Here is a 139,671-nt window from a genome sequence, read left to right as displayed (position 1 = left end):
ATTTGAAAGTTGTGGAGAATGAATGTAGGGGAAAAGGGAAGAATCATAAACTTGTGTGTGCATGACTTTGCCTATATTATGTGGAAATTGTTGTAATCAGATTCAGTTTACTTTGGCTTTTATCTAATTAAAGCCGAAACTGTTTTGTCAAACTAAATACATATTCATACATACGTACACACACACAAATCTCTCTCTCTCTCTCTCTCTCTCTCTCTCTATATATATATATATATGTATATTTATTTATTTATTTATGTGTGTATGCATATTTATATATTAAAAACCAGTTGAACAATTGAAAATCTAAGGTGGATTAAATAGAAAATCTGCTTCTTGTCATTCCGAAATATATGCATGGCTTGCACGTAAGTGCGCCATTAAACTCTTCATAGCATGTGCTAATTCTTGATTTAAGCACTGATATCAACAGGAGCTCTAGTTACTATAGATCTGGAAATTACTTCATGCTACTAGACTATGGGTGTGTTTGGTTCAGCGTTGGAGAATTGATTTCAGCTTCATCAATTCTCCAACTCAGAAGTAAGAATTAGTTACTTCTAATTCAACATGAATATTTTACCCTTTAATTGATTTTGGAAACCAAACACGTACTGATTCTACATTAGAAAATCAATTCTATATCAATTTGACGCAGAACCAAACACGCACTATGAATGCTTATTTTTTATCAGATTTTCTTATTGATTTTGTATTTTTGTTCTTTATGAGTAAAAGAGATGTTAAGTGTTAACATCAACCTTGATCTTTGGAGCACTAATGTCTATCTTGGCATGCCTTCTTTATTTAATCATTCAACAATCACCATAATGAAGATGTCTTTTTTTCTGTTTTCCAGTACTATCTGAAGACAGGAACTTGCAAATTTGGCGCTACATGCAAATTTCATCATCCTAAAGACCAGGCTGGGATTGCTGGAAGAGTTGCCTTAAATACTTTAGGCTATCCGCTCCGACCTGTTAGTTTTTAATATTATTCATTTATAATTTATGATTACAATAGTAGTTGCTCATAAATTTGTAGCTCATTACTGTATCTTCACTCATTTGGTAAACAGTAAATTGTCAGACCTGCTTTTAGACCTGCATAAATTCAGATGTTATGGTTATACTTTCCAAAACTTTGTGTTCTTGCATGCAGATATTTAATGCCTGACCTCTGAGCTTTATAGAAATTGTACTTGCTTTATGATTTATATTAGTGTTCATATAACTTACAAAACTTTTGCTTTGTCTCCTGATTCTGCAGAATGAGCCTGAATGCACTTATTATTTGAGAACAGGACAATGCAAATTTGGAAACACTTGCAAATTCCACCATCCTCAACCGAGTAATATGATGCTTTCGTTACAGGATTCCTCCGTTTACCCTACTGTCCATTCTCCAACTACACCAGGTCAGCAGTCGTATGCAGGGGGAATTACAAATTGGTCAAGGGCATCATACATCCCTAGTCCCCGCTGGCAGGGCCCTTCAAGTTATGCACCCTTAATTCTTCCTCAGGGAGTAGTTTCGGTGCCTGGGTGGAGTGCATACGGTGTAAGCTCATCTATTTTTTCCATAGGAAACAAACAAGAACAACATAGTCTTATTCTGTGTTTTGGCTGGTTCTAAGGCATGTCATATGAGATTATGTTAAATGTACGTAGAAGGTCATTTATTCCATCATTATGATCATTGTTCCCCTGCAAAAATGATGCTGAAATTTTGTTGGTGTGAAATTTCACGGTATTAATGCCTTGGTGATCATTCTCTTAACTTCTGTAATAATGCAACATGGTGCATATGTGCACAACTGTTTTGTTAGAACCTGCCGTGGTTGATACAATGTCTTGATAGAATATTTATTTTTCAGGGTCAAGTGGGATCAATCTCTACTTCAGACAGTCATCAGCAAGCAATGAGAAATGGTCAAACGTATGGAACTTCTCGCCAAAGTGAGCTAGCAAACGCAGGATCACCTGGAGCATATTCTCAATACCGTTCTGGCACTGTTCCAGTAGGGTTTTATGCATTGCAGAGGGAAAACATATTTCCTGAGAGACCTGGCCAGCCTGAATGCCAATTCTACATGAAGACAGGAGATTGTAAGTTTGGCGCAGTCTGTCGGTTCCACCACCCAAGCGAAAGGCTAATTCCTGCTCCTGACTGTGTCTTGAGTCCCATGGGCCTTCCTTTACGTCCGGTGAGTTGGGTTCTTGCTATGGAGTTCTATCTGCCTAGTTGTTTTTCCTAGGCGTAAATTTTATTATTTCAGAATTTATTCTTCATTATAGTTTTCAGGATTTTGAGTTTGACAACAATTTGATTAAGATTAGTCTCCATAATTTTGCTTGGTTTCATACGACTTGTTATTTGATTATTTTTGCATTACCTCTTACTTGGATTCAGATCCCCTCCTTTTTTTTTCCTAGCATGACATGACCTGTTGTTAGGAAGTGGCACTCATAATTCTACTACAGATAGCTTTCTATGCATGGATTTAGTCATATTATACAACAAAATGCTTATCGAATTATGCGTGTGGCAATACAATGATGAATGTGGACATCGAAAAATTGTTGTTTTAAGTTTCAAAATAATTTGAAGTCAACCTAAGTTCGAATGGTTTGAAGTAGTTGCATAGACACCACAGTGGATGCTGAGAAGGGTCATTAGTTTGAGTAGTTTGAAGTATGTATTTGTTATATTATCTTAATCAAACTATGATGACTGACAGCATTAGGGTTTCTCCTTTGGCTCTTGATTTATCACATCATTCACAAAATATGGACATGGTATGATTTTCATATTAATTATTTTTTAAGTTAGTGTGAAGTCTGTAGAGTATTTTTGTGTATTCTGATCCTTTCCTTCACTGAACTGGATAAATGCGTGAAAAGGTTATTTGTTTGTGGTAATTGGAGAAAATGGGATGATCTGCAAATATTTATGTTCTCTTCATTAGTTCGAAGTATGTATTTGTTATATTATCTCTGCAAACTTGTCAGTTTTAATTGAATTTGAACAAGCTGATACGAGGCAGTGTCCCATTTCTTACAGGGAGAACCTTTGTGTGTCTTCTATTCTCGTTATGGCATATGCAAATTTGGCCCGAGTTGCAAGTTTGACCACCCAATGGGAATTTTCACCTATAATATCTCTGCATCGCCTTCAGCTGATGCCCCGAGCAGGCATCTGCTACGATCTTCATCAGGAACTGCTGCGTTAAATTTATCTTCGGAAGGACTTGGTGAGTCGAGCTCAGCAGCAACGCCCAGGCGGCTTTCATTATCAGAGACAAGACAGATACCTTCTGGTGATGATGACATCGATGATGATGGATGATGATGTCTCTTGAAAATGGGTCATTTAGCTTTTACAATTTTTGTAAGGGGAGAGATGATTAATCTGTAAATTAATTTTCCCATTGCTGGAGATGTACAGAGGTCATGTATGTTTTTGATTCTGTCAATAAAATTAAATGCAGTTGGCAGAGTCATTTGTTCTGGATTTCATGTTACCAGGCTCATTGGATAAATTTAAGCAAATGTTGTCACCTTAGGTCCAACCCAATGTGAACAATCCTTCTGTCCTGAAGCCATCTTTCTTTCTAATTAACTTTTCACATTATGTAAAAACCTCCTTCTGGAAATCTGTAATGACCAAAGTTTACCTCCTCTGTGGATATTTATTGGTTGCAGGATTGAAACTCGTTGCAAAAACCTTCCTCTCACTGTACTTGGGTTTATGCTGTCTACTGTGCATGTATGGAATTCTTTCCAATGGCAAGCAAACAGTATCGCCAATACCTTTCCATTTTTCATATTCTTGTACATTCTTACCAGAATTTAGCTGATCAAGTTAAACTATGATTTGGTACATCCGATCCGAGTAAATATCAACTGGAGGAATGTAATTGAAATCTGTAGCTCTATATTGTCCTTGTTATGCATACTATCTCTGGTGTTTGTCCTTGATAGATTTTGTTTTGCAGAAGTTGGAAGGTAGAAAGTCTTGATTATGAATGTTGGAGGCAGTGAAAGCTGAACCTTACTGATGTACTTTTTCCAATATGCCAAATCTCTCAACACCTATTTTGTTCCTGTAGAGAATGCTGTGGGTTTCAGGCTATAAATTTCATGGTCCCATTATAGGTGGGTGGATTTCTGGAGTTGGGTTTGCAGTTCACATGCATCAAATCGTAATCTGAAATTTATATCTTTAATGGAAGCTTTAGAAAGTCGCATTTTCTTTTGCTTGATCTATAACTAAACTTATGCAGGTGCTGCTGATCCTATTCTTATCTTTTATAGCAAAAATAATTATTGGATCGACTTTTGGCAGTTTTTTTATCCCTAAAATAATATAATTTCTACCATGTACAGTGAGTAGAGGAAGGATTTTCTTCATTATGCGGTGAAGCAAACGAAATGTGTTGGGGTTTCATTGTTGATATCAGACCGAGCGTGGGGTTGTACACGTGCGATGTACGATGTACGATGCAACTGCAGTTAAACCACCAAGCAGGTGCTGACGAAAATATATAATGGAAGTCGAGGTGAAAAGACATGCTAAGACCAAAATAATTTTTGTGACCGACAATGTTCACAGCTCAGTCAAATCAAATTGAAAAGAAAGCACGTCTAAGCCACTTCCAAAAAAAAAGAGTAATGCAAGACATGATCGTTAACTGAGGTGAAAAAAATGTAAATAACAAGAATAACAGTAACACCAAAAGTAATATTTAGTCAATAACAACTCACGATCATGTAATAATTTATTTTCCAACGTAAGCCCGATGTGATGTGGTTTGTGTGCCACCAGACATCTTTTTAATGATGGAGAACGGCCTAAACTTTCAGAAATTCTAGGTATCATATGGTTGACATCTTTTCAACCAGTCAGAAATCTTAATATATTTTGGATAAAATATATAGAAATTTTAAAAACAAAATAGCTATTTTCATGTAAATTTGTATAATTGTTTTATGTGAAATGACTGTTTACATTAATGATATGTAATTGCTTATATTCATAGCACAAAAAGAAAACACTTACGCCTACATAAACCCAATTGATGGAAGTGTTTCCATAAAATAGAAAGTGTAATGAGAACAACGTTATTATTTGAAAGTATTATGCGGATAATTTCCTTTTATGTATGGACTTTTTGCAGTATTATACAGTGGTGGTGCAAGGTTTGAAGAGTTGTACAAGGGAAAATATTTTCCTACACCATTTGCGTCTGACAACCTATTTTTAAAGGTATTTTTTTAGATCATTAAAAAGTTAAGAAACAAAGAAATTGAAGAATAAAATAATGGATCTAAAAGTTTGTTATATGTTAAAATAATAATAACCTTGTACACGTCATAAAAAAGTGGTGACATCGTAAATAAAAACCAATGGGATTATCAACTCTAGAGAGAGTGGAAAGCAGAGAGGAGAGACAACAGGGGTCACACTCTGGTCTCTGATTTCAAATTAAACACTTGTTCTTGTGTTTGTGTTTCCTCTGCAGTTCATTAAACTCTTCGCTCTCCATCACCACCAACCTAGGAAGCACTTCTCAAGATGCACGCTCATGGCCTCATCATCTCTCTCATTATTTTGTCTATTTTCTTACCCAATGTGAATGTGAGTCTTCTCTCCTCATCCTCTCCCCTAAATCCAAAAGAATGTATCAAAAATTGTACCTCAATTTTCTTAATTTTCATTATAAGCAGGCAAATGGTGGTGCTGCATCCATGCAGATGATGATGATGATGAATGACAACCGAAGAAAATTAGGAAGTTTCCAGATATGCGCACTATGCACCTGCTGTGGTGGCGCCAAAGGGATCTGCTTGCCCTCTCCATGTTGCTATGCCATCAATTGCAACATTCCCAATAGACCTTTTGGCTTCTGCTCCTTCACCCCTAAAACATGCAATTGCTTTCAATGCCATCTTTAGTTCTTTCTCTTCACACTTTTTCACCTTCGAATCATGATACTAATTCGGGTATTATATTCGGGTGTGGTGTGGTGGGAGAATAGGACATTCAAGCCTTAGCTACAAACCTCCCACATTTGTAATGTTTTTTGCTTCTTCTTTTTTTTTTCATGATGGTTCGTGTATCAATGCAATTAGCCTTGGTATGTGTATTATTCTCTCTTTTCTATGTGTTTTATGATGCTACTAATGTCAAGTTATTAATAAAGCAAGAATATTGCACTTCTGTGTTGCTAAATTTGTGGCTGTGCGCTTTGGTTTGAAGAGTTGCTACTAAATTCTGCATCTTGAGAAGAGTGTTTTGGAATCTTTCTGACCTCATTTCGCAACAACCCACGCACTGCTGTAAGGATAATTTAAGGATCCAACTGGAATTGTTTGTAGTTATTCTAATCAGCTTTGTTTCATCGAATTTGGATTCTCTGTGTTGTTAATGTATTATGGACACTAATTTTGATGTTTTAAAATATATTAAAAAAATTAAAGTACTCTATGCAGCATATTGTTCATGTTTAGCGGGTTTTACTCTGTGCAGCATTTACCATTCAAGTATCGTCTAACATTTTCTGCACTGTCTTGCGAACAAGTTCTCTTGAAGGTGCTAGTGCATTCTAATGAATGATTCTAAATATAATTACTTTTATATTTTTAATATAATATGTATTATCGTTTTCATTGAATACTTTTTACTTTTATTTCTTCAAGTATAACCTAAGAACACCTGTTAAGATTTGCCTTAACTATACTGATGTTGCTACCTTACTGCAGAAATCATTTTATACTGCTGAAACCTTAGAATACAGTAAACGTTCTGTAGTTTTGAGGGGGAATAAAAGCTCACTGGCCAGTGACCACTACTAATTTTTCTGTTTTTGAAATCTTAAACTGCATCTCATCTTGTTATCGTTCAGACCCAAAATCTGTGACTGTCTTGTACAATGTTCTGGGAAGGAAAATGTTGAATAAAGTGATGATCCGAGTAGAAACAAGAGGAAGATAAAAGGAACGATCATAAAATGGTATAAACTCAATCTTCATTAACTCTTTTCAAATGAACTTGACAAGTTGACAACAATTACTTTTCTCAAATCAAAAAAATTGACAAAAAAAATGACGGCAAAAATGTTTACTCAGGATAAAAACAGGGTGAAGAATCTAACTTACAAGTTTCTAACTACCCCCTTATCATTATTTTATTTCCTTCAAAGCTGATCCAATAAAAGGTGAAATTTTCTATTTAAGAAAAAAAAATATTCCAGGAGTCATGTCCATGTGATCTTGTAAGCTTTCTCTGTATGTCTTTTACTCATGATCCACACTTGCTGAAGCTACCAGTAGCACTTTTCTTCACATATAATATGTTTTTTTCTGTACAAAATTTACATAAAACTTGTTTGCCAATCCAATTCTTACTCTGATGATGGTGGAAATGGATCCACCCAACATTCATCCTCGTTAACTGCCTTTTCCCAACGTTTCCTAAAAATATCTAATTCCCGGTAAGAAAGTCTCCTCACCTGCACAATGTTAATGTTAATGATGACAGAAAAAAATATGTATCACTCAGATATACTAAATGTTCGGCATAAAATTTTCTCTTGCAAGAATCTCAAACATGTAGAGCCAAATGGCAAAGCAATTAGTTCATTGGCTTCCATCAAACATCAAAGGGGACCCCCCCCAAAAAAAAGTTGTTTTTCTTTTCTATCAAACAAACACCACCCAAGTATTAGCACATCCAGAGGCACAAGTTTAGCAAATAATCTCCCGAGTCCAGATTCTCTATTGGATTTTTTGGTATTTTCCTCTGTTGAGCATTAACCATACACTGATGTTGGTATTAAAAATCTTTTGAACATATTTTAAAACATCAAAATTTGTCTATCAGTATATTTTGAAGGTACAATAGAAAAATAATACAACAAAACTCAGCAGAGAATCCAATTCGAATCTGATTGGTATCAGTCTATGAATCAAAATTGGATAAAAACGTGGTTTTTTAGAGGTAACATTCAGACAATGCTTGAATAGACAAACCATGATAACATGGTAACTTACATCTACTCTATGATCCTTTTCCTGAGGATTAAGCTGCAAAACACAGATAAGCTTCAGTTTCTAGGAAGATAGAATGCGAGACACACATGCAAGGTAAGAGTTGAGCAAAGAAATTATAGTGATTTAGAAAATTAAAACAAGTATTTCTTCATAATTAAACTCCAATAAAAAAGCCGTTTTTCGGACCACAGTCTGATCTACTCCTCCGAGGGTGGGACGATTGTAGTGGATAATGTATTCAGAATCCACAACACCAACGTTTTTTGTTCGATCACCCTATAACCATCAGAAATAAGGTCAGATTGAACTATAGAATGCAGAAGTAAAATGTAAAAGGAACAAAGTTTAAATATGTTAGCATTATTCTCTAATTAAAATTTATGTTTCATCAAGCTAATCACCATTGATTCTAGTTTCCACTATGAAAACAAAGGCTACCCAAATAAAAAGTTCATTTTTTTATTTGAGAATAGTACCACCAATGTCATATAGAAAAAGAAAATCAAATTTAACCAAACATGGTTTAACTTGCCTGAGCACAGTAACCAAGCTGCATGTCTAGACCCCATGCATGGATCAAATCATTCTGTAAAACAAACCACAGATTGTGAAGAAATATGAAACAGTATAGAACAATGCTTATGAATTAATAGTACAGAGTGGAGCAAAACCTGAATCATATACCAAACACAACGCCATGCAGCTCTTGAGAAAACAGGAGCCATCATTTCTATCCACCTGAAGCAAATTACTTCACCTTTTATTTCTTCAACCGTGTAAATAAAGGGAAATCCACATTAAATTTGTTTTTACAACGTTAAAATCTTACTTACCCTGTACAAGGTGGAGCTGTACTGTTATTGTCACACCCTTTACCATCATTACCAGCTTTATAGGTCCTTCTGCAAACACAACGACCAAAACCATCCATAAAAAAGCATGTTCTTCATTCAAAGCACACTTATCCATTACAAGGAAAACACAACAAAGGTTCTTAACCGAAAAAAACATAAGCAAACCTTAGTTGATGCTAGAAATAGGGGAGATGAGATGAACTTTATAGAAAATGTATAGAAGTGAACCTGTGCACTGTTGACCTTCTCAAACGTGCAGTAATCTGATGATGCACTTCTGAGATTTTAGGATCCAGTGCTGGTTGTGATATCTCTAACCCTTCAAGTTTGATAATAGAAACATACCTGAAAATATTTTCAGAAATATTTGGATGAAAGTCCATGACCATCAAACTATATTATTGCAATTAACAAATGTTGAAAGGGAATTCTACATACTTATCTGGATGGAAATGTTCTACTCCCAGGTCCTCGTCCCAAAGGAAAATGTAATCATAGTCTTCAACTATGTCAGGGTGTAAGAAACGTTTTGCAAACCACCTAGTCAATGAAAACATGCCCATGATGATAAAACATCCTCAGAATAACAAATAGTATTATTCAAAATATGGATCTGGTGGAATGTGAAATCACCCTAGAAACCTACCATTTGCCTTGACCGTTTACTGACACATGAATTACACGACTATTCCACTCAAGATCGTTCCATCCATCAACAGTACCATCATAGTGGAAGAGCATCACAGTGAAATTACTTTCCAGAAACTGCAATGTAGTGTAGAAAGAGGGTCACAAACCCATAAACAAGGTTAACGGACGTAATTTTAGTTAATTTTGTTTAATTTTTAACTGGTTTATTGATCATTCAACATTGAAAATTAGTTAAAGTTAGATGACTTTTTCACTTTATCCGTCCCGGTAAACAAGAAGAGTACTTGTAATGAACAATATGAAGAAAACTCATTAAAGTACCTTTTTGACCATTTTGTTCACAAGGTCTTTCTGCTTTATCCCAACTGCCATCGCAAACAAACTGCTTGATGCATTTAGCTTAACCTTACCATACCAGAAGAAAAGAAAAAGGGTTTAGTTCCTTTATCCTTTTTCTCTCAAAACTTTTTCAGATTTTGGCATTTAGTCATTGATTAACATTTTGACCAACCAAAGTTACTAAAACTTTAGTTACCACTTTTACTCTCTGCTATTAGGTAAAATGTTGATTGATACACATAATTGGCAGTCTAATAACTTGTCACGTAACAAGACAATAGTGGATAGTATTTTTGGTAACCTGTATTCTTAACTTTTCATCTATTCAGATCAGTAGATGACAAAAATATTGCAGTTCATCCAAAATTGCAGATTGATCATAAAAACTCAAATAAAGTTTCAGAACCGAAAAGGCCAGAAAACCCAAAAGAAAAAAACCAATGAACACAGTATTGGTGGTGATGTTATGAGTTTTCTATGGCAAAAGAGTGTAAATTAAAGAGACTGCATATTCTGCATCAATAAACTATAAGAAAGAGATATATAGAAACTCACTTCTGCAGCAGCTTCAGGAGGTTCTACAGTGTGATGATGACCTCTCTTTCTAGGCATTGGAGGATCCCAGAGAGGTCGCAAATCGAAACTGGAAGTGGAGGACACTATCCCTGCAGGTAATGCCTCACTTCCCTTAGGCCTGCACTGGTTCTACTAAACAATATAAACAAATATTAAGCACCAAAATTCAGTACCTGAAAAAATTGCACACGATCAAGAAATATAAATGCCTAGTGCGAAATCGAACCTTGCATTTATCAACTGTTGCAGATTGTTGAGCGTCCATTTTCCAGCTTGATAATCCAGGCTGCATGGAGTTTGGAAGAATGTGATGAATTCTACTTAATCAAAGGCAAAGTCGTTAAGAGACAAGGATGATTCATATATACCTGTGATGAGAACATCAAACTCGTGAAAATTACAATAGCACAAATTAAACAAACTGCTGGGAACATCGCATAAAGACATGATCTTTTACTCTTTGAATCACCACCAGACAAAGCCTGGTCCAACATACGACAAGGTTAGGTAAAAGCAACACAAGATGTTTTTTTTTTTTCATAAAATTGAAGACCTTTATGGTACCCTTTTTCACAAAATGATTATTTTTTTCATCATCGATTCCTTATTAAGACAAATGAGGCATAACATAACCCTTATAGCCATTGGCCATGCAAAAAAAGGAAAGGATCAAAGAACATAAAAAAAAGGGAAACATGAATCGAAGCAAAAGTACGATGATAACAGAAGGGAAGAAAGAAATGGTACTCGAGAAGGTGACTTCATATTTGGTTTTGAAAAACAGAGGAGGGTGCTGTGGTGTGATGAAAATCGAAAGCAAAGGTCATGGAAAAGTGTTGAATAGACAGAAGCAACATTCAAGATAGAGAAGGAGAATTAGTGGCGAAGATGGTGATCGTGGTCGCAATCACGAATCTGAATTCTAAGGCATAGAAAAATTAAATAAAATGGATAAGTTTCTTTCCCTTGATTTTGAGTTTAGATTAGATATAGTTAGTTTACGTAAGGAGCGGGAACGGAAAAACTCATGCCACAAACAAACAAACTGACAAATATCATTGTTAGAACATCAAATTCATCAAACTTATCTTTTATTTCTTTCTTCTTTATTAAGAAAAATTAAGGTGGTTACAAATAATGCACACTTTTTTTGTCTTTTGCTTCTTGTTCAGTCCGATTCCATTCAATCTCAATAACATTCCTTTTTCTTTTTTATAATTGCAATGTACCTTGCAACTATGAGCAAGTAATACTATTAATTTAATTTAATACTATAACTTTCTTACTATTATTTGTTAGGGTTAAATATTTTTTTTCCAAAAAGTATTTTAAAAAGGTATGTTTGGCTCTTAAAAAAAATTATATATATTTTATTATTATGCTTGATGAAGGTCATGTAATTACTTTTTAGCAAACTACATGTAAAAGATTTTTCATGTAAGGAAGAAGTTTTAAAAGTCAACTATAATATAAATTCCACTAAGATGTTTTATATGATTTTTCTTAAAATACAGAGACCAAATAAATACGTAACTTATACGAAATATAATTTTTGAAAGTAATTTACAGACGAAAAATATATTTAATTTTTTAAAAATAAATAAATTGATTTATGTCTAACAATGATTTAGTGAAGTTGTGTAATTTGATTAGGGTATATTTTAAATAATTCTCAGTTGTGTTAGAAAGTGGACTCAACATTACAAAATAAATTTAGAAAATGAGTTTTTGCATTCGTTTATGTATATTATAATTTAGTCTTATTAGAGTTGTGGTGTAATCTAATAATAATAATATCACTATTAAGGTTATATATATATATATATATATATATATATATATATATATATATATATATATATATATATATATATTCCTAAATTATTATAATCAATGACACTGAACTAAAATAAAACATCTGTTGAGAAGGATTTACATTAACTTCTATACATAATTCAATGACTAATTACTTTATAATTTATTTTAGAGACTAAATATAATTTTTATAATAATTTAGAAACACAAAATATATTCTACCATTATTATTATTTGTGTTTTGTATTTGTTTAGGGAAGTGATAATATTATTCTCTTGGTAGGTTGCGGCTCTGTATCATGTGCTTGTATTTGAAGCCATTGAAAAAGGTAACAGAGACAACCATGTTGGCCATATTAGTATTTTCTCTGTATTTGGTTATTGATTTTTCTTTTAGTGAAGTTATCACTATCAAACTTGCCTCATGAATCATTATCATCCAAAAAAGCCAAATTAGATTTTCCTAACTTGCTTTTATTTACTCATATATGAAAATACTTCACAGTTTAAATTATCTCCCTTTGCAATAAATTGTATATATAATCTGCTCACAAATGGACAAAGAAACCTCTTCCACTTATCCACAAATATCATATTTTTGTTGATTTGCAAACTAAATTTCAACTATTTTTAAATTTTCAATAATTTCAAATATTTTAAAGTATTTTTGAATTATTGAAAATGCTTTAAATCTTTTCATTTGTTGTATGTACCAAACTTAATAGTCTCATATCCCTTACGAGTTAAAGCTTAATACAATTTAAATATTCATTCATCTTCCCACCTTTTGGATGTCTTTTAAGATAAAACTTTGACAAAATTTCATATTCAAAATGAATAATACTCCATGTTCCTGATTTTAGGATTCGAGGTCTAAAACAATTTAAGTTTACCTTTCAAAGTAGGTGTATGATGATTGACGCTAACTTTAAAATTTGAAGCATAAGACAGTTTAAGTTCACATTCCAAAGTTGGCTATTGATCTAATGATGTCACTTGGGATCATAACAATTCTAAATCTATAAAAATAATTTATATAATCATATACACAAAATTATTATTTAAATTATATATCCAAATATTTAAATTTTTAAAATTTTAGTTATATAAAAAATAAATAGTTATACTAACTATACTAGAAATTATATTAAATTAAAATCAATAACAAGATTGTTGTAAATAAAAACATTTTAATGACTTCGTCAATTCATCACACATAGTAATATATAATCTTCCCTTCTATTAATGATTAAAAAGCGATATTTTTATATGTTCTTGCTTCTTTAGAAAAAAATTCGGTTTTCATCAATTTTACTAAAACGGAATATAAAATATCTTGATTAAATTCTTATTTAGTTATTATGTGCATTAAGTATAAATTGCATTTTCATTTTCAAATAAGGTTTTTTTATTAAAGTTTGCATATTTGAGTGTGTTTTTTTTCATAAAAGAAGATAAAAATATTTATTAATTAACTCTCAAGGCCTTTTTCATACGCATAATTATTGCATAAAGTAAATAAAACTTTACTTCTTTTTAGTAGAATAATTAAATACACCAAACAAAATAAATTATGAATACACATCTGACTAAAGTATTTTTATCATTGTCAGCTCTCAAAATATATGTTTTACTATTAGTATTAGTAATTATGTATCACATATATCGCTTTAAGATTTTCTAACTACTTGAAAGTTTTGATTCCATTACATAAGATATTGTAAGATATTGTGTAGTTTTTATATTTATTATTTCAAAAAATGAACTAATAGGTTGGACTAAACTATATCTCTTTGATTTAAGCTATAATTTTTCTCAACGTTTATGGATTTTTCATATTAATCTATAACTCAAACTTATTTGCCATCTCTAATTTTTATTCCTTACCTTGTTACACTGTTGGTTTGTTTTTTGGGAGGTTAGACATGTTGTTCCAAAAAAACCCACAAAAATAATATTAATTAATAAATTTTAAATATTAAAATAATAACACAATTTATTAACTTGTGGATAATTGTGCAATCTACAATAATTACCTATCAGGGTAATCGAACACGTGACCTTAACTCTAATACCAATTGTTATGATTAAACGCTTATCACTAGATAAAAAATTATAGATTTTAGTCAAGACGCAACTCTTTTTACTTTTTAAGCGTCACGATTCGATTATGAACTGACTGACTTGACCTCCGTTATAGGACAATTGATGTCACTTGTTACAATCGTGTAAACATCTTATTTATCAATTTAATATAAAGACGTGGAAAAATATAGACCTAATTTGTCAAATTATATTGAAAATTTTAATAAATGTGGGGACAAAAATGAAAAAAAATAAATAAAAAGTAAAACCGAATAAGATATTAAGTATGTAGCTAAATCAAAATTTACAGACACAAAAATAGTATTTTCAAATTGTAAAAAGATACAAAGTAATTTAAAACTACAAATTTGTCAAATCTAAACTCAAATGATTGTTTTCATTTATGTTTATATATTATAAATTTATTTTATTTTTTAATTGATATCATACTTCCAATTCACATATAAAAAGTTAGATAGCTCTTTACGAGGTAACATAATAAGTTTAAATATCAATTAAAATAAATTATGTTCTTGTCGTTATTGTCGTCCACGTATTTACCCTTTAGTGTTTATGTGTTCTCTTTACGATTATTCGAATAAGTTTTTTGAGTTTTATTTCACGAGTCTTCGATCAAGAAACCTGCAAAATCAACACTTTAATAATATGTCACGGATAATAAATACTGTAATAACTAAATTAGATGTTATATCTTGTAAATAGATTTTTATTATAGTATATGTATGAGTGTATTTTTATTACGAGTGTATTTTTAGGATTATAAAAATATAAGAGATATATACAAAAAGAACTTATTATTTTATTTTATTTATATAATATATATATATATAAATTAAATTAAATTAAATGATTTTACATAATTAATCAAATGACATATTATGTAATATATTTTTTTTAATTTAAATTATAAAATTATTAATTCGATAACACTTTTTTAAAATATAAATTTAGATAAAATATAGACTTAAATAATACGAATTTAAACGAATATTTACTCTACAAATTTTAATATCCGAAGTCAACTCTTCTATTGATTTTAGAGTCAAAATTTATCTCAAACTCAGATCAAAATTCTTGTATCATATTCTTATAGTAAAATTTGTATGTAACTAAATTCTGCAAATTAACTTAATAAAATAATATTTACCTACTTATTATAATTTAATTATATTTTTAGTTGAGATTAATTTAAATTTAAATAGTAGAATTATGGAGATAATAATTGCGTGACATAAAATAATGGCTGCGGGAGACTTCTCTATGGTCAACTTGAGTGGTTCAGAAGTCTACTTCAAGATTCACTTTACTTCTCAATTTATCTCTGAATGAAGTAAACGTTTATGTGCGAGAATTTAGATGCATCCACGAGATAAAGTTAAAAGCCCTTTCTTTCTTATCATCTTTTATTTTTGTATCATTTAGTTTTCTATTTATTTAATTATATCTAGTAACAATTATATATGGTCGTCATCCGTGTGATAGTTTATTTTTTCTTTCCTTTTTTTTTAAATTTTAATGTATTTAATGCGTTTGTTTTACTTATTATAACAAGACATCATATACATAAAATATATCTACTCACATTTTCAATATCTCGAAAAATATTCGTTAATTAATGGGACAACTTTATGAATTATTTTAATATATATATATATATATATATATATATATATATATATTCCATAATAATTCAACCTTACCACTTTTTAATTTTTTTTTGTTAATTTAAGTATAAAAGATGTGACGTAGCTTTTGATAGATAATTTTAATAAATAAAGTATCTATATTTGAGTTGGTTTGATTAGTATAACTAAACATTTTTATTGAATTGAAATTGTGTTGTGAATGATATAGTAAGACACTGAGAGGGTGGGTTATGTTGGGATAAAATACCCTGTAATGTAATGTGAGACTTTTGATTATGTGAAACTGTGAATTTTTGAGTATCAGAATGGTTTAGGGAGATTTTTTCAGTTAAATAATTATTTGCAACATGTTGGATTGATGAGTTGTTTGTGATCTTAAGTGTTGAAGTGTTATTTATTTGTGCTGTGTTAGAAATAATGATAAAAATAAATTTTATATAAAATTACAAATGATTAATTTGTACGTTTTTTCTGTGTGTGTTTAAATTTATGTACAATTATATGTATACCTTGTGAAGATCAGGAAAAAAAAATGAATATTTTATAAATGTAAGATTTCCTCTAAAAGTTTAGTGTGCTATGATTGTCACATCAGTTATTTCTGAGAGGAAATGCTACTATAGGATTATAGGATGAGGTCGAGTGTATTGGAGGGAACTTTTGATTTGGGAATATTTACATAAAGATGATAACTGACGGTATGATATGAAAGATGATCATACTTAAGGAACCATGCATAGTGGAAGGAACACCAGAATTAGAAAAGTTTAAAGAGTTGAAATAGAAACATAAGGGAAGCTAGGGTTTTTGCACTTTTTAAAAATATTTGGTTGATATTGGTTATGTTTCGTGTTCTTGATGCATGAATATTGTTTGTGATAGTGTGAAAATATATTGCTTGTGGTTCTGGTTTGATTTTTGGGTTGCACATGCGTGAGTAGGAAAGAATTTTGTTGTTTTCGCCCAAACGAGCAACCCTCGCCTGAGCTAAAATAGCAGAAAGCTCGTCCAAGTTCTGCTCGAGTTGTCACTCAGGCGACGAACTCCAGTTTTGAGCGAGAATAATCTCGCCCAGGTGAGGACGTCTTGCCTAAGCGAGAACTCCCATAACCTTCCAATGCTCCCTGTTTGCAATCTCGCCCAGGCGAGGGGTTGAGCGAGGGACTCTTATCGCTTGAGCGAGAGCTCTTTAACTTAAGCGAGATTGACAACAGAGTTATTTAAATGCGTTTGTTTCCATGATTGTTTGGTTTACCCTTCTTAAAGTCTGAGGTATGATGTTGTGTATGTTTAAGTACGATGGAATGATACTATTATATGTTGTGTTTGACATGAAATGAAGCGTGAATTGGTTGGTTGTGCATTTGCATGAGATTGTGATGCGTTGAGATAACATGAGGTTTTGGTGTGGAAACATGGACATGGTATGAGTAGACATAATTCCATGAAACTCTTGGCGAGATTTCATGGTGGTGTTGTAGTGTATATAATTAGATAAGGATTCAAGCAAGGTTGCATCCTGAAACTCTAAAAAATCAGTTAGTCTCACATTGAGCGGACTGATTCAAGTAGTGAGAGTAACAGGAAGTCCTAGTCTTTGGTAGGATAATGACCCATGGACTAACCTTGTGCGTGGTAAGGTGAAACCCATTGGCAATGGCTCTGTAGAGCAATAGAGGTCACCACAAGTGCAAACATCCAGTAAAACCGATCTCTTTATATTTATACGGATAAATGAGTCAGAGGATCTTGCATTGTTTGACATCACATGCCTTAAGTACTTATTGAAATGCTTGTTTATAATCTATTTAAGATTAAATGTTTGTTTATATATACATATGTTTGATGGAAATATCTTTTTATCTCTAGCTTACCATTTCTCTCTGTGTTTGTATTCTCTGTTTGGCTTTTCCTTATTGCGATGATCACCAAATACTTGGTGTGAGCAGATATGGAAGCTCCTGGTGGTCATTCAAGTGATGGAAATGCAACTGTGTAAGCTAGGTTCTATTTTTGTGCTTGTTTGGAGCACAATTTGTGTGCTATTATTTTGTAATTCATTGCAAAGTTGAGCAATATGTTGTCGAAATTGTTTTTTTTTAGTTCTGTTATTGACATTGTTCTGTGTCTTAACTTACCTTTCGGTATATTATGGATAACTGTAATAATTATTACCTGAATTACAATTACAATTGTTCTTCAAAAGGGTATTCCTAAGAGAAAAAAACTTAAGGATGACATATATAATGTACCACTTGAGTTATTGTTGTATATAGTGAGGAGAACAGGGTTAGTATGACAGGTGCAAAATCTCACAGTTCCATTCAATATATTAGTTTTTCGGAAGTAAGAGTCTTAGTCTAAACAAATATTTGTAGGATGATTCTTGAAATTTTTAATTATCTGACTTTAATTTAAAACTTTGGTGAAAATTATGATATATTTTCATTATAGATTATTTTTGTGATATTTAGCTCACACTTGCATTTTATATCTTGTGTTATTTTATTCTTGCGATGATAGTATATTATGTATATACGAGAGTAGATTTAGGAGCGGATGAGGATGGAGTTATCCATTAAAGAAGTGCTATAGGAACGAATTAGAGGATGTGTGTTAGTTTTGTTTGAAATGAAAAACTATATTAAGTTTTTAGTTCCTATTTCGAAGTATTTACCCGAACCATATCTTGAAATACTCTACTATTGAGTTAATGACTAAATTATAACTTAGTTTAACTATAATCATTGATATTATGAATGAGTTATAATCTTAATTATAATTATAACAAAATATAAAAAAATAAGATTGTTACATACCCAATAACACACGGGAAATAAATCAATTTGTTAATAGTGGAGAAGAATAGTTGTTGTTATGATAATTTAGATGTAAAAACGTTGATTTTTTTTGGTGAGATATCATTTATCAATTTTAAAGATTCCAAAAGCTTATTCAATCTTAAAAATGGGACAGTTAAAAAAAATTATAAAATTCAAGGTATATGATAAATGCACTTATACATTCTACTTTAAAATCGCATAAAAAATATTTTAAAGAAATTTGTAGATTTTTTAATAGCAACATACATTTATAATTCTAATATAAAATAATATGAAATTCGTCGAGGTTTTGAAAGAAAATCTTATCGAGAATTTTATTTATAAATTCTAAAAGACTTTTTGTGAATTATTTTACACTACATTTTTTCATCATTATTCGTTACTATATTTCGATATCCTTTCAATTTAAACTATTTAGTGTAAATTTAAATACAATTAACATAGTAAAATCATTTAGGTTAAATTATTATTTTTTCTTCTATTTATCAAGTAATATTAGTTTGGTCTTCAAGTTGTTTTTTGTGTCAATTTTGTCCTTATTTTTTTAAAAATAATTCAATTTGGTCATTGTCATTAATTTTGACTAAACGGTATTAAAGTCAATGTCACGTGTCAATTTCTTATTTTTTTGAATTTTTTTTATTTTTTACATGTGTCATTTTACATTTGTGTCACGTGTCAAAATAATTTAATTTGGTCTCTATATTTGTTTTTAGTTTCAATTTAATCCCAATTTTTGTAAAAGCAATATTGTCTATCCTTAAATTGACACTCAATCTATTTTTTGTGTAAATCTTATGATGATACTCTTACTAAAATCGACATTTTTATTAAATATTTGTAGAAATATTTTTAAACAAGCTTTTTTTAGTTTTATTATTAAACAAAGTTAAACCCCAAACTTAATTTCAACTAACAATTTTGTCATTATATATAAAGACATCAAGTGTATCATATTATACAAACTTAATGAAAATTATAAATCAAATAACTTGTCACACATAAGATTATGAATTAAATTTCAAGTTTAAAACAAAACCAAAGTTTAAAGTTTTGTATAGAATTTAAAGTTAATTTTAAATATTTCTAAAAATATTTAATAAAAACGTTAATTTTAGTAAGAATATTGTCATAAGATTGATAAACAAAGTGAATCGAGTGTTAATTTAAGAAGGACAATATTGTTTATTTAAAAAAAAAAAATGGGACTAAATTGAAATTAAAAACAACTATAGGAATCAAATTAAATCATTTTGACACGTGACACAAGACATATGTAAAAAATAAAGTTTTTTAAAAAATTAAAAAAATTAAAAAAAACCAAAAATTGATAAGTAAATTTGACTTTAACACCGTCTGATCAAACTAATAATAATAATTAAATTGAATATTTTTTAAAAAATAAAAACAAAATTGAAAAAAAAAACTTGAAAACGAAACTGATATTACTAAATAATCCAATGTGTAATTTAACTAAATATTTATTATAATTATTTTCTTATATTTAAAAAAGTGTAATCGAATAATGTGATGGCGTGGGTGTTGTATAAACCCTTGGCAGTATGGAGAATGGAAGAAAAGAAAGGAAAGAACAGAAATTACAGTGTGGAAGCAAAGCCCTTAACCCAGCAGGGGCATCAAAGGGAGAGAGAGGAGAGAGAGTAAGTAACCCAGGAACCCTTTCTCTTTTTCTGTCGTTTTATTGCGAAAACCATTCATTCTTAGCGTCGTTTCGTGTATCTATGTGGAATATCTGTGGTTCACTGAGAGAAGATTAGGAATGGGATTTGTTTATCTCTGTGGCGATAATCGAAACTGAAATTAACCTTATTCTTTTCAAAAATCCTACACCTGAATTTGAGTTCGTGGTCCGTTTCTAGTTCGCAGGTTGCTTCTAACAACTCAGAATCATGTCTTGGTGCACCATTGAGTCCGATCCCGGTATGCAAAGTTCATGGCTTTTTGACTAGGGTTCACGGTTCATGCAGTATTTTGTTTGATATAGATGTTGATTGGTACATTGTTTTAGAGTTGATTTTGCTTCTTTTTCTCCCCAGGCGTGTTTACAGAGCTCATTCAGCAAATGCAAGTGAAAGGTGTACAGGTATTTTTGTTAGACTTATTTATTTTTTCGTTGTATTTAGCTTGGTCTTGGAGTGGGATGTTGGTTTTTGTTTCTTGTTTAGGAGATTTTGCTTCCCTTGGGGTGTGGTTGGGATTTGGGTTTTGAAGGGGACAACAATTTTTGTGTTTTTGATAAATTAATAAATATTCTCGATTTTACTTATTATTTTTTAAAATGACATGATAGATTAATTTGTTTATTTTTATGAACTTTGCATAACTGTTAATTTGGAATTGATAAATTACCCTCCCCTGCTAATTTCAAGGCGCAATGTTGCATTCCTGGGAATATTATTCCCACGAACATGTTTGGTTGGCATTTAGTATCAACATTATAGAGATATTTAATTGGAATTTTTTTCTATTTGTTAGTACTGTTATTCAGGTATTTTTTTAAGAAGTCTTTGTGTTGAACTCTATTGTATACTAGCATCTATAATAATGTGAATAACCCGTTGGAGAGAGGAGAGGGAGAATACAACCAGGGGAAGCTAAAAGTACCCTCCAAACCTTATAAAATGAGAAAGGAAAATGAACAAAATATAGAAAGCATCAATGAAAAGGTTGCCAAGTCTATTGCGGATTGTAGCTAACTCCCTTGAAGCAATCGTGAATCTATGAGCACAACGGCAATTAGAATTGATAAACACAACCTATCCTGTAATAATTTTAGCAGTAAAGAGACTTTCTTAAAGATGCAAGCATTTGATCCAACCAAAGTCACCTGTAGACTTAACATACCGTCTCGAAAATGTCATCCTCCTTGTTTTCTCAAAATTTGTAATGAAGTAATGAACCATCAGAAGCACCACCAAACCCCTCCAAAGGAAAAGGACACTGTCTGCTCAAACAGAAATCTTAAAAGTTCATCTCATGGTAGCAGAGATAAGCAAAAGGGCTGCAGGTCAACCTAATAGCAATAAAAAGTGAGAGTTAAAGAAGGACGACCTTTGTAAAGTTAAAGGGTTTGTGAGGAGGTGAAAGACCTCTATCTAAAATTAGATTTCTCATGGGTTGCCTTTTCAAACAAGAAAGTATGATCTATAGGGAAAATGAAAAATTATGCTGTAGAAGTGGACGGGCTGTCTTTCTACCTCTGCATGTCCTTTGAAAAAGCTTTTACCTTGTCAAAAAGATTTATATTCCTGGACATTAGTTAAAAGCACATTGTTAATTGCCATTTCTTGCCAAATTCAGGGCATGGCTATTTGGAATTATTCCGAGTCTGTTAATATCCTAAAAACTACTAGAAAATTATCGAATATTTCAATTCGATGACCATGGAACTTGTTAAATTTTGTGATCCAAAATAAATCTGATAAATTACAGGGCTTAGCAAAATCAATTTATTTTTCGTTTTGGTTCTAGTTAGAATGCTATCCTCAATCACATATATCTTGGCAGGTTGAGGAACTATATTCTTTGGACATTGACTCTCTCAACAGCCTAAGGTTGGTGCGCTATTTCAGCTAGTTTTGAACTTCCATATGTTGTGATGATTAATTTGTGAATGTTGGACTTCTATCTGTCTGGGGATTTTATCCTCGATTTCAGGCCTGTTTATGGGTTGATTTTTCTTTTCAAATGGCGTCCAGGAGAAAAGGATGACCGAGTCGTAATCAAAGATCCCAACCCTAACTTGTTTTTTGCTAGCCAGGTTATTGTTACTATTTTAATAATTGAAATCTAAAATCACAATTGTTCTCTGCGTGATTTTATTGATCTCGGGTTGATTTGTAGGTAATAAATAATGCTTGTGCAACCCAAGCGATCCTGTCCATTCTTATGAATTCACCAGATATTGACATTGGTCCGGAGCTGACAAAATTGAAAGAATTTACCAAAAACTTTCCTCCTGAACTAAAAGGTTTAGCTATCAATAACAGTGAAGCCATACGAACAGCCCATAATAGCTTTGCTAGGCCAGAACCTTTTGTCCCTGACGAGCAAAAGGTTGCAACTAAAGATGATGATGTTTACCATTTCATAAGCTATCTACCTGTTGATGGGGTGTTATACGAGCTCGATGGATTGAAGGAGGGTCCTATCAGCCTTGGTCAGTGCTCTGGTGGGCAAGGTGACTTGGAATGGCTGAAGATGGTGCAACCTATGATACAGGAGCGCATTGAAAGGTATTCCCAAAGTGAGATAAGATTTAATCTCCTGGCAGTCATCAAGAACAGGAAAGAGATGTACACTGCTGAGCTGAAGGAGCTTCAGAAAAGGAGGGAGCGCATTTTGCAGCAGCTGGCAGCATCAAAGTCGGATAGACTGGTGGACAATAGCAATTTTGAGGCACTGAACAATTCCCTCTCTGAAGTGAATGCTGGGATTGAAGCTGCTACTGACAAGATCTTGATGGAGGAAGAAAAATTCAAAAAATGGAAAACAGAAAATATTCGTAGGAAACACAACTACATACCCTTTTTGTTTAACTTTCTAAAGATTCTTGCTGAGAAGAAGCAGCTGAAGCCCCTCATTGAGAAGGCCAAACAGAAAACAAGCAGCCCGTGAAGAACGTTTAATACAAACTTTTTATGTGGATTTCCCGGATATGAGTATGCCCATATGTATCACGTTGCACTTAATTTTTTTAACATTTTGTTAAGTACTGATGCACAAGCTTCTTCTGATCCATGGATATAACTCTACCCTCTTTGGTAAAGATTCATTAGTTCTATTTACTAGTGGTTCTGGGTTAAATAATATATTGTTAGGGGATGAATTTAATCTTCAAAGTTAGTCTTTACCCCCTTCTCATATCCTCGCTTGTATTCTCTCTCTGCAGTTGAAAGACAAAACTTTCGAAAACTAGTGATATCAAGCTACTCCCCACCTCTTCTTTCCTTGTGAATGAGGAAGTGCCATGAATGTTCCGAAATGTTTAAGGAAACCATCACATTTTGTTTGACATTCCGAGGAATGTACAACATAAATGTTCACCGTGAAAATTTGATCCGTAAAATACTAGTTTTTCAACTCCCGTACTACTGATGCTCTGGGTCTTGATTTTCTTTGCATAATAATGAACCGAGTATATTTAAGCTTTGGGTTAAATAAGATTTTAGTTACTGAACTCTGATGTTAAATTAAAATTTGTCACTCTTGATTCTTCTTGCATAATAATGAACTATGAATGAATATGGTACTTTAAACCTAATTATACATTAGACAGATCAAAAAATGTATCAAATTTTCAGATAAGATAAATCTCAATTTCCTGTCAAAGTTAAGAAACTAACAACGTATTTAACATTAAGTTTTTTTTTTCAATTGTGCAAACCCTTTAAATTTGATAGTTAGTAATGAAGTTGCAAACTTACGAGTATACTTTTGCATGCAACCTTTCCCGTTTATAAAAACACGTATATAAAATATAATTTGCAAATCACTCCAAGATGCAGCAACCTTGCTCTTTTATCATAGGGTGGTATTTGGAACGATCCTTATGTCTTGCCATTTACCATTTGATTTAAATTAAACTTCTTTCACGATCACGAATAAATAACAATAGAGGTCTTTGCACATAAAGAGAGGTAACTCAAACTTGTGTGTCTTGCACATAAAAAACATCCTAAAATTACGAAACATATTTATCTAGCGCACTCCGTAAATAGTGCAAGCCAAATTATTTTTTATCTTCATAAAATTCAAAATTACACATGCTCAATCAAATGATTAGATGGTATCGTGTAACGGTAACGGTGGTTGTTACTTGTTTTACAATAATTTTTTATTATTCTGATAAATTCATTGGAGAAGAAGAAAAAGGTTACGGAGAGAGAAATAACACACTTAAATAATTTATCTAGTAAAATAAAAAATAAAAACAACGAATGTTATCATATGTTTATGGGAAGATAAGAAATTAGAAAGCACGTTAAAGCGAAGGTGGTGGCATGAGCATTTGCATTTCCCTCCTCCATGACGCTAGTTGCTTCAATTTCTCCTCCTCGTGTTGCATTACATTGAGGAAGAGTGTTATATGTTTCTGATCCTGAAACGGTACCGTAGCAAGAGTTATAGCTATTATAGGTAGTAGCGTGCGTGGTTGATCAATGATTTGATCAGAATTGTGATCGTGGATCGAAGCAATGTTCAAATTCTTGAAAGAGGTGGTGGCTGGATCTGGCACCGGCCTCAAAGATCTTCCGTACAATATCGGTGAACCTTACGCTTCTGCTTGGGGCTCGTGGCTTCATTTTCGCGGCACCTCCAAGGTAACTCAATGTACATATTTTTTTTATTCCTGAACGAGTAACTCCTAGTCCAATTATGCGTGCATAATGTTTATGTCAATGTTAGCTTCAATTGGAAGCTATACCTAACTAATTTGTCGTTAATTTGGTTTTGGTTTTGGTTTCAGGATGATGGTGCTCCAGTGTCAATATTTTCTCTGTCTGGGAGCAATGCTCAGGATGGACATTTAGCTGCGGGTCGTAATGGTGTTAAGCGTCTACGCACTGTAAGCTTTGCTTGTATTGTGTTGCTGCGGGGTTTCAAATTTTGGATGTTTTTCTCTTTTTGATGGTGCACCGTTTCAGGTTAGGCATCCAAATATTTTATCTTTTCTTCACAGCACAGAGGTTGAAACTGTTGATGCTGGTTCTCCCAAGGTTACAATTTATATGGTGACCGAGCCTGTGATGCCGCTGTCAGACAAGATTAAGGAGCTAGGTCTTGAAGGTAGCCAGAGGTATGAATGCAGTTTCTGCTGCATGATCTGGTTCAGTTGCTAAAACATTGATTGGCAACTTTCATTGCACATGATTTCGAGTGTAACATTAAATTAAAATAATGCAGGATGAAAGGTTTTGAATTTCAATTTGATTTTGATTTTGCTATTTTGTATCAATTGGTTTTTGAATTGAGAAAATAGTATTCATTTGTTATATTTTACTCCTTATCGTGGTTGTAGGGATGAATATTATGCTTGGGGCCTGCATCAAATAGCAAAGGCTGTGAGCTTCTTAAATAACGATTGTAAACTGGTGAGTGTTCATGAGCTAATATAAGTATGGTTTTTATGCTCTCTGGTTATTGTTTTGTTTTTTTCTTGATAAGCTTTGCGTGTTGCAGGTTCACGCTAATGTTTGCTTGGCAAGTGTCGTTGTCACACAAACTTTGGACTGGAAACTCCATGCTTTTGATGTTCTATCAGAGTTTGATGGGAATAACGAAACTTCCTCTGGGCAAATGCTGGTAATTTAGTGTTTGGAAGTAATACCTTCTTTTCTTGTCAACTTTAGAACATGTTTCTTGGTATGTGGTTGAAAAAGGTCACGATGGCCTTACACTTTAGCAGACCCTAGTGTGACATCAAAACAAGCTATAGGCATGTGTTCTCTCTTGAAAGAGGGAGTCTTTTTTTCCCAGGGGGGGATGGGAAGGACCTCGCTACGATTTATGACACCTTTTTTTTATCGTCTAAAAGAAAAAACTCAAGCTGTGAAGAAACCTAATATCTATTCCTCGCATGTTTTCCATTCAGCAATATGCATGGCTTGTTGAAGCACAATACAAATCAATGGAACTGGCAAAATCTGACTGGGCTGGAATTAAGAAGTCTCCTCCTTGGGCCATTGATTCTTGGGGCATGGGTATGTTATTCTCAGTTATAATGCATTATGACGGCAATTTGAAATACTAAGTGCAATGGAGCCAATTAACATTTTGGCATTGTTACAGTTTCTCTTGCTTGCTGATGGTCGCATTTCATGTCCTCTTACTAGCCTAATCAATATGGTTGTACCGTGGTGCCCAGAACATATATTCTGGAATTCGTTTTCATCTATAGCTGGCCATAAACAAATGAATTTTACTTGTGAAACTACTTTAATTTTCTTACTAAAGATATAAAAACCGATATTGAACCTCACCAAACATCTTAAGCTTTTGCAAAAGTTGGTCCTTGACATGGTATCAAAGTTTCTATGATAAAATGGTAATGAATTTGATCCTCCACCCCTGTTTCTTGTTAATCTAAAAGCTGAATTTCAGCAAGAGAAAGATACAACCTGTAAACTATTTATGCTTCTGATCCAGAGGGCCCATTTGCAAGGAGGTAGGCTATTGATATAAAACCAATCTTGAACCATCACCTAACTGCTTAAGTTTTTGGACAGAGTGGTGCTATAAGTTAAACTCCATGCCCGTTTACTCTGGGGGCTTGGTTCTGTTTGTAATTTACTGTTTTTGCTAAGAATGGATCATAATATCAATTTTTGTTCTTAGTGAAGAAGGAAGAACTAGAAATAATGTATCTTATGCTTTGCATAATGTTACGATAGTTACCAATCGACTTCTTTGCAGTCCTAGTAAGTAGCAAATCATATTTAGTGTGGAATTTATTGTTTACGTATTTTGTTTAACCTTTTCCCTTATAAGTATTCCTTAAGAGCATGGTTATATATCAGAAAAAAAAAATGTTACAATTTGTCCATGCATTAGTAATATTGGTTAAAATGATGTAAACTGCACAGATATTGTTGGTTTACAGAATAGACCTCTCAAAACCAACAAATTCTTATTTTATAGGTTGTCTTATCTATGAGCTATTCTCTGGTTTAAAGTTGGGCAAAACGGAGGAGTTACGCAACACTGTCTTCATTCCTAAGGTCAGCCTGCTTAGGAATTTACTGTTGTTGTCTTTGTTCGTGTTACTACATATAATGTTTATTAAGTGAGGCTTTGATCTGTTGGTTACTTTTTTATATCTCATTCTAATAAAATATTCATTCTTCATCTCTGATTGTCTTTTTGTTTTTGGCTTACAGTCTCTGCTTCCAGATTACCAGCGGTTGCTGAGTTCTACACCCTCTCGTAGATTAAATACATCAAAGCTTATAGAAAACAGCGGTGAGTGCTTATTGATATATTTATAATTTGTTTTACAGAAACTTGGTTAGCTTAGCATTGTTACAGTTTTACTTCTTTGTTTGAACTTTGAAGGATTGTTTTGCAGTTTGTCTTATATGCTATAGGATACAGTGTATTCCTCTGTCAGGCTACTTAAAACTGTGCTAGTTATGTCTAGGTATTTTCCATTCGGGCTGGCTTTACTGCGGTAGGATTGTCATAGATTATAGTTTAAAACTTCATGGGAACGTTGGTAATTATTGGAGTTTTGACAGCCTTAGTTTTTTTGAGATGGTTGCTTAGCATTTTTGGAAGAGGTTCCATGTTTGATTAATACATTCAAGTGTAGTTTATAGCTTACCAGAATGCGTTTAAAACTGATGTTGTATAACTCTAACTTTCTGAGTTTACTGTATATAAGAGAATAGAGAAATTTAATGGCTTTTCTTGAAAAGAGGATTAATCAAGGAGAGGGGGTGTTGAGTATTACATGCATGCAGAGGTTATGGTTTATATGATAGAGTGTTGTTGGGAGCACATTCTAATGTAAATTGATCTTAGCTTTTTCAGATTTAGGACTTAGGAGGGAATTCTTCTGCTTCATGATCAGGTGAAAACAAGCTAAAATAAAATCCAGTTCAATAATCTATACCACATTCTAAATGTTTGCTTTTCTTGTTTTGAACTTCTAATAGTTATTATTTTCTGTCATGATATAAATCTCTGCAACTTTAAGTTTGTTGGTAATGGATGTGCAGAGTATTTTCAAAATAAGTTAGTAGACACGATTCATTTCATGGAAATTCTTAGTTTGAAAGATAGTGTTGAGAAAGACACTTTCTTCCGCAAGCTTCCAAATTTGTCAGAGCAACTTCCTCAGCAGATTGTGTTGAAAAAGGTCTCTTTACAAGTTCAAATTAAAAACTTTTAATGTTCAAAATTTTATCCCAATTGATTAATGAGACAATTTTGGTTTTCGCAGTTGCTTCCTTTATTAGCTTCTGCACTTGAATATGGTTCAGCCTCTGCCCTGGCTTTGACTGCATTGTTGAAAATGAGTTCCGCACTGTCAGCTGAGGAGTTCTGTGTCAAGGTGTATAATAACTTCAATACCTTTATGATGCCCCTTTTCTTCGTTCTTTCTTATTGTTTGATTCTCTCACTAACTAGGACTCATCTCATTCCTGTATTGGATTTCACTATATTATACTTAGGTGCTTCCAACCCTTGTTAAGCTTTTTTCATCAAATGATCGAGGTATTCGAGTTGGACTTCTACAACATATTGATCAGTATGGGGAGTCATTATCAGCACAAGTTGTTGATGAGCAGGTACGTTATCAGAATAAGATTGTTTTTTTTTTCCGTGGTATAATATATGAAGATTAATGTTATCAATGTGGATATTTTTATTCTATTGTTGACATTTGATGATCAGGTTTACCCTCATGTTGCTACTGGGTTCTCTGATACATCCGCTTTTCTGAGGGAACTTACTCTCAAGTCCATGCTAATTCTGGCTCCAAAGGTTTGTCTTTTAGTATTCATATTGGCTAAATTTCTGTCTTTTCGTAATGTTATTGGTGTAATTAGAATTTTAGGCACTAAAAATTTGTTCAGAAGAGGCGTGGGTTGTGTTAGAGCTTGGGAATTAGCATCACGGAGAAGCTCCTATTGCTATTAGAACTACCAATAAATCTTAATTACACTAATCTATGTTTGAATAAATACATGTTTGGGAATGACTAAATTTCGCGAAATTATTGCTAATTTTTTAAGATAAATTAAATGTTTTCAAAGAAGTTGAATGATGTTGGGTTTGCATAATTGATTTTGAATGCACATCAATGAGATAAATGGGTTTCTTGTGATCGCTTTTATAATACCGAATTGTCTTTGAATTCTGATTGACTCTTAAAATTGGTTTTTGATATTATATAAAAGAAGAAACTAATTGAGACAGAGAATATTACACAGAGAACATATGATAAAGAACTCTCCTAAACAAAAGGACAGAAATAAGAAGTACCAAGAAAAAGAAATTCAATGAAACGAAGTGTACCCAATCGCTCAGTATATGTTAGTGAACTGTGTTAGCATCTTAAGAAAAGAAAAGTTAACATAGTTAGAATATTAATGAATTAGTTCGTTCAGGTGTTAATTAGATATAAATAGGGGAAGAAGGATAGGAGATAGAGTGAGATGTTCAATTATAAGTTGAGCATTAGGTCTTTGTGAAAAGAGAGATTCTTTGTAAAGGAGAACCCTTCGAGAAGAGAGTGTTGTTTTATATCTTGTTCTATTGAATAAAATCTTTTTTTTCTCTTTTCAATTTTTGGTTCCTGACACAACCTCAATTAAATGCCATGTTTTTGAACGCTTTGTTCCTTTTTCTTTACGGGTCCTTTTCTTCTTTTCCAGCCCAAATCTTCTTTTCTATTTGATGAGTCTTTAGTAGCTAATTTTATTTGTTAAAATGTTATTTGTCTCATAATTGCAGCTGTCTCAAAGGACCTTTTCGGGGTCATTATTAAAGCATTTGTCAAGGTTACAGGTACTGCTTCAACTATTAATGTGTGGGGAACGAAAGCTGACTGGGAAAGTGAACAATTTTCCTGGTTTTTCCTTTTCTAAAATTTATAAAATCTACAATTTGTTCTCTATAGGTCGATGAAGAACCAGCTATACGAACAAATACTACCATCTTGTTGGGAAACATTGCAAGCTACTTAAACGAAGGGGTATGATCACATGATGTTTTCTAGTTCAGATAGTTGCCGTACTTTTGTTTATTGTTAGAAAATGTTCATTGGTTAATAACTCCTCGGAGCTTTTTCTCAGACAAGAAAAAGAGTGTTGATTAATGCATTTACAGTCCGTGCTTTACGTGATACCTTCCCACCTGCTAGAGGAGCAGGTATTGGACTTACCCCGAACGACGTATTACATTTTTTCTTCAGTTTTGCAACAAAATGTATTTTTTCACCATTTTAAATTTTAATTTACAGGCATTATGGCTTTATGTGCTACCAGTTCCTACTATGACATCACTGAAATTGCAACTCGGATTCTTCCTAATGTTGTTGTGCTCACAATTGATCCTGACAAGTTATATCCTGCTGATGCTTTATTTTCTTATATCCACTTTCAATTTGTGAACAAGTTTGTTAGTCAATTGATTTCTATATAACTAATATTTTTTAGTTGGTTAAATCCTTTTTTAAAGAAAAAAAGTTCTTGTGTTGCACAGTTGCTTCTTAATTCCTTTTTTTATGTTTTAAATTTTTTACGTTAGGCTCTTAAATAATGAATGTTCTTTATTTTTGTCCTGTGTGCTAATTTGTATGTTTTGCCAATCCTCATATTCTGCATAGAGATCTTTCTTTTCCTTGGAATATTTCACCTTTTTCAAGGCAGTGATTATATGTTTTTCTTGTCATGGTTCAAACAGTGATGTGCGATCTAAGGCATTTCAAGCTGTTGATCAATTTTTGCAGATGGCGAAGCAATATTATGAAAAGGTATACAATAAAATTCTTTTTGACTGTTGCCCAGATGCATAATATGGTTCTAAATATTAGCGTGTATCTTTGAGAAGAAAATAAATTTACGTTTAGAGTTAATTTTTTAAAACCCTAAGACTCTGTTCGTATCAAAGGATTGATTTAATACGCTGATTCACGATGACGGATTATAAAAAAAAGTTGTGTGCGTTTTAGAGTATTTGCACAGATGGATGAAAATGAATTTGCAGGATTCCATTCAAAACACATCCTTCGGTTTAGTGAAGATTTGAGAGAATGAGGAATAAATTTACTTTTATATCCTCACCTCTTAACAGCTAAATATGATTCTTATATATATATATATATATATATATATATATATAATTAATAATAATTTTAAATAATAGTAGTTATTATAAAAATAATAATAATAATTTAATATATATTTTTTTTAAATTTATTTAATAATATTTTTTAAAATTTAATATTTTTAACTAATTTATTATTTCATATATTTTTATCATCAAGGTATTTTAGTAATTTTCAAATTTTATCTATTATAACTTTTTATTTTATCTTTCACATCACTCAAATCACTCACTAACTTTCACAAAATTCATCTTCAAATCCATTCACTTCACCCTCTAAATCCACTCAAAAAAACACACATATTCATCCACACAAATCAACACAAATTCATCTTCACACTCTCCTCCAAATTCATCTCCTCAATTGAACAGAGCCTAATTCTAATTTCATGTAAATCCACTCAGATGGCATGGGTGTTCCATTTCATTTTATCACATGCCCTTCTTTTTCCCCCTTCCAACTCAGGTATGGGATGGAATCAATCCCTTTTTTCATTCCATTATAAAAATTATCCAAACAATGGAATGGGAATTCTCTTCTATTCCAAAAAATTTTATTCCATTCTTCTGACCATTATATATCCAAAAGCATATTCTCCCTTAAGGAATAACAGTCATTCTTAACATCTTATAAATTCAAAATTGAAGTTGTTTTGAATTAATAACTTAAGAATTTAAACGGGAAAGCCTTGGTGCAAAGGTAATACTGTTTCCTTGTGATCTAAGGTCACGAGTTTAAATCTTGAAAATGGCCTCTCTCTGCTTAGAGGGGCAATGCTGTGTACATCCACCCTTGCTGTATCCAACTAAGTGGGAGCCTTGTGCACTAAGTCACTCTTTCTTTTCTATTTTAATAAATATTTTTTAGATTCTACCTACTTATACATATCTCCCTCATAATTTTTTTTTCTTTTAATTTAGATTTTTTGGACTTTACCTAAATCTAGAAATAGTTGTGCAGTGTACTCTAGTTCCTGCTTTACCTACTAATGCTCTTTGTTACACATTTCTCAGAAGGAAAATTCACTGTTTAAAGAAAGTGTAACTATTCTGGTTATCCCGTAAGGCCTGCTTCTCATCATTTAAACTAACAATATCTAGGATGATTTGCATGGGCCTACAGCTGAACGTCCATACTTATGTATGTACAGTCAGGGTATTCTTTTGCTTATGCACTGCCATCGTCCTGATCGCAGTAGTAAGAATATTTGCAAAACATCAACGCAAGTGTGACAAAAGGGTTGAAGCCAAGGAAATTATGGGGTGTTTGACAATTATGATCTGTACCAAATAATTTCGAGAATAACCTAACATAAAAATTTACCGCTTAAGTATTTTAGTCTTGCACCAAATTAGAATGGCTCATGTCAGGCCAGCATTTGAAGTTTTGTAAATGATCTGTAAGTTTCAATAACTGTCTTAATAGTGACAGTTTGTTGCCACCTTTAATGGTGAATTGTGATACTGATGTTCATGCTCTTATCTTTAGACGAATACAGCAGAGGATACTGAGGGAGCTAGCATGGGGATCTCTTCAATTCCTGGAAATGCTGGTTTACTTGGGTAAGTCAGTTCAAACTTTGTGGCCTGGCTGTTCACATATTAAACAACAGAGAATAAGTAGTGCCAGCTGGAGTTTTACGATATTGAGTAATTTAGTTTACACTATTTAATGTGAAGTTGCGCCTGTTTTTGCTCTAAATTAGTCAATTAAAAATGCATGGACTCTTTGTTGTCTACTTATGTAGAATATTAGTAGTAACAATCATAGCTAGAACAAACACGCCATTGAGTGAAACACACACGCCTCTCTCTCTCTCATTGAGTGAAATTCATGTGGGTTTTGCTAATTACGTAGGTTTTTTTCCTTATTTGGTGGGGTCCATTCCAAAAATAGTGGGACCTACAGGAATTTCAACTAATGGATAGTGTGTGTTGCTATTACGCCTCTTGATGTGATGGTGTATAGTATACCACGTAAAAATTTGTCTTTGTTTGGGTTGGGAGGGTTTGTGTCTAGATTTTGCAAGTTTCAGTATATAAACTAGTTAAATGATGCTATCTTTTGTCATGCCACTGTAAGAAAGGTACTTAATCAGTTGAAAAAATAAAAACCTGGCAGTAGTTGTCTTGTCTAAACAGTCCTGAGGAGCTCAGCATCCCATTAGGGGTGCCTGCTTTTCTAGCTGAGATTCAGTCTTCTTTAATTGCACCTAAGCTGCTGAGCTGTTTCTTTGCATTATGGTTTCTGACTTATTCTCATCATTGTGTAGATGGGCTATGAGTTCCTTGACTCTGAAGGGTAAACCTTCTGATAATGCTCCAGTCTCTTCTGTGAGTTCTACGGCACTTCCTCCGGCATCTGCTAATGCAGGCTCGGGTATGACAGATGATCGGTCTCTTGGCTATTTTAAATATGATTTACTATTGTGTATTCCTCTGAGTATGTGATCAAATCTTCCTCTCCCCCATCCATTTTTGCCTGCTAACCTTCATAACTCAATACACAAGGGTAGTTTTGAGGAAAAAATATAAATTTAGGACAGATTTATCATTATAAACTAAATTAACTACTTTTCTTAATTCTGATGAACAAAGTAATTGAGGCTCATAAATAAGAATGCAGAGAGTAACTTTAAATCTGGTAATGCTTTTGTAACCAACTTGAGTCACTCAGTTCGCTAGTGCTTCAGTGGAATAATGTCATCGTCTTTGATGCGCGTTTTGGCACGTAGGCAATTTAGGTATTACAAGTTCGTCATTGCATTTTTTAATGTGTTGAGATGATGAAATCTTTTTAATAGTGAAATTTTTGCGAGAAGGACGGAACAGCTTGAAGAACTTTCTCTCTCTCTCTCTCTCTCTCTCTCTCTCTCTCTCATATTTGTATAAATTTAGTAGAAAATTGAGCAGCAGGTCCTATGATGGGTGGGGACAAAGTAGGTTAAAATTGTGCTACGACGCCTCGTTCCTTTTTCATGTTCATTTTTTATTTTCGTGTCTGCTGAACCTCTCACGTTTAAAGACAAAGGGCTTTTCTTGTGGATGATGGATAGGAATTTGGAATGTTGAGATGACTGGTAAGTTTATCGAAACACTCGAGTAGATGCTTTCAACAAGCAGGTCATAAAAAAAAATCTTAACCTGACACTTTCTTTTTGAAATGGCCTGACTAACTTAGTGTGCCCAAAAAAATCAAACTCATTAGATGTGGGCGTAATTTTATGTTGTTATTAAATGAAGAAAATAATGAGAAGACTGAGAAACCGTGAGACGAAGGCATAACTGAAGATCTCATGCATGATCTCCCCTATCCATCATCCACCTTTGAGGAAAATCTATGCAATTTGCCCCCTTACCTGATCTTTTGACGCTGCAATTTGTTCTGCTTCATTCCGAGTAAATCTTTACAATTGAACTCTTGCTTATTTAACTTCTTGTTTGGGTATTCTAGTTATAGATACTCCTCCAACAGCACCTCTTCGTGTAAGGTCTGCGCCAGATTTTGCTGAGCAACCTGTCCCTACTTCCCCAACATCAACAGACGGCTGGGGAGAAATGGAGAATGAACTCGACGAGGAGTGTGAAAATGACAAGGATGGGTGGGATGATCTGGAACCACTTGAAGAAATCAAACCAACTCCAGCTCTTGCAAACATTCAAGCAGCTCAAAGGCGGCCGGTTTCGCAACCTGTTTCACAGACAAAACAAGGTATTAATTATTCAACTATTAGCAGCAGTTTGGTGAGGATTCCTTATTTACCTGTTTGCTAGTTACTATTTATAATTTTCGGCTCAGATTGGAAGTTATTTATCCATTCACTTGCATTGAAAAAATGCTTCTATGTCAATGCCAATGATTGATGCGACTGTATGATTACTAGTTCAGGTTTGCAACTTTTGATTGAATTTAGCGTTTAGTCACCCTTTGACAGGGCATGAACTTTGTTTCTTTGTTGCATGATAGGATTATTGATTTGATGATTGCTACTGAAAAAAAATTAGAGGTTTGTTTTGAAGATTATGCTGCCATTTTATTCACCCTTTCCTCTGTGCTTTAAACTTGAAAGTTTGACAGTGTCCCTACTCCCTAGATACAAAGGATCATCCCCAACCTAATTACTCAAATTCAGCTATTTACTTGGTGAATTTTATGCATTTGTTCTAATTGGAATTTTTGTGTGTAAATTAGCCGCGAATTTGCAATCCAAAAGTACATCAAAGTTGAAAAAGGATGAAGATGATGAGTTGTGGGGTTCGATAGCAGCTCCTGCTCCAAAAACATCAAAATCTTTTAATTTGAGATCAACTGTAACCGATGATGATGATGATCCTTGGGCTGCCATCGCTGCTCCTGCACCCACTACTAAGGCCAAACCCTTGTCTAGTGCCAGAGGGCGGAGTGCTAAACCTGCTGCTCCAAAGTTAGGTGCCCAGCGGCTAAACCGAACATCGTCCGGCGTGTGAACAGAACAGCCTCTTGCCGGTGATCATGTTCAAATTCAGGATCCCATCCAGTACATCAATTATTTCTCATTTTATTTCAAGGGCCGCAATAGTTGAATTATTCTAAGTCAACTAGGCTATTGTATTTACTACAATATTTTGAGGGCATGCTTTCTTTTTTGTTTGTTTTTTTTTTTCTTTAGGGGGGCTGTCCATCGAATAACATAAACATTTTACATGCAATGTAAATTACTTTATTTATATTATTATAGGAAAGTTTTCGGTGGAATTATTTAGTTAAACCTGTTCTAATATTTCTGATTTATTTGGTTCTTGTACTCTGGATAATGAATGTTCGGTCATTTATGACGAATTACAATCACGAAGTTGATTTTGATTTCATTTTATGTACCAGTCTATCCGGAGAAATTAAAACCTACACGAATTGTGACGACGAACATAGCCGAAGTTTCCATGGCACGGTTTGAGATCATGCTCACATGTAATATATTATAAAACATTATTTTATTTTATCTTTTTCAAGTTTGGTCTGATCGTTAATGAACCCCAAATTAATATATTTCTCGGGTTAAATTACCCACTCGATTAAAAAGACATAGAGTCGGCGAAGAAAAGTGATGATTTTTTCTAAAAAACAAAGCAAATTGCATTATTCATGTTGACCACCTAAATTTATTAAATATATTAATTAGATAATGGATTGCATAGGCTTAAATACATTTTTTGTCCTCATTTTCGTAGTGTTTGTTGCGGAATGTCTTCATTTTCACAGAATGTTTAAAATGGTCCTCATTTCTACCGAATGTTTAGAATGGTCCTCATTTTCGCAATTCGTGTTTTATTTGGTGCTTTTCAGTAACGCCGTTTAAATCATTAACGGAACATTGTACAGGTGGCACGGTTTGTATTAGGGTGTGTTACGTGTACTGTACAGGTAGCTAATTAACGTTAATTTTTCAATTTAGGAGAAATTTTGTAATTAGGGAAATTTCTTTATCTTCGTCTTTCTTGAGTTCAGATTTGCAGAGGAAGCACCTAATACTTGTCATTTCATCATTGGATTGCAGTTGCACTCTTCATTTCAATTTTCTAGTTAATCATCATCAACGAGGTAAGTGGGTTCAAGGTTTTCTGGGCTGTGTTTGCTCGTGGGTTAGGGTTTTCGTAATTCTATTTTTGGGTTTGTTTGTCTTTCAATTGTTGTGATGTTCTGCATGGTTTCTAAATTACTTCCATGATTTTGTGTAGTTTGTGTCTGTAGGTGGGGTTCAGTGGGGTATTATTTTAGTTGGTTTGTTTGTCGATGTTGGTGTAATGGTTTCCCATTATTTTATTTGTAATTGATTGTAGCAGTGGTCCCCCATTGCGTTAATGTAGGCTTAATAATACATCTTTTTTATCTGTTTAATTTACTTTAGGGCAATGAGTGATGATAGGTTCAATGTTATTGTCCACCACGGTGGTGAAGTAGAGGCCCATGAAGAGGCGGCTGAAGTAGACATTGGGGATGTCAATGGTCTGAATAGTGATGTTGAAGTGGAAGGTGAAATTGAAGTGAACATCCTTTTCCAAATCATTAATCTGCCTCACCTCATTTGTGTCATGACGATGACATCCTTTTCATCAACACCACCATTTGAAAAAGTTGCAACCCACATTATTAGAACCACCACTCTGTAAATCAATAAACCAAAAATTAAAACCAATTTATTATTAACAAAAAAATAAAAATATATTGTACCCAAAATTTTCTACCAATATTCTTTGAAGTTCTTGTTATCCTCAAAGCAGCCATCTCTCTGCAACTACAAATCGGGGTTAATTCGTTTATCGTTGAACCACCAATAGTGCACGAAGTGATACAACACGGTTGCCTCCAACGATTACAACCAGAGATAAAGGAAAAAGATTTGGACCGTAACATACCTATATAATGGGATTGCAGGAAGAAGAAGATTGCCGCAATACCAATTGGGAATGAAGGAATAAGATTGTCAAAACTCACCAACTGCCCAAACATTCCCTACCAAAACCCTAGCTCACTTATTTATCTTCAAATATCTAATTAAGCCACCTGTATAGTACACGTAATACACCCTAATACAAATCTTGCCACATGTACAATGCTCCGTTAATGATTTAAACGGCGTTACAGAAAATGATCAAATAAAACACGAATTGCGAAAATGAAGACCATTCTAAACATTCGGTAAAAAATGAGGACCATTTTAAACATTTTGTGAAAATGAGGATCATTCACAACAAACACTATAAAAATGAGGACTAAAAAGGTATTTAAGCCTATTTATTAAAAATAATATTACTAAAAGATATCCAGGACTGTCAATCGTACACTGCTACTTTTTTACTTTCTTTCAATGGGTTAAACGATTTTAGTCAAATTATGTTGTAACAGTAAAAATCAACACTAAATATAAAAAAACTGAAGTTGCATATTTTTAAAAGTTTATTCTTCTTAAAATACTTCAAAGACAAGTTTTTAAAGATTACATAAACCAAAAATATACTTTTCTCCTTCTTAAATTTATGCATTCGCATAACAAAGTAAATAAGTAAATTTTATGATTACAATCATTTAATCATTTATAAAAGTAAGATTATTCATATCATATCATTAAAATCAAATGTATAAAATAATCTAGATAAATTTTAATAAAACCATAACATTAATTATGTTTAAATATAATATTTATCAATATAATAACTTAAACTAGTTAAAATTCATAAATATTTTTATTTTTAATATATTATAATGTGTGATTAATCTGGTTAAGTTAAATGAAGTTAGAGCAAAAATAATTATAATAGACTAAAAGATAAAATAATATATATTGTTATATTCACGGTGTTATATAAGAGAGATAATTGATACTCATAAAATCAGAATGAGAGATTAATTGAAATCGTGATAAAGGTAAAAACAAATCAAATAAAAGATGAAATAACTTAATTCAAAAGATAAAGAAGAAGAAAAATCTTAAAAGGATGTTTTAGAAAAATTATTTGACAATTTTTAATTAAGTGTTGAACTATATTTTTTATTGCGTTATTTATTTTTTAACTAGGTCCTTTAAAACGTTGATTTGAAAAATTACATGTGTTTAGAGATAGTTGTGTAAAAGCAGATTTGGATGGAATAAATTGGCATATCTTACAAATATGAGATTCAGAATTTGGTGAAAATGCAAATATGGATAAATACTGTATTGAAAAGGTAAAAACACTTAACTAATCACTAGTTAATAATTAATTAGGTTTATGTGATTATTTTTTTGTAATTAAATAGAGGAATTCAATTAAAAACAAGAAAACACTCCTCAATTTTTCTACACCTATTAAAAGTTAATATTTTCATTTTTATAAGTATCTTTTTCTAAATTATTTTATATTTTAAAATAAAAATATCATATTAATAGTGTTGAATAGGTGTATAGTACAAATTGAAATGTCTGTTTTTCATCAATTTTCATGAAATAAATGTGATCTTTTTATAATGAAAAAATTCACAGGAAAATATAGTTAAAAGACAATTTAAATGCAATGAAACGCCAAAAGCTAAAGTACTAATTAGTTGTATATAAGAAAAATTATCATGTTAAAAACATTATTTTATAGTTTCTCCAAAAAAAAAAAAAGATTTTTACAGTTATAATTATAGCAGGGGGACATGTAAAACTAGAAGTATAATAACGTCTTAAGATAAAAAAAAAAAAAAAATGCTCATAAAAGAAAAAGGAGGACAGCAGCAACTTCCATCTATTGAACAAATCTGAAGCTGAAGTGAAGAGTAAGATATTTCAAATTTTTTGTAATTGGGAACCCTAAACCCTAAAACCTTTGACTCTCCTCAATTCCTTCGACATGAGTATGACCCAATTTGCCATGGTATGTTTCTAGGTTTCTCTTTCTAGTTCTCTCTATAGTGATATAATGAGTGGTGCTCAACTGAATTTCAATTCTGTGCTGCCATGCGCTACCCTTTTCACGGTATTATGTTTTTATGTTTTTAAGGTCGTAGCAATTTGCATTGAAGTTAGAAGTTTCTGAACTTTAGGATATGTTTCATCACAAAGGTTGTTCCTCTTTCTTTCCCAATGTTAATTGAGGGGTTTTTTAAGGACAATTTCTGCTTTGTTTGGTTTCAGTATAATATCATGCATGTCTGATGATTTTGCTTGGCCTTTATGTTATTTGAACTGGCATGGCACTAAGTAGCATCTCTTTAAAAGGACTTACCTTGCTGTTTTTAAAATTTTAACTGAGTCTTGGTACTGTCTGTTGTTTTTGTATATCAGGTTGAGGAGTTGGCTTTTCTTGTCAAGGACAATCTTTCTTGCAAACATCTAGTTCTAACAATGGAAGAAGTCTTGGTTAACTTTCTTCAGGATGATCACACTAGGTAACATTTATGAGATAATTTGAGTGGTGTTTAACTTGAGTATTAGTCCCAGGTTTAGTTAAATTCATGTTTTACCTGTCTTGAGCATGGTTCAAAGACAAATTTGAAGACTCAGTGGATCCCTGCACATCGTTTCAACGGAAGGGTCAGGGGAATAATTCTAAACAATTTTATGATTTTTTTCAAGTTTCTCTAGTGTATGTACTTATGGCCCCTAAAAGAAGAATCAATTCGTTAGAAATGAGAGGATACATTGTTACAATTAGTGTTATTGCATCACAGATTTCAGGGAAAACACAATCACAACACTGTTGTATCATGGAGCTTGCAGAAAACATCATCAAGGTCGTGTGTTGTGGCTGCATGTTGTGTCATAGATATGGTGTTGTGGGTGGGTGTAATCCGAGGAGGCAGTCAGGTTTTCAGCTTTTTCTGAAAGCTGGAGTCTATGGAGACAGGGTGGATCTGGTTCTGCAAGGGGTGTTGAAAGTTCTGTGTGCTTGAGTTTGGAGAAATGAAATCAAAGGGGGCTGGGTTTGGTTTGCATTAATCATAGGAGAAGGCTATATAGGTTTGAGTCCGAGACTCACAATACTTTATAGTAATCTTACATGCAATGCAACGTATCACGGGACCATTTAAAACACTTCCATATATCCTCACACATGGCCTCTTCTTTATTCTATTTAGTGTTTATTTATTCACTTGGTCTTTTTGAGTTTTAGACTAAACCCAATATACCTCTTCAAGGAATTTCTCTCTGAAGATTAGACAAGACTGTTTCAGTCTCTCTCAAGATTTATTTGCATGTAGCATCACACTTTATAATATGCCACTGTTATATTTGTGTGTGTGTGTACTATATTTCAACCACTGCGCCTTTTGCTGTTTGCGTGCAGTGCTATCTGCTATTTGATACAGTGGATATTTAGCTTTTCCCAATTTTCCATGATCCAAATGTTGATAATACTGGTTGCAATTAAAAATGGTTTGAAGTTTTTTATAATTAAATTTTGTTGCATGGTTCTTGCATGCAAAATAAAAGGGTTCATTTATCATATTCTAAAAAACTATGACAAACATTTTAGCATAACAATTCAATTATTAATTTCAAAACCAGATAGTGCATTTCAAGCTTTCTTGCAATATTAATAGTCTTAAGGTCTTAATGTATGTTGATTAATGTGTAAAGGGGATTTTGTAGAATAGCTTGAAAGCTTTGTCAGTCATTTATGGCATCTGACAGTGGCTAGTTTTTGTGGCATTTAAGCATATGCACGGTGTGCTAAATATTTGTTTTACAATGAAGTTTTTCTTTCGCTGGTAGACTGGTTTATCTAATATGCTTCTTAATATCTGTTTTTATTGACTATAGTTCAGATGGGATCTTGGAATTGGAGCCAATGAACTCTTACAACCGTCTTCTCTTGCATCGCCTTGCTGAGATATTTGGGTATTTTCTCCTGAATTTTACTTTGGTGGATTTCAAAATTCCTTTCTGGTTTCATTTTGAATCTGTGTCTATTTTTCTTTTCACTTGATAGTTTTATAATTGGTGCCAGGTTTGCACATGGATCTGTTGGTGAAGGAGATGACCGTCATTTGATTCTGGAGAGATGTCCAGATACATCCATGTAAATGAACTTCCCTCTGTTTCTCTCTTGCTATTCTTATATGTAGAATAATTTGTATTACCTTATTTTATGGTTTCTTTTTATGAAATAAATTGTGTTGGATGGATTGCAGACCTCCAATCCTTGTTAGTGATATCCTATGGAAGTACGATGACGAACCTCAATCTTTGGTTACTTCCCACCAAATATTAAGGAGAAGCGAAGCCTCTTCAGGTAATGAATGCTGCTGATTTTTAGATCAGCAGCTACCATAGCACATCATATACACTATTAACCTACCTTTAGAATCTACCATTATCAGCAAGTTGGATTTTTCTATGATGTGGGTTCCTGTTCTGGTTAGGTAGCCTTAATCTGTGTGATGCATCTTTCAGTCTCGCAGACAAACAAAACATCCTTTTCAAAGTCATTGGAGGAGAGGAAAGCAGCTTATTTAGTTGCTCGTGAGCGAATTTTCTCTATGAAGTTGGAAGAGGCAAAAGAGCCTGGCGAACAAAAACCTCGGAGTGTGCCTGTGGTTGCACGCAGAATGATTGCTCATGCACTGGGTCAAAGAATTCATACAAACAATCAGAATGGCTTGGCTAGTGACAATATGAATGATGGAGGCCTCAAAGATGAATTGAATGCTCGAGATAAGAGCAGTGAAGTGTCCAATCTCACCAAAGATTCTGAAGAGATTTTATGCCTAAGAAGGAATCCAAACAACAGAATAAGAAACAGTAGCAGTTCTAATGCGTCCTCAAATGATAAAAGGAATGATCAAACACCAGTTCACCAAGAATTCCCTCTGTTCTCTCAAGATACAAAACAAGGGCAAACTGTAAATAAAGACCACATGAAAAAGGAGCACTTGGGAGCTGCAAAGAGAATGTTTGCACATGCTTTAGGAGTGCAATCTGGGAAGGATGGTTCAGTTCCTAGAAATAGAATTGGAGAAATAAAGAAGAATTAAGCTGAGAGGGTTGTGGCATATTTAAACAGAATGATATTCTGTTGCCCCAAATGGACCTCTTACTAGGTGCTTTCCCGGTTTCAAATTTCAATCACAATGACGAAGATGAGTAATGAGCTTTCTTTACTCAGGAGATACATGCAAAGGACTATCGTAGTATTATGTTGGTTGCTTAGCTCTTCTGTGACTGCTGCTGGAGTAACTTCCCTAGCAGCCAAGTCAAAGGGCATCATGAAAGCACTGTCGAGAATGAAGTGCGACCTGTTTTGGTTATGTTCGAAGATGAATGAACAGGCTATGGTGCTTTGGCTCGTCAGCTATGTGTTGTTAGACATGCAGTTCTAGTTTCAGACTATGTTTAGTTTGTTCTGTGAATGTGATGATTTTCATTATGGCTGTTCCCAGGGCCAGGGGCAATGCTTGATTTCCTCTATCATGGAGGGTCCTGTGTATATAATACTTAAAATCGTAAATTTAATGTGTCATGCTTAGAAATTCCAAATTTCTTCCTCTTTATCCTTATATACGCTGACAATTGTCATTCACTGGTGGCTGTTTGATTTTGGAAAACATTTTCAAATTTTTCCAGAAGATTTATAAAATACAAAAAAAGTTTATAGCAGTAGAGCAGCTTTCAGGGAAGTTCAGGGGACTAATTCTGTCAAACGCTAAGTTAGTAGTTTTCTTCAAATATAATTATTTAATATTTAAAGTGACATTCGAAACTTATTTTGGATCATTTAATTAACTCAAATTATTACTATTTGTTTCAACTAATGTAAAGTACGTATAAATATTTCGACTATAAGAGGACAGTTTATATAAACTGCGGAAATAACTATATGGCTAATTTTAGGCCCCACGCACTTGGTTTCAAATTTTCCCAGGCCTCAGTTTAATACGTTAAGGTTTTTAAGAATAATGTTGTTGATTTAAACAATATAATAATTTTATAATAATATCAGAGAAATATTATATGACGTTTAAATTCTTTTACACTTCATTACATGAAGTGTTATAAAACATCAAAATACTATTCCATTTCTAAATTTATCCATTATTTGCAGAATATTATTAATAATACAAGCAATTGTTGCTATCATTGATTTTTTTATTTTCAATACTGAAGTCAAAATTCGATTTGAAATTAATTATGTCTCGGGACGAACTAATTAAATCAGTAATCTTAGCCTTAAGATATGATTATTAGATAATAAAAAAAAATTCATATTAGAATAAGCTTCATACAGTTTTTGCCTTAAGTCCTAGATTAGATATGGTCCTTATAATAACACTACACAAAAAAATTAACCCACTACGACTTTCTACTTTATCAGCTATTGGATGGTCGACTTAAATTACAAGCAACTTTAGAAATGAAATAAACTTGTCTCGAATAACATACTAACGACACAAGAACTTTAACTTATACATGTTTGCTGTGACTGAATGAATGTACTATTAAATATTATTTTTCAAAAACACAGGAATTTAAAAAAGTTATAAACATTCATTTTCAAAAACAATATATTAGCCAACTGTTAGTCTATTATTTTAGACAGTCGCAAGGTTGCCACAAATTTGATTTCGAGATAAACTCAGTTCTCCTAAACGACTTGCTCCCTCCATATTTGAATATCAACAATTATCCCCTTTAGCTAGGGATTACAGGACTGTTTACAATCATAATTACTCAACAGATTCGTATACATGATGGGAAATTGGAAAGTATCAATTTTCAAAACATAAACACCAAGGAGCAGAGGAATTCACCCAAAAATATGGAACACTGGGTGGGTGATAAATATGACTTACAACAATTAATAAGCATTGTGTGGTTTATAGTACAAGTCCCTTGTTCATTTATCCAGCAATCCGCAGTGAGTACTCAGGGACTGTTGCAACATCAACCGAATATAATAAAACAGACAAGAGCCACGGCCAACACGAACATGCTTGACCAACATTGTACATCACATCTCAATGTCTTCAAGATCAGGGAGAGGGAACCGAAGAATTGCAGCAATGCCACTTATCTGGGCTAGTTCTGTCCATTAATATAAAGTTGGCATATTCAATTCAAACAGACAGTAAATTAGAACATAAAATTTTTGTGCAGAAGTTTCATTTACTTCCGTGAAGTAGCTCTAAATAATACAAGGGGAAGAGAAAAAGGGGTATTAGTTTATATATATATATATTGTGATCTTATTGCTTTTACCTTCTTTTTCAATAATTGTTCACCATTCTCAGTCAATGAATTTCTAGGATCAATAATATCCCAAAATAGTTAAAGAATAATGAAATTAGTAAAACTTACGCTCTCCAGAGACATGCATGGATGAAAATACATGGACAGATCCTCCTGAATCCTTAACAGAGTTGACCAAGTTAACAAACTTTTGTCTTGTTGTTATATCTGAATTCCTATAACCAAAAGCAAATAGTGAAGACACAACTCCATCGCAACCTCAAACAGAGAATTTTCAGGATTAAATTCGAAATCCCTAGCTAACAAATAGGATCTAAAGAAAATGCAAAGATAAAGTTAAGTGATGACGCTATACGGGCTAAAAAGTAAAGACCAAAATATCTTTCTATAAAACAAAAACTGATGTAAAAGGTAGTTTGCAAAGAAGTTTGACCTAAACCAGATTCAAGGATAAACAAAGAGATACATCAGATACACGGTTAAAATAAAACAAAAAAAAGGAGGCGGGAAGCCAAAGTATGAATCTGATAGAACAATCCACCATGTTGTCTTTCACTCAGAATATTTTACGATTATATCATGCAAACCTGAAAAGATCATCTGTAATGAGAAGAGTTTGTACAGCTAGGCGTTCATTGGCAACCTCAACATGTTTCATTCCATAGCATGCGCGGGATGGATCCTGTTCCACACCAAATACATTCAATCAGGAGTTCATATATTTCTGAAAATGCAAAATTTAGGTAAGCTGTTTCTACAGCTTTGAAGAGACAATAATTCAATGGAGAAACATGAGTACTCCTTTTATGCTAAGGTGATACTTCCTTTAGATTTTGATCCTCACTCTAAACCAGATTTTTAATGCTTGAATGTAAACAAGAAAAAGAAAAAAAAAAAAAAGGCACTTTTGTGGTACAGACAGAAAAATAATGGTTTCCCATGATAAATCCTCTCGAACATATTTTTTTTAACTTACCCAGCATCCACCCAGTTACATTGGTAACTCTCGATTGGGTTCAACAAAGATTATCATTATGTAAGAAGTATAATAAGGCGAAAGTATTAGTACCATATAATTGAGATAACTTTTACTTTACATAAATATATGATGTTATTTGAATTTTAAACAACTAATAAAAATATGATGTTATTTGAATTTTAAACAACTAATAGAAATATGATGTTATTTGAATTTTAAACACCTAATAAAAATATTAGAATGAAAAACAGAAAGCAAATTTGATGGAAGATGTACTTCTCTCATGCAATTCAATAAAGAAAACATCTAACTAAAAGTCATTATCAGATCAATTCATCATGCAACTGTATAAAAGATCAATACTCCTCTTCTAGACATGACTATGAGCAAATATAAGTTAACCAAAGACCTTATTGATCCACCTAAACTTAGTGTCTCTAACACTAATAATTTTAAAGTTGGACTAATTCTAGGGATATGGCATTCTAATCATAAAAGTAGGCAAAGTACACAAATGCATCTCAAAATAGAACCTGACATTTGAAAGCATGTTGAAGAAATCCTTCATAACTCGAACCTGAAAGAAAACAAAGAATAAAAGCTTAATCCACACTCAATAGATAATAAGTAAACATAATACGGAATTTTTTCAGTAGTGCCAAAAGAAAAGTAAAAGATAGGTACTGATTCGGTTTTGATGGTACCTCTTGTGCTGCTTTGGTATCTTTTATCAAATTCATGACATTTGGAGCGTCCAAAACCTCCTTTAAACTATGCCTACAGAAAATAAATAATTAGGCTAAAGAGATAAGATAAAGAAAATACAACAGTGCCCACAAGCAATTGAACTTAAAAGTCAATCCTTAAAACAAGAGTCTTACTCTACGTTTGCAGCCATATTTTTTAGTCAAAACACATAAGAAAGATTACGCAAGTTAAGCCACAGTTAATTGATCAGAAAGCAGAACAAGGTTCACGTGCTCGTGTTAATTCTAATTACCTTATGAAGCTTTTCTAGCATACTAAAAAAGTAGGAAAATAGAACATGCAAATAGAGAAAGCAACCATACTTGTATCCTGAAGTTGTATGCACAAGAATGATGCGTGATTTGTTTTCAATAATTGGTCGCAACTGTCTTCGTTCTGCCTCCAAAAATAAGTGACGATGAAACTGATCCTGAAACAGAAACAGACAGAATTCCAAAATCCTGTCTTCACTTAAGCAAGCAAAACCACTAAAGATGATTTTATACTATTAATAATAATACATGCAAACGCACACTATCAAATTTGTAAATATTCACCATGAATGAAGCCCAAATAAAGCAAGCAGGAAATAATTGCTCACCTTTGTAAATCCTGGACTTGCAATTACAGCACAACGAACCACGTTGAAATCAATATGTTTCAAGAAAGCCTAAACAGATTCGTAGAATTCCAGTAAATTTGTCAATGCCCCTTTTACACTATTTTGTTGAGTGTAATATATATATATATATATATATATATATATATATATATATATGATTAAAGATAAGAAAGAAACACTAAGGCAAAAGATCATGATAATATGTCCTATTAAGCAAGAGAAAGAAACATAGAAAATACATTCATTCATACAATAAGGGGATATTTGATAACCGGCATTCTCATCCAGGCATCTAATATTATACAACAAGATGCCCATATTTGGTACATGGGTATGATATTATTACCATGAGCATCTCATATTGCTCTGGGAAAGGAAGTGGCTATAAGTTAGTTAATGAAAGAACACCAATTCAAAACTAGCTACACATATATAACATAACAAAAATCAGGTGATAGAGCTTTGGAGGGTGTTTGAATTTGCATTATATCATTATCTTCAATTTCAGAAACACCCTTAATTGAAAAAAAAAAAAGTTTTATAAATCATAGTAAATCCATTTCTTTTTTTTATATGGAATACGTATCACTAATGAGAATAAATGCTAAAGATAAGAAATTTAAGTCCTTATTTACCTGCATAACATTCTCGAAGAACTTATCCAAAGCCTACAAAAGGGAGGGATGCTTTAGAATTGTATCACTCAAGTTATATAATCATTCACTGATATCTTACAATAGGGTGATAGATCTTACTTTCTCATAACCAGCAATTGCAGGCCCATGCTTGCGAGGAATAGATGTTTCTATCCGTGATCGAGTAACAGTCATGCTGTTTTATTGGATTAATGAGATGAATCAATTCATTGTAATGGCACAATTACATGGAAAACATAAACTAGAGTATCAAAAAACAGAATGTGTATTTAATTTCCAGTGTTTGTGGTTACCTACAGAAATAAAAACAAAAATAACAGTGACCAAGTTTAATATGTGTGCTGAGCAAATTATCTTATGGATAAAATGCTATTATAAGTAATACATATAAATGAAACGTAGTAAAGTTATAGCCAACCTTCTACCAACAAGGAGGATATGAGCTAATCCTTCTTGCATCAACACCACAGCTAGATCAGCACTTGCACCAGGATCTGCAAAATATGCATGAAACTTTCATTCACATTTTCGATCACTAAGATTTACACCACAGTCACACAACAAATGACCGGATGAGGATTGTTAACCCTTTGTTTGCTTGAAAAACATGACTGGTTCTATCTGAATATTTATTTCATTCTTTCCACCATTTTTCTAAAAGAACTACTTAAAGGTGTGCAGGAGATTTAAGACATCCCATAAAGTAGCAATTCAACAATTTTATCATGTGAAAATAGGTAAAGTAATATCTTCATTCTTCAAATTAGAATATTTTGTAATTTCCACGCAAACAGATTACGCTACTAAAATTTCCATAATTATAAATATCTATAAAAGAATTGAGACATTCATATAATTTGATACGTACCAGAGGCCTGCTGTAGCACCTCCAAAGCCAAAGAATCCCAAACATCCTACAAGAAGCAGAATATAATATTCAGTAATCATGATTCAAAAGGGTGCCAGTGGGGTGCGAACTATCACAATGTGATTTTCATAAAGATTCCTCACCACTCATTTCTTAGGTTACATTTTCTATTCTAACCATAATGGCCCAGTGATATATATACAAGCAAAAGGCCTGGCTTATATGCATATGAAGCACAAGTTTAACACTGCGAAATGATTTGTAACAAGAAGCACAATAATTCAAGACACAATACCTTTCTGACCACAAACGGTCGCTGCAGCTCAAGTTCTAGAGTATGGAAAGCTCCTATCTGCAACGAGTTACAAAGATGAAAACTTAAGTTTGGCAGTAACGTTTTGGAGATAAAATCAAGATGACAGTCGCAGTTCACTACCTTGACATGTTCATTCTCTAAAATGTTCTTTCCACGAACACGCAGAATAGAACCTTCTTTGTCATAATCAGCAACCTAGTATAAAACAAAATCAAGATAATACAACCTGAAAAACCAAACAGAAATCCTACTGATAGCACAAATACCTCTTCGACTTTAATTTCCAGTTTGAGCTTAACACGCTCTGCATCTCGACCGCCATGAGCAGCTTCTCTAACAACCTTCCTATTACAGTTACAACAAGCAAGAAAGAAACATGAAAATTGAAAAATAGATTATGCGATCAAAGAACGCGAGAATTGAGAAAAAAATAGCACCTAACAGTAACGGCCATGACAGAGTCTCCGGGAGCAATCAAGTTATACGCAAACCACAGATCATCGGAATCCACCGCCACCATCTGCATAGTGCACAGAATAAACGCAAAGAAGAAATTTGACGGAACAGAGAACGAAACTGAAGTGTCAGAGAATAGGAATTGAACCTTAACGCTACCAGGTCCATTGGGAACGATGTCTCTGCGAACGATCCTCATGGTTGTGGATACCGGTACGGCGCTAAACACCAACCACACTTTCTTCCGTTTTCTTTCTCCTCGAAACGACGGTTGTCCACGCGCGTCCCCTACTCACTGTCACCCAAAGATGGCTTTGCTTCTACCCCGCCGTAATTACTGCCTGCACCTCCCTATTCCACTAAGATTTGATGACTTTACGAATCCTTACGCTACATAAATATTATAATTATATTTTTATTATAATAGATATTTTAACTAAATTAAATTTATTTAAACTCAAATTTTGTATTTGAATTTTATTTAAAATTTTGTTTTAATAAATTTTAGACAATTTTAAAAATTTCAATCTAAAGTTTTTAACAATTTTATAACAATTACAAATATTTAAATTTTATAATTGTTATAAAACTATTTTAAAATTTTATATTTGAACTTATAAATTTGTTTAAAAATTATTAAAACAAATATTTTAAATAAATTTTAATATAAAATTTAAATTTAAATAAACTTAATTTGATTAAAAATATCTATTATAATAAAAGTATCATTATAATATTTATATAAAAGTTAAATTTGGTCTTAATTTAGAAGAAATGAAATAATTTCAATTTACAAAGAAATTAGGATTAAATTGAATCAAAATAATAAATACCACTAAATTAAGGTTTTTCATATAAATATTTGACACGTGACATAACCACAATTTGACATGTGATCATTTAAAAAAATATCTTTAAAATTTAAAAATAAAAAAATAAAAAAAAAAAACAAGCTCACACATGAAAAAAATTCTAATTTGACACTGTTTTTTAAAAAAAAAGTAAAAATAAAATAAAATAATTAAAAATTAAAAAAATCAAAAAAGTTATCCTCATGAGTTATAACGGAAATGACCAAATTAGAACAAATTTTTAAAAATAAAACCCAATTGGGACGACTTGAAATTAATGGTCCAACCAAAGTTTTTTAACGAAAATGATAATCTTCTGTATGATTAAACCTTATTTTAAACATGTAATTTTTAAAATATTTCATTTAGATAAATAAAAATTCAAATTTATTAAATTTTAATTTTTTAAAATAAAATGTTTCAAATATTACCAAATATAAAATACAAAATACAAAAATTTTATTATAACCTTGCAAACATGATTGATTGTAGACTTCAAAATTAGTTAGTTTTGCACTAAACAAGTTAGTATTTTGCTTATATTCATTATAATAAAAAAATATTTCTTATTTATCTTTTTTTTTCATTAATTCAAATAATTTTATATATTTTTACTTTCCAATTTTATTTAACTTTCCAATTTATCTTTTCTTATAAATCAATCCAAAAACAAAAGTATAACCATAAATGCCACTGAGATAAAATAAATAAACTGTGAAACCGGTTATGAACTTTGTCTAGAAAGAAAAAAAAAACGCTATGAGTAGGATGTCAAAAAACTTTTGATACGTGCCGTGGATAAAATCTGCGACCAATAGAAAATGAATATCGAAAATGGATACCTGTAAATAATGGGTATCAGTATTTTTGTATATTTGCATGTTAATATGGTAGATACACATGTATCATAATATCTTTATTCGTGGATACCGTACCTATTATACTCTAAATTAAATTTAAAAAATATTAAAATATTAACGCATTGATTTTGAATAGGTTATGTTTTATGAATTGGTTTTAAAAAGTTTCCATTCATTCGTAAACTGTCATTCAACATTATTTAAATGATTTATTTTCACTATGTTTGAAATTTATAAAAGTTATGCCGTGTATTTTTATTTGAATTTATGGATAATTTTTTTTATTAAATATTAATTTTTCTTCTGTAAATAGATGTGGGTACCCATGGATATCTGTGTATATTAAAAAAATATGCAGATACACGTATAAAGGATACCTGCACATATATAAATACATGTATGGAGTGAATATTTATCCAATAGATAAGGTACAAAGGACCTATTACTCGTATCGTTGACATTGATTAGTATGGAAAATTATTTGTATTATTATCTAATTATAAATTATTATATAATAAATTTGTTTAATTACAATATAATTTTTAAAAATTACTACTCGTGCATGTGTGCATGCATTTTTTAAATATGCATGATATTATATTAGTTGGTGATAATATTATAATGTTATTAAGTTAATATATATATTAAAATTATATTTATTAAAAATAAAGTGAAATATATCAGAACAGATAAAATAATAACCATTGATAAATAAATAAGAAGAGAAAAAACAGAGACATCTAATTTTATAAAAAGTTTGTAAAAATAACAATTAATTTTTAAAATTTTAATAAATTTATAGGATAAAATCGATATTTTAAAAAGTGGACAAAAAATAGAAATCTCATTTATATCCCGTTATATAGATATCAGACATTTATAACTGAATACAGATATAAAGCTTGTTTTACACGGTGGGCGCATGGTTAAACTCATAAAGTATCAAATACCAGAATTACGTCGAAAAGCATGTGGAAAATAGTTCATATTATAATACTCACTTAGATGAATAATTTACTCTATTATAATATTTACTTAGATGAATAATTGCGATAATGCTACATGCAAAAGAAACCGAGGTGGCACTCTCCTTAGCCTGCATTTGGCAACTGAACCCTCTCTTTGTAGCACGCGTCATCAACACCCACATGGAAACGATGAATCAGACACACTTTTCATTTCATCCAAATTAGTCACTGAATTTGGCCATGCTACCGAGAATCAGAAGTAGCATGTTAGGTTTAAGAGATTAGAGATTTCAAGCTTGTTTATCTTACACTCTGTTCAGGTACAACTCTGATCCACATTCTTCCCATCTCTTTTTGAATTGCATTGTTCTCTTACCGTTTTCACTCTGTTCACTATTCAATTAGTAATGTTGATGTAAGTTGTAGAGACATGCATAGAGAAAACGTCTTTAATCTGTAATATTACAAGTTTCGTTTCGACTTTCAATAGCATTAGTTGATGTATATATTATAGGATGGAATTTGAAGAAGCGGAAGATGAAGAGTGGGATACTAGAAAATACTCGTCCAAAAATAATGCTGCAAATGGTTGCATGATGAGGTGGGTGCTGGTTGGAAAGAAGATCTTAGTTGCTGGTTTCATAGCTTCAGCTACTGCTGTGGTTGTTCCACCTCTTGCGGTTGCTTCTGCCATTGGCATTGCTGTTTCTATGCCTTATGCAGTTTTCTTGGCTAGCTATGTATGTACTCAGAATTTAATGAGTAAATTGCTCCCTAGGCCTACTCTTCAGGATCCCCCATTGCTTAAAGAGATGTGTTTTCAACAGGGAGGGAGTGATGGTATGCAGATATATAGAGAGGAACAAGCCCTTGTAGATGAATTAAAAAGAGACATTGAAATGGATGGTTTCCGATGTATGAAGAATGGGGGAAATGTGACATTTGAAGAAAATAATGGAGTGCAAGTGCAACCATTTAGTGAGGACTATGAAGAATTTAAGACTCCCTTTGAGGTTACATCTGTGGTTTTACAGGAATCCCAGGATCAGCCCATGGAGGGTGATATAGAGGAAGCAGAGTTACAAAGAGAAACAAAGGGGCTGTTAGAAAATATTAGAGATGAAGGTAGAACTGATATGACTAGGGAGAGAGGAGAATATGCAGAAGGAATATGTGGAGGAGCAAATGAAAGGGATCAAAAAATTGGTTCTGTTGAAGATAGGAAAGAAGCATTGGTAGAAGCACCTAGTACCATTGGGGGAACTGAAGAAGACTTGAGAAAGGAAGAAATGATGCTTCATTTAAGAATAGATGAAAGTATGGATACCATGTTAGAAGGAAAAGAATCTGACACTACAAATGATTCAAGGAAGTTGGCTGAACCTTCTGAACTACTGATTCCAGCTGAACCAGTTGAAGGTTTACCAACAGAAGCACTGGTTTATAACATTCCAATGGATGAGAACTCTTCTCAGGACTCTGAAAATCAAGAATCTCAGATGCATGAATTAAATGAAAGGATGTACTTGGAAGACGCAGAAGCTAGAGAAATTGCTAATGATCTGTTTGATGGAAAGCAGATAGACCCTGATGAGAACGCATACACAATTGATTTGCATGAAGGTTTGGACCATAGAATATGTCTGCCATTTACAGTGTGTAGAGGACTAACTTTGCTTTGAGCCCTGATATCTGAATTAATTTGCATGGTTGCAGAATGTTCAATTATTGGCAGGCGCACAGATTCTATGGAGGTTGTTGTTTCGTCTGTTGAACAAGAGTCTTGGCCATCTGAATGCTCCTCTGAAGAAAACATTATCTGTTCTTCTGAAGAGGTCAATGCCTAATTTATTGCATTCTATGTGGAAATAATTCACCCAGTGTATGATTAAAAGTTTATTTCAACATATTTGATTATTATGGGAGTGTTTACTGAAGCTTTTGCAGGTAGCATTGGATGATGAGAAGATGTGGAAAGAGATTAATGTGATAAGGAAGATAGTAGGATATGAAGGTAGAAAGGAAGCATCATGTGCAGATGAATTGAAGGCTCTTTACATGTTCACTGGAGTTGAGCCTCCAACATCTCTGAATGAGAACTCCATCCACCCCTTAGAAATCAAGGAGAAACTCCAATTCCTTATGTCCATCCTTGGAATTAAGTCCAATATGACTTAGAATGTGACACATTTGTGTATTGTTTTCTACTTATTTCAATCAACCTGTTCTTCATTTATAAATTGTTGTTATAGTAGAAATAAAATTTTTATATACTTCATTGATCGAAGGATTCAAACTCCAATGATTAATCATCTCATAACAGAATGGATGTATTGAAATAACACAGGTCTATAAGGTATTAAAATCTAAGATATTCCACAAGTACAAAATTAACGTATTCCTAGTATTGTATACTTTTATATCATCTAAAAATTTCTATTTGATTTTTTTAGTGCAGTATTTAGAAAAAGGTATTTCTTGATAATTTTATATTTACCATTATTGTTTGGTTATATGAAAATCATACCTTTTAATTGTTTGAACTAATATTACTGTTCAATTCTTTTGTGACACCCAAACTATTTATGGATTTCTTTGGTGAGAAGTGTTATCAATTTAAACGAGTTCGTTGAAATGAAGGATTTTTTTAGGATTATCTAGGTAACCTTATTATATACACACTGTTTTAACCCTAATTGTTTTTAGGATCACGGTCCTACATAATTTTTTATATCATTTTATAAATTCTTTATTATGAAGTAAGAGTCATAATTTCTAATATCAATTTATAATCTTTTTTATTTAATTAATTTGATTTTTATTTATAAAAAATAATATAATTGATTTAATGTTTTATTTTTATTTAGATTAATTTTGGTCCTTATATTTTATGGATATTGATTCGTTCTGACTTTAATATTTTTTTTTTCAATCAAGTTTCATATTCACTGTATAGCTAAGATGTTAAAATCTGTAATAATAATTAACATGAGCTTATTTTGAAGTAAGAGACTAGTAAAATTTCTTTTATAGTTTTTATATTTTTATTGTATGTTTTATAGTTTTTATATTTTTATTTTGATACAAGAATTTAGTAAGATTTATATTTTAATTAATGTTTTATTCAACTACTACAAATATATATATATTTTAAATGAATAAATAAATATTTTATTATTAAAATCTAAAATTTTATTTAAGATATAGAGTTTTAAATGTTGGATTATGTCATTTAATTAGGGATCGCAAAACGGATCAGTCCGGCCCATTTTGTCCTGACTCTCGTTTACTCGCTAAGTGAAAGTCAGGTTGGTCCACCCCGCAGTTCAAAATCGAGTTCACTTTCCTGGTCGATCTTGACCCGCGAATTGATCCGCGAGCCTGTGGGCTAGTTCGCATTTTTGATGAGCGAAATAAAAACTTATTATGATGAACAAAAATAAAATCTTTTTTATTTTACCATAGTAATTTATATTCATTTCTTATCAAAATAATTCTGATTAGTCTAACTAATCAATGACAAGAAACAATAATAATGAAAATGATAGCTAAAGTACAATAGCAACATGTTATATTACAAGATATGTACAAATTTTTTAACTTAAAAATACATAAAAAGATATTTCATATACGAGAACTAAAATCATTATATTATATAAATGATTATATATAATAATAATAATAAATAAATAAATAAACTTACAAAAACAACATCATGAATGGTGTGAGAATTGATAAAAGAGAATATTTAAGTTTGTAAACGGACCAACATGTCAGCCCACCCTACCCCGTCCCTTCTTTAGTCCATGCGAACTACGGGCCTATACAGGCCAACAGGTTCAATATCCTAACCCGTCCTGCGTTTCTTTCTACAGACCTACGAGCCAATCCACCTAACTCGTCCCAAATTGTTATCCATGCATCTAATCTGATTTAGAGATATTCAAATTTTAGATTTATCGTCTTTGTACGAAAGATTTTCATTTAAATAATTGTATTTTGGTTCTAAGAGGTTTTTTCTTTAACTTATTTGTGGTCATTTTTCTTATTTGTTTTAATTTCATATTTTTAACCTTTATGTTATAAACCTGTTCGAATTATTTTTTTAGAAGAAAATTTTTGTATAAATTAAATTCATTCCATCCTTGATATGGACAAGCTTTTTCATTTAATATTTTCAAAATAAAAAAAAATAGTTCATGTAGAAAAAGGTCCATTCTATGAAAAAAGTTCTTTTACTTATTTTGATTTTTAAATTTATATGTAAATTAATTTTAACTTATATTATTTTTTCCTTCTTATTTTATATAAAATTTTCCACCGCTTTGTTTTTCTTGGATGGGTTCCTACGTCCTTTGTTATCAAACTGAATTTCAGTTTTTGACAATAACTTTTCAGGTGCGATCCCAGATTTTCTTTAATTAAATAAATAATTTTTTTCTTTAATTAAATAAAGATATCCTTATTTAGATTAAAGAAAGATATTGAACGAAAATATGAAAAAAAAAATTGAAAGTGGGTAGTTAATAAATAGAAGAAGGCATATTAATAATTAATATGGAAGAAGGCTATAACTTATATTTTTTTCACTTTAGTCTAAAAATTTTAAACAAATTAAATTATTTATCTGATTGAGCCTTAGAATGTAATATATTTATTAAAATAACTAATTATTTAAAAGGTTAAATATGTTTATAGTCTTTTTAAGACAAATGTTGTTAAGTTTATCTTTTAAACACGTTTAATGATAGTATTTTCTGAAGTATTGTCTATTTTGTAACGTGGAGTTTCGTCACGACTTTATCCTTAAAATGCGCCTTTAAGGGCAGGAAAGAGTATATAAACTGCGTTTCACCTCGACTCCTAAACGATATGGGACTTGTTGGTACTGGAACAAAATTGGTTCAAAGTTTAGAAGAGAAACTAATTTTAATTTTCACTAGAAGTTAAGAGATAAAAAATATATTTAACCCTTATTTAAAATATAAAAAATAAATGAATGAATGCAAACTAAATTTAAAGAAATCTATAGTAAATCTTGTAAAAAAAATTGAAAATTGTGAGAGCAACTTGTCGAAATCTTAAATGGGACATAAAAATTGTAATTTAATATATAGATCAATAGTTATTGTCAAGGATGAAGTTATGTTAAAAAAACACATGAAAAAAAAATATTGATAATCGGAGGCAACCTAAACAATAGGGAATTCTTAATAAATATGTGTTAAGTCTAATTCATATTACAAAATTAGTTTGTGGGATGAGATTTACGTTAATCCAACTTTATCCATAGGCGATGTAAGATTTTTAACACATCTCTTCATGTTGAGACATGTGTTAAACATCTCAAGTATGAGCAAGATAACTATGGTGGCTTGATAAAAGTCCAATGACGAGTAAAATAATAAATCCAACAAACATATAATAGGTTTAACATGACTTTAATTAGCAAGATTTGTTATTTGATGGTATCTAGTCTTATACTTGATATATATATTTGAACCTTAAGAAAGAGCTCCTCTAATTGAACAAGTTGAATCATGCTTCAAAATAGTGAAGAAGTTGAATCTCTTGTTTTCATCTCCATGGACAACTTTTCTTTTATCACTTTTGAAAAATGAATAGTGTATTATTTTATTCTTCATTAAATATCGGTTATGAAAAGACACATAATACATAAATTTTCCTTCTATATTCATAAAAACCAAATATATAAAAAGGCTCGTGAAATAAAAAAAAATTAATTATCAAACTAATATTTCACGATCAAGTAAGACAAGAGAGAGTTATATCTTTTTTCTTCAAAAATTGAAAAGAAAATATCAGAAATGAGTAAAAATAGATACCTAATTTAACGTATATATTACATATTTAATTTTTAAGATTTCAAAAAAATTGGGGGGAGGGTAGGGGAAGGGAGGGGAGGGACATGCTCGCCTTGCTTGTTCAACGATGTACACTGCTCAACATTATAGGTGTGTTAGAAATCTTACATCAATTAGATATAAGACAAATTTACAGTATATAAATAGTTGCAAATCTTATGTAACAAATCAATTTTACAAAATTAAATTAAATTTAAAGTCTGTGTTTTAAAAAGAATCAATTATGTTTTTTATTTCAAAATTATACATAAATATGTTTCTACTCTCATCTATGCTTGAGGATGAGACTAATGTTTCACATAGGTGGTAATGTTTCATTATATGTTTGCAAGGTGCAAAATAAGATCAAAATGATACATGGAAAGGAAGGCAGAAAGAAGATCCGGTCAACCCTTTTCATTTTATCTATGAAAATAGAACAATCGACTTTCAACTTTTGACTTTAGACAATTTGTTGAACAATGTTCAACCCTAATCCACTTTGAAGAAATGATTTGACTTTGAACACCATCATTTGCTCACAATATAAGCTCTATATGATTATGTTTACAAATTAGGAATATTGGTACACCTAAATGGAAAATAACTAAAGATAAAAAAATGCAAAATGCACATTTATATTTTACAACATATGTGCTAACATTAATTATTTGTACAAAAAATTAATAATTAAGATAAAACTGATCGGATTTCTCCTTTTTAAATTGGATAAGGCAGTTTAAAAGGTAAGGTGTACTTTAGAAAAGTTAATATTTAAAAAAACTTGATAAAATTAAATATATGGAAAATTATATCATTAATTATAATTTTAATCATTAACTTTATAACTAATGATTATAAGTGCATTTTATCAGGAAAATCAAATCTCAATTGAGTCGCACCTTAAGTATTACTTAGTAGCAAATACACAGAAAAAAAAAATTATAGAACAAATACATTGTAAACCTTGCAGTTAATTTTTCTATTATAACTTATTGAGTGAATATGAAAAATAAAAACATTTGACAGTTTTTTTAAATATCCATAAAATGAACCTTGGTTTTATCAATTTTTATGTCAAATATTAATTCTTTTAATGTCTCATATTCTCACTAAATACATTCCTAGTATGTATAATAGGAAATACTGATGTGTCTGTCAAATGATTTTATGTTTTTGGTTTTGGAATCAACCTCAATTTAATTTAATAACCCGAAAATGGTAAACGATGATGATTATATTGAATATTTGAACTCAAATTAATTTAATAACCTGAAGATGGTAATAAATGACTGTTTTACTATTTTTCTTTTTCATTTCCTTTTTATACTTGCATACCTGCATTTAATTAACAAAAAAATGTGACTACACTACATTAATTTATTTTCATCACTTTCCTTAATAGTTTAACATGTTCATGTTGTTTCTTATATAAGATTGACATCAAAGAATAGTGAGTAAAAGAACTATCATTTTTCGTACACAAGGTGATCATCTCTGATTTTTCTATAGTTTCGATTGATGAATGATGTCGATAGTGTTCTAATAACCTCTGTGTTAATTTTTTCCTTAGTTGTAGTGTCTCCAGCAGTAACAAGCTAGCTATAGCAGCTATTTCATATATATATTCTTCCAAACTGATTTTTGTTTTTCTTAATTGATGCAGGTAAAGAAACTTTCTCCCTCAGTTAAAAGATTTTCTCTGATATAAGGTCATCCAAACTTTCTTTTTTCTCTTTGAATTGTTGTCTCTCTTCGTGTATATTTTATGTCTGAGAAGAAGTATCCTTATCAAATACTGCTAAATACTGTTAATTTATAATCTTTATGCATTTGAAAATTTGATAGTGAATTATTACAATTTATATATAATGATTTCTGCATGTATATATGTTTTAGGAATTTTCAGCCGTTTCAGCTCATTATGTCAAACGAAGAAACTTGTGCGCGTGAGGTATTATCTTCTTCACTAAATGGTTAAACTGCTAGATTGATTAGTTTTACATTTTAGTCACTAATTTCACGTAAAATTTAGTTAGTTAAAATTCATTGATATGCATATGAAATTATACATGCAAGAAATAAAATCTTAAACGTTTTACTTTGATAGGAGCTGCGGGTGGATCAAGGACAAACAGCTGGAATAACAACCTCCAATGGTGGAACTAGTGGTCTTGACTTTGATGAAATTGTCTCAAACTCTACTCATCTTAGTTCATCTTCCAATAAAAGGTATTCATAATGATGCAAACAAAATATATGTGGTTAGAGATCTTACACACATCCATTAACAATACAAATTTACATCGATTAATGATACAAATTTATATAAATTGATGCAAGTTTTTATATACAATTTTTATATAATTGAGTTGAACTTGAAATATACTTTTTAATATCATATCAAAATCATTTAAAAAGTGATTTAACTAGATTTATTATTTTCTGAACCTATCGTATTATTTATTATCGAATCACGTATAAAATTTACTTTCATGTCAAAGTCTGCTTCTTCTTTAAAGTATGTTGTAGTTGATGGTAACTATAGTTGATAAAAATGAATTTCAGGTCGAGACCTATGCTTGAATTTGATCTTGGTGAGCCCTTTATTAATAATAATGGTCTAAACCAACAACAAGAAAGATCTTTGTCAGCAGCAATACCCCAGAGTTTTCCTTCTTTTGTTGTGAGTATTTCCAACACATGCATACTCTTATTACGATGTTGTTGTTGTTAGTTTAATAATTTACTTTTCGATCAAAACAAGCAGGGAGAATTAGAGAGGGATTTGCAAGCCCAAGAGAGTGTGTTTCCTGTCTCTCAAAACTCTCTTCAACCTGAACTCTTTCATCAGTGAGTTATTATGCTTAGCTTCTTTAACTAAAATTTACACAAAGTTTCAAGGGTTTCCATATCAATTTTTATTTGACACAATCATGTTATATCAGTGAGTAAATTTAATGAGTTTAGCATTGAAATTAAATTCAGGCTTGGGAATGTGGAAACGGGAACAAACTATGGAAGTTTCTTTCCAATTGCTTCACCAACTGCTGCTGAAGGCACTGTAACTAGTTTGATCAATGGTAATTACCATCCAACATCAAACCTTACACCACACCTGCATGGAGGAGACTCTTCTTCAACTCTTAAACTCTCCTCAACTCAAGTATGAATCATATCCTAAGCTACCATCCTATACACGTGTGATATGTTATATTTTTGGTAATAATTATCGTAAAAGGGATACTTTTTCTTTTTTATTTGATATCATAATTAATTTTTTGTACACTGATACGAAAAGTCAGTAAAAAATGTTATCTTTGCATATGAAATCAATTTTATAAGATACTTCTTTCTGATTGTTGTCATTCAGAACCAACTGGTTGGTGCAAATGGTGCAGCAGCACCTTACTTTCCGAGGACTCAGTGGACCAGTTATCCGAATTTGCAGAAACCGCATTCTCAACTTTCCACTGGCCTAGAGTAATTCAAATTGTTCTTCGTTTTCTTGCTTCAATATTTATATGTACTTGAAGAAAATTCAGTAGTAATTAAATGTTCACTGTATATACCTAAAATTAAAGGGCAATCTCGGAGATGGTGCAGTTAGGAGGATTAAACAGCTTCTCTTATGGCAGAAGTGGAAGATCCTCCAATGAATCTCTGTTCTTAAACACTAGAAAGGTATATAAGAATAGCATTATATATATAATACTAAAAACATATAAACTGTGCTTTTATTTTTCACTTTTCTCTCTCAAATGTGTTTTTGTCAGCACTATGGACCCAGGAGCAATATTTATTCAATTCCCAACCTACGTGAAATGGGAGAGCCATCGTCAAGGAATGTGAAGGTATTGGTGACAATCACTTCTATTATCAATCCCTCATGCTTCATGTTAATAACTTTTCTTCATTGGTGTTCTTGAACATGTATATATATATATATATATAGATGAAAATGACTTTGTCAGAAAACAGTCAAACATCAACGGAGCTTCATGTGGGTAGCTTGTTTAATCCAATAACTCAAAGCAATGGAAACTCTCAGCCTCCAAGGTACAGTGATCTTAATTAATTAATGAATAAATGTAAAACATGGTCATTTTTTTTGTATTATGAATTATATATATTAATGGTAGTATGTTTTGACTACCCTATAGGATTATAAGCAACTCCCTTTATGATCCAATCTATGAAAAAAGAGGCCTTCCAGTGGATCCCATTCTGAGGACGTTTTTAATGGGGCGGGAAGCGTACATGATGTAAGTTTTGATTCTAATATAACTCTTTTAGAAATGTTTCTTTTGTTTGTACTAGGGTTCATACTCATATGTACTGTCTTTATGTATTCGCAGGTAACATGAAAGCTGTCGTAAGCTATATATATGTTTGAGCCGCGAAGAAAACATAGTAGCTTCCTGAGATTTCAATATATGCTTTAGTTTTTTGTCTTGATAAGGCCATCGAACTTTATTAGACGTGGTAAAAGTTGGATGTATGTTTGGGGATTTTTTTTGTTATTACTTAAGACTCGTAGAGTTTAGTGTTATGTTTTTGCTTTTTTCTTCATGATTAAATACTTATTTGCTCGTTTTATGAAATCCAAAAATTGCAACAATGATTATCTACAAATCTATATAGCTTCAAAGTTTTGAATTTGAGACAATAATTCGATCTATTGTATGAAATGTTCATATCTTGCGACAACCTAGCTATTAACTTAAAAAAACATGGGTAAAAGTGGCTAACCAGTGTTTTGGACTTTTAAGGGGTTTAGATTTTTCAGCAGAAAAGAAGGAAAATGTCTTGGAATTGCCGTTACTTTTATGAACAAACAAACAATTAAGGTTTTGAAGTTGTCTCGGATTGTTGATCCATTAAAAGTGAAGGTGAAATTGGAGACATGGCCGTTTGGGAATGATTTTGACTTGAGTAAAGAAAATTTATATGCTCTACATTTTAAAAATGATTATTTATACGTCATATATATATATATATATATATATATATATATATATATCTTTTAATTCATTCCATGTTATTTTCTAACAAAATATATGACTATGAAAAAAAAATTATATATTTTTTTAAGTACAGAAAACGTTCCATTGGCATCAATTTTTGGGTCGATATAGGTGAAGGGAAAAAATAGAAAAAAAGAGAGTAAATGATGTAAGGTGAAAAAATTATTAGGTAGTTTTACGATCACTAATACAAAAAAGTCTTTTAATGTCTGATATTTTTGACTTTTGACGTCTGTCCAAACACCGACGTCGTACTGGGTGACGTCAAAATAACGTCGGAAAACAGAACAGGCGTCACTTAACGTCGGGACAATAGGGATCCGACGTTATCCAACATCAGGACCAAAAGCAGCAGACGTCAATTTTCGCGCTAAATGGAGCAAAAAAATAGAGCAGTTTGACTTTTATTGGGCTCTGACAGACATTAAATAACGTTGGCCATGGTAAGCTCAGACGTTAAATAACATCTGTCAGAGCACCACTAGACGTCAAACTGCTCTGTTTTTGTTTTAATTTGGCTCCTTTTACAACATTTCCACACCTGAAAATCTGCAAATTTCCAGAACAATTTCATAATAATTTCAGCACAATTCTAGAGTTACAATGATATCTAATAACATTTCAACATATATTCTAAACTAATATAAATAACACCAAACTAAAAGTTTCAACATGATATTTTTATACAACAAAGTTTTTGAAAGGAGTTATAATTTTTGTGGTATCAACTCCATCTTTCCAATAGATATGCTGCCCACTCCTATCTTAGTGTGTGGATAATGTCATATGGTAAAGTTGATGGATTCTTTAAAGTTTGATATGATTTATAACATGTGAAAGATATATATATATATATATATATATATATATATATATATATATATATATATATATATATATATATATATATATATATATATATATATATTATTACCTCTACCCATTCATCTTATTCAAGACATGACATAATATTCACATTCTCATGAATCTTCTTGTTTGTTACACTAAACATTACAAATAAAATAAACACATATCAAAGTCATAAGTTGACATACAGAAATTAATAACTTTAAACTGAATGAGTTCTAACTTTGGATATAATACTTTAAGTTGTTGGCCTCTAGGCTTACCTACAATTCTAATGAAATTTTGGAAACATAAAACATATGTTAGTTTTTATAACTAAGTAGATACATAGGTTATGATTGAAAAAAAGTAATACTTACTCTTGTAACATGTTTTTCAAAGTAGGTGGAATCTTCCTATGGCATAAATAAAACCATAAAATCGTGCATTGTCTTGGAATGATGACACATAGCTGCCAATAATAACAATTCATAAAATATTACCTGGAGGAGCTCAGAATGGTGGTCGCCGGCAGAGAAGCTTCGCGAAAAATTGGTGGCGCGACGAAACAATTAGGGTTTCTGCGTTTCGCGTAGAGAAAACACAAAAATTGACATCGGGGCTGCGTGGTCAGACGTTACTTAACGTCGGTGCAGAAGGGGTCAGACGTTAAATTAAGTCGGGGCAGAGGGGGTCAGACGTTAAATTAAGTCGGGGACAGAGAGCTAAGATGTTATTTTTTACATAACGTCGGGGTACTGTGGGTCAGACGTTAAATTACGTCTGTGTTGGAATGGACAGACATTAAAAAAGTCAAATAATTTACAAAAATGCCATCGGTTATTTTTAACATGAGACTTATTCTGGACAGACGTTATGTGGATGACGTTATAGGGCTTTTTTGTGTTAGTGAATATATGATCGAGATTAACCTTCATGTTATTATATAAATTGAAAACATACTTGTGATACAGCAACTTGAACAGGTATTGTTCCTCATTTATCTAACAATTTCTTATTCATGACTAATATAACAGAACAAATATTAAGAAAATTGGGGCAAATTACCATAGTAGTTAACTTTCAACCCATATATTTTTTTTTTTGGAATGTCTGTCATTCTTCCTAACCATTTTATTAGTACGGATATTAAAAATTGAGATGAGGTGTATAGGAACACTTTTTTCGATATTTTAGAGGTTAATTTTTTGTATACATATGCATATTTTTTTTAAATTGTTAATGCTATTTAAATATTAAAATTTGACTATTATTTTGATGTAAAGTTTAATTTTAAAATTTTATATTTTAAAAAATATTTTTAAAATAGAAAAACTGTAAGACCCACTTTAATTTTGTCCTAAAATTTAAGGGCCTCTCTTAGTCAGTTGGGCCTAAGGCTGGCCCATAAGGCATCCCAAAACTCCTAAACCAGCCTAACCCTCTCATGTTCTGCCCATTTTGCAAAAATCAGTCATCTTACTCCTCTTTTCCCCTCAAACAGTGCTCTGCTAGGGCTCGAAGCTCATTCAGATTCAAGTAAGCTCAACCTCATTCTCTGCTCCACCTCTTGAGTATGCTCCTAAAGCTGTTGGGTTCGTTGTCGTAGGTGCCTGTGCTTTCCACTAGCATCTATCCAGGTGAGGGAAGCTAGGATTTTTCATGCTTCTATAAATAATGTGTCTTTTTGTTTCTGTTGGGTGCTCTTGATAATTTGATGTGCTTTTGATGGTGTGAAAATAATCGGTGTATTGTTTCTGGATGGATTTTTGGCTTTGCATGCGTGAGAGCAGGTGAGATCTGTTATGCTCACCTAAGCTTGTTGTTTCTCGCCCAAACGGGAAGCTCTCGCCTAAGCGAGGAGCTCTTGCCTAAGCGAGAATGACAGTAACTCGCACCCTTTTATTTTCGAGTGCTCGCCTGAGCGAAGGCCTCTCGCTTGAGCGAGATGAGCTAGCTTGAGCGAGAACTCGAAGTACTCTCTGTTTTCAATCTCGCTTAAGCGAAAGTTTTTCACTTGAGCGAGAGACCTTGTTGCCTGAGCGAGAGCTCCTTAGCTTGAGCGAGATTGACAATTGTTAAATGCTTGTATGCTCCCATAATTGATTTGTTTACTCTTTTAAAGCATGAAATATGATGTCAACGTTTTATACAACGTGCTTGTGTTTTCTTAAATTTTTTATGTTTGGGATTTTGTGTTTTTACATGTTGAAATCATTAAAAAGCTGTCAGTTTAGCTTAAGCGAAATCAGTCTCGCTTAAGCGAGATCAGTCTAGCTTAAGCGAGAATTTCTAGCTTAAGCGAGACCAGTCTAGCTTAAGCGAGATCAGTCTAGCTTAAGCGAGAATTGCTGCAGAATTTTAATTCCTTACTTTAACTTGAACTTGTAGATTGATTCAATTACTTTTAAAAGCATGAATTGGGCGAATGGGTATGAGTAGAATGGTTTAAGGTTTGTGATTGATAAGTTTAACATGACCTTGGCATGTGACTTGTATGAGATGGTTGGTAATCAAAGTGGCATGGTGTCGGTATGAATTACATTTCTATATTCATGAATTGAGAAGGATGATTTAGAATGGATTCAACATGGAGCATGTATGAGGATGGATTATAAAGGTTGGCATGAGATTTATAAGCATGATAAATATTACTGTTTGTTTGAATATGTATAGTATGTGGTCAGTACGTAATTCCTTGGAATTTCTAGGTGAGATTTCAGGGTTGTGCTTCAGTGGTCGGGACGTAATTCCATGGCCCCTGTTAGTGGGTGTCCATGGTGGTGCCCCATCTATATAATTTGGTAAGGATAAGGTAAGGATTGCATCCTGAGACTCTAAAGAGTCAGTTAGTCTCACTTAGAGCGGACTGACTCTTGTGGTGAGAGTAGCAGGAGGCCTAAAACTCATTAAGGGCTAACCTTGTGTGTGGGGGATTGATTCATTGTAACACTTGTAACACATAGCTCGGGGGTGAGCAGCTCGAGGGTGAGCAGAGGTATCCACCACAAGTGCAAGCATCCGCTGAATCCGACCAGGTTATATGTATCCGGATGAGTCGAGTCGAGTCTTAGTGTATTGATTGGAAGGTCATAACATGCTTGGATGATGTATGCATATTGGACTGTGAAAGTATATCTGATTGCATGATAAAATCTTTTTGGCTCTAGCTTACCCTTTCTTGTTTGATTGCCTTGTATGTTGTTCTTCTACCTTTGCGATGATCATCAATTTATTGATGGGAGCAGATGCGAGAGGTACTCGAGGTCAATAGGGAAGAGATGATTCTGCTACACAGTCTACCTGGGCTGGACTTCATGTTTTATTTGAGCTTTTCTTTAGGGCTAAGGACCGTATATTGTATTACCCTCAAGGCTTTATTTCGAATATCGGCTATCTCTTACTCCTTTTGGGTTGTAGGCTTTGTAATGAGCTTTAGTATTTCCTTTTAAGTACATTGGATAACTGTAAGGAGTGACTTTATACTCTGCAACTTGGCTTTTTTATATTATCCGGTGTAAGATTTCATTTAATTATGTTGTTATTTAAATGAGATGTTACAAAAACTCAATTAGTTTATTAAAAAATTAAAATGTAAAATATTTTAATTATTCTATTAAAAAAATCAATTACAAACCACTCAAGTATTTCTTGAAAATATCTTATCCAAAATATCTTATCCAAACACGGGCAAAAGATTTTTATAAAAGTACATGTTGATTTACACACATTCATTTTAAAATAAAGATCACAACAATGCATGTTAAAAACATTTTTTTTTTCTTTATCGTACAGCGTGTAGTATAGAATATATTATGTATGCACACACATAAATAATTATGCTGATACAAGATGCGACAGCTACTTGAATCATTGCTTTTAAAATAGCAAAGCAACAAGACTCATCGGCAAAACACATGTTTGATGTCTAAAACCAACCAAATTTATTCACCGATACCACAGTTTTTTTTTTGTCCTTATTCCAAGTCTTTCTCCAAATCCTTTTCAAACAACTAAACACCAGCGATACATATTATATTATATATATCATGCTCTACATGTCCTTTGTGATTATCCTAGCCAGACAAAACTACAGTATTGGAGATGTAATAACACATTACAAACTGCATGGTACTTTTATTTGTTATTATGGCCACTTAGATGTAATCAAACTTCGACTTAAGCAATTTCACTAGGTGCCACAACAATGGGGCTTCTCACCTTGCGTGCACCACCATCTTCAACCCAAACAATGTCCCCAAATGTGATCTTTTCCTTCGTATTTCTCCTGTACTTTATGGTAACCGAGTAGTTCTGCTTTTCATTCTTATACCCAAATGACAATGTCTCCGGTGAAACCTTAACAACAGCGCCCTTAGGTTGTTTCACCTTCACTCTATACGTAGCAGCACCATCTCCAACATTGGTCACGGTCCTCCTGAACTTCTGGACTAATGATCTTGTTTTGTTACTGTACAAGACTATGAAAGAAGGGTAGTTAAGATCAGATGATGGGTTATCGGCACATTTGTAAAAATTTGATCTTGTGATGGTTAGGATCTGGTTCTGTGTGTAACCCAGAGCGCAAAGGAGGTTAACATAGTCCTGAGGGGTGGCATCATATATGAAACCTGGATCAAGTGCTTTGTTAGGATCAATCTCACCAGCTCCCATGGCAAGAGGAGAAGCATATTGCAATGGGTTGCCATTATCTCTGATTGGACTTTGGGTGTTGTCAAAAGGATTAGCAGTGGTGACCAGTGCTGATCTTATAGCAGCTGCACTCCAATCAGGGTGTGCTGCTTTGAGAAGAGCAGCAACACCGGATGCATGAGGACATGCCATGGATGTTCCAGACAAAAAATTGTAGTCGCTAGAGAGAAACACGTTTGTTCCAATTCTAGCTGAAGGTTTATTTGGAACAAAAGCAGCTAGAACATTTGAGCCAGGTGCCATTACATCAGGCTTCAAGATCCCTTGGTAGCTTGGTGAAGGACCTCTTGAAGTGTAATATGCTGCAGCTGGTGCTGGTTTTATTCCAACAAACGTTTGTTGAAAGTTGATGCTGGCAAAGGGATTCTCAACTCTTTTTGCGTACTTGATCACGGATGGTGCATCACTTGGGTTGATCACAATGCTTGGAGAAAACAAACGTCCTGTTTCAATTAGCCGTGGATCCTCGGAGATAAACACAGCCCCTACCACACTGGCTGCAGTGACAAGATCTATTTGATCGAACACAGAAACTGAGTCAAAGGCATCACATATAATGATCCCTCTTGTGGCTGCTTCGGATAACAGTTTAACCGAGTTGCACGCTGATAGATTCTTGTTGTAAATAAGTGGAAAATTCTCCACTAAGGAGTTTGCTGCAAACAAGGTCCAACCCACAATGGTTTCGCCATTGCCAAGAGCCAAACTTCCAAATGTTCGGTCTATGGTGCCTGCTGCAACTGTTAGCACCCAAGGGATTCCATTATGCAAAGTACCAACTTCAGGACCTTCATTGCCAGCTGAAGATGAAACCAACACCCCTTTTTCCATTGCTGCAAAAGCAGCTATTGCCACAGGATCCTCATAGAGCGGAACATCATCAAAACCCAAAGAAATGGAAATGACATCAACCCCATCAGCAATGGCTTGGTCCATTCCTGCAAGAACATCAGAGGCTTGACGCCCTTCATCCCAAAGGACCTTATACATGGCAAGCATGGCTTGTGGTGCAACGCCTCTGGCTACCCCTTTGGCGTAGCCAAAGAAAGAAGCATCATTCACATAATTCCCAGCAACAGTGGATGATGTGTGGCTTCCATGACCCTGAGTGTCTCTCGCTGAGTTCATGCTGATAGTGACATTTGGGTTCGCTGCTTTCACACCCTTGTTGAAGTACCTGGCTCCAATCAATTTGAAGTTACACAAGGAGGCATCAAAGTCTTGTCCTGGCTCGCATGTTCCTTTCCATTTGGATGGGATGTTTCTGCTCATGCCATCATCTCTGAAGCTGTCACTTTCAGGCCATATTCCAGTGTCTATGAGACCCACAATGACACCATCCCCAAAATTTGAAGCATTCCATATTCCACCGGGTGTGTCCAATGACAGAAACTCAAAGGTGTGTGTTGTGTCTATGGTGGCAGATCTATCAGGATAAGCTGTCACAAAACCATGAACTTTCTTTAGGGTCTCCAACTCTTCTGATGATAACACTGCACTGAATCCATGCATGGCATCATCATAAGTGTACACCAATTTGAGCTCTTGTTGCTTTGATGGATCATCAGCTATTGCCAAGTCTATGGAATGGATGATGGATTCATACCAATCATGATGGCTTGCAAAGAGTTGAGGCATGAGGGACTTGTCCATGTGAACTACATATGTGGAACTTTCAGCTTTGGCATGATGAGCCAGTAAAAGCCAAAGAGTGATCAGAAACATCATTGGAAAGGGAACCACAAAGTGAGGCTCCATTGATTATTTCTAAGGTTTAAGCAGCAAGAGAACAATGAGATCTTTGGCTTCAAAACAACCAACTTATATAGGCTTCTCATGTTTATGTAAGGCTAGATTGATAGTGACTTCAAATTATAAAAATCAGTAAAATATTATTTTTGCAATTGTTGTATCATCTATTCATTGACATAAACAAATGTCTGGGAACTATGAGGGGCGAGATTACAAATCAAAAAATTATAGGGTGAAAGGATTTTGTATTTTTACAGTAATTGACTTTGATTTTCTTACTTGAGTGTGTAATTCGCAGTTGAGTTTCTTGGTTATGTTAATTAAAATATTTTATGTTTGTGCTTAGAAAGAAATTAACCGGCTTTACCAAAAAAATTTTGAAAAAGAATAAAATAGTATTTTAATCATCAAAAGAAACAATTTTTATATTGACAAATTAATCTTCTGTTTATTAATTAGATAATGCACGATAAAACTGAATTAGAATACATACGGCCAGTTAATTATATTAAAAGAATCTTGAAAGCTAAGATTTTAATTTTTATTGATTGAATCAATTTCAATACAATAATTATTTTTTTTTTCTACACAGATGAATCACAGACAGCCGTTTATGGTATCCATTTTAAATGCCTACATTAACTGGCATTTTTGCCGGATTAACAGCTTCGTAAATGTCAACTTCCAAATTTAAAAATATAATAATATTTTTACAACCAACGTACACCCATTATCATATTATCATAAGAAGATGTTCGAACTCTCGTATTAATATTAATGAGTGATAAGGTTAATTACAATATATAAAATGAATATAAACTTTATTTTACAAATGAATTTCGTACGATTGATTTGGATTTAGAATCTGTTATTAACGAAGTTTATTATTAGTTAAATTTATTATTTCACTTATTAAATTGTTATTGAATCATCTATTTTAGTCAATTTTTTATGTTAAACTAGGGAAAAAGGGTGAAAAGAGAAACTAAGCTGTGTAATTGATTTTCTGAAGATTAAACGTAGAAGCTGCCACTTTACACTTTATTTTATCCGTAGAATTCATGTGCATGCAGAGTATATCGTTGACCTCTAATTTGAATCTTGTCTTTTTTTGCATTATTAATAGCATCTACGTATCAACTGCTATATAGTTTAATCTATCATGTTGTAAATTATTAGGGAACAGAAAGTTGAAGATCACATGTTGCCACATGGTACTACAGTTTTTATATGTGTTATTGTTTCATTTGTTTTTGTGAACGTGTGCATTAAGAATAAGAATGAAAATCACTTCCATTTCCTCTGAAATCAACTCAATTCGACTGAACCAAACTTGCATTCAAACAAGCACACGATGAGTTAGGTGAGATTGTAGAAGATTGATTAATGATTCTTGAATGTATTAAAAAGTAAATTTTATCAAATCTTATAAAAAAAAATTATAAAGTTATCATAGTCTTATCTTAATTTGCAATTAGTTAAACACGCAGCAGAGACAGCAGAAACATATCATAGAACATTTATGCACCTTTGACATCCAATCTTATGATTAATTAATGTTTTCTTAATAATTAAGATATCATGCGAAAATCTTTTACCTTATGGACTCTCACTATAACTTAAAGCTGATGGACTTCTTTTTACACATGTCAAAATTAAGTCCAAGAAAACATGTTGTAACTAATTGTAAAATTAGTGAGCTCGAATCAGCTCATTAAAAATAATTATATTTATCAGATTTATTTTTCTAAAGAAAAAACAATTATTTTTCTAAGGAATGAAAAAATATATAACTATCTTAATTTAATTCCAAAAGTTTGGTCAATTAAGCAAATCCAGATAAAATTTGATTTCTGCGGGGCACTAATTCATTTTTATCAGGGCTTTTGAAATATCAATAGAAATAGAAATATATATATATATATATATATATATATATATATATATATATATATATATATAATTAGCAAATATAAATAATAAGCAAGACCTGAGAAAAGGGTTGTTTTATTGAAATTTGTGATTTTTTTTTTATATTTTCATATATAAATTTAAATATTTTACATATAAATTGCTTTATTACTAAAATTTATGGTAATTGTTTACCACTAATCTCACTGTATCATCTTTTCCTAAACTACCTTTTATTTTATTTTACTTTTAGAAATATATGTATATAATATTCCAATTAAATTAGTCATCCAAATCTTTCTCCATCAACAAAAGTGGCACTTAAGAAAATTCATTGTGACACGGAAGTGTAACAGAATCAACCAAGCATTTATGACAATAGTTAGATGTCAAAAGGGAACTAACTAACATGGACATCGAACTCTTTAAAAGAATTTTTATAAAAAAATAAAAATTAATTTACATAAAAAAATTAAAAAATATAAGCTCTTTTTTAAAACTAACTTATGTCGTGAAAAAAAAAGAATTAAAAAATATAAGCTCTTAATCCCCACAGTTTCTTTAGACTTCTAACGACAAAAAAGGAAATAAAAACTACATGATTTTTTTGGAGACCTTTCCAGACCAAGGAGTGCTTATTGGAGGAATAAATCTTTCTGTCAATTTTTTATTTGGCACTGTTATCTCATCTGCAATTTGATGCTTATCATCATCATCATCATCGTAATCTCTTATTCATATGAAATTCATAAAATTCTGACAAAAATCTTCATATATTATTGACAAATGAAGTATAAAATGTTTTACAAGATAAACATAAATCAGTGTAGCAGGACAAAAGGAACAAACAAATCCCAAGTCGAGTTCAAACAATTCATTAGCATGGCAACAATTTAGTTTACTAATGGAAGCTTCAAAATTGAACACAATCGAAGAGAACATGTGTACGAGAAGCAAGACTTAACTAATGGAGGGTACTGTTTTAGGCCTTATTTCGATTCCTTGAAGAAAAAGACCACCTTTCCAATCACCACTCTTGATCTCACAAACACCCATTTCCACTTCCTTGTCATCTTCTCCATCGTTGAAGAAATCTCCCAATTCCACCTCCATCCACCCATCTCCTCTCTCCTTTGGGTACTGAAGATCAACACTGTTGTTGTTGTTACTACTGTTGTTGTTATTATTGATGTTGCTGTTGTGTTGTGCAGGGGGTGTCTCAACACTGGTAAGAAAACGTGCACGGTTGAATATGCCAGCCCGGCGAGGAACAATCTGGTACCTTAGCCTCCGTCCTCTTTCAGCATCCAAGAAAACGGTTCGTTTGGAAGCTTCACCTCCGGCAATCCCAACAGACACTTCCACTGACTGGTAATCGAACCCGAAGATTCCTGCAGGGCTTGGCTTGAACACAAGGTATGCCCCATACAGTGTCTTAGGGGACAGCATGCCAGTGTTTATCCACCCCCGGATTTCCAACCAACACACACTCACAAGCTCAGCCACCTCAGAAAACCTGCAATTCCAATCTCATCAAACAACACTCCATAATGCACCAATATGAGACTTGTTTCTTTATCATGTTCTTGTCTTGAAGGTGTTTGTAGGAAAGTTTATACACATATATGCCTATTCCAAAATCATATCTATCTACAGGATATAAATAGACAAAACAATTCAGAGCGTCATGCTTCAGATACCATGTTTAGTCAGATAATTTAAGATGTTGTTCTTGTGGGAGAATTGAAACTTCATCTCATTGATTACATTGTGATAGAGTCTTAATTAGAACATTACAAACTACATGGAAAATTGTTGCAAAAGTTAAAAACTGTAATGGTTGAATTGATTACCTGGCATCTGGTAGCGAAGTCCACCCCCAATACCTGGGAGTATCTCCCCATACAATGAACAGAGTCCTGGCTGATAGCATGTAGCATTTCTTTCCGTACACTTTATCCAGTTGAAAGCTCTGCATAATTCCATTTTCCACATTAATACAACATACAAAATCAGAACAAATTGGGATTATGAGATGAGAAAGGAAAAGACCCAAGAAAGAAAAAAGTAAGAAACCGATAGTGCAATTCAGAAAGTGAAATCAAAGATAAAAAAGAAACCTTTTTGCCATGATCAATGAGGAGGGGGTTGTGGCAGAGGTGGATATAGAGGTGCTTCTTGGAAGGGAAAGATGAGGAGGGAGATTGGGAAAGAAGGGTGTGGAAATCGGAAGGCAGAAACTTGTGCCAGACAGCATCGGATTCAGCGGCGGATTGGAAAGTTGATGAAACGAGGGAAAGCCTGCAAGCATCCTTCGGAGATGTTAAGGAGAGGATAGTGGCAATGCAACCTTCTGGAAGGTTGTTGAAGTCTTCGTCGGCCATTGTAACAGGAAGAAGGAAGGAGAATGAGAATGAATAAGATGAAGATGGTTGTGTTGTTTCTAAATATATAGAAAGGGTGTGAGAAGAGGGAAGCTTAGCGGTTAAGAGAATGGCGTCAGCCACACGATTGTTGAAGAAAAGGAAGATAGTGAAAAAAAAAAAGGATCTTTTAACTTTTTTGGATTTCTGCACCCTTTCCTTCTCCTTATCTTTTTTAATATCTTATTGTATATAAAATGTTCCGGAAAGACAATGATAATAATTATCCGACACTTTTTTTATACCATTTGAAATTATTTCTCATAATTAATCAACTTTTCTTTTTTTAATGTAAGAGTTGATTTTCATTAAGACTATTTTATTTTTTATGAATATTGTTAAATAATTGTTATACAATATTTTTTTATTCATTTATTTTATCAGTTATATTATTTATTTTTATTTTTAAAGTAAAATTTACTTTTATTTTTATTTTTATTTTTATATTTATATTTATATTTATATTTAATAGATAAAAAAATTTATATTATATTTATTTTTATCAAGATATTTATATTTATATTTATTTTATTATTATTTTTGTTGTGTTATCATTTAGGTCGTGTTCGATTCTACAAATAGAAAGGTAAGATGCAACAATTTATGAGAAAAGTGAGAAATTTTATACACAAACAATATATACGAGATGATTTTTTATTGAAAACTTTCTTCGTGTATATAAGCAAAGATTTGCACAGACATAATATTATGATAATGTAGATAAACATTATATTTTTATTGTAGTAAAATAACATAATATAATAAAAATGATAAAATATAAATTATTAATACTAAAATAATAATAATTACAATAATAAAAAAATAAATAATTATAATATAATAATAATAATTTAATTTTACCAATTAAAATATTTTTTAATTTATTAAAAACATCATATCGTCCACTAATTTTTATAAACTTTCATCTCAAATCTTTCCATTTCTCACCATTTTTCTCTTAATCAAAACAACTCCATCTTCACCTCTTTTTCCTTTTAAATTTATTCAAATTCACTCCTTCAAATCCAAACACATCCTTAGTCATAAGATTTTTTTTTTATTGTTATAGACTATTTTTGAACTTTATTGACTTAAGTAGACAACCAATCCTTTTCTTTTTCTTCAAATTATATCCTTTTATTGTTGACTAACCTTAGCAGGAACATGTATAAAGTGATCAAATTTTCTTAAAACATATGGGGACACACTCCACACTAGTGGATCTTCTTACGATCTTCTATCCAGGGTCTTTCATGGACACACTATTTTAATATATGTTTTAAAGTTTGAGAAATTTGTGTTTAGTGAAAGTTACTCATTTAAGTGTATTACGTTCTATATTTGGTATTATCTATACATACTCTTATATTTGGATAATTTTTTTTATTAGATATCAAGTTTGATATTCAATTATTACACTTTGTATATTACTATTGTTGAATGATTTAAGGTAAACTATGATTAGTTGAAAATTGAGATGACCAAGTAATTTTATGTGATTTTCATGCTACTCGTTTCATTATGAGATTGTGTCTTTTGGTTATATCAATATTAATAATCATTGATGAGTTTATTTATGATTAATATAAAGTTTTTATGTATTGATGTAACTAATATAAATGGTTATTTAGTTGTGGAGAAGGACTACAATGATAAATTTTGAACTCATAAAGTCTAACCTATTTGTAAGGATGCATATATAAACAGTGAGATTTTAAAAATTTTGGATCACAAATAAATAAATAAATATATATATATATATATATATATATATATATATATATATATATATATATATATATATATATATATATATATATATATATATATATATATATATATATATCGCTTAAATATGTTAGGATATTATCTATTTAGTTAAAATTATAAAGTGTTATGAGTTATGTTAATATTAAGTTTATAACTAAGTCATAATTGTATGAAAAAGTTGTTACATAGATACCATAAAATAATATTCTAATTTCATATCAAATTGAAATTATTAAAATCTGAAATGTAATGGATAAAAGCTACAAAATCGGTTATGGTTACCATTTATAGATAATGTATTAGGTGGTTTATTATATTTTATGTCTTCTTTTCATTCCATGAGAAGAGAAAACAAAATCACTACCTAGGGACTTCTATATTTGAAAAATTACATACACAATGTTTATATCATTATCCAAATCACTCTTAATGATAAATTTAGATACACTTCTACGATATATTTTTCATCATGAATTAAGATACGGGTTTATTAAAGAGTAACATATGATTATGTTGTGAATTTTGGATCTATATTAGTAGAAGTATATGATTAGGCATAATTATTATTTGTTAAAAAATGTCTTAAAGTTTCACTTAGATGTTTTTTTTCTTTGTGTAATTTTTGTGTAATTTTGATAGTATATTGCATTTTAAGAAATACAAACTTGTATTAAATCATTTATAGGAATTTGATCATTTACGATTTTTCTTTAATATTGATATTTTTTGTTTATTTTTGTTAAGAGAATATCTAATTTTTAATATTAAGTATTTAATAGTGTAAATTTATAGTTTAATAAGTAGCCTAATTTTTTTTTCTTCTATCTGACGTTTTTAATTTCATCTCATTTGAATAAATTTTTTTTGTTACATAATTGTTTCTTTGTTTTTGTCAATGGTATTCAATATTGATCAAGTTCAATAAAACTTCTACGGTAACTCAACACTTACAAAAATAATAAATGTTATAATTGTTATTAATTTTCAATTGTGTAATATTTTATTCTTTTCTCCACTTACTTAACATTTATCTAATTATTATTTGATGATATATTTTAAGAGTTATATAAATTTATGATAAACCATTTCTTTTATAAATTTGTGTGATTTGAAAATCCAAATAATAGTTATAATTTTGAGGTGGACTAAAAAAATATTTTGTTTGTTATATATATATGATGTCTTTTTGTTTTGAAACCAATTTAACTTGTAAAAATGTTAAAATTTATTAATTTTTAACTATTTATTAGACATTTTTAATATTTTGGAAATTAGCAATTGTGTGTATTATAAATAATAGGAGTGTTCTCAATGCAGTTTGATTCTGATTTTCTCTAGAAGTATATTCAAACTAAATATAAAAAATATATGGTGTTTGATTTGATCCATTTTAAACATAAAAACAAAAATCAAACTAAACTAATTTTGTTTGGTTCGGCTTTAGAGTTTTATTTTATATTTTATTTGAACATATGAAATTGAAATTGTTTTAAAATAATGAATTATAATCCAATTTATTCAAATTTAACTTTTAGCAAAATCAAATTTATTTACACTAATTTTCATTATGAAATTTTATTTTAATTATACTTTAAAATAAATTTTTATCAAATTTTATATTTTAAAGGACTGCCTTAAAAACAATATTTCGAATTAAAAAAATGAAAAAAATCAGTAAATATTATTTTGTGATACCTGATAGGTAAAGAGGTTAGATAAAGAGAAAGATGGGTAGGTGAGTACTTCTAGTTGTATCCCTACATGTGTTGAATAACCACTTGAGTTGGTTATGTTGGATAACAATTATTTATTGTACAAATTACAAATAAAATATGAAATGTATTAGCTTGGTTATATATCCACTTTATTATGATATGTACAAATTTTGTATATGAAAGCTTTTGAAGCGCTGATTAGTTGTGACATGACTCTAAAATTGTATCCTCACACGAACTCAACAAATGACATGACAGATGAGAAAACTCTATTCAATATAAGAACATGTTTGATAATAATGTTTTTTATTTTGTTCCTGCAAAGAGGAACTGAATTGTTTCAGTTGGAAAAAAAGTACATATGTGCTACGAAAATACAACATAGTTGAAGGGTCAATGGTATGCTTAAAATATGCAAGCAGCATTCTACCATCTAAAAAGCAAGACCCAAGCATATGCAGTTCTGTGAATTAAATTACACAGTAAATACTGGTTACTTAATTTTCATACTTTGGCCTAACTTCTATTCCTTCAACAAAGAGGCCAGACTTCCAATTACCAGCATTTACCTCCTTCACACTCATATGCACATTATCTTCTAAGCCAACATTGAAGAATTCTCCCATCTCAATCTCCAACCACCCATCACTTCGCAAACTGGGATGCTGCAACCCTGCAACTCTTCTACCGTTTGATGATCTATCCAAACACACATTTTGGGTACTACAATCACCATTGAAACCAACTGATACATCCACTCGGAGGTTTCTAAATCCACGGGGATCGATCATCTTGAAAACAAAATAAGCAGCATACCGAGTATCCGGGGACAAGGCAAGGGTATTTAACACCCCACCAATTTCAAGCCAACACACGTTTCTGAGTTCAGCAACTTCCGGGAACCTGTTCAAAATATTTACGAAGAAATTAGAAAAGACGGGAATAATCAGTGACGATGAAGTGGTCATAAGAAAAGAAAGCATCCAAAATCAGTACAGCAGCCATTGCAACAAGGATCTGAAAAAGGCTGAGTAATTCATTGATTCATAACCATACAGGTGTAGATAGCTAATGGATCTAGTTCATACAAAGATAGGTAATTTTGCAGCTTTGCTACAGAGTGTCCAATCCTCCTATAGAAATACTTGCTCTGTATCGAGAAGATACTATGCGCACACATGACCAGTAAGAGTATCAAGAAACTAGTTATGACTGGTGGGGGAAACAGTTTACTCCCAAATTGCCTATAACTTATTTTTCTTTCAGCAAATTTTCACAATAATTAATACATGTATAGTGACTATTATCTCCGTTATTAATTCATCTACAGGTAACGATGCAAAACGATGCAAATAAGGAAACCTCTCACAATCCCTTGATTCTGAACTGAGATCACAACTAATTATGTAACACTACAAATTGAAAATGATAAACCAACTTATCTCACCACAGAGATGATCAATTCTCCCCCCACCCCCTTAATTGTCTATACAAGCTTACGCTTCCTCAGCATGGCTGAAGTGCAGTAATCTTATTGGAGACAAAATTCATTTTCCCTAACAAAAAACAACGTCATTCTGAATCCAACCACTTAAAAGTTGAAGATCAGCATAGATACAATCAAACAACAATTAGAGTATCAAGAAACAAAAGAATTGACCTAGAATCGGGATCAGTGGTCCAGTTCCAATATTGCTCAGTGCCACCCCAAATAATGGAGAGAGCCCTGGCAGCAAGCATGTAACACTTCTTCCCACTCTTTTTGTCCAATTGAAGACTCTGCATTCCACAGGTTGCACAGTTAATTACTATATCAAAGCAACAGATAAGGTTTGAAGAAATGTGAAAGATGCAGGGGTTTTACCTTCTTGCCCTCATCGACGATGACAGGGTGATCTGCCAGAGCGAGGTAAAGGGCTTTCTTAGAGGGATAACTGGGAAGAGAGCATTCAGAAACGACGGAATGGTAATCGGTAGGAAGAAAACTTTCCCAAACAGCGTCGGAATCGGCGGCGGAATGGAAAAGCTTTGAAACCACAGATAAGCGGCACGCATCAACCGGCGTGGTGCAAGAGAGAATGTCAGCTATGCAGCCTTCTGGTAAACCCTGAAACTCCATTTCTGTTTTCAATTCTCAGGCCTCCCTCACATATGTTTATAGTAACAATATTGACGTGTTTAAAGGTGCAGGCCATCACAACCGTTGGATAAATATATATCTATACATACACGCATCAGGCATCGTACATACTTACGCGCATTCAGTGCGTGTACCCGTCGTGTAAGGAACCACTTTGTTTTATCACTGTCTTTCTGTCTTTCTTAACGAGCAATAAATGAAAAAACAATACATGTTCTACTTTTAGGCATATGAAGAAGAAATTTACCTAAAAAATATTTTTTTTTTTCATTTGCTTCATGTTAATATCATCATTTCATTAATAGCATAATATAGTAGAAGCATGAAGCACATTCTCCATGATAGCTCACATGAGAGCTTTGCTCTCAAAATGTTGTTACACGAACATTTAAATAATTAAGTACTAATGAAAATAGTATAAATGTTATAAAGACAAAAATATTTTTTTTAATTTTTAAATAATAATTTTTTAATATAAAATAAGATTTTTGAAATTTGTAAGATTTTTACTCAAATTGATATTTTAGTTTTTTTTTAAAAAAATTTTTAGATGTTTAATACTATTTTTTGTTGTGAGTTTTCTATTAATTTAAACTCTCCTATCTTTAATTATATTTAAATTTTAGCAATATTAAAATATTAAAGACACATGTATAACACACATTTTTGTCCTTTAAATAAAATAAAATTACATTAATGATAATTATACCGTATTTTATTTAATATCACACTTAACTATGTATTTTTGTATGATTAAATGCATATTAAATATCTTTAACCAATGTCCTTAAGACATTGGTTAGAAAGATCGTTTTTGAATAGTTAAAAAGTTATGCATTCATTATATTATTATTAACAATATAATTAGAATCGAGATTATGAATAGGATTGAAATGGATTTTATAATTGTAAATCGTTAGATCATAACACAACACGGATAATAGATTTCACTTTTTATATAATATATATATATATATATATATATATATATATATATATATATATATATATATATATTTGATTTTATAAAAAATAAAAATTAATCTAATTTTATCTTTTGAATTTTTAAATAACATGAAAATAAATAATGTAATAAAATATGAAAATATAAAAAGAATTAAAATAAAATAACAGAAGGAAAATAAATCTAAAAAAGCACTTTGGTGGTATTCATAAGTAATAAATACTAATGTTATAATTAATAAATACGATAAATAATAAATATTATCATTATAATTAATAAATATTAAATATTATTATGTTTTGAGTCTATACAAAATTGGGAAATTATAATTGTTTTTAACTTTAATTAAAAAATTGTATTAATTTTTTTATTGAGAAATGAAGTTTAATTTGTAATAACATTAATTTAATGAGGTGAGGTGAAAGGTAATTGTGACTCAGAACACGTATAACAATATAAATCACCAAAAAATAAAGAATATGAACAGGTAGTGCAACAAAAAATTCAAACAAAAAAAAAAGATTTACACGATTTTTACGATTTTGTTCAACGATCTTATTATATTACGATTATGAGTGAGATCTATATCGTAAACAGTTTTGATTTTTGTAGTTTCACATAATTTTAGTGGTTTTTAGTAATTGTTATGCATTACTTATATTCCTCCAATTTATTGGACAAATTTACAAACTTTATGGTTGTTCAATTTCTTGCATTTTTTTTTATTGATACCTAAGTTGTTCCTTTTGTTTGGTTAAGAGAAAACTAAAATTATTGTTAAATCCTTATGCGACTAGGGGTTTATCACACACATTCATGATTTAAGGTGTGTTCATTGTAAAGATTGATTGTGAGAGATAGAAATGATGCACTTGAGTGGATTAGAGGGTGAATATTGTGTTGTTCAAATCATTTATCTCCCATCCCTCTAAATAATAAATACTCTCAAGTGAACACAATGTTAAAGTGTGTTATCATGAAGAGATGAATCTGGGTGAAAGTCTAAAGGTGAATTTGTGTTGATTTGAGTCGATGAATATGTGTGTTTCTTTGAATGAATTTAGATAGTAAAATGAGTGAATTTAGAGATGAATTTTGTGAAAGTTAGTGAGTGATTTGAGTAATGTGATAGATAAAATAAAAATTTATAATAGATAAAATTTGAAGATTACTAAAATATCCTTAATGATAAAAATATACGAAATATTTTTTGAATTGGTTAAAATATTAAATTTTAAAAACTATTATTTAATAAAAATAATAAAAATATTATTATTATTTTTATAATAATTACATAATTTAAATTTTTATTAATAATTACTATTATTATTAATTATTATTATTATATATATATATATATATTATTTTTATTATTTATTATTATATTTAATTATTATATATATTGTTTATTGTTATTAATAATAATATTATTTAATTATTACATATATATATATATATATATATACTATAAATATTTAATTATTATATATATATATATATACACACACTATATGTTTAATTGTAATATATATTTTAATTATTATATACAAATATTATTTATTCATTATTATTATTTAATTATATATATATATATATATATATATATATAAATTAAATGTCTGACTTTTTAATAACAAGGTATAAAAGTAGAAATTTCGTCTATCCTCTTAAATCTTCTTCATCTTGAAACGCTGAACTATGTATATGATATCTCACAAATCTGTCTTGAATAATTTGTGCATATCTTTCCAAAGCAACACAAACTTTTTTCAAAATTCATCTTCACAGATCAGTATATTGTGACTATCAGTCCACACACTTACCAATAATTCAAAACCAACAAAATTTACCATGAAAACACTAGACTTGTATGAAGTAATCATCAATTTTACCCAAAACAAATTACTAAAAATTCACGACATAACTTGTTACAATTAAATAATTATATGGTCACGTCTACGTCAACCTTTGTACACCAAACAAAGTATGTATTACTAATAACTCACCATATAATTGGTTACACTTCATTAATTATATGTGGTCACGTCTAATCAACCTTTGTACAAATCAAACAAAGTAAGTGACATCAACCCTTACAAAACGCTCTGGTAAGCCTAATAAAAAAAGAGGCCAACAAAAATATTTACATTTTCTATCAAATAAAACCTACATATAAATCTTTCCTCTAACAAAAGCAACTTACATGGCATTACTGTGTTTGAATCTTCATTAACCACCCCAAAATCACCATCTCCATCATTGATAACATTCCTTCATCACCATCCCCAAATATATATATATATATATATATATATATATATATATATATATATATATATATATATATATATATATATATATATATAACTTTCTTTTGAAATCAATTTAACTTGTAAAAAAGATTCATATTTATTAATTTCTGACTATTTATTAGACTTTTTAATATTTGAAAATTAGTATTTATGTATTATAAATAATAGGAGTGATATCAATGCAGTTTAATTTTGTTTTTAACTAAAAGTATATTCAAACTAAAGATATATGTAATTTGATTTGATCCATTTTAAACATAAAAGAATTAAATCTAACTAAACCAATTCTGTTTGGATCGCCTTTTGGAGTTTTATTTTGTAACGTTTCATTAGTATATGCATTTAGTTTTTATTTATTTATGATAATTTAATGTTTTATCACGATGAATAACTTCATTTTCCATTATAGACTTAGTTAGATTTTAAGTCTATGATCTTAATAAATTTTTATAAATGATTGAATACTCATTAACTTTAAAAATTTCAATTGAATTCTCCCTATTAATTTTTTTCTCTTAACTTAGTGATGTATATGTGACATGGTTATTATTTTGCATGTTACTTTGCCGAGTTGTGATCACATGTAATTTTTTATTTTAATTGTTTTTAAAAAATAATTTATGATTTTATAATTTTATAATTATATCGTTATTGTCATATTGTTATTCGCTATATTATTATATCTTCATATTATCATATCGTCATAATGTTATATCATCATATCCTTTATATCGTCATATTGTTATATTATCGTATCGTTATATCATCTTATCATTATATCTCCATATAGTTAGATTGTTATATTATTGTCTTATCGTCTTATTGTCATATTGTTATATCATCATATCATTGTATCATTATATCGTCATATTGTTATACCATTATATTATCATATCATCATATTGTTATACAATCATATTGTTATATCGTCATATTGTTTTATCGTTATATCATGTTATCGTTATATCGTCATATTCTTATATCGCCATATTATTATATTGTCATATCATTATATCGTCATATATTCATGTTGCTATTGTCATATTGTTATATCTTCATATCGTTATACTGTTATATCATCATATTGTTATATTGTCATATCATTATATCATTATGTTGTCACATCATCAGATCATTATATCTAGAGATGACAAAAATACACATGTCCGTGGGTATTTGCTGATAAAATTCATAGCAAAAAATGTATTTTTATACCCTTTTATAAATGAATCGAGTGTAGATATTATACTACTCGTACCTGTGGATATCTGTTACCAACAAAAAATAATCAAGTCCACGAGTTCGAATCTCTGGGGGCAGAACCACAAAATTGAATTTATTTTCATACAGCAGGATGGGCTAGCCACCCGCATTTTACAGACCAAATTCGGGACAAGTCTAAATGGACTAGATTGATCCATATTGTCACTCCTAAACTTAATTAGATCAAAATAACAAATAAAGAGACGATCAAATTGAAATTAAGACAATTAAACTTGACATGACAATGAAACGTGACACAGTCACAAGCACATATCATACTGCTTGCTAACTTGACATATGACTAATTTTTTAAGAAAAAAAATAAAAAGAAATAAAAAAATAAAAAATAAATCACGAATTAAGACATAACACATTTTTTTTAAGTTTTTCGTACAATTCTAACAAAAAGAACTAATTACATCAAATTTTTCAAAACAAAAATTAAACTAAAACACATAAAATTAAAGATAACTATTTGAAATTTTCCTAAAAATAGATGACACGGAATGTATAATTTAACCTATTTTGTATCATGAAAGTTTTGAATTGCTGATTAGTTTGGTTGTGACATGACTGTATTCTTACACGAACTCAACAATTGACATGACAGATGAGAAAACTCTATTCAATATAGGAACACGTTTGATATTAAATATTTTTATTTTGTTCCTGCAAAGAAGAACTGAACTGGTTAAGTTGGAAAAACAAGTATATTTCTGGTACGAAAATACATTGTAGTTCAAGCCGCATTCTGCCATCTAAAATACATCATCATACCCACGCATATTCAGTTACATACAGTTCTGTGAATTAAATTACACAGTGAATACCGGTTGGTTATTCTCATACTTTGGCCTAACCTCTATTCCTTCAACAAAGAGGCCAGACTTCCAATTACCAGCCTTTACCTCCTTCACACTCATCTGCACTTTATCTTCTAAGCCACCATTGAAAAATTCTCCCATCTCAATCTCCAACCACCCATCACTTCGTAAACTGGGACGCTGCAACCCTGCAACTCTTCTACCGCTTGATGATCCATCCAAACACACATGTTTGATACTACCATCATCACCATTGAAATCTACTGATACCTCCACACGCCGATTTTTAAATCCAATGGGATTGATCATCTTGAAAACAAAATAAGCAGCATACAGAGTATCCGGAGACAAGGTAAGGGTACTAAACACCCCACGAATATCAAGCCAACACACGTCTATGAGTTCAGCAACTTCCGGGAACCTGTTCAGAAGTTTACGAATAAATTACAAAGGACAGGAATAATTAGTGACGATGAAGTGGTCATAAGAAAAGAAAACATCCACAACCAATACAGTAGCCATTGAAACAAGAAACTGAAAAATGCTGAGTAATTCATTGAATCATAATTATGCAGGAGTAGATACATTACTGTGACCTTGAAAAAAAAAAACACGAAATCTTCCTTCTTCGTTTTGTAATTCAGGAATGAGCACTAGAATTCCCAAAAGCACTTTCCGAACTTTTATCCATACATATGCTAGGTTAGAAAGATGATGGTGACTACAAACATGAGACCATACATTTCCCTAAAAATATGTCAGGTAATGTCTATTCTTCATCATCTCATCAGAGGGTTTTGAAGCAATTGGATAGCTGTTATTATTACAATAATTAAATAAGACATAGAGTTAAAGAAATGAATAAATTATGCTGGAAATACAATGAACCAAGTTAATTTACTTTCCACAGCTGATAAGGACCTATAATTAGCCTGCAGATGAATTGATGACCGCTGACATTAGATTGCTTCTGTGTGTTAAAAGAGACAAGTCAATTCCTCGGAAAATGAAGAGAAACTAACTGACTAGCTTGCCTAAGATTTGGATCCTATTTACCCATGAGACTTAAAAGGTTTGAAAGTCAAGACAAAAACAGTAAACTTTTTAGGGTCTGCAGTTGCCCATATGTGTGCACTATTCTGCAACTGCTTAGACCTGCAAGTGTAAGCACGAACAGGCAGAAAATAGGAGATCCTAGCCAGAAGTGCGTTCCAAAAATTTGAGCAGACAATGATGGACTGCATCTGCATCTAAGTGAGTATTGACAGCATAACTGATTTGGGGTCTAGAAATTGTCAAGCATGATAATAGTAAACCATATTTTAAAATAATTATTGTACAGTTGAAAACCTTCATTCCCTGTTATCGAATTTCAGATTTGAGTCCATTAAGGTCATAGGAACACCACTTATCTAATGAGGGAACAGTACCACAAAAAATCTCATGTTTTGTTTTACTCAGATCCACCTACCAACAATGAGTTAAATAGCTCCAATTGCTGCTGTTGGTAGTGAAATCTTTCTCATGCTTTAGAATGTGGAGCTGAAAGGCACGAGGTAATGTCCCCAATTCTAATCATGAAGAAACCCAGTTTAGCTTAATTAAGCTGTACTGTATGTTATTTCAACTTTAACATTTGATCAGGCAGAAAGACCTCCTATTTTTCAAATGCACAACAGCCACCACCCAATCATTAAGAATGTCAATTCACTGATCCCTCCGTCTACATTTCTCACAATAAAAGCATCAATTGATAGGAACAATTCTTATCCAACAAGGGAGATAGAATTATTTACATAAACTCTAACTGTTTACAAAAGAAAAACCATATACTGATCTCCAAAGCATGAAGAAATTATCCTAGTCCAAGGAGAGAGCCAAAACAGTAAAACAATTATGTCCAACCCGCCTTATGACCCCGGCTATTTGCCAACCTTTTTTCTTCCTTTAAAAGAAAGTCACTAACTGGTGCTTCTATGTTGAGTCTGCAGACTTGCTGCGTTTGGGTATGGATCTAGTTAATACAAAGATAGGTAACTTTGCAGGTTTGCTACAGAGTATCCAATATCCTCTGATCGAAATACTATGCTCACACAAGACCCGGTGGTACTCAAGTTAAAATGAGACGGTCAAAAGTGGTAGATTACACGGTGGGAAGAATAGCAGCATAACAAAGAGAGGGTTAATAATCTAAAGAACCACCCGGTACAATAGTCAAATAGGGAGGTAAGTAGTGGACATAGAAATTGGGGGGAAGATGACAAAAAATATTAGGAGGACAAGCTGGGGCAGTAAGAATATCATAATATTAGTTATGACTGGTGGGAGAAACTGGATACTCCCAAATTGTCTATAACATATTTTTCTTTCAGCAATTTTTCACAATAATTAATACATGTATAGTGACTATCATCTCTGTTATTACTCCATTTACAGGTAACTATGAAGATAACGAAGCCTCCCAAGATCCCTTGATTCTGAGCTGAGATCACAACTAATTATGTAACACTACGAAGTGAAAGCGATAAACCAACTTATCTCACCACTTAGTAGAGATGATCAATTCCCACCACCCCCTTAATTGTTTATATAAGCTTAGGTTCAGCATGGCTGAAGTGCAGTAATCTCATTGGAGACAAAATTCATTTTCCCCAATCAAAAAATATTTCATCCTGATTCCAACCACTCAAAAGTTGATGATCAGCACAGATACGGTATTCATAAAAATGAAGATACAGTAACAGCAAAAATGCAGATACAGTAACAACACAATCAAACAACAATTAGTATCAAGGAAAAAAAGAATTGACCTAGAATCGGGGTCAGTTGTCCAGTTCCAATATTGCTCAGTGTCGCCCCAAACAATGGAGAGAGCCCTGGCAGCAATCATGTAACACTTCTTCCCACTCTTTTTCTCCAATTGAAGACTCTACATTCCACAGGTTGCACAGTTAATTGCTATACCAAAGCAACAGATAAGGTTTGAAGAGATGTGAAAGATGCAGGGTTTTACCTTCTTGCCCTCATCGAAGATGACAGGGTGATCTGCCAGAGCGAGGTAAAGGGCTTTCTTAGAGGGATAATTGGGAAGAGAGCATTGGGAAATAATGGAGTGGTAATCGGAAGGAAGAAAACATTCCCAAACAGCATCGGAATCGGCGGCGGAATGGAAAAGCTTTGAAACCACAGATAAGCGGCAAGCGTCAACGGGCGTGGTGCGAGAGAGAATGACAGCTATGCAGCCTTCTGGTAAACCCTGAAACTCCATTTCTGTTCCCATTTCTCACGCCACACTCACGTATGTTTATAGCAGACACGATTTGACGTGTTTACACGTGTAGTCCCCACGTGTAGTCCATCACAACCGTTGGATGCAAATCCAACGTTCAACATGTATCAATATCGATCTAAATTTACGCATGGTGACCTTTTTCAATCAACTTGGTACTTCCGTGCATTCAGTGTGGATGTGTTCTTTTTCTGTCTCTTTTAAGGAGTTCATCCATTCCTTGTCGTGTAAGGAACCATTTTGTCTTTATAGTCTCTTTCAATCTTCCTTAATAGGGTAATAAATTAAAAACAATGCATGTTTTATTTTTAGGCATAAGAAGAATTAGTGAAGAAATTTAGCCAAAATATTTTTCTTTTTAAATTACAAAACTCACTTTGTTTATCTAACCTGACTTTTTTTTTTTCAATTGAGAATCTCGCTCTCATTGATTACATTGTTCTGATTAATTATTATAATTAAATTAAATTAATATTTATATAATTTTAATGAATGTAAAATATTAATTTAATAATGTAAATTGATATTAACACTAAAACTAATAAATTAGCACAATTTAGTGCTGTTTAAATGACATTTTTAGGATATTTGTATAATCGATTCAAAATTTTCTTACTGATAGCTTAATATTTTTATTGAAATTAATTGTATATTAATTTAATATTTTATTAATATTAATGGTTTGCATTTTTTTTACACAAGGATTTGAGCACCTTTTTCCCTTAACATTCAATTTTTATTATCACAGATTTACCATAACCTTTTAAATTTTTCTAATTTGTAAATTGGAACGAATTTGTGGTCTTTCTTTAGTAATTTATACGGCTTAATTTTTTTTCAAATATATATATATATATATATATAAATTTTATATATATGTATTACATTTTTCTTTCAACTTAGACTATCCTATAATTTAGAGACGAGTAACTCTAATAATTAGTCTTTCAATTCAAAATTAATTTATGAATTATCATTTAATTTATACATTAGTTATACCAAAAAGAGTACCAAGCTCTTAATTTTAATTTTTTTTACCAAAGCATTAAAATTAGTTTATAAGTTATTCATATACTAACTTTACTAAAGATTCTTAATTAAAAAGTGAGTTAAGAAGAGTTATTATCTAATCGTAGGGTGGTAAAAATAAGTTATACTTATGGATTGGCTCAACAGCTTGTAAAACTGACAAATTGGGTAGAAGTTTTTAACTCTTCATCCCGGTTTTTTATCTCTAATGTCCAACTTGTCAAATTGTAAGGGTGAAAATGCATGTGGACTTGTTCCATTTCGGTGCGTCTCACATAAAATTATAAAAATTATAAGTTAATCTATTGAAATTATTGACATTGTTATATTTATACTCATCTAATGATTTTAAATCATTCTTTGTTATCTGCGGGAGATTCCAAAAATATTTTAAAAGTATAAATATGAACATATAAATTTTAATGAATATCAAATAAAAAAAACAAGTCTAATTACGTAATCCTAAATAGAATGGACGCATAGATTTATATGTAGACATAGTATTTATTTATATATGCTCATATGAACCCTTCTCATAATGAGAATGTATATAATTTCATTTCGGTTAAATATGGTATAGAATGAATTTAGAATCATGGAATTGACTCGATTGACTCGATCATTATGTTTTCGATTCTAATTCTAAGTTCATAATTCTAATCCATTCCCAATTTTGGCAAAGCATATATACTAATTATTTGATTCCAATTACTGAAGTAAGAGTTGAACTAATAAATAGATTCTAAAAACTAAAAATAGATATCCTAAACTCTCATATATATATATATATATATATATATATATATATATATATATATATATATATATATATATATATATATATATATATATATATATATATATATATATATATATTATATGGGGGAGAGAACATGTCCGTGTAACTCTTATAAATTCCGCCACAACTTTTGTTGTAAATTCCATTTAATATTAAGAACATTTTTCTTTTGTAATTTGAATTTATGCAAACTATACGAATAACACATTTGTTAGAAAAGGTTCATATTATACATTATACACAATACTCTATGGAGAGGAGAAAAGAAATTAATATTTTATTGCATAAAGAAGTATATCATTTTAAGTGATTTTAAGTTTGAAGACTAATACCAAAACAGTAATAAAGTTATTAGAAAACGATTAAAAGATTTGTTAAGAATTATGAGAATTAATAATTTTATTATTATTTTGTGTAACTAAACCTTAAACTCACACACTAATAATAGTATATTTTAAATCTCGTGCTTTTTTTTATCAACTTCATTAAGCAATTGAATGTTCTTATTATTGTGTTAAAAATAGGGTTGACAATTGATCAGGTTCAGATAGTCAATACAAGAAAATTACAATTTATCTACAGATTATTACATACAGATTTAAATTCATAGATAAATCAGGTATTACATACGGATTTTACCTACTAATATATAAAATTGCATTATATACGGATTTTTTTTGTATATAAAAAAAAAATTCTACCAATTTTTTTTTAAATAAAATCAGTATGTAAATAAATGTGTTAGACTTGAAAATTTTTACAGATAAAAAAAATAAATTACCTACCGATTTACATGCGGATCTATAACAATTAATTAAAAATTAAAACCCTAAATGTTAAGTTTTACTCTCGTGAAGTCTCGCCCTCACTTCTTGAAATTTTCTCACTCACGCTCATTCACATTTACTAACAGGGAAGAAGAACGTCTCGTGCTTGGCCATCGTGCAGACTTGAGATATCTTCATTCGGGCGGTAAGTTTCCTTGTCTTCTTCCCCTAAACCCTCTTATTTATTCATCCCATAAATTTCTAAATTTTCTCAATCATGCTTAGTCACAGAGAAGAAGAATTTCGTCTGTTCTTTTCTCACTCACTCACCCTTGTTGGACATCGCGCTCATCTGGGAGTGTTATTCGGTCGGTTGATAAGTCTCCGTTCAAACTCTCTTTTCTGTTCATCCCCTAAATTCCTAAATCCTTAAATCTTTAAATCCCTAAATCCCTTTCTTCTTTTGTTGAGAATGGAACAAGTACTTATGACATATAGTACTAGTGCTTATGACATGGACCTGATGAAATTGAATTCTCCGTGAAGATGCGAAGTACCAATAGTTAGACAGTAAGACCCATTCTTATTGCTATGTGCGTGAGTTTTGACTTGAGAGATTCATCCAATCAACGGCGGCGGAGCATAATAGAAGCTGGGAGGGGTCCGCGGAGGGTCATGGCCGCTCCAAATATTTTGAATTTTTTTTAAAAATATATATATTTTGAAATTTTTGAATTTTTTTAAAATTTTTAAAATTTTTTAAATTATAGATAGTATATTTTATAAATGAATGAAAATTAATTTGTTTGTCTTTTTATTTCTTTTATAAAATACAATCAATTAATGTTAATAGATAATAAAACATAAAATTAAATATATAAAGAATAGAAATATTTAGGTTTAATTAATTTTTTAGTCATTATTTTCATCTAAATATATCAAGTTGATTTTCAAGTTTTTTCTACTCTCAATTTGGTCTCGACTTTGAAAAATTGATGCAATTTGGCCATTCTCGTTAAATTTATTAAAGTAGATCAAAGATTTTCATCAAGATTGATAGTGAAATTATGTTAATTACACCAACACAAACTTTCTTTATTTACAACTTTAAGTTTAATGAAAAAACATTGATCTATTTCAAGAAATTTAATGAAAAAAAACTAAATTGCATCAGTTTTTCAAAATGCAGAATCAAATTGAAATTAAACAAGATTGGAGGACCAACTTAACATTTTTGAACTAAAACAATAATCAAAAGAATAATTAAACCAAATATTTATTAAGATATTTTTTATGTCATTTCTTGTTGTCTTGTTAGTTTTACAAAAATTGTACTCATTTTTGACTCTCATATATTTTCTTTAAGAAAAAAGGTAATTATTTTTTTTCTCATTTCTCAATTTGTCTTATTTCTTTTTTGAAGAAAAGAAAATTAATTCCCTTTTATCTTACTTAATAATGAAATATTAATTTAATAGTTAACATTGTTTTTTTTTATCTCTCCTTTGGTATATTCATTTTTTATGAATATAGAAGAAAAAATGTATTATGTGTTTTTTCATAATCGATTTTTAATTGTAACTTAACTATACTATTTTTTTCTTTAATATTTATGCTTCTCAATCTTTTTAGTAAGGTATGATAAATTATTTTTAATATTATTTTAAAAATAGGTATATTGATGAAGAATAAAATAATAGATTCATTATTCAAAAATGATAAAAGTGAAGCTATTTGTGAAGATGGAAACAAGATAGATTATATTTTTCACAACATTAAACTAAAGATCAAATTATTTAGTTAGAGGAAACAATTTTTAAAACATTATACTAATGATCCAACAATTTAATGATAAAAGAATTATACTATTTGGCCCCTCCACTTGTGGTTAAGATCCGCAACTGCATCCAATGGAGCCCACATTGACCACAAGCTCGGAGTTCGATGAAACATAAAATATCAGCATTAAGAAACTGGCTTATTAGACAAATAGTCGACCCGTACCAAAGAAGATCACTCGTTATTCACCTTGTTATTTGTCAGATATAGGGATGTCAAAAAAAATTCGTACCCGCGGGTATCCGCGAATAAAACCCGCAACGGGTAAAAAATGGATTTTGTAAATGGATATTCACGGGTAACGAGTACCCGTATATTAACGGGACGGGTACGAGTATCATAATATTCGTACCTATGGATATCCGTACTCGCTATACTCTAATTTAAATTAAATAAAAAATAAAAAAACATGATTAAAATATTAATATATTAATTTTGAATGAGTTATTTTTTATCAATTAGTTTTGAAAAAAAAACATTTCTTTGTAAACTGCCATTCAACACTATTTAAATGAGTCATTTGAATTTTATTTGAGATTTATGAATATTATGTATTGTATTTTATTTGAATTTAAAATATTTTGTTAAATATTTATTTTTATTTTTTGTAAATACCCGCAGGTACCCGTGGGTACGAGGTGAATATTTATCCAGCTAATAAGGTACGAGGGAACTACTACCTATATCCTATGTGCCCCGTTGACACCCTAATTAGATACTTGTTTTAAAAAAGATTTGTAGATTTTATAAAATCCACCGTATCCGTGAATAGTCAAGAATTACTTAAAAAACTATTTTATAAATTGTTAAAGTAAAATCTAAATAAAATTATAAAAAATATAATATAAATTAAATTATAACTTTAATTAATTTTAACTAAATAAAATATAAATTAAATTTTAATTTTAATTAAATTTAACTTAATAAAATATAAATTAAATTTTTATTTTAACCTTTTGAGATAATAGATATATGTGGATATAAATAATACGATAACCCTCTATTCTTTTATAAACAAATATTAAAATATATGTTACCTATTAATCCCAATTATTTGGTGCATATTTTATCCATAAATATTCACGAAGACAAATATTTTTGTTATATTATATTGAAAAGACAATGTAAGGTTGAAGTATGTAATAATGTTCCTCCGTACAATTACACTCAATATTTCTCTGAATTATTTCATTAATTTTTTATTTACTTGTGCATGTTAAATATTAATAAACTATTGAAATATACAAATCTATCTGAAACAATACAGTGTATTAATTTCAAGTGTTTAAATATACTACTTCAATGTTACTTTTATATTTTTTATGTGTTCTTCGATGAAAAAATAAAATAAAAAAAAAAAAATATATATATATATATATATATATATTTAATATCATTCACATTATTTATATCTTAGCGCATGTTAAAAATCAATTAATACGTTTTTCTAAAACATCGTCAACTTTTTAATCATCATATCATAAATCATTGAACATTTATAAAATTTTAATTTCAATAAATTACACATATTAGTATATTTTTGTGTAATTTCATTCAATATTGTATTAAGATAGCAACAGCAATAAACAAACACCCATGTTCAAGATTTACTCTAATTTCAAATGAATTGAATTTTTTATTTTCAGAATTGACTTTACTATAACAACATGAACAAACACCCATGTTTAATCATTTCTTGTAACGTGAATTGACTTTTATCGTAAATGTCTGTATTATTATAACATGCACATCTTCGGCAGTATAATATTGTAAGGGTTAGAAAATATTAAACAAATAATATTATTAATAGTAAAAATATAAAATAATATAATAATAATAATTAGAACAATGATAATATTAAGGCATATATAAATTAAAAATATTAATAAGATATCTAAATATAATAATAATAATAATAAGAGATAAAAAATAGACGAAGAAAGGATAGAAAGAATTTGGGTTGAGACACGCATAATATTATTTTGAGAGAGAAAATGATTCATTAGATTAATCGAGTGCAGTGAAGGAACTCTGAAACCTTATGAATTGAACACCATTATTTTAAGAGAAAAAAAGAACATTTTTAAGAAAACTTTAGTGCTAATGTTTGTTGTTGTTTGTTATATATTTTCTCATGCACCTAAATGACATTTATAGATAATAAAGAGAGATAAATGAGTAAATTGTAATAAAAAATATAATTATTAACAATAAATAACATTAACTTATAAAATTAAAAGTCCATAAAAATATGAATAACACTAAAATTTTTACTTTTATTATTTATTTTTTAAATCATATTAAAATATTTCTCACAATAAATTCAGATTGACATTAAAATAAATAAGTACACATAACATAGTTAAGAAAGCCAATTTAGAAAAACAGTAAGTGAATCATCTAAGAATTGGATAACACAATCTTGAAAATAAAATATCAATATTTGTTAACTGTAACGGTGGCCTCTGTTGCCACAACTGTAAAACCAGAATGAACAAGACGTATCATCATCTTTCATCACTGCTAAATAACTAAATCAACTTACTTATGTTTAATTTGTAGCTTGAAATAATTTCACAGTACATAAATTCTGTAAAACCTAGTAACTCATACAGTTTAATTAAACAATTTAAAAATCTTTTAGGTGGTAGAAGTTCTTAAAGATAAACCATGCAAACATCATAATAGTTAAATTTTCATATCTAAAAAAATCAATATTAAGATTATGATAATGAACAGACTTTTTTTTTTCTAATGACAGATCATAGTAGCAATTTTTCACAGTCAACACACTGTATTTTCTTCATATTCCTTCAGTACCAGACAGACCAAAAACATGATTATTTATTTTAAAATCTCTCAAAGATACATAAACGAACCGATGAAAGCACACATTTAAAAACAGCAAGTTCATATTTGTCTTAAAGTAAAATGAAAAGAACAATACAGGGACAACAGAAACTGCGACTCTAGCGAACATGTTTAGGCCTAACTTCAATCCCTTCAAGAATGAAACCGTGTTTCCACATATTGCTGGTTGTTTCCTTGATTTTCATATGCAGTTCATCTTCTTCCATGCCTGAATTGAAGAACTCTCCCATCTCAATCTCCAGCCACCCATCTTTTCTCTCACTGGGACGTTGCAGTCCCAGGAAAGTCTCATCCTGTTCGTCAACTTCTAAGCTGGGATCCAAACAAACATTTCTGGAACTGCTACTGCCTCCAAGAACCCCTACTGATAACTCCACAGGATGGTGGTGGAATCCGCTGGCATCGATCATCTTGAACACTAGAAAAGCTGCGTAGAGAGTGTTTGGGGACAAGACACGGATGTTTATCTTCCCATCGATCTCTAACCAGCACACAGCATAAAGCCTCGCAACTTCTTCAAACCTGCATGCTTGGAACCCAACAACACAAGAACCGCACCAAATTAAAGACATGCCTTATAAAGAATCAAATTCATGATGGAAATAGGAAATTGTTTCGGTTATGTTGAAAGTGCCACCTCAGAGACAATTTCATAATATATAAATAAATACAAATTTGATCTTACAAGCTGGTTTTGTGGAATTAAGTTAGACTTAAATTCCATTAGCATAGGATCATGTACTCTCCTTGTCTCCAAGTCAGAATCCGAGTAATACTTAGTTCATCAAAGATTTTTATAATGATAAGTTGGATAGCTCGTTCAATGATAAGTCGGATAGCTCGTCCAGTGGTAAGTCAGATAGCTTGTCCAGCGGTAAGTCAGATAGCTTGTCCAATGGAAGTCGGACAACTCGTCCAATGATAAGTCGGATAGCTCATCCAATAGTAAGTCGAATAGCTCGTCTAGTGGTAAGCCGGATAGCTCGACCAAACTGTAAAGACGTTCCTGTACACAGGCAGATGGCCCAGTGATATGGCCCAACAACCGCCGAAAAGGAGGAAACTTGGCGCAGAAAGAATGCGTAAAATAAGTAGTAACTGACAAGCAAATATCCTTGAATTTTAGGAACAATCCCTGGCGAGATTTCAGGAGAGAATAGTGGAGAAGTGGGTAGGTTAATTAGCTATAAATCTGACAGCAAGATAACAATTGCCTGAAAGATTCTATATATACATTAGAGATTAAGGAAAAGAGAGTGAATTTTTTGGGATGAGCAAAAAATAGAGAAGAGAAAGTCGAGAGAGTTCCTTGACGACAATTAATTATCATAGTTCTGATTTTGATATGAAAGAACAAGAGTCATCGTTTAAAAATAAATATAGTAATGAGATTTCTATTTCTCGGACATATAATTTCGTCCGTTATTAATCTGGTATCAGATCACCCAAGTTAAATTACGCCATTATTAACTTTATTTCACGATATCGGTACTACAATGAGGTAGACTCCCTGAGACTAAACAAAAAGCAGAGTATTCTACGGTAAAAGAAAAGGAAAAGTGAACAGAAGCTTACCTGGACTGTGGCAAGTTTGTCCACTTCCAATATTGAGAAGTGCCACCCCATATAATGTGGAGATCTCTGGCGGAAAGCATGAAACACTTCTTCCCACTCCTCTTCTCCAATTGAAAACTCTGCATGAAGAAATTCAGTGACAGGACACAACGCAAGACAACACTGTTTCACTTCCCAGACAATGGATCAAACATTGCGTTGCATACCTTTTTACCCTGATCGATGATTGTGGGGTTGTCGGAAAGAGCGTGATAGAGAGCCTTCTTAGAGGTAGAGGAAGGGATGGAGGAAGAGGGAAGGAAAGAGGAGAGATCGGAAGGGATAAAACGATCCCACACAGTGTCGTATTCAGCAGCAGAAGCAAAGGCCTTGGAAACGAGGGAGAGGTTAAGAACATCTGCAGGAGTGGCAGCGTAGGATAATATCTCTGCGATGCATCCTTCAGGCAACTCTTCCTCCTTCATCCTCTTTCTTTTGGTTGGAGAAATCAACTATGAAGGAAGAAGACTCAAACTTCAACACGAGGTTGCTTATTATCGTTCATTTCCTTCTATCTCAACATCGCCCAAGTCTTCTTCGTCAACTACTGACTCAGCCTTTACATTAACTCTCTCAAACTATAAGCGTGTTCTTTTAGATTTTCTTAAGATGTTTCCTACTACATCCTTTGACGTGTTCCTATCCTCTCTCATTTAAATTTCACACTATTTTTTATGGTTTTTCTTTTTATGAATGACCCTGTATTCTTGAACTATATTTTCAGTTGATGACTTTAAACTTTTATATTTTTGACGGAATAGCATTGAGTTCTTTTAGGTAAAGATAAAATTAAATTTTAAAATGTGAAAGTTAAGAGATTTATTATCACAACAAAATTGAATGTATTAATTATATAAAAAGACTTGGATTTTCAGAAAATTTGAATTTTTGTTATAATAAAAAGTATATTCTTGACAAAATATTATTTTAGAGCGAAAATAAATAGTTATAAAATATAGGATTAAGTTTCTTAATCATCTTTTACATTTTTATATATAGTTTTAGTACAAATATAAATGTAAATACAGGTAAGAAAGATTGTGACTTTTACTTTAAATTTATGTTTAAAAAATTAATTTGTTTATATATAATTTTATTTGAGTTTTTATTTAGCATATTATGTTTATATAAAACAAAGAAAATCATTGTTAATTTATTAAAAAAAAACAAACAAAAGAGTTAAATATGTTTTAAATTCCTTAACTTTCATTTGAAATTGTATTTGATTTGTATCTCAAACTTTGAATAATTTTCATCTTCAAAATTATTAATGATTGAATGTAATCATCGTGACAAAATGACATTAAATATTGGTATAATTACTAATTTGGTCCTTTAATATTTTGGTTTAGTTCAATTTAGTCTTCATATTTTTTTGTTGGTTCAATTTAGTACCCAACTTATTTGAAAGGGTTCAATTTGGTCATTTATGTTAAGTTGGAGTTAATACCGTATCCGTATCGGACACGTGTCAAACCGCGAAATTTTTTAACTTTTTCATTTTTTTTCTTCTAAAAATGTATAATTTGCCACATGTCAGGTTACTGTCATGGCACGTGACAATTTACAATCATGACACATGACAATGGTATAATTTGTTTTCAATTTAGTCCTCTATTAAAATTTTTGGTTCAATTTAGTACTCTAATTATTTAAAACGATCCATTTTTGTCATTTCCAAATTGAGACCAAATTAGTAAATAAGTTTAATTATAACTTATATATACATATTAAAATAATTGTTTTGAATTTATACATCAAATCATTACACCTAAATATTCAAATTATTTTATTTTTTACAAGTGTAAAAAATTATAAAGGTAAAAATATAAAAAATAAAATAATTTGAGTATTTAGGTGAAGTAATTTGATGTATATATTAAACAAAATATTGTAACATGTATATATAAGTTTTAATTAAGTTTATTTACTAATTTGGTCTCAAATTGGAAAGAACAAAATTGGATTGTTTTAAAAAATAAGGGTACTAAATTGAACAAAAAATTTAAAATAGAGGACTAAATTGGAAAAAAAATTTACCATTGCCACGTGTCATGACTGTAAACTGTCACGTGGCAGGATGGTAACCTAACACGTGTCAGATTATAAATTTTTAGAAAAAAAAAATTAAAAAAAAACCTAAAAAAAATTAAAAAATTTCACAGCTTGACACGTGTCCTGTACGAACACGGTGTTAACTCCAACTTAACAGAGATGACCAAATTGAACCCTTTTAAATAATTGAGGTATTAAATTGAACCAACCAAGAATATGAGTACTAAATCGAACTAAAACAAAAAATTAGGAGACCAAAATGAATAATTATATCTTAAAGATTTGTTGATATCATAAATCACGTTGTCGATGTGTGTTCACATGTTGACTTACGTGTTCATGTTTGTGTCCTTTTCTCCTGTTCATTTTTTCTCCTTTCCTCCTTCATCATCTATATCCCCCCTTCACACCCTCCTCCATTGATATGTCGACGTCACCCATTTTTCTCCTAGTGCTCCTCCAACCATTCATCCTAGGAAGTGGTGGAGTGCATTTTCAGTGGCCTTCGATAGATGAAAGCGAGATCCCTTGACCGGAAGACATAGACTCTTCCCATTATAAAAATATGCTTAATTATAAATTGAAATTGGAAGACATAGACTCTTCCCATATAAGAATATGTTTAATTATAAATTGAAATAAATTCATCTATAATTTTGATTTACCAACAAATTTTACGTACAAATATTTAAATTTTAGTTACTAACAATAATGTTCATCACTAATTACAATTTTAATTATTGACAAAAATTTTGTTGGTAAATTAGAATTTTAATTACCAACAAAATTTTTCATCAGTAATGAATTTTGGTAAAATTCGTCGATAAAACTCGTTGGTAACTTATAATTTCGTTTATTGATAGAAAAATATGTCACTAAATTTTATTATTAAAAGGGCGCTAATTTTTGGTTTGGGCTTTGATTATTTCATTATTAAATTTGTCGATAAATATATTGGTAATTGATTTTTTTTAAATCAATTAGTAAATTTGTTGATAATGATTTTTTTTCTAAAATTTTTTTGTTAATTAATAATTGAGTTTGTTGAAAATCCATCAGTAAATTCGTCGACAACTTAATTTTTAGACTTAGTCAGTAAATGCATCGATAAATTCGTCAGAGAAATGATTGCCAAATTTTCATCCAAATTCGATGAAATGTGTTTATAAATTAGTTGAAGATGAGTAAAGAAGAAGAGAAGGAGAATGAATAATAAGGATGAGAGGAGGAGTGGCGACATCTCTACAGTGACACAACGACAAAGCAATAATGGAGGCCATGGTGATAGTGATGGAGGAAGAAAGGGAGGAGGAGGTGGAGGAAAAAGAGAGAAAGAACGAGGAGGAACCACCGTCATTAGAAGAGGAGTCATCAAAGGAGGTGGAGAAAGGTGAAGGAGAAGAAGACGAAGAAAAAGAAAAAAAAAGGTGGAGAAAGAAGAACTAAATCACGATTTTATAATGAATTTTAGTGACAATCACAAATCTTTCCATAATAATTAACGTATAATTATCACCGAATTTTTTCTATAAATAATTAAAAATAAATAATTACTTATGAATTTGTGGTTTTTGATAATTATTGACAAACTTTTTATCTATTAAAAAAAGTTATCGTTGAATTTTTCTGATGAATTTTGTGTTGATGCTAAAAGTTATGACATATTTTAGTGATTACCGAAAAGTTTTATCTATAAATAATTTCGTTTTTTATAATATCCATATCCTGGAGTCTCTCTTAATAAACCCGATTTTCTTCCTTAAAATACTTTTTTTTTTCAAAAAATAAATAGAGTAAAAATAACGCATAGATTTTTATATTAATTTGTCTCTTCTACTTAAAACATGTTTTCTTTTTTGTTTTCATTAAATTTCATTAACTCTTAAGTTGTGTTCTTTTGGGTGAATGTACTATTCATGAGAAATGGGAAGAGATGATTAGGATGTGAGTAGTATGTTCTTTTGGAGGTGATACAAGGTGATGGGAGGAGATGATTAGAAGGATTGACTGAAAATTTAATCTCACCATCTATAGTGAGATGGGAGGGTGACACAATTGGATTTACCAAATGACCCTTCATTATTTAATTTTGGTTACATGTGATCTAACGGTTAAAATCAATACACGTGGTTTTAGTTCACTTTCTTAATTCTATGTTAACGATAATAATTTATTATGGTTATAATAAAAAATTATTACTTCTAAACTTACTATTAACAAGAAAAAAAGTTTCCATATAAATTAATTATTTTTCACCTTATATATTATATTTATTTTTATATAAAATATATTGTATCATTCATTTTTTATAAATATTTTTTATATAATTTTAAGCATTCAATAAAATTTATAAAATAATTTTAAATTATTTATATATAATTTTATATTACCTATAACAATAGGGACATTTTGGTAACCTAACTCTTTTTTTTCTATTAAAAGTTATTTTTAATATATCACATCAGTGAATTCAGTCACAAACTTCACTCTCTAATTTATTATAGAATTATCTCTGAATCACTTAAAAGAAACAACACCAACTTCACCCGCAAATCCTTACTATCTTTTCTTCTCCCTCTCCATCTAATCATTCCTTTCAAAAGAACATAGCCTTAGACATGTACAAATATTTTCTCACAATAACCGATGAGTTATTGTAGGCATAGAATATTAAGGACTTATTATTGTTGACTAATAGATTTCACAAATTTATAAACTTTAAGAATCAAAGTCTGTGTATAGTGGTGGATAGATAGGGGTTACGAATATTTTTTCCCCCATATTATTATTGCCAAATTTTGAGTAATTAGCATAACCTTTCATTCACCAACTGCTGTAATTGTTAATTAACTCTTTTCATATCTTAATTAAAGAAAACCTACGAATATAGTCAACCAGATAAAAATTAATAGATTAAATAACCAAATATTTTTATTACAAAAGTTAATAACAAAAAAATAAGAATGATACTTTTTTATCTTATGCAATTAATAAAGAAATGCGATATATAATATTAGATCAAAACCATTTTCTTACGAGAATGCAAATTAGTTTACCACGATGAATTTCATTTCATGATAAAATTATCAAAGAGACAAAACTAAATTTGTAAGAAATTCTGTTCTTCTTTTACTAAAAGGAGAACAGACTGTTTTATGAAAGAGAAGAGAAAAAGACAACTATTTTTAGCCTCTTTGAATGGTTGAAATGAACCACGTAAAAAAAAACATATATAGTAGTTGACGTTAACCATATACCTCTGACGAAAAACGATAACCATACGTATGTTTCTATGTAAAATGGAGAAAAGTCAAAATATGACCTTAAATAACCAAATGAAAACAAAGGAAACGGTTATCATTAACTGATTTTATCCTAAAAAAACCTGAAACTTGATTTCCACATATTTTGGAATCCATCTAAAACGACACCTCGTGTTCAAGTCCCCTCAAATCACCCACTTTTTCCTCATTGCAGGAGATTAACCTTGTCGTTTATGCATAGTTTCACCATCCTTTCTTCCTCCTCTGGTCATCTCTTCAGCTTTCTTGTAGTTTCTGCTTCTTTCACAGGACAAGGGTCCTTCAATGTCATTTGGGGGGCCCTCGTTCTTTAGTTTTGCAACTTTCTATTCATTGATTCAACCTATAGTTCAGTGAGAGAGATATTTTTGTCATCGTTTCTGCGTCAAAGTAAATTTGTTGAGAAGTTTTTGTCAAATCTTCCACCATAATTTCTTCCAGATTCGTTATTTGGTATACACACTGTGAAAGGTTATAAGCATGAATTGCTTCCCTTGTTGTGCACCTAAGAAAAGCCTGAGCAAGAGGGAACATGATGCTCCAGCACCAGCACCGGAACCTGAAGCAGCAGCAGCAGCAGGAGGAGCACCAGCAGCAGCACCAGCACCAGCACCAGCACCAGGTAAGATGGATCGATTTGATAATTAACCAAAGATGAGGTTAGTTTATAAATGATAATAAGAATGACTAAGGGTGACAGAATATAATAGAAGCTTGGCATGAATGAAAAATTGAATATGGTAGAGGTTTTATTCGCGACTTAAAACATTGTGGTACGTGTTCCATTGGCATGCAGAAATAAAGAAACAAAAATCAGATGATCAAATCTCAGTTGATCCTGAAAATATTAAGGTAAGGGCTTTCACGTTCCGTGAGCTAGCAACAGCAACAAAGAATTTCCGACAGGATTGTCTGTTGGATGAAGGAATTTTCGGGAGAGTATACAAAGGAGTAATTCCTGCCACCGGCCAGGTAATATATAAGTCTTTGAATTCTTTCTTTTTCTTTGAAGTGCGAAAAGAAATTCTCAATAATCTCTGATTTCCTTTTTGTTTTCTCTGGATCCATCTCTCCAGCTTGTGGCCGTGAAGCAACTCGATCGAAATGGGATCGGTAAGGAATTTCTGGGTGATGTTTCTGATCTAAGTCTGATGCAGCATGAGAATCTGGTAAATCTCATTGGTTATTGTGCCGATGGTGATCAACGTCTTTTGGTTTACGAGTTGTTTTCTGGGCGCACTCTTGAAAGCCGTCTTTTTGGTAATTAATTACCCTTTTCATTCTTTCCTCAATATCTTTCATTTCATCAGATTTTTTATGCATGTTGGTTTTCTGAGTTAGAAGCTTCAAAATCTAAAACATAGAGAGCACTTTGTGTTGTGTGGCAGAGAATAAAGAGGATGAAGGACCACTAAGCTGGTTTGACAGAATGAAAATAGTTGCGGGTGCTTCTAAAGGGCTAGAGTACCTACACGAGAGTGCAGACCCTCCAATTATATTCAAGGATTTGAAAGCATCGAGCATCTTGGTGGACAATGATTTCAAAGCCAAAGTCCGTGATGTTGGAATGGCCAAGCTTTTTGGTGCAGACAAGATGAACAACGGACCTCCAAGACTCATGGGCAACAATGGTTACTGCGCTCCGGAGTATGTAAGAGCAGGTCAAATCAGCAAGAAATCAGACGTCTACAGTTTCGGAGTTATCTTGCTGGAGCTCATTACCGGACGAAGAGCCATAGACACTACCAGACCAAATGAAGAGCAAAATCTAGTTGCATGGGTAACATGTTTTAACACTCTCCTATGCTGTTTATCAGAATGAGGTTTCGTGTAATACAAGGATAAGGATGTCTGATATATATGTGATTGTGCAGGCAACACCCTTGTTCAGGGACCCGAAGAGATATCCAGATATGGCGGATCCGGTTCTTAAAAGGAATTTCCCAGATAAAGATCTGAATCAAGTTGTTGCAATAGCATCCATGTGCTTACAGGAGGAAGCAGAAGCTCGACCTTTTATCAGTGACGTTGTAACTGCTCTCAGTTTTCTTTCCGCTGCTCCTGTTGCTGCGCCAGCACCACCCAGTGCTAGTGAAAGCGAAACTGGATCAGTATCCAGAAAGGGGAGCCGTAGATCATCAGTAGATGGTGACGGGCAACTTCCGCCGGCGGTTTCCTCTAAAAACAGTCGCAAAGGCAGCAAAAAATCTTCACTGAAACTGTTAAGCCAGAAGCTAAGCCAAAAATCCTCTGGTGAAGATTCTGGGCGGAAGAGCGGGAAAAAGTCCCACAAAGATCCAAGCCAGAAGAAGAGCAGCAGAAAATCTTCCCTGAGAGGTTTAAGCCACAAGAGCAGTAAAAAATCGTCTAGCAGAAAGAGTAGCAAAGACTCGGAGGATGGAAGCGTTTCCTCAAGCTGCCGTAGCAGCAGTGTGGCATCAGATGATGAAAGGTCCATGTCAGCTCGTAGCAGCATGAGGCTGTCACAAGGGAGTGATCACTCTGACTCAAACAACAGCAGCAGAAGGACAGAGGATGCCGACCATAACTTGCTAGATCGTACAAGCACCATGGAATCTGATGTGGGAAGTGGTCACCCTTTTGACCAAAATAGCAGCAGTGGATCAAGCGTTTACTCTCGATAAATAAATTATCAACCTTGGTACCTCTTGTGATGATCATCACCAGGGACAGCCATCCATGCTTGTTCTTTAATACCTTGATTTCTAATTTTGTGCCGCAGTCTGGTTGTTGCTAACACAACCGTTCGTTTGAGCTATATATACAACATAATATGTGGGTTCTTTGATTTTTAACACTCATTCTTCAAAATCAAGCATCCTTAATATTTGTCTGTTGTTCACTAGGCCTATATCTATTGTTTCCACAACTAGATATATAGTAGAGATATCCTGAATTTCACTTGGGCAGCTGTTGCTTGCTGCTATTCCAAGTGAGATTCCAGCTTGTTTTATATCTAAATAAACTGAAGGGAATGTGTTCATCGTGTTATACCGAAGGGAATGTGTTCATCGTGTTACAGAAGACAGTAAAAAATATGTGGGAATGGATTTTTCTTTCTTTGGCTTTGGTCCCTCGTTGTTGCCAAAATGCGAATAAAGGAACCATGTTTCCTACCAAAAACAAACACTGGTCCTTCCTGTAGTTTTGAGGATTCTAGGAAGGAATTTGGCTGTGTTCGTACTCTACTTTATAAAACTATCAATTTTATAAAATAATTTTAGTTAAAATTAAGTAAAACAATCCTGTTTTGGAGTCTTTACTTAAAACAATGAAGGAACCAATTAATCTAATAGCTTTTACTTCACTGTGCACATTTTTTTCCCTTTCAATGAATAAGAACACCTCCCACATGGCGTTTGACTGAAGTAATTTTATCAAGCATTAGAGGTGTAAATGTTTTAGCAAGTTTTGGCGTTTAAGTGTGCTTTGGTTATATTATTTACAATCTCTTGTTTAATAACTTTTAAGGTTGCAAATTGTGAAACAAGAGTTGCTGAGTTATGAGATGAAACAAATGGTAAGATCCACTTTAGAGAAACAAATGTATAAAGTAAAATAGAGAAGAAAAAACCTTGCTTTGTTCCAAGAATTGAAAGGTACAACAGAAGGGGTAATGGACATGACGAAGCCGTGTTAAAGGATGAGATGGGTCATTCCCTGAATGAAATCATATCAATGGTGTGTCTTGGGTCCCATTGAAAAAGTTTGGCAACTTTTATTATTATTTGGGAGATAAACTGATAAACACATAGATGGCAAAGGCAAATTTAAGTGCAATAAGTGAGGAGAAGACAGAGTGAACAGTGACAGTTTGGCAGCAACAATAAACATTCAAAATCGAAGCTTTTTCAGATTGGTCATACTTGTGCACAGTAAGACACACCCACTTTTCTGCTGCACTTGGTCTTTCACTAAATGCCTGGTTTTTCTGGCCATTAGGTAGGAATGGGAAAAGGAATAAGAAGGCGATGGAGGGTCCCTTTCCCATACCTGTGTACTTTGCTGCTTCTCATTCAATTGGCCCCTTCACTCAACATCACTTTGCAGAACCAAAAGCAACTACCATACCATACCATTACAACAACAACAACCATCTTCTTACTATTATTAATATTATTATTATTATTAATATTCTCTGTGTTGAAACTGATTCGTGGTAGAAAAAAAAAATGGTCTGTGACGGCAGTGCCCTGGGCAGGTCCTTTATTACATAGACATGGTTTATGGTCACTACTCTGGCACCCTCAAACTGCACCCTTCATTCTCTGTCATAATCATAAATTCAACCGTGTAAAAAGGCTTTTACCATTATTCCACTCCTTCCCTTCACCCCTCGCTTTTCAGACACCAACCTCTGTCTGAGGTTTATTAGGAAACCCTCCCTCCCCACTTTATCAAAACCTTTTTGCTCTCAACTTTCTTTCTGCCTTTGGTTTTGGTTTCACACACCTCCACAAAATGGATGTAAGCTTCTTTGGTACCCTTCCTTTTTAGTCACTACTCATCGTTATAACTAATCATTGCTTCTTCATGGTGATAGGAATGGAAGGAAGACGCACACATTCCAGAGTTTGGGAACTGGGATTTAACCAATGACTTCCCAATCACTCGCTACTTCGAGTGTACAACACAGCCCCGTCTGCTTCGTTACACCTCTTCCTCCGCTGAAACTCGTCTCCACCACAAACCTCCTCTCCCCCTCCGAAATCATACCAAACAGGTTTCCTTAATTACCTCCTCAACTTCATGCATGATATGGCCAAACCATGAAATGAAACCGTTTTTTGAGGATGTTGGAGTTGACTTAATTTGTGACTGTGGTGCAGGATACGAGGAACAAGGGAAAGAGGAGCCCGCATGGGAATGCTAACAAAGGAAAAGTGTACGTAGTGAAGGAACAAGCAAGGAAGACTGATAGAAGAAGGAAGCATATGCAGGTGCAACAAGACGACACCGTTCCGCGAACTCCCAAACCCGTTGACGAAGATCTCTATAAGATCCCTCCCGAACTCCTCCACACTTCCAACAAACGGGTGTCTCATCAAACTCTCTTTTTTCTTATTAATGTTAATGCCATGTTTGTGTTGCATATATATAAATATATATCAGTACTTATTCTGTATACTAAACTTTTCTTGACTTTATTTATCATGGTTTTGCAGAAGAAAATTATGGGGTTCATTTCCAAGTGTTTTGTACAGCTTTCGTGTCACGAGCACTGCTAAGCTGGAGTTCTTATGAATGTGTTTGGATGACAGTGATGCGTGTTGGTTTTTAATAAGGGATTAAGAAGCGAATGTATTTTGGTTTTTTAAATTTATGTTTTGAGTGGGTATATTATATAAAGTTTCGAATTCATTGGATGAAGTGAGATTAGGATGATTCTGATACGTGTTGTAAGCGGAGTGAATGAATGTCAGAATGTCTAACGTTAATTAATAGTAATAGTGAATGTAGCTGTTGGTGACGGTTGTGTGGTGTCTCTTTTATTGGAATGATGCTCTTGGTTTTGGTAGGATGATGCAGTCATGCATTAACTACTCATTCCATCTATTGTCACTTTCACCAAGCAAACATCTTTTCTTAGCCATGACAACACGGTGAAGCATGACTAGGTGGACCACAATATCCATCCACACTGTCGGAAATCACCTCGCACATGTAGTTTCGTTTTTGTTTTCCTCTTTCTCTTCTCATCTCCAACACCCTTCACCGGAGAAGCATGTAAGCCCTTCTTCCGTCTCCGTCATTGATGGTGACTTCAACAGCACGGTTGCTCCTTCACCAGCTCTTCAACGTAAACCTAGATATGGATCCGACATCAATAACATCATCGGATCGTACTTCAACATTCTAGAAGCGGCATAATACCAAACTTGGATCTCTATGTTTGCCAACAAAAACAGAGAAAGGGATTTCAACAGTGACACCTCCAAAAGTAAAAGTGGGAGAAACAGAGAGAGAGAAAAAAAAAACACTAAAATCGTTTAACAAGTTGTATTAAACGTGCAGAAATAAATTAATCAGGCTTCTTCAAGTTACCGCTATCCATCCACGACCCACGTACTAGGTCAGTGGCTTAACAAATTACGATATAATTATTTACATTTTTCAAATTCTTTTCTTTTTAATATGTATGTATATACATAAATATGTGTATGTGCATGTTAACTTTTTGTCAGAATATATATTAATTTGGAGGGTAAGCAAGTCAATTTCCATATCAATATTGATTACAAATCAGGTTGGTTTCAAATTATATGAATAAACAATATTTAAAAAGAAATATTAACCTCGGAAAAAATAAGTTAAGCAAACAAAAAATTTAAATAGTTCACAAGTCTTGTTTAGCTGAAGGTGAAGGCTATTTCTCAAAGGGTGTTTTATATTCCTTTTATTTTGCTAAAAGATAAAGGAGTTTCTATTTGTCCTTAGGCTTTGATATACTTTGGGGCCGCAATCTGATAAAGTCAACGTTTTTTGAGTTCACTATTATTGGACTCTAAACTTCTACCTTTAATTAAAATATGGAGACACTTCTCATATTACTAACTTACTTTCATTTTATATATATTTTTTGCGAGATTTTTTTTTTCAGAAAGTAAAAATGAATTACATTGACGGTTATATTCCATTTATATTTGTGAAAATTAATATAATATATAATTAGAGTGGTTGAAGGCAACCAAGTAACTGTGGTGGTCCACTCTAACACAGTACATGTTGAGGGATGATCCTATCAGCTAGCCTTTTCACATTACTATATGACCGATGCTTCAAAACAAAAATATTACCAGCTACTAATAATATTTTAGAGAAACATTTATCAATATTTACACAAAATTAATTTATTACATTAATGGATTCCTTTTATCTTCTTTTTCAGTTAGCCGTACTTCAGTGACAAAAGTTTAATTGAACCACCAATTTTTCTTTATAAAGAAATGACTTGTATAACTCTGAAAAACTAAAATGTAAACTATTTTTATGGAAGTCCTAATTTTCATTTGATAAATGTTATGAAAGAAATCATTAAATACAAAATAATATTATGTTTTACAATAATGTAGTATTATATACAATTTTACATTAAATATTTAAAATGTATTAAATATTATGTTATTACATCTTACTCCAACTGACCGTAGCTGAATTAGGGTTAGGGCTAGGTTGGCAGTAGCTAGCTGGGCAGAGTAATAAGCACAAACGGTAGAATAAGGAAATAAGCACTTTCTTTGTTTTTTTTTTAAATACAATAAAAACAAAGATTCTAACTTGAATCTTGGCCGCATTGTTTACTTTGTTTTTACAAATTTGAACCTCGAAAGTGTTAATTTGGGTCAAAATTAATTTCTTATCGGAGAAAAACTTCACAAATTTTAAATCAATTTTAAATAATCCCGAAATTAGGATGAAATTAAAAATAAAAAAAATTCCTAGCTGACTTTAACTTAATAAAAATTATAAGGGAAACCAAAATCGCATTCAATGTTGGCACAACGTCATGAATTCATTCCTTTTATTATTCGCAATAATTTATGTCAATAACTTCTTCTATTCGTTCAAAACCTTTTTATCTAAATACTTACAACCCTAATATTTTGTTTTATCATAAAAAATCTATGTGCGGGGTGTGAAAAAACTTCCAAAATGCAATTCAACACACCATTGACAGAATATGTAACGTGTCAAGCTATCAAAATTAATTATGTAGTACCAAAAATAATTAAAAACTAGATGTCTAACAACAAAGTAAACCAATAACTGCAAAAGTTGGCAAGCATTTTGAGAAGAAAATATGAATCTATTTATTCATGATTGGTAATGAAGGTGGTGTTACAATATTATTGTACCCAGAAGTCTTATTTTCTTACTTTCACTATACAGTTTCAGAGAACAAGAAATAGAAGAATTTGATCATGCACCAGAGCTTGGACTCTGAGTGTTTTCCGACTTTGAATTCGGACTCTTTTGCAAAGTGGACTTACCTATGCCAAGACAGTGAAGGATGGAGTTAGCTTTCCTTCTAGCCCTAGAGGACCCGTTTTGAACAATCTTTGAGAATGTGCCGTTGGCCACTTCTTCCTCTTTAATTTCCACCCTTTTCTCTTTGTCATGGTAACAGATTAGATGTAGAATTACAGCACCGTTTTCCTTCACGCTTTCTACTGTGGTATCCCTCAAGATATCAAGCAATAAACGGACACCGCCATGATCCACCAACGCTGCCACGGCATTAGTATGTGTGGCAAGAAGTGCCAACAGTGATAACATCTCATCAACAAGAATACGGTCAACGATCTTCCCAAGAATAATCTGCACTGCCCCTTCTCGCACGGTCCTCCCTATGTTTTCACGAACAAAGCATAGTTTGAACAAGGCTGATTCAGCATCTTTCATGGCTGACGGATCTCCCTCTTCAAGTAAATCCACCAAGTATTTTATAGCTCCAGCCCTTCCAATTATATGCTTGTTCGAATCAAGAGATGCCATCGACGCAAAAGCTGCAGCTGCATTGCTTCTTGTCTGAACTTGTCCGGATTTCAACGAATCAATCAGAAAGGAGACCACTTTTTCGTTTTCTGCCAACAACTTCTTGTTCGTGTCGTGTATTGCGAGGTTTACAAAAGTTCCGATCAAATCATCTTGGAGTTCGGGGTCCGGAGGAGCTGTGCCGGATGATAACGGATGCATCAAAAGCTTAATCATTTGCGTGCTCCCGAGGACTGTTCGAACTGCGGACATTCTTTTTGCTAACTCACGAAGCTCCTTTGCAGCTGCTTTCTGCTCAGGAAGTGACAGTGACAGCTTGAAGAGCAGAGATCGCAAACGGTGTCTGTGTGCCTCGGTTAGTGGTTCGTTGTACATGTCGAAAACGGGATTTGGCAGGTTAACTCCGTTTTCTCTGCACCACTCTGAAATCATGCCTTGGAGCATGAAATTGGGAGTGAGAATACAGTGACTGAGAACAAGTTGGGTACAAGGGTTAGCTCCGTTGATTTCATTCAGCCACCTCTGGATGACTGGACGATCAAAAGTCTGCATGCACCATCATCATTCATCAATAATGAAAACCCTATATATCCTATGACAACTACTTTCTTTAACACCTTTCTTGGTATAACAGGTTCTTGATACGTGGCGATGAAGAAAGAGTGAATCTTGAATAGGAAAAATAATAAAGAAAAAGAAAGAAAACCTGTCCAGTGGTCAAGATAACAGGATCTGTCATCAAGTGACCGGAGAGAGGGCATTGAAATAGTGGGGGAACGGGTGTCATTAGATCGACGTTGATTGAGGTAGAAGCGGTGCACTTCAAATCCTTGAGTGCAGAAAGAACACGGATAGCTTTGTCTGCAGTGTGAACGGAGTAATCTTCATCTTCCACGATCCTTTCGATCGCATCCTTCAACTTTTGCTTCAGCTCCGTCACCGTGAAGGCCGCCATTGCAGAACAAGAATGAGATTTTGCTAGAAAGAACGAGAGTGAGAGACTGAGTGAATCAACGAACTTCGATGAATGCTGATAGCAGAATCAGAAACAATGTGAGTGAAGATAAGTGCGGAAGCGAAGTCATTTTATAGGGACTCATCTCACTCCACACGTGTGCATTGCACCAGTCAAGCCGTTATGCACTTTCTACAATAGTCTCAAACGCCACTCTTTTTTACAATCTGCGGTCTCAAAAATATAATCACTTTTTAATTAGATATATTTGTATAATTTATTATATAATTAGTTTTTTATTTATATATATAATAGTTTTAAGTTCACTTAATTAATTTTATATTCAATCGAAGTATTTTCTCAAAAATAAAATAAATTCTCAATTTAACTATGAAGCAGTATTTTCCTATATCACGGTCATTGATTATTATTACATTTGCGGAAAATAGCGTAAAATATTGGTCATTAGGCATATGCTAATTTGTAAGACGTGTACTGCTTATAAATTCTTTATTTAACTACGAAAAAAAAAACTCTTAAGTTCTGGATGCTATACATTTTATGATTTTAAAAATAATTTAAATGTATTCTAAAGATGTTTAATCTTGGATTTTATATTGTTTTTACATGTATATATTAAATCAATTATTTAGTAAACATAATTACATCATATATCATAAATTATATAGTTACATCCCATGTTATTATTTCTTTGTTCATCTATATTATATATCCAACATATTATTTTTAATTTAATATTTAAATCATATTTAAAAAAATATTACAATTTTTTAAGTACATGAAATATTTTTAAACAATTATATTACATATATATAATTATTTAAAAGTACGGGTTATATATAGGACATATTTGTGTTTTTAGAAAGTTCTATTTCACGAAAGATTATTAATATTATTTCAATCAACTTATAAATCCAATACTTTTTATGTCTTAGATTCTGGTTATTCCTCAAATAAAAATATTTACTGATCTGATTATGTTCATATTTCAAAGTATGTTAACATTATTACGGTTTTTTTTTAATCTGAAATCACGTCTTAAATTTAAAAGTCGAAGTTTCAATTATGCTGTTGATAATTATTGACCAATTTTCGAGATGTATAATGGAACTATCCTGGTTTTAAAAAAAATGAATGAATACGTTGTGGAATAAATCATGTAAGGAAACAAACTTGAAGATGCTTATACTTGAAAAATTTATTTTCACTTTTGATGTTCAAATTTCAAATAATGTTTAAATTATTTCTTTTACGACAATTATTAATAAAATTGAACGTCAATACTTAAAATATGATCGAATCTATTTGTCTAAGAAATTATATATATTCACTTATAAAGACTAAAATTATTGTTTCATATTATTTTCTCTTTCAGCATTTAATTAAATTATACAAGATGCATTATAGTTATGCTATTTTTACTATAATGTTTTTTACAAGTATCACGTGTAATATATATTCTTGCATTTTCACAATGTAAAATTTGGATTAAAAAATTCTCCTACTATTTTGTATTCTATTTTAAATTTTCAATGTACTCCATATTATAAAATTTATACTTGAAAAATTATTCACTCCCTAAATAGGATAACTACGACAAATTAAGCTAACATAAAAACAATTTATTAATATACTATGCAAATGATTGACACTCATTTTGCTACATTTAGCATAAAAAAATATCATAAAATATTTTGTGTTATATTTAATTTTTTAAAGTTACCATTTAAAGATAATTAAAACTAAACTTCTTAATATAATAAGTAATTCATAAAAATTTAATCGTGCAAGGCACGGTAAAATACTTTAGTTTTCCTTTTAACATCCCGGAGGTTATGATCAATGTATACTTTTAGGGTCTTTCTTCCTACACTTCCAAGCATTTATTCTGCACATCCAAAATTTCTCTAAATTCCCAAAATATCCTTTGATCATTTAAGAAAATTCACGGACATCACACCCCAAAAATATCTTCGGATGTTGACTTCCAGAAGTCAAAATATATGACTTCCGGAAATCAAAATATATCACCGGAAGTTGCCTTCTGAAAGTCAAAATATATCACCAGAAGTCGACTTTCGAAAGTCAAAATATATCACCAGAAGTCGACTTCCGGAAGTCAAAAATCATTACCAAAAGTCGACTTCAGAAAATCATAAAACATTATCGGAAGTCGACTTCCGTAAGTAAAATAATTAAGTCAATTTTAAAATACGTATTAAAAATTATAAAACATATAAATTAAAAAAAAATTACTTTAAAAAATAAAAATATGTTATAAAAATACGAAATAAAAAATTGAAAAATAATTTAAATTAAAATAATAAAACTAAAGTTTTACTATTTTAATTTAAATTATTTTTTAATTTTATTTATTTTATTGATATTATTATAATTATTTTATTTATATATTTCATGTGTATTGTATTTTATATTTTATTTGAATTTTTTAATTTTGTTTAAAATTTAAATATTTAATTTTAATCAAATTTTTAAAATTTTTTCAACTATATATGTTTTACATTTTTAAATTTAAATTTTTTTATATATAATTTATTAAAATTTTAATAAAAATAAAAAAGAATTAAAAAATCATATTTAAAATAACATATATAAATAATATCTAAAGCAGAATAAATTTTTTATTTTTTTTATTTAAAGTAATATTATTTTAATTTTACTTATTTTTATATTTATATTTATTTTTCAGTATATTAAATAAAAATAAAATTATATATATTAAAAATATATATTAAGAAATATGAAAACATAAAAAATAAATAAAATAAACTAAAAAGATCATTAAAAGTTAAAAAATATAAATTTTAAAAAGAATTAAAAATATTCAAAATAAAATTTGTTTTTTGACTTACGGAAATTAATTTCTAAATGTTTTTTGACTTCCAAAAGTCGACTTTCGAAAATATTTTTTGACTTCCGAAAGTTGATTTTCAAAAATTTTTGACTTCCGGAAGTCGACTTCCGATAATAATTTTTGACTTTCAGAAGTCGACTTCCGGTAATGTATTTTAACTTTCGGAGTCAACATAATTTTGGAAGTATGATGTCTACGAATTTTCTTAAATGATCAAAAGATTTTTTGAGAATTTAAAGAAAGTTTGGAGGTATAAAAGAAATTTTGGAAATGCAGGAAGAAAGACCCTACTTTTATTGTGATACTACTATTTAAGTAATTAGGATGAAAGTCCAAGTTTCTAAATGTTTGAGTTCTAAGTCTTGAACTGAGGTATCATCTTCTCTTTTTGAAAAAAAAAATCTATATATTTTTATTCAGTTATAGTATTTGAATTTGAATGTATACTATGGAAGAATCTAATTTCTTTTCCTTTAATTTTTTAATTCTTTAAATACCATGTCAAAAATTGTGTACAGGATAATAAAAGATGCAAAATATTTTAAGAACAAATTGTAAACACTTTTAATTAACTATATATATATATATATATATATATATATATATATATATATATATTAAAATTGTAACCGTTTAACCGCTTAAGCCAATCATTCAGAATCTATCTTTTGACATAAATAAGGCCCGAGGAGCCCTCTTTGCAACAAAAAATTGAATAAACAGATAGAACAGAGATAGTTGCCATTTACAGTAAGATGCAAACAGCACCATTGCCATATTTGTTTCCCTCACTCTTAGTATAATTACCTTCTGATATCTGGACACATTGACCGCAGACACACGATCATAGCTGGGTCTCTTCCAATAAGTAATGAAGAAACCTACGAAGCCCATTGAAGAGTCTGTCTCTTTAAATCAGTAAGTATCTAAAAAGGGCAGAGGGAATTCAGGAAGAAAGTGAAAGACTCTGTTGATTTCAGCTGGTCTGGAATCAAAGCATGAGAAATTAGCCGAGACAAAGGCATTTCGATCTCAATAATGCAAAAATATTCAACAAATTTTCTCAAAAAAATAAAAGCCTCAATAACGACAACCTTCACCAACCTTGCCATATTCTATGCTAAGGTTAGGAACAAATGACGGGGAGAGAACACATCAGGGAAGTTGTTGAAACAAAAAAAAGCTCAAGTTCAGACAGAATCCAACTCCAATCACTTCTTTGTTAGACACAAAAACGACAAAAACGTTACAAAAAGACAAGATAAAATTTCAGATGCCTGTTAGATAATATAAACTATATAATTGCTCTAGTTGTAGTTAAATGACTCAACATCCTAAGTAAAGCACTATCCAAACTGTTTCATTTTTCCTAGCACTGCCACATAGCCACACACACAATACAATGTACTGAAGAAACTACGTAGTTAAGTTTAAGTAAAACAACCATGAGATAATTAAAATAAAAAATCTTATGTAATGAATCTAATGTGGATGACATAATTGCCATTTTTAATGCTTTTCTATCGAGGAAAAATAAAAAATACAACGGTGATAATAGCTACCACCAACATCAATAAACCAGTCCAAGTAAAGCTTGCTTAAATAAATGTGCTTTCAGAATTAAGGATACAAAGGAGGATACATTGTCAAAATCGCCGAAGCTTGGTAAGTTATTACTGCAAATTTATGCAAAAAAAAAACCACGTCAAAAGTAGCAATTTACATTCAAATTTACATGCATACAACATTTAAAGAGGTAGCATAACTTACCCACAGGCCACAAGAGGTGTAGTATCTTCACAGTTCTGACCAAGACCAACCTAATAATGTTCCTTATCATAAAATTTATCGGACTTGATATATTTGGCGTCAGAGGATATATCATCATCACATATATCAAGAGATTCTGAAGGATCATATCGGTCTGAAAATGTCTTATTTGGGAAAGAATCTGAAATATGACTCCTGTGAGTGTCATTCTGCCGCCTATCCCTCGATCTAGATGAGTTATCATGCTTCTTTCTATTTGAGCAGTAATCCTGTTTGTTCTGATGACTACTATGCTCACGTGGTCTACTATGACTTGAGTGTCTTTCATGACTTGTAGAAGGCCGGTCTCTATGATCTTTTCCTCTGTCAGCATTCCATTGATCATCTCGGTAATGATGGCTTCGATGATGCTCATGTTTGAGTTGTTTGTAATCTCTAGAAAATGAAACATCCATTTCTTTGCTTTCATCGCAAAAGCTAGACTGTGATTGTTGCTGAGAATAACGTGGGTTGCTTGTTGTCACTGCAGGTGAGTCAATACTAGCTCTTGTTGAATTACTGGCTTCCATGGAAATGTCATGGCCAGGAGGCTTAAATGGAAACAATCCACCCTCTTCAGACATCTTCACAGGGTTCTCAAAACCCCCAGCCCGCTTGATTTGCTCCATGAAATCCTCTATCATGTACCTCATCACCTTCCAGAAGGAATTTAAAATTAAGTATAAATTAGCTTAAAGTAAGGAATTAAATTTAAAAAAAAAATGAAAATCTCTCAGATAATTTATTATTAAATAGTGTTATATGACATATAAGCCAAAACAAGTATGCAACAACTCTGATAGAACAGTTTCTCCAAGCTACCAACTATAACAATTATGGGACGATTACTAGATCACAAGATTATTCAGCTTTAATACAGAAAAGGAGCATTTGGAAAATGAAATCATGACCAAGTACATGAAATTACTATGATTCAACAATATAAGTAGAAAATTTCAATAACTAATGCAGTACTTCTAACCTGTAAAGGTGATTGATTTGTCTTCTTGCCACGATAAGACATTCTTCGACGTTTGTAATCCCTTTCTTCAGCTATCAACTCCTCTCGGGTCTTTTCTCTAGATGATTCCTACAATTGATAGAAATAGAAAACATGTTTAATAACAGGTACAATGAAAGGAAATATAATATTCACTCCCGGGATGGGTTAGGGGCTGTATGTAAAGGTGTTTAATTATTAAATGCCACCTTATTTTCGTTTATTTCCTGATTTAATAAGAAGTTTAAATTTACATGAGAAACAATTCAAACAATTTTCTATTACCGTTTTCTGTTATCACTATTTCAAACTTCATGTTTTAAAAGTGCAAAACAACGACAAAATTGAAAATATTTCCTCAAACAAACAGTCTCGTACGTAGCAGGAACTTGGCAAAAATTTATAATAACTTGCTCCAAGGTCATAAACGCATAACAGTAGGAAAAATAGATAGAATGTGGATTGAACAGTCTATTTCTTCTCCGGGAGGACCTAGGATATTCCACGACCAAGAGTCTCGGAGGAATGCCTTAAGATATTGAGATTCATTTAAAACCCAACCTCTCCTGACATAAGGTATAAGAAGTCCAGTTCTCTAAGTGCTAAAAAATGTGAAGAAAGGAGTAAAACCTGTCTACTAAGGCAAACTAAAGAAACGCAATACCAGAACAGAACTTGTTCTACAGAAAATTATTCAATATTAATAGTACCTGGTTAGATGATTGTGGCCTATGAATGCCATCATGATCAATTATGGGTGTATAATCAGGACGTTTTGCCCGCTCCTCATTTGCTTTCTCAGACAAATAAGAATGCTCAGCAACCCTGCAGAAATAAAGCTGCATATAATTCAGATTAAGCTCGCAAAATCCCAATTATTTGATTGTAAATGATCATAACAATACAAAAGACACAACTCATACCCCATAGTTTTCACAACAAAGAAGCATTTATGACAAAGAAATACTCAAATTGTGAAGAGGAAATAAAACATACAGCTGATAGTTACTTGGCTGCTGAGAAAACCAAAATCCCTTAATTTTCTGTTCAAACAAAGATCGCTCGTGCAATGCGGCAACAGCCGCTGCAACTTGGGACACAAAAATCTTCCTATTCAGTATGGAATTTTTCTTTTCGGCAACTGGAGCAGCAGGTTTGACATCCTTCATGTCCACACTCTCTTTATCTAAATTCTTAGACTCGTGCTTCGAAGCACCTTGGTCTTCTAAAGGAAACAACAACAGAACAGACGCACCAACAGTAATACAATGTTTCAGAAAATTAAGAACAAAACCCTTCCCGTTCGCTGCACCGTAAAGGATCGAAACCTGATACGCCAACCACGTCAAAGCCTGGTTCGAAACGGGGCAAATTACGTGAGCATTTTGGCTTTCCGTGGAAACGGAAGCTTCTCTTATAATCGACTTGAGACACAAACAACATAACAGAAACATATGCTGCTGCATAGCGGTGTCGACAACGACGCCGTATCTAGGCGAATTCGCTATTATCCAATCCATTAAGTGATGTTCATTGGCGATTCCGAGACCTGAAATGGCGCGAAGAACGGAGTTGGAGAAGGTGGTGGGAAAATCGTTCCAGGCCTGGAGTTCACGCGCGATGGAGAAGTAGTGAGAGGGGAGAATGGGCGCGTGGTGGGAGAGTGGGATTAGGTTGGAATGGGTATCTGTGTCGGCGCATTCGAGAGATAAAAAGGCGGGAAGCGTGAGGGTGGCGGTTCTGGTGAGGGCGTCCGCAGGGGAGAAAGAAACGACGGCGGGGCAATCACGGTAGAAGAAGTTGGAGAGGGAGTGGAGATAGAAAGAGAGTTGATCAGAGGGAGAGTTGTGGAGGGTTTGTGGGTAAGTGAGAGAGTGAGTGAGATCGGGAAGAGGGCGCGGAGAGGAAGGGCAACGAAGGTGGTGAAGGAAGAGCGCGTGTGGAGGAATCAGATGGTGTGGACTGAAAGGGCATTGTATTAGGTTAGTGTTTAGGGTTGGTGGGGATGGTGTTACAGAGAGAACGTCGTTTGAGAGAGCGATTAGGTTTTTCAGAGATGAGAGCGTTGAAGAAAGACCAGCGCTGTTACTCGAAGGATTCATCGATCTTCTTCCTCAAAAACTATCTTCACTTTCACACTCTCATTCCAGGGACTTCTTCAAATTCCAACTTTTTCAGTGTAAAGGACCAGGGCCTTTTGTTTGGAATTCTGGCCCATTATACACTGGCCTGAGCGAGGGTTTTGGGCCCAAAAACATAAAATGTACTGGCCCATTCACGTATGTGGGCCAAAAGCGAACCTTTTCGTTTTCTTAAATCCTAACTCTCCCAGACGTTAAAACAACAGTTATTTGGAATCGTGAATTCCACTATCCATGCCACCATCATTACCTCCATTATCTTCATCTTCAGATAACTATGTATGTCATGTTTTGAGAACTTAACTTACATTATCATTACTAAGTTGCTCAGTAGTACACATAAAATACTAAAGAAGATATACATTAGACCATTTTGCATTAATGCATCCAATACAGTAAAAAAATAAAAACATATGGTTTGTCAAAAGTATATTGGGAGTGCGTATATTTGTCCATAAGGATAAAGATAAAAATAAAAACACGCTATGTTTTTGTGATTTTGCAATAGGAAAGTAAAAGGGTTGGAGAACGATCACAATCTTTCAATTGGGATATTCCAAGTTTCTAAAAATAAAGATTCACACAATTAGTTTTAAAGTCATTGTCATCGAACTTCTTAATTACCTGCTTCATAACAACTCTTCTTTTCGGTACAAGTCCTATCATATCATATTCACCTATACGTCGCTTGTGTGAGTGATTCATCTTCAAACACTTGTGCTTTTGAAATCCTTAGGTGGTGTGAGAAAATTAACAAAAAAATCAAGGAAGCAACTTAGTTACTTCACGGATAGAGATCAGAGACTTTGTGAGCAGATAAATTAATGAAAAATTTGCCTTATAAAAATTTCCATTATCCCCCACTTACTCCAGAACGGTAACACGAAGGACCAATTAAAGAGTTTGGCACAAAAACAAATAAAAGCAATGAGGTGTAGCACTAGTTAAGGTCTTGCACACGTTCTAGAAAATGGTCAGAAAATTGTAGCCGCCGGTTCTCAAAACCAACAACTCTGAGTCTCTAATTCACCAGCTCCCATTAGAAAACTAATATTTGAAGCACAGGTAGTGGGTACGTACACTGTCGATTGTACAAGGCAATATTGAAGTTGTCATGGAGCAATATTAATCTAAGATAAACAAACTTGGTAGTCATTAAGAATTATTCAACCATCAAATAGTTATCTAATCCTGAAAACTGTAAAACACACAAACCCCTATAAATACCTACCTTCCCATGCTGCAAAATCATCAACTCTTACATATTTCACACTTACAATAGTTAGGAACAAAAATGAAGGTTGTTCAGTTCCTTGTTGTTCTATTGGCTTTGGCATCCTCTGTTGCCTTTGCTTATGATCCAAGCCCTCTGCAAGATTTCTGTGTGGCTATCAATGACACCAAAACCGGTGGTATATATGGCGGTATATATATAAATATATAACATTATATATATACATATATAAATTTTGTAGCTTTTTTCTGTCAAGAATAATCTGCACATGTCTATGTATAAAACAAAAGTCTCTTATTTGGTGGCTTTGTTCAATGTGCAGTGTTCGTGAATGGAAAGTTTTGCAAGGATCCAAAGCTTGCTTATGCTGATGATTTCTTCTATCGTGGATTGGGAGCAGGCGACACTGCGAATCCGTTAGGTTCAAAGGTGACAGCGGTGACTGTGAATGAAATATTAGGTTTGAACACACTTGGCATATCGTTGGCTCGCATAGATTTTGCACCCAAGGGTTTGAACCCTCCCCACACGCACCCTCGAGGAACAGAGATTCTTGTAGTTTTGGAAGGTACCCTTTACGTTGGTTTTGTGGCGTCCAACCAGAACGACAACAGGTTATTCACCAAAGTGTTGAACAAAGGTGATGTGTTTGTGTTCCCCATTGGTCTCATTCACTTCCAGCAAAACGTTGGTTATGGAAATGCTGTGGCCATTGCTGCTCTTAGCAGCCAAAACCCTGGTGTTATCACTATTGCAAATGCTGTGTTTGGGTCTAAGCCTCCCATCTCTGATGATGTTCTCGCCAAAGCTTTTCAAGTTGACGTCAAGATTATCGACTACCTTCAGAAGCAATTCTGGTACAACAATAGCTAGTGTTGGAAGAACATGAAACATTATCGTTATTATCACCTTCGAGGACCTTGGATAAATGATTTTCTAAATGTGTAGCTTTTCATGCAAAAGTCTCTCAAGAAGTTACTATACAATATTAAATAAAATGCATGTAGCTATGTATTATGTCTGTAACACAGTTGTTTTCGTGTGCATTTGAACCTTAATATACCAATATTGCAAGTCTAATAAAAGACGGGTAACTTTATTTAACATATGAAAGTTTATTCATAAATAAAAAATGAGTGTACTTGAACTGAAAAATTTTGATCTTTTAAATTCGAAGTCGGTATATTTTTACTTGTTTGATTCATGAGGTGGTGTATATGCAAAAGAACATGTTCTTATTAATAGTAAATTAATAAATAAATGTTCTGGAAGCATCCATCAACCTCAAAAATCCTAAAATCGTAGCACTGTCTCAGAGATTAACTTTGTTTAAAGTCTCTCTGCTTGACGTCAACAATTTAACATATGGCCACATATATATATATATATATAATAGGATAATGATAGAATGCACCCTTTTTTTACCCCCAAAGTTACCCGCCTACGTGGCACTTAATATTTTAATAATTTTTAAGGAAATGGGACCAGAAACGCGTGAGAGAAGTTGGAGTGAATTATGAGGTTGTGATACACGCGCAAGAGAGGAAAAAGGAAAAGTTAGAAAAATAGAACTTTCACTTGCGGTTTAAACTAAAGGCGAGAGTGCGGCTTGAGTGCGGCGAGAGTGCGGATTGCTGCCATAGCTTCGTGCGTCGAATTGGAAGCCCTACTTTGAAGTGTTCTTGTTCTGCAAATCAAAGGGTGCTCTGGTATGTTTTACTATCCGATTACAAACCCCTATTTTTATGATGTTCTTCCCCAAATGAAACCACTATTTTTGTGATGTTTTTCCGGAAATGAAACCCCATTATCGTATTTTCTTGTTCGATGATTGAAATGGCATTTTGATGAGTTGTTCCCCAAATTGTTCCTCAACTTAACAAAATCTATTTTTTTGCAGGTTGTAAGTTTAATGAATATCACATTTTTTGGTGGATATGACACTCCACATTCAACTCCGATGACATTGACAAACACATTCTCAGCTTTGTGGTTGTTGTTTGTGAATGACATTTGATGTTTTTTGCAATGAGCAACAAAACCAGAATTGTGTAATTCGTGCAGGATTTGCCTATATTGGATTCAATATGTTTGTTGTTCATCAACATTTTTTAAAAAACCAACTTTTCGAGTTCGATAATCAAATGTCCTTTTGTTAGTCCATAAGTGCCTTTTTACGTTTTACGTTTTGTACACGCAGTACTGCAACTGCTTTTAAACTGTATAATTACGTGAAATATGGTTTGGACATAATCCAAAGGCCGTCCAAATAATTCCATCACCATCAATCATCAGCAAAAAACTTCAATAAGTATTTGAAATTGAAGATTGAATTAAAAATAAAGTTTTCAGGTTCGAGATTTAAGTGTCCTCTTGTGACTCCATAAGTGCCTTTTTACGTTGTAATTTGTGTACAGGAAGTACTGCAACTGTTTTTCTAGTCTATCATTACATAATGATAAATTTGTACACAATCCAAAGGCCATACAAGTATTTCCATCACCATCAATCATCATAAAACTTCATTAAGTATTTCAAATTGAACATTGAATTAAAAATAAAGTTTTCTGGTTGGAGATTTAAGTGTCCTTGTCTAACTCCATAAGTGTCTTTTTACGTTTCCGTTTTTGTACACCAAGCACTGCAACTGGTTTAAAACTGTATAATATCGTGAAATATGGCTTGGACATAATCCAAAGGCCGTCAAAATAATTCCATCACCATCAATCATCAACAAACAACTTCAATAAGTATTTGAAATTTAACATTGAATTAAAAATAAAGTTTTCTGGTTGGAGATTTAGGTGTCCTTTCTTGACTCCATAAGTGCCTTTTTACGATGTAGTTTTTGTACAGGAAGTACTGCAACTGTTTTTCTAGTTTATCATTACATAATTTGTGTTTTGGACACAATTCAAAGGCCATACAAATATCTCCATCACCATCAACCATCACCATAAAACTTCTTTAAGTATTTGAAATTTAACATTGAATTAAAAATAAAGTTTTCTGGTTGGAGATTTAAGTGTCCTTTTCTGACTTCATAAGTGCCTTTTTACGTTGTAGTTTCTGTACAGGAAGTACTGCAACTGTTTTTCTAGTCTATCATTACATAATTTGTGTTTTGGACACAATCCAAAGGCCATATAAATATCTCCATCACCATCAACCATCACCATAAAACTTCTTTAAGTATTTGAAATTTAACATTGAATTAAAAATAAAGTTTACTGGTTGGAGATTTAAGTGTCCTTTTTTGATTCCATAAGTGTCTTTTTACGTTGTAGTTTTTGTACAGGAAGTACTGCAACTGTTTTTCTAGTCTATCATTACATAATTTGTGTTTTGGACATAATCCAAAGGCCGTCAAAATAATTCCATCACCATCAATCATCAACAAACAACTTCAATAAGTATTTGAAATTTAACATTGAATTAAAAATAAAGTTTTCTGGTTGGAGATTTAGGTGTCCTTTCTTGACTCCATAAGTGCCTTTTTACGTTGTAGTTTTTGTACAGGAAGTACTGCAACTGTTTTTCTAGTCTATCATTACATAATTTGTGTTTTGGACACAATCCAAAGGCCATACAAATATCTCCATCACCATTAACCATCACCATAAAACTTCTTTAAGTATTTGAAATTTAACATTGAATTAAAAATAAAGTTTTCTGGTTGGAGATTTAAGTGTCATTTTCTGACTTCATAAGTGCCTTTTTACGTTGTAGTTTCTGTACAGGAAGTATTGCAACTGTTTTTCTAGTCTATCATTACATAATTTGTGTTTTGGACACAATCCAAAGGCCATATAAATATCTCCATCACCATCAACCATCACCATAAAACTTCTTTAAGTATTTGAAATTTAACATTGAATTAAAAATAAAGTTTTCTTGTTAGAGATTTAAGTGTCCTTTCCTGACTCCATAAGTGCCTTTTTACGTTGTAGTTTCTGTACAGGAAGTACTGCAACTGTTTTTCTAGTCTATCATTACATAATTTGTGTTTTGGACACAATCTAAAGGCCATATAAATATCTCCATCACCATCAACCATCACCATAAAACTTCTTTAAGTATTTCAAATTGAAGGTTGAATTAAAAATAAAGTTTTCTGGTTGGAGATTTAAGTGTCCTTTTCTGACTCCATAAGTACCTTTTTACGTTGTAGTTTTTGTACAGGAACTACTGCAACTGTTTTTCTAGTCTATCATTACATAATTTGTGTTTTGGACACAATCCAAAGGCCATATAAATATCTCCATCACCATCAACCATCACCATAAAACTTCTTTAAGTATTTGAAATTTAACATTGAATTAAAAATAAAGTTTTCTTGTTAGAGATTTAAGTGTCATTTCCTGACTCCATAAGTGCCAGTTTACGTTGTAGTTTCTGTACAGGAAGTATTGCAACTGTTTTTCTAGTCTATCATTACATAATTTGTGTTTTGGACACAATCCAAAGGCCATATAAATATCTCCATCACCATCAACCATCACCATAAAACTTCTTTAAGTATTTCAAATTGAAGATTGAATTAAAAATAAAGTTTTCTGGTTGGAGATTTAAGTGTCCTTTTCTGACTCCATAAGTGCCTTTTTACGTTGTAGTTTTTGTACAGGAACTACTGCAACTGTTTTTCTAGTCTATCATTACATAATTTGTGTTTTTGTACAGGCTGTACTGGAAGTTTACTAATACAATCGAAAATAGCACAATTGCCTTCCCAAATTAAAGTATATTGATGTTTATATTACCATGTCATCATGAATGTATCTGTCAATGTACAAACTACATATTAACTCCAACAAATGATTAAACAATATATACAATTGTGGCAACATAATTGACTTTGTCTACCTCAATCTAACTATCCCTATGTAAAATTGTCTCAAAAATCTTGTGATGGAATTATAATTTCTACATTCACAGTAGCTATTTCTTCAACAGCAGATCGTAGTGCTGAATAACTTCATCGCGAAGGACATTATCTTCATTTAAAACCCAATCACAAACGAATTTCTGCCTAATTAATTGCAGCTCCTCCTAAAAACAACATCAACACAATGTTACCAACTGTAATCTTCAAAGAAAAACAATAAATAATAAAACATATTATAACGGTCAACTTACAGTAGTGTAGTCAGGCAGGGCTTTGCCATTAAATTGACTAACACCATCTCACATCTCTATGAATTTCAATACTAGGACCCCACAGTCATGACTGCGAAATGAAATACAACACAATATTCAGACATCATTAAGCAGTGCTAAATTACACTCATTGAACACACAAAATGTTAGAAGTTACCCATTAGGTTGAATTGGAGTGTCCACACACTGCACTTCAAAATATGGCTTCTTGTCCGATTCACAATTTAATAACATACCCAAAACACTTACTCGTTCCTGTTCTAAAACTTTATCTTTCCTACTCTTTCCAGCCATGATTCATCAACAACCTATAAAAATTTAATAATAATACAATAAGGAATCACAACAAAACAAATTCAACAAAAAATACACTTCACAAATCAAGGAATCATAAATTACTTCACAAATACAACAACTTGTTATGACGGGAATCAAAAATAAACTTCACATGTCCAATTGGAGGAATTACTTCATATGGCTAATTACTTCATATGATGGGAATCAACAATCCAACAAAGGCATCATCAACAAATTGTCATATTACAAAAAAATATAACACCAAATCAACTAATTTAAATTTTGAACTTCGGAACAAATACTTGGACAACCTCACAGACGAAATGAACAGAGTGCATTATAGGATATTTCCACTTCAGAACACCTTCATGTGTGCGAGGGACATATGGATCATCCCAACCCTGACAAAACCATCAATATTAACAATGGACGAGTAGATAAACCAAAAGAACCCTATACGCACATTTTGGGGTTTCACTGCAGTTATCAATTCTAATGGCAAAATGGCACAACATGCTAAGTAAAAAAAAAAACCACATTAAATCTTCGAAAAGGGGTTTTCCACGATAACCTACCGGAGAAATCTTCGTTCCGTCAATGACCTTAATCAACCAACAAATACGTCAACAAGAGAGCGCCCAACCAATGAATCGAACGGTACCCACCACTTTTCGCGGAAGCCGCCGCCTCCAACAACCCAAACCACTCTCCACACCTCCGTTATTTGCTTCCACTGTGACCCACAACACCAACCTTTATGGAACGATAGCTTTTTTGGGAAGACAAAGCCTTGCGATTGAAATGCCTTTCTGCGTCTCTGCTCGAAGAAGAAAGTTGAGGAGAAGAAGAAAGTTGACGGGAAGAAGAAAGTTGAGGAGAAGAAACGAGGGAAAATAGAATGCCCAATGTGTTTTTTTAAAAAGTTTGTCCAATCAAAACGCGTGCACTTCACGCTAACTTTCCCAGACCGCTGCCTCCATTTCCCGTCTGTTTTAAAAATATTAAAATATTAACTGCCACGTAGGCGGGTAACTTTGGGGGTAAAAAAACGGGGCATTGTATCATTATCCTATATAATAACATTGGATAATGAAATGATTTTCTACATTTGAGATTCTAAGAAATTATTCGCATCTTTTCTTTATGTTAATTGAGCTATTGAAATTGCTCAGTCCAAACGTCATTGGAAATCCTAACCAGAATTTTTTAAATATTTCTTTTTGTCAAACCTTATTGGAGTCTATTCATTATATACATAAAAGTACACATTCTATTTATTACTTAGTGAAACATCCATATTATTGTATTAATTCGTCATAGGTATGTGTGTACACCTGTGGACACAATTCTCATAAATAATATCGGTCAACATCTATTTGAAATATATTTCAAATAGATGCTAAAAAATAATCATATACTATTTTACCTTTCTGAGTAATTTGTATCGATATAATATTTGGAAATCAAACAGGGATTGTAGAATAGAATAGATCACTTTTTTTTTACATTTTTTTTATTTAGATTTAGGTGATGGTAGAGAAAGGAAAAAGGTATAAACTCAAGAGTTATGCATTCTAAGTATTTACAAGAACACTTCAAATATGATTTCTTTTATCAACAATTGTAACTTTTGTTTATAGAGTTAACCGACATACAACTATTACAACAGTTTGTAAATTACAACATACAACATTCCCCCTTAATTGAAGCAACAACAATATTTCCTAGTTCATCTTCGAATCTTTTAAACATCTTTTCCTAACATAATGTAGCCAATTGGAAATCATATTGTTTATTTCTTCATTAACCAAAAGAATTTTAGATAAAGATGTTCGCATAAATTTCTAAAAAGAGTGAGAAACAAAACATCAATGATACATTTTTACTACAAATATTTTAGAACAATGAAAAGTTTAACCTATAATAAATAAAGTGAAATCATTTTTGGATAATGTTAGCCGAAATTTTCAAATTCGAAAATGTCATAAATTTAGGAAAACTTCTACATAACATTCCATTGACATATACAATAACGTTGGCTGACATTTGCAAGTTTGTGAATGTTAAAATTTTGGAGAACTTCTCCAAAACATTTCATTAATACTAGCATAAACATATGCACTATCACGTATATGTGTACACAAATTTGTGTGATATTATATTAGTAGATGATGATATTGTAATGTTATTAAGTTAATATATAAAATAAAATTATATTTATTAAAAATAAAGTGAAATACATCAGAAAAAATGAGAGAATAACTATTGATAAATAAAGAAGAAACAGATATAGACGATTTTGTAAAAAGCTTGTAAAAATAACGGTCAATTTTCAAAAATTTGATAAATAATTATATTTTAAAGGGTAAAATTGGTATTTTGAAATGTGGAGACAAAAGAGAGAATTCTCTTTATATATGGTTATAGATATAGGATAAAATATATTTAGTGTACTATCCCTAGGCGGATTAAGGCAAGTACACGGTCAAGACCGCCTAAGCATAGCCCCACAAATAAAAATAATACATCGATAACCGTTCAAGTAGAACATAGCAGCCCAAGCCGCCACTGTAAAGGACTGTGTAATAAACCGATAACACCTAACTTAGAATACCACAAATAAGGCCCCTAGTACCCACATACGTTAACCCAGGGTCTAGGCCAAGCCCAGGCCTATCTAAAATCCAAACACTGGTCTAGTTCATAAGAATAACAGACATAATTAATAACCATATAAATACACGTGGACCCAACAATTAAGAGGGACGCTTTCATTAATTCCTAATCCAATATTCAACTTTTTGAGAACCCTTTGTTGACTTGATCGTCGGAGCCCTCTTCGCAGGACTGAGATAAGGTATTATTTATGTCCCTAATATCTCTTATTTGTTTCCATAAGAACAATTAGTATTAAAAAATGAAACTTAGACTAAAATGTGCAATTTTTTTAGAAAAAAGAAAACTCCAACTATTGTAATCAAAAGAGAAAAACAAATTAAATTTACTGCTGTTCAAATTTTAAGTTATTGCTTTCATGTTACACATTTTCGAATTTATGATGTTACACGTATTTAGTATTATTATTATTATTTTAGTAATTCAATTTATTTACTTTTACTTTTAGTAGTATCTACTTCTATTAAAAAAATTACTCCTTTAAGTTGTAATCAATCAATAAGATTTTACACAAATACTACTTAAACTTTATTTTTGTGCTAACAATTCAGATTAAAAAAATTAAAATGAATTAAGAAGTAAAAATTATAATTATTAAAAGTAAATGATTGTCAAATAGGAAATTTTAATTTAATTTAACGTTACGGATCATAAGTAAAAGACGTTGGGTTGATTCCGACTGTGCCTTCCGAATTCGAACTGGACGAAAGCCCAAACCTAGCATTTCTAAGCCGAGAATTATTTTCCAGCCATTTCCGTATACGATGTTTTTACAGTAATCTTCCTTTTCAGCTCCAATGAAATTTCGATTTCGAACAAGAATCAGATAAAATAAGCTCATTTTATATTAAAAAAATACGTCCACCTCACTTCAAAAAAAATCTCAGAATTTTCATGGTTCAAAACTTAAATAAATTTTATGTCCAAACAAGTCATTTCTATCAATGACATCTGAAATTAAATTATTTACCAAATTCCTCATCCCAATCCATCATAATCGCAGATAGAGAAGGCAAAACTCCAAAGCAAACATTTTGTTATAAATAAAAATAAGTCACATTGTTTTACTCTTTTAGACTCTTACTACTACAAGGTAATACCCACCCCAACGGAGTAAGAAGTATGTCACAAATTTTCCTTTTACTAATACAAGGTAATACATCTCCAATGAGTAACTAAACCCACAACATATTTGAGTGAACTACGTCTCAACAATGTGGGTAGCTTCTATACGACTTTCTCTTAAATTTTCTTATCTACATTCCCGTCTAATTCCTATATCTATCTGTCGTAAGGGCATTCGAGATCATTTTCAGTGACCTTGAAATGCTGTGGGCGTTGACCGGAGCAATGCAGATTCCACATTTTGAAATATGATCTCTCAAGATTCCTCACCTGTAAGATTCCAGATCAACTTAGAGAACTGTACAGACAATGAAAACACCATATAGATTGTATAGTCTCAATATAATCTCCACTCACCCAGCGGGTTGTGTCAAACAGAGGGCACGTCATGCGTACAGCTTTAAGCTTAGAAGTAAGAGCTTGAAGCTTCGGCCGATTCAGAGCCAAGGATACTGCTCTTTCTTCATACTCTTTCATGCTATACACGGTTCCACAAAAGTTGAAAAGCAGCAAGTTAGCAAAAATAATTGTCAAGCGGCATAAGCACATTGGCAAGCCATGATGTTTGAAAAGCCAGGGAAGTATGGCACAACCACACTGAACAAAAAAAACAAACTTAAAAGTGCTGACCTGCTCACAATCATCTCCTCCCCCAGTCCAGTGGCAAGGCAGAGTGACCCAGCAACCCTAGTAGCCATTTTCTCAAGAGGTAGAGTAACCATCGGCAAACCTGCCCACAGTATATCCGTTCCTGTCGTATGTGCATTGCATAAAGGCCTAAAAGTGTACAGTTCACACATATAAGACGAAGAACAGAACAATATAAGTAAACAACTGCGAGGGAGTAAAGGCTGCGAATAGGAAAATGAAGCTAGACACAAAAATACGGGTCAGTAATTACGTGTCAAGGAATAAGTCAGCTAAAGAGCTCCGTCTGATGTGTTCGTTCTTCATTGCAACATCTGTAAAAATAATTTGATCTGGCTGTACCCCTTGTGCGGCAGCATCTGAAAGTGGTTCATGAATTAGAAAAGCATACAATAAAGATAACAAAAATTTGAAAAGATCTCACGCCCATACGAGAACACATACATGCTCTCAGTCTCATTTCTCCAGCTGCTGGAAATCTCAAGAGCCAGAGTGCACTGTTGGGTACCCGTTTAAGAATATTGCACCTAAAATAAGCATTGTCAGACACGAACAGAATAAGCTGCCAAATTTTGGAAAAATAGGAAACAAGAATTGAACATAATTGAGGGGCATTATATTTCATATAAACAAACAATAGAGAGCATCCTGAAATTACCATGTATTAAATATTTCAGGATCCATTTTGTAAAGTTGATTGAAGCATGCAAATATAAATTTATCCTCTGGTAGACCATAATCTGATCGTTTGTGTGGGCAGTTTGGATCTAACACATCCTGATTTTTCTGAATAAACAAAACATGCAGGACAATTAATGCGATGCATACAAAAACATACAACATTGAATTAAACAAAAGTTCTACATTAAATGTTAGTAAGAAAACTTACCTGTTTATAATCATTTACAAAGTAGCAATGGGGGAGATGGACAATCTTCTCAGAATAAATGTGTGCATATCGTAGTGGAGAAACAAACTGCAAAGAGAAATAATAAGAAATAAGGATGCATGTAATATGAGCGAGTTGATAAAAACTCATTCTCTTTTTTATCTAATATCTCACCTCATCAGTGACCAAGTAATCTATATAAGTAGCCCCAGTTGTTCCAGGAAATCCCATATATGAAACTTGAATTGGTGCAGGTTGCATAGCAAATATCTCATTTCTGGCACCCTGGAAAATAACAAGTAGAGCAACGTCGTGCAATATCAGGATAAAATTACAGTTCCAACAGGAGAAAAAAGGGTCAGTCACAACACCAGCAGTAAAAAAGTAAAATAAAGCCAACTTTGTTACAACAATTTGTACTATGGTTTGAATACATAAAAAATATATCATAGAATAACTAGTCCCTACCTTTGTATAACCATTGAGGTTGACAAGGATATGTATCTTATCCTCGTTGATCATTTTTGCAATTGAATCAGATGACATGGCAGACACATCCACAAAGTGTTCTGCTTCAGACTGAATACGTTGCCTCCATTCAGTACCATCATTTGCACTCAATGCATAGCAGAATACCTGCATAGAGATATAGATATATAGATAGTACATTGAGAGCATAAAGAATAAAACTTAATAGACAAATAGACTAAATAAAACCACATTAAATACCTCAACATTCTTCCGGTTGTGCATACCAAAAACAGATCCCATGAGATGTGACAAAGGGTGATTACCGAAGTCACTACTCACATACCTGCAACCCACATGTTTCCCATACTTAAAATTAAAACAAAAAACATTTTGGTACATAGAACAGGAAGTTCAGCTACAAAAACGATGACATACCCAAGCCTCAGTCTTTCATATCCTCCTTCCCGCTTGATTGGAATAGGAGCAGGATGGGTGAATGCAGGAAGAGCAAAACGAGATGCAATTACAGAGCAGTGTGCAGCATATTTACGGCTGCAAAGAAAGGGAAGGACATACTATATGTACTGAATAGAGCACTTGATATTTTTTAATTGGTTGTGCCTCCTGTGAACAGTAACATTCATACCTAATTTCCAGAGCAAGCATCGGGTCAAGTGGATATGCTATTGCATGGAAAGGCTGGACACTAGGAAGAACGGATATCTGAAGAACAGAAAGAATGATAAATGAAGGATACTCAAACAAGTACGCGTGTAAAGATAAGTGAAACAGAGTATAGACGACTACTACGGACATTAATCTGCCTCCTGATTATCCCTTCAACTTCCTTGAACATTTTATCACGATCCTCCCAACAGCAGACACACTGCAATATGACAAAAGATTATACTGATTGATGACAAAAGAAATTACATACTACATTAAAATATGTAATACTACTACCAACATGTGCCCATGAACTAGCAGAGCAAAGCATTGTGAAAAGCGGACCATAGAGCAATGGCATTTAAATACACACACCACAAGACAGGAAAAACATCTTCGATCCTTTTTGGCATGTGGGAAAGAGTAAAGTGATATCCCAAGGCAATACTAAAGATAAAAAGTTAAATAACAATGAGAACGAACATTGGTGCATTACAACATATAGTGCATCATTCAAATCACGAGTCAAATCAATTATACTGAAAAGCTCATCCAAAACCATAAAAGAGTCCAATCAGGTAACATAAAGGAGACAATACTACGTATTATATTCATTCCAACCACATGACCGGACCAACGTAATCTATCAGAAGCCAGTCAATGAAATAGCCACTTAATTGTATGGAAGATGCATCGGGACAGAAAAGGTAATAATGAAAGGCATATGCAACAGGATTCTATCAAAAAGGTACTCTAAGAAACTTGCCAAAATTAATGCATATTATAATAGTGAATGAACAAAACCTGAAGTGTATGTAGTAGATTGCAAGTTGCTTCGGGGAAGTCGGGACGCAGAATCAGAGCCTGCTTGTAGCTCTTTACAGCAGCCTCTACATGTCCACTGAAATAAGGTGACATAATTCAGATTAGCTTATAGCAATGACAATATTTAGGATCAACTTTACACCAGCCACAGACAGGTTCTCCATGGGCAATGGAGGGATAAAGTCTAGACAAGAAACTTATGACTACTAATGCATCCAAGTAGAGTAAAAAGAGAATAAGAAAAATAATCCCTAAAGAATGCAAATTCCAGGTTCAATTTCAACGTGACTGAGGTTCTAAGAATACAAATTGCCTTAATTTCTCAATTGAAGACTATATCGCAGGCTTCACCACCCAAGAAAGCAAAACCAAAAAAATTAGTATACCTATCTTTATAAGCAGAAGCCAAATTTGCATGGGCTTCAGCCATGGTTGGCCTGACAGCAATGGCACGTATATAATCCTGGATAGCATCAGTAACTCTGCCAATCTCCTTGTATGTATTGCCTCTATTTACTAGCCCATCAGCTGCCAAGGGATCAATGCGGAGGACTTCGTTGTAGCATGATATGGCATCTAAATAATTCCCCTACAATAATATGACGTTGAATGAGAAAACTGCCAGAACTGGTACAGTCATGAGCAATGCTTTTGCAAAAAGCTTCTGATCCTAACTGTTCCCCTTTTATCAAGCATGGATCTAACCTCGCTGTTAATAATTACTCATACGAGTATGCATGAGCTATATTTCACATATGCATTACCTGCTGCTTATAGATTATGGCAAGGTTGTTATAAGGAGCAGACAATCCAGTTGTTACATTAAGTGTAGCTTTATAGTATGAAGCAGCAGCAGCTACCATGTTCCTGCATCACAGAATTTTAACCAAGAAAAATCACTCTAAATGTAACACAATTACCACCATTAATACGATACAAGGGGATCACATACCATTCCATGTAGATATTTCCAAGATTGGTCAATGCTTGTGGGTGGTTAGGCTGTAATGTAAGACATTGCTTCATCCCACAAATAAAGTACATGAGTAGGGATTTTAGATATATATTACATATGTAATGTAACAAGAGGTAATAAGATAAGAAAAAAATACATTATAGCACTGAATTGCTTCTTCCACTCTGCCAACATCTTTTAGAGCATTACCCTATAAGAAAATAAAATAAAATAAAATATCATGCAATACATATGCGTATTCAGCATTTCAAAACTATCTATGACAAAAGAAGAAACCAACCAAGTTATTGTAAGCTTCCAAAAATCTGGGGTCACATGCAACGGCTTGCTTGTAGTGTAGAATTGCCATGTCCAGTTGACCTTGCTCATAATATATACTGGCCAAATTTCCTGTGCACCAATTGAAGTCATTAGTGCAAGTAGGGTACCGAAATTGTAAAGCCAAATAATTTGAAAAAATAAAAAGGAAACTTGGATATGCCATTGGGCAAATAGATATCTGCATATGGGACAATCATCTATTCACTATCCTACAACTATTGAATTGTTATTTTCCACAAACAGCAAAAATATATCAACCAAGTATGCTACATTATATCAATGATCTTCCACAAAAAATTATGGATAGTGATTTTAGAAATAGATAGATAATCCATCAATTAAGTACGTACTATTCCAGTTGTTCAATGGTTAAACAACTGATTATAAGTTTCTAAAGAATTGATTGATTTTACATAACATGACTGGTTGCAGCACCAAAACAAACCCTTTTGAATCAAGGCCATCATATATTAACACTCAGAAGACCAAACCAGACTTTTAAGGAAGTTAAATGAGAGGTGTTTTCAATCTTCATTATATCAAAAGTATTTCCACTGATATTGTACAAAGAAAATAAATTAGCAGCAAACAGTAGAGAAGAAAAAAACAGAACCCACCATAAGCCATGCCATAGTTTGGTCGTGTCTGAAGAGCATGCTGATAACACGCAATAGCTTCTTGAGACATCCCTAAAGCCTGATATAGGAAAAATAAGAAAATTTTAGACATCCCTGAAGCTTAATATAGATAAAAAAAAAAAAATCAAGTTTCCAACAAGTACTAATCCAATTCAACCAATCATGCTTAACACCATACCTTGTAGACGTTCCCAAGGTTCAAATATGCATCAGGGAAGGAAGGTTTTAATTTAACTGCTTCCTGAAAAAAAAATTTCGGGAAAAAAAGAAGAGAACATATAAATTATAGTGTGACAGAAATGTCAGGGCAGCATCAGAGGCAATTCTAAATATAAATACATCAGAACCTCAGGAGAACGAAGCAAAAAGCACTAATCTAAAAATGATAAAAGCACAGAACATATGTATGATATAGAAAAACTTCCAGTAAGCACCATTTAATAACGAGAAATAAAGAATCACAAGCAAACTCAACAAAAAAAAATTAATAATACAATACGGTGCGCCACTAGCTTCTATCACACTTCTATCACGAGTTCAAGAAGTTCACTCAAAATGTAGAAAAGAGACATACCTTGTAATACTGAAGGGCTCTGTTGAAATCACCAGACTCCATGAACAGACCAGCAAGATTTGACCATGCAATAGCAAAGGTGGGTTGAATGCGCAGTGCCTCAAGATAACAACTGTAGGCCTGCAAAAAATGTTAGATTCTGACTATTTGCAGTCTTGGAGATGGAAGTTACAACTAGAACCATCATCTGAGTCGAGGCTTGAAGACAACAACTTGACATCTGTATCGAACTGTGGATTTGAACACAGTTCCATGCACGAATTATTTAAATCAGTATCTAAAATGAAAGAAAAGATTTAGGGTACAAAATACTAAGCATTGAAGGAGCGTTCATTGCTTCCAGACCAGTACACATCTATTTTTACTAATTTTATCTGGCTAGACAGAAAATGGAAGATGGTTATGACCCGAAGAATAACTAATTGTCACACTTCCCAGAGAATCCATCAGATCATCTAACCCAAGAAGCAATGTTAGGGTAAAGAAACTAGAGTAGCTCTGACAGTAAGATGTGGTACACTCAGACCTGGGTAACAGGCAGAGTGGCAGAAGAGGTCTCAAAAAATAAAATCTCCCACAGACTAATCCAAAGAGATGGCGAATCACTGATACTTTGTAATCAAGTAGGGTATCATCTAAAACTAGGAAGCCCAGTCACTCTTTAGAGAGAAACTGCATTCGCTACAAAAGGGAAGGAAGTGGTACAACAAACCCAATTTCAAATATGTTCCAGTGTGGCGGAAAGGTTAAGAGAAGACTTTATCTCCTATGAGATATGAAGTGATAGTTCATAAACCAATTGATTGTAGAAAACCTCAAAACTCAAAAACACCATTTAAACAATATCAAACTTAGGACTTACTTCTTGCACCAAGCCTTGAGCTTTCATTAAATTACCCAAGTTGCTATGGGCATCAACCTGCAGTGCAACAGAAAGCAATTACACCAACCACATGATAAAACAGTGCAGAAGGAAACAGTAAAAGGACTCTATGCTTTCTGCTTAGCATGAGAATCTACTGATCATCAAACAAAAAGAAAAAAAATACCATTAAAGGATTAATAGTAAGTGCTTGACGACAGCACTGGGCTGCTTCATTGAGTCTTCCTTTTCGCATGTATGCACTAGCTAGATTTGACCATGCATCAGCAAAATTGGGACGGAGCTACAAGAACAAAATCAAGAGGCAACAGGATAAACAAACTAATCAAGGATTGCACAAGAACATACAAGAAAGTACGTAAGGAAAATTGGCATCAAATGAGGGGGGAAATTACTAAATCATTAATATATATATATATATATATATATAATTAAGATAGCCAGCCAAAAATATTCAATTAAATTAATACAAGATATGTCACTACCAAAAATCTGACTTTTGGTTGTTGAACAAAAATGACGACGATTATATTTTTGAAACATGGTACAGGACTACCACACTCGAAGTCGTAATAAAAAATAAAGCAAAAGCAATACAAACTATAGTTATTAGTAGAGAATTGCATGCAGACCTCAATTGCAATCAAATAGTAGCGAATTGCAAGGTCAATGTTTCCTTTCTCCTGCACAAAATAAAGCTCTGTTTATTCTGAAAAATGCATGAAATCTGCCAACTGCACACGAAGGTAGTATAGTGAGTTCCATCACCGAAATCAAGGAATAGGTTACTTACCTTCCAGGCATTAGCCATATTCCCGTAACACTCAGCAAAGTGTGGTTCAATCCTCAGTGCTTCTTCATTTTTTGCAACACACATATCAAAATCATGTAACTGCCGGCAAATAGTACCATTAGTTCAGAATGCAGTAGAAAAGGAACAAGAATCAGCACCGAGGATTATAAATAAATCATCCAACAAATGACAGACAACGCAACAACAATAAAAGAAGAACAAACCTGATAATAAATTGCACCCAGGAGTAGTAAGTTGTCAGTACGGAGCGGATTTCTCTCGTAGACAGTATTGCTGTGTTCTAGGGCTTGCTTATAATTGCCACTCTTGTACATTTGATG

The 139,671-nt window shown here is 32.1% G+C and overlaps 19 protein-coding genes across 31 annotated transcripts in view; 9 read left to right on the top strand and 10 right to left on the bottom strand.

The window, feature by feature from the left end:
- LOC114192224 (zinc finger CCCH domain-containing protein ZFN-like) overlaps window positions 1-3,690 on the top strand; it is a 5,321-nt gene extending 1,631 nt beyond the window's left edge. Inside the window, exons 4-7 of the mRNA XM_028081867.1 lie at window positions 860-979; window positions 1,270-1,560; window positions 1,877-2,206; window positions 3,064-3,690. Of these exons, the coding sequence (XP_027937668.1) occupies window positions 860-979; window positions 1,270-1,560; window positions 1,877-2,206; window positions 3,064-3,348 (1,026 nt within the window). The 3' untranslated portion in view covers window positions 3,349-3,690. The remainder of the gene's footprint in view (window positions 1-859; window positions 980-1,269; window positions 1,561-1,876; window positions 2,207-3,063) is intronic.
- Window positions 3,691-5,729: 2,039 nt separating this feature from the next.
- Window positions 5,730-6,234, top strand: LOC114192427. The gene has a single exon (XM_028082145.1). It carries the CDS (start codon window positions 5,751-5,753, stop codon window positions 5,955-5,957), a length of 207 nt encoding a protein of 68 aa, XP_027937946.1. The 5' UTR covers window positions 5,730-5,750; the 3' UTR covers window positions 5,958-6,234.
- Window positions 6,235-7,013: 779 nt separating this feature from the next.
- On the bottom strand, window positions 7,014-11,480 carry LOC114190175. Of its 2 annotated transcripts, XM_028078967.1 has the most exons (14): window positions 11,222-11,480; window positions 10,843-10,956; window positions 10,701-10,760; window positions 10,454-10,603; window positions 9,881-9,964; window positions 9,555-9,673; window positions 9,347-9,448; window positions 9,137-9,253; window positions 8,888-8,956; window positions 8,726-8,792; window positions 8,587-8,640; window positions 8,241-8,330; window positions 8,055-8,087; window positions 7,014-7,513 (listed from the first exon to the last, which is right to left on the bottom strand). In XM_028078967.1, the coding sequence occupies exons 1-14, from the start codon at window positions 11,237-11,239 to the stop codon at window positions 7,406-7,408; spliced, it is 1,185 nt and encodes a 394-aa protein (XP_027934768.1). In that variant the 5' UTR covers window positions 11,240-11,480; the 3' UTR covers window positions 7,014-7,405. The 2 variants fall into 2 exon arrangements, with proteins under 2 accessions (XP_027934768.1, XP_027934770.1); XM_028078969.1 differs by lacking the exon at window positions 10,843-10,956 and having other exon boundaries at window positions 10,701-10,842; window positions 11,222-11,479.
- An 8,945-nt stretch (window positions 11,481-20,425) lies between these two features.
- On the top strand, window positions 20,426-23,746 carry LOC114192123 (ubiquitin carboxyl-terminal hydrolase 2-like). Its single transcript, XM_028081728.1, has 6 exons — window positions 20,426-20,545; window positions 20,765-20,825; window positions 20,942-20,988; window positions 22,413-22,459; window positions 22,563-22,665; window positions 22,749-23,746. The coding sequence occupies exons 2-6, from the start codon at window positions 20,795-20,797 to the stop codon at window positions 23,520-23,522; spliced, it is 1,002 nt and encodes a 333-aa protein (XP_027937529.1). The 5' UTR covers window positions 20,426-20,545; window positions 20,765-20,794; the 3' UTR covers window positions 23,523-23,746.
- A 1,113-nt stretch (window positions 23,747-24,859) lies between these two features.
- On the top strand, window positions 24,860-36,487 carry LOC114189556 (N-terminal kinase-like protein). Of its 3 annotated transcripts, none has more exons than XM_028078152.1 (21): window positions 24,860-25,228; window positions 25,375-25,473; window positions 25,553-25,704; window positions 25,927-25,999; window positions 26,088-26,210; window positions 26,500-26,608; window positions 27,546-27,625; window positions 27,785-27,866; window positions 28,625-28,764; window positions 28,849-28,959; window positions 29,081-29,197; window positions 29,304-29,393; window positions 30,366-30,419; window positions 30,532-30,606; window positions 30,707-30,782; window positions 30,874-30,973; window positions 31,317-31,386; window positions 33,229-33,302; window positions 34,013-34,119; window positions 35,194-35,451; window positions 35,932-36,487. In XM_028078152.1, exons 1-21 carry the CDS (start codon window positions 25,103-25,105, stop codon window positions 36,204-36,206), a joined length of 2,391 nt encoding a protein of 796 aa, XP_027933953.1. In that variant the 5' UTR covers window positions 24,860-25,102; the 3' UTR covers window positions 36,207-36,487. The 3 variants fall into 3 exon arrangements, with proteins under 3 accessions (XP_027933953.1, XP_027933955.1, XP_027933954.1); XM_028078154.1 differs by having other exon boundaries at window positions 24,861-25,228; window positions 25,588-25,704; XM_028078153.1 differs by having other exon boundaries at window positions 24,861-25,228; window positions 25,558-25,704.
- A 3,471-nt stretch (window positions 36,488-39,958) lies between these two features.
- LOC114189691 lies at window positions 39,959-43,717 on the top strand. Of its 6 annotated transcripts, none has more exons than XM_028078335.1 (7): window positions 39,959-40,112; window positions 40,239-40,300; window positions 40,523-40,626; window positions 42,007-42,079; window positions 42,189-42,260; window positions 42,373-42,473; window positions 42,635-43,717. In XM_028078335.1, exons 3-7 carry the CDS (start codon window positions 40,614-40,616, stop codon window positions 43,213-43,215), a joined length of 840 nt encoding a protein of 279 aa, XP_027934136.1. In that variant the 5' UTR covers window positions 39,959-40,112; window positions 40,239-40,300; window positions 40,523-40,613; the 3' UTR covers window positions 43,216-43,717. The 6 variants fall into 6 exon arrangements, with proteins under 6 accessions (XP_027934136.1, XP_027934134.1, XP_027934135.1 ...); XM_028078333.1 differs by having other exon boundaries at window positions 42,002-42,079; XM_028078336.1 differs by lacking the exon at window positions 40,239-40,300 and adding an exon at window positions 40,909-41,197 and having other exon boundaries at window positions 39,962-40,112; window positions 42,002-42,079.
- Window positions 43,718-44,817: 1,100 nt separating this feature from the next.
- Window positions 44,818-50,435, bottom strand: LOC114192318 (protein PELOTA 1). Its single transcript, XM_028082008.1, has 16 exons — window positions 50,220-50,435; window positions 50,053-50,135; window positions 49,882-49,960; window positions 49,736-49,810; window positions 49,595-49,651; window positions 49,300-49,345; window positions 48,850-48,925; window positions 48,531-48,606; window positions 48,411-48,443; window positions 47,755-47,823; window positions 47,477-47,583; window positions 47,111-47,183; window positions 46,945-46,983; window positions 46,015-46,109; window positions 45,536-45,642; window positions 44,818-45,262 (listed from the first exon to the last, which is right to left on the bottom strand). Exons 1-16 carry the CDS (start codon window positions 50,268-50,270, stop codon window positions 45,189-45,191), a joined length of 1,140 nt encoding a protein of 379 aa, XP_027937809.1. The 5' UTR covers window positions 50,271-50,435; the 3' UTR covers window positions 44,818-45,188.
- A 2,489-nt stretch (window positions 50,436-52,924) lies between these two features.
- Window positions 52,925-55,037, top strand: LOC114190664. 2 transcript variants are annotated; one of them, XM_028079638.1, is made up of 4 exons: window positions 52,925-53,070; window positions 53,265-54,373; window positions 54,467-54,585; window positions 54,689-55,037. In XM_028079638.1, exons 2-4 carry the CDS (start codon window positions 53,266-53,268, stop codon window positions 54,926-54,928), a joined length of 1,467 nt encoding a protein of 488 aa, XP_027935439.1. In that variant the 5' UTR covers window positions 52,925-53,070; window position 53,265; the 3' UTR covers window positions 54,929-55,037. The 2 variants fall into 2 exon arrangements, with proteins under 2 accessions (XP_027935439.1, XP_027935440.1); XM_028079639.1 differs by having other exon boundaries at window positions 54,698-54,990.
- A 13,384-nt stretch (window positions 55,038-68,421) lies between these two features.
- On the bottom strand, window positions 68,422-71,235 carry LOC114192371 (subtilisin-like protease SBT1.9). Its single transcript, XM_028082075.1, has one exon. It carries the CDS (start codon window positions 70,956-70,958, stop codon window positions 68,667-68,669), a length of 2,292 nt encoding a protein of 763 aa, XP_027937876.1. The 5' UTR covers window positions 70,959-71,235; the 3' UTR covers window positions 68,422-68,666.
- A 2,382-nt stretch (window positions 71,236-73,617) lies between these two features.
- LOC114189818 (putative F-box protein PP2-B12) lies at window positions 73,618-75,295 on the bottom strand. Its single transcript, XM_028078519.1, has 3 exons — window positions 74,984-75,295; window positions 74,717-74,835; window positions 73,618-74,379 (listed from the first exon to the last, which is right to left on the bottom strand). Exons 1-3 carry the CDS (start codon window positions 75,245-75,247, stop codon window positions 73,824-73,826), a joined length of 939 nt encoding a protein of 312 aa, XP_027934320.1. The 5' UTR covers window positions 75,248-75,295; the 3' UTR covers window positions 73,618-73,823.
- A 3,748-nt stretch (window positions 75,296-79,043) lies between these two features.
- Window positions 79,044-80,945, bottom strand: LOC114192499 (F-box protein PP2-B10-like). The gene is made up of 3 exons (XM_028082239.1): window positions 80,636-80,945; window positions 80,432-80,550; window positions 79,044-79,674 (listed from the first exon to the last, which is right to left on the bottom strand). The coding sequence occupies exons 1-3, from the start codon at window positions 80,888-80,890 to the stop codon at window positions 79,269-79,271; spliced, it is 780 nt and encodes a 259-aa protein (XP_027938040.1). The 5' UTR covers window positions 80,891-80,945; the 3' UTR covers window positions 79,044-79,268.
- Window positions 80,946-86,140: 5,195 nt separating this feature from the next.
- On the bottom strand, window positions 86,141-89,705 carry LOC114192748 (putative F-box protein PP2-B12). Its single transcript, XM_028082546.1, has 3 exons — window positions 89,288-89,705; window positions 89,085-89,203; window positions 86,141-86,695 (listed from the first exon to the last, which is right to left on the bottom strand). The coding sequence occupies exons 1-3, from the start codon at window positions 89,552-89,554 to the stop codon at window positions 86,266-86,268; spliced, it is 816 nt and encodes a 271-aa protein (XP_027938347.1). The 5' UTR covers window positions 89,555-89,705; the 3' UTR covers window positions 86,141-86,265.
- Window positions 89,706-96,809: 7,104 nt separating this feature from the next.
- On the bottom strand, window positions 96,810-99,072 carry LOC114189822 (F-box protein PP2-B10-like). Its single transcript, XM_028078522.1, has 3 exons — window positions 98,650-99,072; window positions 98,444-98,562; window positions 96,810-97,390 (listed from the first exon to the last, which is right to left on the bottom strand). Exons 1-3 carry the CDS (start codon window positions 98,905-98,907, stop codon window positions 96,967-96,969), a joined length of 801 nt encoding a protein of 266 aa, XP_027934323.1. The 5' UTR covers window positions 98,908-99,072; the 3' UTR covers window positions 96,810-96,966.
- A 4,931-nt stretch (window positions 99,073-104,003) lies between these two features.
- LOC114190896 (probable serine/threonine-protein kinase PBL25) lies at window positions 104,004-106,925 on the top strand. The gene is made up of 5 exons (XM_028079966.1): window positions 104,004-104,461; window positions 104,636-104,811; window positions 104,916-105,099; window positions 105,228-105,619; window positions 105,714-106,925. The coding sequence occupies exons 1-5, from the start codon at window positions 104,320-104,322 to the stop codon at window positions 106,482-106,484; spliced, it is 1,665 nt and encodes a 554-aa protein (XP_027935767.1). The 5' UTR covers window positions 104,004-104,319; the 3' UTR covers window positions 106,485-106,925.
- Window positions 106,926-108,059: 1,134 nt separating this feature from the next.
- Window positions 108,060-109,912, top strand: LOC114192761. Its single transcript, XM_028082572.1, has 4 exons — window positions 108,060-108,327; window positions 108,404-108,583; window positions 108,690-108,896; window positions 109,026-109,912. Exons 1-4 carry the CDS (start codon window positions 108,322-108,324, stop codon window positions 109,086-109,088), a joined length of 456 nt encoding a protein of 151 aa, XP_027938373.1. The 5' UTR covers window positions 108,060-108,321; the 3' UTR covers window positions 109,089-109,912.
- A 1,868-nt stretch (window positions 109,913-111,780) lies between these two features.
- Window positions 111,781-113,311, bottom strand: LOC114191350 (U-box domain-containing protein 9-like). The gene is made up of 2 exons (XM_028080520.1): window positions 113,063-113,311; window positions 111,781-112,902 (listed from the first exon to the last, which is right to left on the bottom strand). Exons 1-2 carry the CDS (start codon window positions 113,309-113,311, stop codon window positions 111,781-111,783), a joined length of 1,371 nt encoding a protein of 456 aa, XP_027936321.1.
- A 3,528-nt stretch (window positions 113,312-116,839) lies between these two features.
- On the bottom strand, window positions 116,840-121,193 carry LOC114191904 (U11/U12 small nuclear ribonucleoprotein 48 kDa protein). Of its 2 annotated transcripts, XM_028081355.1 has the most exons (6): window positions 120,013-121,193; window positions 119,727-119,841; window positions 118,999-119,106; window positions 117,978-118,672; window positions 117,312-117,883; window positions 116,840-117,192 (listed from the first exon to the last, which is right to left on the bottom strand). In XM_028081355.1, exons 1-4 carry the CDS (start codon window positions 121,116-121,118, stop codon window positions 118,028-118,030), a joined length of 1,974 nt encoding a protein of 657 aa, XP_027937156.1. In that variant the 5' UTR covers window positions 121,119-121,193; the 3' UTR covers window positions 116,840-117,192; window positions 117,312-117,883; window positions 117,978-118,027. The 2 variants fall into 2 exon arrangements, with proteins under 2 accessions (XP_027937156.1, XP_027937155.1); XM_028081354.1 differs by having other exon boundaries at window positions 116,840-117,883.
- A 1,137-nt stretch (window positions 121,194-122,330) lies between these two features.
- On the top strand, window positions 122,331-123,495 carry LOC114190376 (germin-like protein subfamily 1 member 13). 2 transcript variants are annotated; one of them, XM_028079228.1, is made up of 2 exons: window positions 122,331-122,569; window positions 122,714-123,495. In XM_028079228.1, exons 1-2 carry the CDS (start codon window positions 122,452-122,454, stop codon window positions 123,262-123,264), a joined length of 669 nt encoding a protein of 222 aa, XP_027935029.1. In that variant the 5' UTR covers window positions 122,331-122,451; the 3' UTR covers window positions 123,265-123,495. The 2 variants fall into 2 exon arrangements, with proteins under 2 accessions (XP_027935029.1, XP_027935028.1); XM_028079227.1 differs by having other exon boundaries at window positions 122,331-122,581.
- Window positions 123,496-131,527: 8,032 nt separating this feature from the next.
- Window positions 131,528-139,671, bottom strand: part of LOC114191019 (probable UDP-N-acetylglucosamine--peptide N-acetylglucosaminyltransferase SEC) — a 9,027-nt gene continuing 883 nt past the window's right edge. The window contains exons 2-28 of one of the 2 annotated variants that reach the window (XM_028080152.1): window positions 139,555-139,671; window positions 139,331-139,429; window positions 139,170-139,220; window positions 138,704-138,820; window positions 138,517-138,573; window positions 137,655-137,774; window positions 137,259-137,321; window positions 137,060-137,138; window positions 136,402-136,511; window positions 136,258-136,311; window positions 136,098-136,165; window positions 135,910-136,012; window positions 135,532-135,734; window positions 135,125-135,221; window positions 134,469-134,540; window positions 134,301-134,377; window positions 134,090-134,206; window positions 133,913-133,997; window positions 133,652-133,819; window positions 133,358-133,468; window positions 133,184-133,270; window positions 132,953-133,080; window positions 132,739-132,821; window positions 132,548-132,653; window positions 132,277-132,423; window positions 132,004-132,124; window positions 131,528-131,916 (exon numbers count right to left, since the gene is read on the bottom strand). The exon at window positions 139,555-139,671 is cut by the window's right edge and continues 29 nt beyond it. In XM_028080152.1, the coding sequence (XP_027935953.1) occupies window positions 131,803-131,916; window positions 132,004-132,124; window positions 132,277-132,423; window positions 132,548-132,653; window positions 132,739-132,821; window positions 132,953-133,080; window positions 133,184-133,270; window positions 133,358-133,468; window positions 133,652-133,819; window positions 133,913-133,997; window positions 134,090-134,206; window positions 134,301-134,377; window positions 134,469-134,540; window positions 135,125-135,221; window positions 135,532-135,734; window positions 135,910-136,012; window positions 136,098-136,165; window positions 136,258-136,311; window positions 136,402-136,511; window positions 137,060-137,138; window positions 137,259-137,321; window positions 137,655-137,774; window positions 138,517-138,573; window positions 138,704-138,820; window positions 139,170-139,220; window positions 139,331-139,429; window positions 139,555-139,671 (2,754 nt within the window). In that variant the 3' untranslated portion in view covers window positions 131,528-131,802. Of the gene's footprint in view, window positions 131,917-132,003; window positions 132,125-132,276; window positions 132,424-132,547; window positions 132,654-132,738; window positions 132,822-132,952; window positions 133,081-133,183; window positions 133,271-133,357; window positions 133,469-133,651; window positions 133,820-133,912; window positions 133,998-134,089; window positions 134,207-134,300; window positions 134,378-134,468; window positions 134,541-135,124; window positions 135,222-135,531; window positions 135,735-135,909; window positions 136,013-136,097; window positions 136,166-136,257; window positions 136,312-136,401; window positions 136,512-137,059; window positions 137,139-137,258; window positions 137,322-137,654; window positions 137,885-138,516; window positions 138,574-138,703; window positions 138,821-139,169; window positions 139,221-139,330; window positions 139,430-139,554 lie in introns of those variants that run through there. The other variant, XM_028080153.1, reaches the window with a different exon arrangement.

This window comes from Vigna unguiculata, chromosome 7 (assembly GCF_004118075.2).
Source record: "Vigna unguiculata cultivar IT97K-499-35 chromosome 7, ASM411807v1, whole genome shotgun sequence".
NCBI lineage: Eukaryota > Viridiplantae > Streptophyta > Magnoliopsida > Fabales > Fabaceae > Vigna > Vigna unguiculata.
This window is presented reverse-complemented; position numbering and strand designations above follow the sequence as displayed.

Excerpts from the sequence above, each read along its gene's own strand:
- LOC114192427 (XM_028082145.1), top strand. The coding sequence starts at position 5,751 with ATGCAGATGATGATGATGATGAATGACAACCGAAGAAAATTAGGAAGT.
- LOC114190175 (XM_028078967.1), bottom strand. Across the intron at positions 8,641-8,725 it reads GTGTTTGGTATATGATTCAG|AATGATTTGATCCATGCATG; the intron begins GTTTTGCTCCAC and ends TTTGTTTTACAG. Across the intron at positions 7,514-8,054 it reads AAAAGGATCATAGAGTAGAT|GTGAGGAGACTTTCTTACCG; the intron begins GTAAGTTACCAT and ends AACATTGTGCAG.
- LOC114192123 (XM_028081728.1), top strand. The coding sequence starts at position 20,795 with ATGTCTTGGTGCACCATTGAGTCCGATCCCG. Across the intron at positions 20,826-20,941 it reads CACCATTGAGTCCGATCCCG|GCGTGTTTACAGAGCTCATT; the intron begins GTATGCAAAGTT and ends TTTTCTCCCCAG. Across the intron at positions 20,989-22,412 it reads TGCAAGTGAAAGGTGTACAG|GTTGAGGAACTATATTCTTT; the intron begins GTATTTTTGTTA and ends ATATCTTGGCAG.
- LOC114189556 (XM_028078152.1), top strand. The coding sequence starts at position 25,103 with ATGTTCAAATTCTTGAAAGAGGTGGTGGCTGGATCTGGCACCGGCCTC. Across the intron at positions 25,705-25,926 it reads GGTCTTGAAGGTAGCCAGAG|GGATGAATATTATGCTTGGG; the intron begins GTATGAATGCAG and ends TCGTGGTTGTAG. Across the intron at positions 30,420-30,531 it reads AGCATTTGTCAAGGTTACAG|GTCGATGAAGAACCAGCTAT; the intron begins GTACTGCTTCAA and ends TGTTCTCTATAG.
- LOC114189691 (XM_028078332.1), top strand. The coding sequence starts at position 40,089 with ATGAGTATGACCCAATTTGCCATG. Across the intron at positions 40,627-42,001 it reads CTTCAGGATGATCACACTAG|TTCAGATGGGATCTTGGAAT; the intron begins GTAACATTTATG and ends TATTGACTATAG. Across the intron at positions 42,080-42,188 it reads CGCCTTGCTGAGATATTTGG|GTTTGCACATGGATCTGTTG; the intron begins GTATTTTCTCCT and ends AATTGGTGCCAG.
- LOC114192318 (XM_028082008.1), bottom strand. The coding sequence starts at position 50,270 with ATGAGGATCGTTCGCAGAGACATCGTTCCCAATGGACCTGGTAGCGTT. Across the intron at positions 48,444-48,530 it reads CAATTGCTGGTTATGAGAAA|GCTTTGGATAAGTTCTTCGA; the intron begins GTAAGATCTATC and ends TCCCTTTTGTAG. Across the intron at positions 47,824-48,410 it reads TCTTCGAGAATGTTATGCAG|GCTTTCTTGAAACATATTGA; the intron begins GTAAATAAGGAC and ends GAATCTGTTTAG.
- LOC114190664 (XM_028079638.1), top strand. The coding sequence starts at position 53,266 with ATGGAATTTGAAGAAGCGGAAGATGAAGAGTGGGATACTAGAAAATAC. Across the intron at positions 54,374-54,466 it reads CACAATTGATTTGCATGAAG|AATGTTCAATTATTGGCAGG; the intron begins GTTTGGACCATA and ends GCATGGTTGCAG. Across the intron at positions 54,586-54,688 it reads TTATCTGTTCTTCTGAAGAG|CTTTTGCAGGTAGCATTGGA; the intron begins GTCAATGCCTAA and ends TGTTTACTGAAG.
- LOC114192371 (XM_028082075.1), bottom strand. The coding sequence starts at position 70,958 with ATGGAGCCTCACTTTGTGGTTCCCTTTCCAATGATGTTTCTGATCACT.
- LOC114189818 (XM_028078519.1), bottom strand. The coding sequence starts at position 75,247 with ATGGCCGACGAAGACTTCAACAACCTTCCAGAAGGTTGCATTGCCACT. Across the intron at positions 74,836-74,983 it reads TCATTGATCATGGCAAAAAG|AGCTTTCAACTGGATAAAGT; the intron begins GTTTCTTTTTTA and ends GGAATTATGCAG. Across the intron at positions 74,380-74,716 it reads ACTTCGCTACCAGATGCCAG|GTTTTCTGAGGTGGCTGAGC; the intron begins GTAATCAATTCA and ends TTGGAATTGCAG.
- LOC114192499 (XM_028082239.1), bottom strand. The coding sequence starts at position 80,890 with ATGGAGTTTCAGGGTTTACCAGAAGGCTGCATAGCTGACATTCTCTCT. Across the intron at positions 80,551-80,635 it reads TCGTCGATGAGGGCAAGAAG|AGTCTTCAATTGGACAAAAA; the intron begins GTAAAACCCCTG and ends TGTGGAATGCAG. Across the intron at positions 79,675-80,431 it reads ACCACTGATCCCGATTCTAG|GTTCCCGGAAGTTGCTGAAC; the intron begins GTCAATTCTTTT and ends TATTTTGAACAG.
- LOC114192748 (XM_028082546.1), bottom strand. The coding sequence starts at position 89,554 with ATGGGAACAGAAATGGAGTTTCAGGGTTTACCAGAAGGCTGCATAGCT. Across the intron at positions 89,204-89,287 it reads TCTTCGATGAGGGCAAGAAG|AGTCTTCAATTGGAGAAAAA; the intron begins GTAAAACCCTGC and ends TGTGGAATGTAG. Across the intron at positions 86,696-89,084 it reads ACAACTGACCCCGATTCTAG|GTTCCCGGAAGTTGCTGAAC; the intron begins GTCAATTCTTTT and ends ACTTCTGAACAG.
- LOC114189822 (XM_028078522.1), bottom strand. The coding sequence starts at position 98,907 with ATGAAGGAGGAAGAGTTGCCTGAAGGATGCATCGCAGAGATATTATCC. Across the intron at positions 98,563-98,649 it reads TCATCGATCAGGGTAAAAAG|AGTTTTCAATTGGAGAAGAG; the intron begins GTATGCAACGCA and ends TTCTTCATGCAG. Across the intron at positions 97,391-98,443 it reads ACAAACTTGCCACAGTCCAG|GTTTGAAGAAGTTGCGAGGC; the intron begins GTAAGCTTCTGT and ends CCAAGCATGCAG.
- LOC114190896 (XM_028079966.1), top strand. The coding sequence starts at position 104,320 with ATGAATTGCTTCCCTTGTTGTGCACCTAAGAAAAGCCTGAGCAAGAGG. Across the intron at positions 104,462-104,635 it reads AGCACCAGCACCAGCACCAG|AAATAAAGAAACAAAAATCA; the intron begins GTAAGATGGATC and ends ATTGGCATGCAG. Across the intron at positions 104,812-104,915 it reads TAATTCCTGCCACCGGCCAG|CTTGTGGCCGTGAAGCAACT; the intron begins GTAATATATAAG and ends CCATCTCTCCAG.
- LOC114192761 (XM_028082572.1), top strand. Across the intron at positions 108,584-108,689 it reads TCCGAAATCATACCAAACAG|GATACGAGGAACAAGGGAAA; the intron begins GTTTCCTTAATT and ends ACTGTGGTGCAG. Across the intron at positions 108,897-109,025 it reads TCCACACTTCCAACAAACGG|AAGAAAATTATGGGGTTCAT; the intron begins GTGTCTCATCAA and ends ATGGTTTTGCAG.
- LOC114191350 (XM_028080520.1), bottom strand. The coding sequence starts at position 113,311 with ATGGCGGCCTTCACGGTGACGGAGCTGAAGCAAAAGTTGAAGGATGCG. Across the intron at positions 112,903-113,062 it reads TTATCTTGACCACTGGACAG|ACTTTTGATCGTCCAGTCAT; the intron begins GTTTTCTTTCTT and ends TGGTGCATGCAG.
- LOC114191904 (XM_028081354.1), bottom strand. The coding sequence starts at position 121,118 with ATGAATCCTTCGAGTAACAGCGCTGGTCTTTCTTCAACGCTCTCATCT. Across the intron at positions 119,107-119,726 it reads GGCCACAATCATCTAACCAG|GAATCATCTAGAGAAAAGAC; the intron begins GTACTATTAATA and ends TATCAATTGTAG. Across the intron at positions 118,673-118,998 it reads CAAATCAATCACCTTTACAG|GTGATGAGGTACATGATAGA; the intron begins GTTAGAAGTACT and ends TCCTTCTGGAAG.
- LOC114190376 (XM_028079227.1), top strand. The coding sequence starts at position 122,452 with ATGAAGGTTGTTCAGTTCCTTGTTGTTCTATTGGCTTTGGCATCCTCT. Across the intron at positions 122,582-122,713 it reads AACCGGTGGTATATATGGCG|TGTTCGTGAATGGAAAGTTT; the intron begins GTATATATATAA and ends TTCAATGTGCAG.